The sequence below is a fragment of the Odocoileus virginianus genome, chromosome 6, assembly GCF_023699985.2.
Source record: "Odocoileus virginianus isolate 20LAN1187 ecotype Illinois chromosome 6, Ovbor_1.2, whole genome shotgun sequence".
NCBI lineage: Eukaryota > Metazoa > Chordata > Mammalia > Artiodactyla > Cervidae > Odocoileus > Odocoileus virginianus.
The window spans coordinates 25,483,568-25,624,973 of record NC_069679.1 but is presented as its reverse complement, the minus strand read 5'-3'; the positions used below and the strand labels follow the sequence as shown (position 1 = coordinate 25,624,973).

The following is a 141,406-nucleotide window of genomic DNA, read 5'->3' as shown; positions in this document are numbered from 1 at the left end:
CAGGCTTCTAGGTCTGAGAACTGGCTCTTACCCTGTTTTTGCAGCGTGTCTCAGGAAAGGCTTTCCAGAAGCTAGTCTTTGATGATATTTTAGCCAAGAAAGTTTGGGTGCTTGTGCTGGGAGGTGGGAAGGCATGTGAGACAGTTGGGTGGTTGGGATCCACGGATGGGAGGACTGGGCAGGCAGGAAGCGAGGCTGCTTTGCAGGGATTGGGTTCTCAGCTCTCACTGTGTTTAGCTCTCCTGGAGATAGCATGGAGTCTTGGTGAGGAACATTCTACCCCCTTGGTTGAGTTGTGGGCCTTGAAAACAGGGTAAGGTGGGGACCAAGACTCTTGCTTGGGGTCTAGAGGGAGAACTTCTATTTGGGATTTAGAGGGGAAACCCTCTTCTCTTCCAGAAATGTCACTTCCAACCCTCTACCCCTTCCCACCCCTGGTTCAGAGCTTTTAAGGCTTATACCCTGCCCTTAGCTCTGGAGAACAAAGAGAAATACCCACAGACCCCTGGGACAGCCACCTCCTAGGCAGACGGTGAGCTCTGAAACCCCTGGCTGGGGCCAGGAGCGCTCAGCCTGAAGTTTCAGAGCAGGGGCTGACTCTTTCTCTCTGCAGGAAACGACGATAGCCTCTCCAGTTATCCTCCGAGTGGATCCCAAGGGCTACTACTTGTACTGGACCTATCAGAGTAAGGTGAGGCAGCCCCTGTCTACCATGGCCTTGAACTGCTGCCGATCCATCGAATCCAAGCAGCTTCTTGATGACACAGGGGTGAAGGTGTGGATGCCAGCAGTATACAGTGACATGGAAGGGTGGCTCCACGCGACCTCCTGTGGGCAGGGTCTGGCTGTTTTGGGAGGGAGGACCCCAAGGAGGACCATGACTGCCTCGGCCCCGATGCTCCACCCTTAGCATCCCTTGGAGAGACAGAATAGAATTAGAATTGCTGCCAAAGGCTGATTCCCTGTCTGGTTCTGGGTAACCTTGAGGGTCCAGAGAGATCAGAGAAGTCTCAGCACCTGGGCAGAAAGAATGCGGGGGGACTCTGGGGAGAGTGCATCTGGGATGGAGGTGGGGAGATGAGGTCACAGCTCCCCAGTCATTTGAGGGGCCAGGGGAGGCATGGCTGTAGACGAAGGGAGGAGGGTGGCATGAGGAAGGCGAGCCCGCTTGCTGAGAAGGGAAGGTTGCAGTCTGGGAGACCCCACATTCTTGGCATCTAGAAAAGGCAGTTGGCCAAGATGTGAAGGGGTGCAGAGCTTCCTGCCCTTCATCCTCGATCTGATGTCTCGGTCCACCTCCCGTCTTTGCTGCTACCAGGAGATGGAGCTTCTGGATATCACCAGCATCCGGGACACCCGCTTTGGGAAGTTTGCCAAGATGCCCAAGGTAAATGGGCTGGAGGAGACCAGGCTCAGCACAGCCACCAGCTCCATGGGGCAGGGGTCCCTGTGGGGGCGGGGAGCCTGATCTCTGGAGCGAGCAGAGGGTCTCTTCCTGAGCCATGAAGGGGTGTGGCTGCCCCCTGGTTCGCTGGGGCTTTGGTATCAGGACACAGTGAATGGAGACATTGCATGGCCAGCTCTTACCCCTAGAGCACCCCAGGCTGTCTGGGAGGTGTGGCTTGCCCTCTCTCCCCTCCCCTCCAAATGCTTTCCTGTTTTTGCCTAATGCTGGTAGGGAAGTTGGAAGAAGGGATTGGTGGGAAGCAAGATTCCCTGAATCTGGGGACTAAGAATCTGTCTTCAAATGAGAAATGGCAAAAAAAATACACAGAACTTGCAGGCCCCACGGCCTTGGTTTGTCTCTTCCTGTGGGCCTCTCCTTCCGTGGCTCCCACGATGGGCACAGATGAGATGCCCTCCAGTGGCCCAGATTTCACGACTGAGAAGGAGAGACAGGGAGAGCCACGGTGCGGAATGCCGGGGGTGCACTGCTGATCCCCACCGCGTCACCACCTGCTGCAGAGCCAGAAGCTCCGGGAAGTCTTCAACATGAACATCCCCGACAACTTCCTGCTGAAGACGCTCACAGTGGTATCCGGCCCTGACATGGTGGACCTCACCTTCCATAACTTCGTCTCCTACAAGGAAAACGTGGGCAAGGTGTGTGTGGGGGCACAGGTCTGGGCCCTGGAGACTGCCCAGAAATCCCGAGGGACAGGCCTGGCTGTGGGGTGTGGTGGAGCCTCTGGGGTCAGGGACCTGACCGCTGTGCTCTGGGGTCCTGCAGGACTGGGCTGAAGATGTACTGGCTCTGGCCAAGCATCCGCTGACAGCCAACGCCTCCCGCAGCACCTTCCTGGACAAGATGTAAGTGCCCCCTCGCCTGGCCTTAGTGCATGCAGGGCTAAATGTGCGGGACTGGGCCTTAACAGGTTGCTTTCTGCCCACCAGCCTTGTGAAGCTCAAGATGCAGCTTAACCCTGAGGGCAAGATTCCCGTGAAGAAGTGAGTCTCCCCTATTCCCTCCCCATGTGTCCTCCCCTTCCCTCCCCCAAGCTCTCCAAAGCCTTCCCTCTCCAGGCCTGACACCCCTTCTTTGCCTGGTGCCTTTCTCAGCTGGTAAAGAATCCGCCTGCAATGCAGGAGACCTGGGTTCGATCCCTGGGTTGGGAAGATCCCCTAGAGAAGGAAAAGGCCACCCACTCCAGTATTCTGGCCTGGAGAATTCCATGGACTGTAGTCCATGGCGTAGCAAAGAGTCGGACATGACTGAGCGACTTTCACCTTTCACTTTCACTTTCTCTGCTTCTCAGTTTTTTCCAGATGTTCCCTGCTGACCGCAAGCGGGTAGAAGCTGCCCTCAGCGCCTGCCACCTCCCCAAAGGCAAGGTGAGTGGTTCTCCTTCCCCAGCCCACTCCCAGCATTCTCTTTCTCACCTGAGTTGCCTCTGGCTAGAGGGCAACTTGGACAGGCCTCATTGGGTTGGGGAGGGCAGAAATGATGGTACAGTCCTGGCCAACAGCCCCAAAAGCCAGGTAACTCCAGAGCCACTGATTCCTGACATCAGGAGCAGTGACAGAACCAGGGCAGGCGGGCTTAGGTGCCCGGGTTCAGAGTAGATTGGTCTACATTCCTTCAGCTCAACACATGAAAGTATCTTTCTTTCTACTGGTGTGCTTGCATGCTCAGTTGTGTCTGACTCTGCGACCCCATGGACCATAACCCATCAGGTTCCTCTGTCCATGGGATTTACCAGGCAAGAATACTGGCGTGAGTAGCCATTTCCACCTCCAGGGGATCTTTCCAAACCAGTGACTGAATCCAGGTCTTCTGTGTCTCCTGCATTGTAGGCAGATGCTTTACCACTTGAGCCATCAGGGAAGCCCCTTCTTTTTACTTAAGTAATTAATTTTGAATTACAAGTTGTATGTGGGGTCACCCATGAGGTACCTTACATGACTTACAAAAAGGAGCTCTCTGGGCAGACGCAGCCCTGAGCCAGGGTTCCTGCCTGGCAGGGGTGGATCTCAGGCCCCCATCCTCCCTTGGCTGGTGCCTCAGTATAGAGTACCACCCGGAATCCATGGAGTTTTTTCTCCTGATAAGAATTTGGAACATCATAAATAAATAAAACTGAGGCCTCATTGATTACCTGTCCACATGAATCCCAGGAGGAATCCTTCCCTGGGGTCAGCTCTATGGAGCTGGGAACCCCTTGGTGCCATGAGTCACAGAGGATGCAAGCTGGAGGTTGGGGAGAGGGTGCAAGTGGGCTCCTGCTAGGGCATCACTGGCTGCTGTCAGTAACATCCGCGCTTCTTTACTCCTGCCTCCTGAGCTCCCACCTTGGCCACGTCCTCCTCATTGATCAGTTCTCCAGCATCATAGTAGGAGCCCCTGAGCCAGCTTTGCTTGTCGTTGATGGCTCCAAGATTCAGTCTAGCTCGTCTGCTCAGAGCCTCTGCTCCAAACTGAGACTGATACTGACTTTCCAGAGTGAACCTGGAAAACAACTGACGGGTTTTTTTTTGGAATGAAATGCAAAGGCACAGAATTCTTGAATGCCATCAAATCTACTTTCTGTTTCTATAGATTTGTCTATTCTGGACAATTCATGTAAATGGAATCATACAATATGTAGTTTTTGATCTTAAGCTTCACTCATTTAGCACAACGTTTTCAAGCTTCATCCATATTGTAGCATCTATCAGTACTTCATTCCTTTTTATGTGGAATAATATTCCATGGTGTAGATATACCACATTTTACCTACCTGTTCAACAGTTGATGGACATTTGGGTCATTTTCACTTTTTGGCAATTATGAATAATGCTTCTATGAGTGATTTTGTCTGGACATATGTTTTCAAGTCACTTGGGTACATACCTAGGGATGGAATTTTTGGGTCATATAGTAGCTCTATATTTAACATTTTGAGGAAATGCTAGACTATTTTCCAAAATGACCATACCATTTTACAATCCCACTAGCACTGTACAAGTGTTCCAATTTATCCACGTCTTCACCTTACTCTCTTTTTTTATTTTTTACTTTACTTTAGTCATTCTGTGTGATATAGTATCTCATTGTGGTTTTATGCTCTTTTTCCATTTGGCTACACCCCCTGGCTTGTGGGATCTTAGTTCCCTGACCAGGGATAGAACCTGTGCTCCCTGCAGTGGAAGGGTGGCGTCTTAACCACTGGACTGCCAGGGAATTCCCCTCACTGTGGTTTTGATTTGCAATTACTTCCCCGGTGGCTCAGAGGTTAAAGCATCTGCCTGCAACGCAGGAGACTTGGGTTCAATCCCTGGGTTAGGAAGATCCCCTGGAGAAGGAAATGGCAACCCACTCCAGTATTCTTGCCTGGAGAATCCCATGGACGGAGGAGCCTGGTGGGCTACAGTCCACGGGGTCGCAAAGAGTCGGACACGACTGAGCAATTTCACTTCACTTCACTTCAAGGCTAAAGAGAAGGCATTAGCTTGGAGAAGGCAATAGCTACCCACTCCAGTATTCTTACCTGGAAAATCCCATGGACAGAGGAGCCTGGTGGGCTACAGTCCATGGGGGTCGCAGAGTCAGGCACAACTGAGCGACTAAGCACATACACACACAGTTTATCCAGATTTTCTTCAGAATGTTTTTTAAAAGTGCAAAACCCTTTAACATGTTTACTAGTTGTATTGGTTTTCCTGGCTGCTGTGATAAATTACCACAAACTAGGTGACCTGACATATCAGAAATTTATTCTTTCATGGTTGTTATGGCCAGATGTCCAAAATCAAGGGCCACACTCCTTCCAGAGGCTCTAGAGGAAAATATTCCCTTGCCTCTTCCAGCTTTGGGTGGCTATTGGCATTCTTGGGTTATGGCCACATCTCTCTGTCTGCTCTGTCTTCACATTACCTTCTGCTCTATGTACTTAATCTCCCTATGCCTCTCTTTTGTAAGGACACTTTTGTTGTAATTTCAGGCCCACTGAGATTATCCAGGATAATTTCACATGAAGAGCCGAAACTTAATTACATCTGTAAGACCCTTTTTCCAAATAAGGAGACATTCAAAGTTTCTGGGGATTAAGATATGGACATATTTTTTTTGGAGGTGAACTTTAGCCCACTACAGTCTGCCTTCTGGATCCCCAAATTTATGTCTGTCCCCTGTGCAAAATATATTCACCCTACCCTAATATTCCCCAAAGTCTCAAACCTAAAGTTTAAACTCTCATCCAAACATCATCAGTTCAAAAGTCCTAAATCTCATCTAGATCATCTAAATCAGCAACAGGTCAAAACCCTGGGGCAAAATTCCATTACATCTGTGAATCAGTGAAAAAGACAACAGGGATCCTGCTTCCAAAATGCAGTGGTGTGATAAGCATATGATAATAGTTATAGACATTCCTATTCCAGAAGGAAGAAAATGGAACAGACATAGAAAGGAGTTCCTTGTCCTGATGATTTTCAGAATTTGGCCAGGCAGAATCCCCTTCCCTGGTGGCTCAAATGGCAAATACAGGAGACCTGGGTTTGATCCCTGGGTTGGGAAGATCTTCTGGAGGTCATGGTAACCCACTCCAGTATTCTTGCCTAGAGAATCCCATGGACAGAGGAGCCTGCAGGGCTGCAGTCCATGGGGTCGCAAAGAGTCGGACACAACTGAGCGACTAAGTCCAGCACACAAAGCTAATGATGTTGAGCATCTCTTCATGTGCTTATTGGTCATTTTCATATCTTCTCTGGAGAAATGTCTATTCAAATCCATTGCCCATCTTTCAGTTGGACTGTCTTTTACTGTGGCATAATCAATTACTGGATATCTGATTTGCAAATATTTTCTCCAATTCTGTGGTTTGTCTTTTTACTTTATTGACAGTGTCCTTTGGAATACAATTTTTAAAACAATATGAAGCACTTCATGAATTTACGTGTCATCCTTGCACAGGGGTCATGCTAACCTTCTCTGAAGGAATATAAAAATTTTAAATTTGGATGACATCCAATCTGTCTATGTTTTGTTATCATTCCCTGTGCTTTTTTGGTGTCTCCAACTATTGTTGTTGAACCGTCTATTTCTCCCTTCAATTCTGCCCATTTTGCCTCATGCATTTTGAGGTTCTGTTGTTAGGTGCATTGTTTGTATGCAAACTGCTTTCTTTTGAAAATTTATCCTTCACTTAAAAAGAAAAAGCCCACAGCTTTGACAAACAACCCCACTTGCTTCTCACCTCTTTCCTTCCCTGTTCTGGTCATTCTTAGTTCAAATTCTGTCTTAGCCAAGAGACTCATGCTCATTCACTCAATCGTGTTTGACTCTTTATGACCCCACGGACTATAGCCCTCCAGGCTTCTCTGTCCATGGGATTTTTCAGGCAAGAATACTGGAGTGGGTTGCCATTTCCTCCTCCAGGGGATCTTCCTGACCCAGGGATTGAACTTGCATTTCCCCGCATTGCAGGCAATTCTTTTACCACTGAGCCACCTGGGGAGTGACTAGCTGAGGTCAATTCAGGGGCAAAGCAAACCAGCTAAGATGCTGTCTGCTCAGCAACAAGGGCCTTGCAAAGTAGGGGCTCAGGGTGCCCTTGATGCTCTTCTGTCTGCCCTGAGCCGTCCCTCTCCCCAGGTCCCCGTGCACAGGGCTGGGCCTAGTCTGAGGTTCTTAGTGTTGGGAGGTGGACCCAGGAGTCATCAGTGACTCTCTATCTCCCAGAACGATGCCATCAATCCGGAGGACTTCCCAGAGTCTGTGTACAAGAGCTTCCTCATGAGCCTCTGTCCTCGGCCAGAAATAGATGAGATCTTCACTTCCTAGTGAGCGTCTTGGGCTGGGCTTGGCTTGGGGAAGGGGTGGTGGCTGAAATTCCCACCTGCCATGCTGATAATTAGGTGGTGTTGCTGGAGAAGGGGATTGTCTGAGCCCCCTCTCACCCCAGCCCAGGGGATCTAGAGGGGGACCCGTGCTCCTCTCTCTGGCCTGCAGCCACTCCAAGGCCAAACCCTATATGACTAAGGAGCACCTGGCCAAATTCATCAACCAGAAACAGCGTGACTCCAGGCTCAATTCCCTGCTGTTCCCGCCAGCGCGTCCTGACCAGGTGCAGGGCCTCATCGACAAATACGAGCCCAGCGGCATCAATGTGCAGCGGGGTGAGGACGGAGGGAAACTTGGGCCCCCCGTGGACCTTTCCCATTCCGGCAGCTAGGCTGCAGCCCTGACAACCACCCCATCCCCCAGGCCAGCTGTCCCCCGAGGGCATGGTGTGGTTTCTCTGCGGGCCGGAGAACAGCGTGCTGGCCCAGGACAAGCTGCTGCTGCACCACGACATGACCCAGCCGCTCAACCATTACTTCATCAACTCCTCCCACAACACCTACCTGACAGGTGGGCCCTGGCAACCTCACAGCCAACCTCTCTTCTTCTGGGCCCTGTTCCTGTCCCCTGAATCCCCTGCAGGGGGAGTGGGGCGGGGCAGAGCCGGACTGCCCTTGAGTGAAGCCCCTGCCCCTCGCCCCTCCTCCGGCTCAGCCGGCCAGTTCTCAGGCCTTTCCTCTGCTGAGATGTACCGCCAAGTGCTGCTGGCAGGCTGCCGCTGCGTGGAGCTGGACTGCTGGAAGGGGAAGCCCCCCGACGAGGAGCCCATCATCACCCACGGTTTCACCATGACCACAGACATCTATTTCAAGGTGAGACTCGGTGTGCAGAGGCTGGTGGCAGTGGCACTAATGAAGGGCCCTGGGCCAAGAGCCTTTGGGGGCTGGGGGTGGTGAAGCAGGAGAGGAGGGATGGCTGGCAGGCCTTGGACCAGCGTGGGGACTAGAGGGGACCAGAAGGGACAGGGGCCAAGAGTTGCCCTCCAGTTCTGTATGTGTGTTGAAACTGGAGAGTGGACAATGGTGCCTTTGGGGGAGTGGAAGCCTGTAACACAGCACTGACTTCCTTCTTCCCCATGGGGTCCTCTTCTTCTCCAGGAAGCAATCGAAGCCATTGCAGAAAGTGCCTTTAAGACCTCCCCTTATCCGGTCATCCTGTCATTTGAAAACCACGTGGACTCGTGTGTATCCAGGCCACCCAGCCTTGTTCTCTACCCTCGCCCCATCTCCCCCCTGCTGCTACCCTCCCCACCGTCATTCCCCCACCTCTTAGCCATGCCTTCCAGCTCCCTCCCAGGTCTCCTCACAATCTCCTTGGGACTGAGGGCTCTCCTGTCTGCGTCCCTGCCTCCCCAAATTCCTGAGCCTCTGATCTGGGTCATCGGGGAGCACAAAAAGATGGATAAGAGGGTAGAGAGGAGCAGCTGAACACTACCTACGTCTGCTCCCTGCAGACCCCGCCAACAGGCTAAGATGGCCGAGTACTGCCGGACGATGTTTGGGGATATGCTGCTCACAGAACCCCTGGAGAAGTTCCCGGTGAGAAGATTTCACTGTGGGGCATCTGGGGCTGAGGGCTGGGGACCCAGGGCAGGGTGCCAGGATGCTGGGGCTCACCTGGGAGGATTGTTGGGTCCTATTGTCTACCACATGTCAGACACTATGCTGGGCTTGAGGGACATGTCAGTGGCAAAGGGGCCAGTCCCAGAGCTCAGATTGCTTACCCTCTAGTTGGGAGGCAGGGAAGTAACCATGCCATTACAACCAGTGGCTGCTTTAGGAGCACTTGAGGCTCCAGATCTGGTCCTGGGGATTAGGGAAGGCTTCTTGGAGAAGGTGATGATTAAGTTTTAACCTGAGGGAGATAATGGATTTATCTTGATGACAGTGGGCAAGGGTGTTTCAGGCAGACTGAATAAGGTTAGAAAACATCACTGAGGAGCTAAGGTAAGTTGGGTCAGACAGAGAACTGGGGCACTAGATGGAGTGAGGAGAAATGAGGCTGGAGAAGTAGGCAGGGGGCAAGTGGAGGGCAGCCTGGCCTGAAAGAGCTTAGGCTATACCCTGAAGGTAAGGAGATGGCTGAGGCCTCTCTCTCTTCTCCCACAGCTGAAACCTGGCATCCCCCTGCCCAGCCCTGAGGATCTCCGAGGCAAGATCCTAATCAAGAACAAGAAGAACCAGTTTTCTGGCCCTGCATCCTCTGGCAAGGAGCTGGATGGGGAGGCTGAGGGTAGCAGCCCACCCAGTGCCCCTGTGGGTGAGGATACAGGTGAGTCGGCCTGGGAGGAGTGGGGGTGGGCGTGGGCATGGGGGAGCATCTGGAATGGGAGAGAGGGGCTGGGCCTGGAGGGGAGAGCCAGCCTGGTGTGGGGTCTCCCGGTGCCCCCAGCACTGACAGAGCTGAATGTGGCAGTGTGGGCTGGTGAGGAAGGGGCTGAGCTGGAGGAGGAGGAGGTGGAAGAGGAAGAGGAGGAGTCGGGAAACCTGGATGAAGAAGGGATAAAGAAGATGCAATCAGATGAGGTGTGTGCGGAGTCCTCCCAGCGGGGGTGTGGGGCCGGGTCCCTGGGCCCTGTGCTGGCCTCTCCTCTACCCTCCCCTCCTCCCTAGGGCACAGCGGGCCTGGAGGTGACGGCCTACGAGGAGATGTCCAGCCTAGTCAATTACATCCAGCCCACCAAGTTCATCTCCTTCGAGCTCTCTGCCCGTGAGTTAGCACGGGGTGGTGGGAAGCTGGAAGTCACGATTCGATGCAGGAGAAGGCCCTTAGGAAGTGTGTCCTGACACCAGAGCAGCCTGATGGGTGGGGCTGAGAGCCAGGCAGGTCCTCCCCTCCCTTGGGCTGGAAGCCCTGTCTATAAATACCCAGCAGAGGAGCCAGGCAAAGGGCATGTTTAAGTGGCAGTGCCTGCCAGTGTGCTGTCACTGTACTGGGAACTTGGCAGCACACAGAATGCTCTGGAATGTGTCGGTGACAGGCAGGTCATTTACAACAGGCCACCTCAGCTGGGCTTCCGGGGCTCCTGCAGCCTCCAGGGCCAGAGAACTCCTGGGAGGGGGTGGTCAGCAAAGACACCAGCCAGAGCACAGTGCCCTGTCCCCTTCCCTTTCTGAGCGCACCCATGCTGTTTACCTTTATCTTCTCCAGACATGCTCACAGTGAGTTCCTCTCACCCTCTATGCATGTCCCCATCACCAACACCTGTTTCTGTGTCCACTCTGCGATGCTTCTCATCCTTGAACCTCCAGCCTCTGCCCTTTCCTGGGTACCACTCTTGCTGTGGGCCTCTAACCCCTGTGCCCTGTACTTCATGGAGCGTTCCTGATCCCTGGGATCATCTCTGTGTGTTCCCCACACGCCCCTGTGTGTGCCCAGGGCATGCACCCCACCCTCCAGGACTCTGGCACTCACAATCCACTCCTGTGTGTATCCACTGTGCATACCCTTTACCCCAGGACACACTGCTACCCACAGAGATCTGCACATTTCCTACCCCAGGCCTGGCCCCTCAACCCTCAGGCCTCAGTGGTGAAGTGAAGTGTTAGCTACCAAAGCGGGAGGCAGGCCTGTGGGAGGGGACAGCCTGATGTGGACTCTCCATCCTTCTCTATGCAGAGAAGAACCGAAGTTATGTTATCTCCTCCTTCACGGAGCTCAAGGCTTACGATCTGCTCTCCAAGTCCTCAGTGCAGTTTGTGGAGTATCCTTGAGACCTCTGTAGCCAAGGTCCCTGGTGGGGTGGAGGGGCGGGGGGCCTGGGAAGAGGCTCGTGGGTCTGTGGTCCTCCTGGTTCCTATACTCCATGGCAGCTACAACAAGCGCCAGATGAGCCGCATCTACCCCAAGGGGACCCGCATGGACTCCTCCAACTACATGCCCCAGATGTTCTGGAATGCTGGTTGTCAAATGGTTGCCCTCAACTTCCAGACGATGGGTAAGAGCATGATCAGGCCCTTAGGAACATTCCCCTGCTCCTCCCACCTTTACCCCTTCCCTGGGGAGGGGGAGGTCTTTGGAACAGACTTGGGGGAGCTGATGTTCAGTTAGGCTGAAGCAGTTAGGCGGGTGCACGTGCAGGTGTGTGAGCACTGAGTGCATCAGCTCATACCTGTGTGACTGCAGGTACACCAGTGTGTATGTGGTGATGCCAGGGTGCTGGCAACGGTTCTGGCGTTCTGGCTGCTCAGCCTGAGCGGGTCTGTGGGAACTGCTGCTCCACTGGTCTCAGCTCCCACTCTGAGTGTGAGGTCCGGTCGTGGCTTTTGCTCCTGCTGACTTCAGGCTGGGGGCCCTTCCTGAGAGATGAGACCCTAAGGAACCAATATGGGACATGAGAAACCCTCATCCTCATGGCCCTCCCAACCTCCCTGCTCACAAGATGGGAAAGGCGGGGAAATGTGGAAAGAGAGGCTGTGTGCAGACTCAGAGCTGGGGCTCCCTGCCTGACTGCTCCTGTCCCCCCAGACCTGCCCATGCAGCAGAACATGGCACTTTTCGAGTTCAACGGGCAGAGTGGCTACCTCCTCAAGCATGAGTTCATGCGTCGGTCGGACAAGCAGTTCAATCCCTTCTCAGTGGACCGCATCGACGTGGTGGTAGCCACCACCCTTTCCATTACGGCAAGGCCCTGAGGTGGACAAGTAGCTGGGAGGGCTGGGGTCTTGAGGAAAAAGACACAGGAGCCCCACCCCTCCATTCCCAACCCCCTCCCCTGATATCCTGAAAACTTCAGCCCCAGCCAGTTTCGTGCAGTAGCAAGTTGCCTTGGAAACTGCCTCCTCCTCTGCACTGGAGGCTGCCTCTTGGTCCCCATGGAAACCAAGGGGAAGGGCTGAGGCCGGGTTGGGGGAGGGGAGAAGAGTGGGCAGAGTGGGGCAGCAGGAGCCCCAGGCCCTGGGGGAGGACCCTGCTCCTTCCTCACTGGGGAGGGAGGTGGGGAAGCCCACACCTCTTCCCTGAAGGCTGGAAACACCCTGGATGCCAGAGCTTAGCTGTAATCCTTGAGCCACACAGCCTCTATTCTGTGGTCAGAATTGAACGGGGCTCTTCCCAGTACCCAAGAATGGATGTTTCAGCCAGGGGGCTGGAGGACTTAGGTTCCAGGCGTGGCCTGAGTGGGAAACTGATACTGATCTCCCATGCCACACCCCACTCCTCCAGGTGATCTCTGGGCAGTTCCTGTCAGAACGCAGTGTGCGCACTTATGTGGAAGTGGAGCTGTTTGGCCTTCCGGGAGATCCCAAGAGGCGCTACCGCACCAAGCTGTCACCCAGTACCAACTCCATCAATCCGGTCTGGAAGGAGGAGCCCTTTGTCTTTGAGAAGGTGGGGCGGGGCCCATGGCAGTCAGGGGCTGAGACCTGCCCCTCCTTTTTGGTCTCTACTTGTAAAAGAGAAAATACATAAAGGGAGTTCTTTGAACCTCCTCCTCTCCCCATCCCTCACCTGTGCCCTCCTGAGTTTCAAGAGTTCAAAAACCAAGTTTACAGAAATTTACTTGGTGGGCAGGTTTTGTGTGTGTGTACAGGTGTGTATGCATATGCTTGTTCATGTTAGGATTAGAGGCAGAAATGTGCACTCCCAGACAGGGTGCAGGGGCCTAAGGAATCATGGGGGTCTTTTGCCCCCACTGGATACTTGTTGACAAAGCTGCCAAGGGCTGTCTGCAGCAGGCCCCCGAGCCCCAGGCCACATATCCAGCTCTCTGCCCCGTGTGGACCAGCCATGACATGAGCTGTTAGGATGGCTATGTGTGTGGCTTAGAGTGGGCCTTTTGTCCTCACCAAATCTGGTAACACCTGCCATGTTCTCACACTGACCCTAGATTTCTGGAGCCAGGAAGGGGGAAAGCCTGGCCGCCCCCTCCCCACTCCAGCTTGTCCTGTCCTGAACTCTCCCCAGATCTTGATGCCTGAGCTGGCTTCCCTCAGAGTCGCTGTGATGGAGGAAGGCAACAAGTTTCTTGGACACCGCATCATCCCCATCAGTGCCCTGAATTCCGGTAAGGACAGGGGTCCTTCTTTGCTGTTCCCAGTGGGTCTGAGACCAAGACCAGTATCAGGATCCTGTCCACAGGATGGGGCAGCTTCAGGAAGGCAGCCCTATCATGTTATCAGCCCGAGAAAATGTGGCAGGAATAGTACCTCTCCAGGAAACTGACAGAGGTTGAGGCCTATGTCCACCCAACAGAATGTCTCTAATTTTCTGGAATTACTGGGGCAGTTTCCCAAGCAGCTGACACTCACTGGGCACTTAAAATGCTTTAACGGCTTATAACACATTCTCACTTTATTTTGAGAATAACTACATGAAGTGGGCTTCCCCAGGGGCTCAGTGGTAAAGAATCTGCTTGCAATGCAGGAGCTGCAGGAAACACAGGTTCAATCCCTAGGTTGGGGAGATCCCCTGGAGGAGGGCATTGCAATCCACTCCAGTAGTCTTGCCTGGGAGTATCCCATGGACAGAGGAGCCTGATGGACTACTGCCATCGCAGTAGTAGGTCGCAGTAGGGTTGCAAAGTCGGACACGACAGACTCCACTTAGCATGCACACAACCACATGAGGTAGATACTGTTACCCCCATTTCACAGATGTGGAAAGGCTCAGAGATTTAAAGTAATCTACTCAAGATCACACAGCCAGAAGCCAGACTAAAGGCAGGAGTGTTGAGTATTGGGCTGCTGGTGAGCAGCGCTGGAAGCAGTGGGCTCTGGCTCGCTGGCCACCTGGTCATGTCCCACAGGATACCACCATCTCTGTCTGCACAATGAGAGCAACATGCCGCTCACCATGCCCGCGCTCTTTGTCTTCCTGGAGATGAAGGACTATGTGCCTGACACCTGGGCAGGTAGGAGGCCCATGGAATGCTGGGAGCCCCAGGCTGTCCATCCTCTCTCCTTTCTCCTCAAGCCAGCCTCCAGAGGAAGGCAGAACAGGGCATCCTGGGGCAGGTGAGGATGGGAGAGGCTCCGAAGCACATCTCCTTACCAGGTCCACCATGTCCCTGTGCACCCAGATCTCACGGTGGCCCTCGCTAACCCTATCAAGTTCTTCAGTGCCCATGATAAGAAGTCTGTGAAGCTCAAGGAAGCCATGGGAGGCCAGCCCGAGGTCTGTGTTGTCAGGGCTCCTGCCAGCGCCCCCCACAGGCCTGCCGCATCTGCGGGAAGATGAGGGTGGGGGCCGACTCCTGGCTCAGGGTGAGAAGCACCTTCCCCATCTGCTCTCCCTACAGAGTCCCTTCCCTCTTGGGAACCACCCTGCCAGCCAGGTCAACGGGGCATCGGCTCCAATAAGCAATGGGTCAGCAGGTACGCAGTCCGTGTCCTCCCACCTATCCGAAGGGTCTTGACCTCTCCGTTGCACGCATAGGCACATCCCAGCCTGGAGGCAGCTTTTCATAAAAATAACAATAATAATAATAATAATAATGCAAAGACTTTCACCTGGGGAGGGAACAGCTGCGTGTGAAGCCTCGGGCTGGGCAGTGCTCAGCAGGCAGCCCACACTGTCACGGGACTGGGCGGGGAGCAGCCGAGCCCAGGGGCCCACAGGGCATCCCAAGAGCCTTGCCTTTGGCTCTTGCAGCAGCCGGGGCCAAGGCCAGGGAGGAGGCCACGAAAGAAGCTGCGGGTAAGGCCTGCTGAGTCCGAGAGACGTGGGGGTCCAGTTTGGGGAGGGTCGGGGACTCTGTGGCGGGGAGCGGTTCCCGGGGGGCGCACGCCTCACCCTGGCCCCCACAGAACCGCAGACCGCCAGCCTGGAGGAGCTGCGGGAGCTGAAGGGCGTCGTGAAGCTGCAGCGGCGCCAGGAGAAGGAGCTGCGGGAACTGGGGCGGCGCGGCGTGCGGCGCTGGGAGGAGCTGCTGCAGAGGGGCGCGGAGCAGCTGGCCGGGCTCGGGCCGCCGGGCGCGGGGGGCGGCGGCGGCGGGTGCCGGGGCCGCAAGCTCGGCCCGGGCAAGGGATCCCGCAAAAAGAGGTTAGGGCGGTGGTGGTGGCGACGGCGGCGGCATCCTGCCCTCGGCGGCGCGGGCGGCCTGGGGCTCACGGCGTGTTCCCACGTGGCCGTCTCAGGACCCTGCCCGGCGAGGACACCGCCGCGGCGGCGTCGGCGGAAGGCCCCGAGGGCGAGGACGTGCGTCGTCGAGAGCTGAGGGACAGTCTGGAGCTGGAGCTGCTGCAGCTGGGCGAAGAGCAGTGCGAGTGTGTCCTGAAGCTCAAGGAGCAGCACGCGGCCCAGGTGCCAGAGCCCGGGAGGGAAGGGGGAGGAGGGGGGAGGGAAGGGGGAGGAGGGGAGGGGGGAGGGAGGGAAGGGGAGGGGGAGGGGAGGAAACGACGGCCCGACCCCACCTTTGCCACATTGCACATCGAAGGGCTTCTCTTCTGCTTGGCTTAGCCGGTTCTTCCTTTCCCTCAGCAAATGACCAAGATGATGGAGCTGGCCAGGGAGAAACAGGCTGCAGAGCGGAAGACCCTCAAGGAGACCTTGGAGACGTAAGGCCGCCCTCCCTTCTACTCCTGACTCTTACCTTCCAGGAAGTCCCAGGCGGAAGGAAACTTCTTCCTGATGCCTGTTTCTCTGCAGTGACACCAAAGAGATGAAGAAGAAGCTGGAGGCCAAGAGGCTGGAGCGGATCCAGGCCATGATGAAGGTCACCACAGACAAGATGGCTCAGGAGAGGTGAGCCCTGGAGGGGAGGCACAGGACTCATACTCCAGGCTCTGTGCTGAGCAGGAACCACTCGGGTGGGATGGGGCCTCCCTACGAGGGGATCCTGACTTGCTTCCTGGAGTCTACTGGTTCTTGAAAGGTGATTCCATTTCTGTCACCTCTGAATCAGAGAATGTCCTTAGGCAAAACACAGATGCCACCACTATTTGAGCAGAGAGGAGAATTTAAGGGAAAGTTAACCATGCCAAGAGGGAATCGAAACCTTGGGACAGCTGATTTGCACCTACACTTTCCCATGCATACCTTAAGGAATGGTGCATTTTAGTGAGGAAGCCCCTTCCCTCAGAAGGCCCCCAGGGCTCCCAAAGGCTCCTCAGGTCCTCTGCTTACCCCTCTGGCTGGTTCCCAGACCAGACATAGATGTGCCAGCCACAGATGATTCTATGATGCAGTTCTCATTTTGCCTACACCCTGTGGAGACTTTGTCCCACCCAGCTCTTCTCAGCACCCTCTTATCCCATCTGAAACTCTAATCACTCCAACAGGTTGAAGAGAGAGATTAACAACTCCCACATCCAGGAGGTGGTGCAGGTGATCAAGCAGGTGTGTGAGAGCTATGTTCTTCCCAAACACTCTTTCTGAGGGAAGAGGTGGTCCCAGGCCTTTACTTTGCCCTTAGGAGCTGCACTGTCTCAGTTGGCCCATGCAGCTAGGGATGGGGCAGGTGGCAGTGCAGGGGTGGGGCTACCCCTTGGCCATCCAGGGTTCTAGTATTTGTGCAGAGGTTGGGACAACAGCCTAAAGGGATCTGTATCTGCCACTTACTCCTGCCCAGATGACGGAGAACCTGGAGAGGCACCAGGAGAAGTTGGAGGAGAAGCAGGCAGCCTGCCTGGAACAGATCCAGGAGATGGAAAAACAGGTGGGGGTGGAGGGGTGTGGACCACTACCCAGGCCCACAGCAGAGCTGGCCTGGCTCCAGGGTGCAAAGGGACCGGGCTCTGGGGAGCTGCCAGTCAGGAGGTGGGAGGAGAGGGATTGGCCCCTCTCCTAGGGGGGTCAGGGCTCTGGTTCCCAGGGGTTCATGAGGCGTCTCTGCAGATCTCTTCGCTTGGTTGGCAAACCCTTCCCTGAAAAACCCCTTGATGGGCTCCACTTCGCACCCTGATTTTTTGGGCAGTCTGAACAAACCAGGCATCTCCCGGTTCAGTTCCACTGTCCTGGGTTGGGGGGTGGGCAGGTGGCCCATCCTGAGCCAGGGGGTGGTCTTCACTGTCCCCACAGTTCCAGCAGGAGGCGATGACAGAGTACGAGGCCAAGATGAAGGGCCTGGAGATGGAAGTGAAGGAGTCAGTGAGGACCTGCCTCCGGGCCTGCTTCCCCTCTGAGGAGGAGGACAAGTCTGAGAGACCCTGCATGGTCTCCAGGGAGCTGTGTGAGCAGGACACACTCGCAGAGCAGGCAGAGACCCAGGAGAGCCACCTCTGATGCCCCCATCCCATGGGGACATCCTGCAAGGACATTGACTCTTTTCTGGGATATGGCTCCAACCCCTGGAGGAGAGGGCCCCTTGTGTTCTGAGGTGCAGGAAGCTGGGGCTCCCTTGGACACTGGAGCCCCTCCCTCAGCTACAGGCTAAGGTGGAGGCTGGAACCATGTGGGGCCCCTCTGAGGCTTTGAGGCCCTCTCCAAGCCAACATCCTGCTCCTCCTCCCCTCCTCTCTGAATAAGTGTCACATATTTGTTGAGGGAAAAAATATGACCTGTGAGGCAGGAAATGGGGTCCTGGCCCCCCAGTCTTGCCTTTCTTAGTGAGCCACTCTGGACTCGGTTTCCTCTCCTGGAGGGTTAGACCTGGCCGCCTGGAACCTCCACTCCTGCCCCTGTAGTTCAAGCAGGGCCAAACTCCAAAAGCTCCTGCCCTAAGGCAGGCAACTCAGCCTGGCTCATAGGCCCTATTTCCAGCTTGCCCTGAGTTGACCTAATTGTCAGTTCCCGGATACAGAGTTTGGCACTTCCTTCCAGTTCTTTGGGGACGGATGGCTGCTCCCAGGATCCCAGGCCGAGATGCCTTTCCTGCCTCCTGCCTGTGGGGGATGGGAGGCTGATGTGGAAAAGCTGCCTCAGCTGTATGACCCTCAGGCCACTGAGACAGCTGGGGCTGGGGGAGAGGGGAGAAAGACGGCCTTTTGTGCTCTCTCCCACCCAAAGCCCGATCACCCCTTTTCTGAGACATGGGGGTACTTCCCAGCATGTGCCCCCGACTCGGGTTGTCTGATAAGGTCAGCACCATTTTCTCTCCTGACTGTATGAGGTTTATTTATTTTTCTCTTTCTAACTCCTACTAAAGAACCCTGTTCCAAGATTTTCTGCCTATGCCTGGCCTCTGTTCTCTGAGAAATGGGGGGCAGCAGAGTAGAGTGCCCCTCAACTGAAATGCGCTGGGGAAAAAGCCCTTAAGAGTTGAACTGGGCGCCAGGTTCCTTCCAGAGCACAGTGGAAAAGCCCTGCCTCTGGGTTTGAAGAGGATTCACTTCCCCTTCTGCCAGCCCTGATGCCATAACCACTGGAAAATGACATCACCCTTCTGCTCCACTCCCCACCCAAATGTGGCCGCTCCTTGCCTCCGCCCTCGGGGCTGGGGCAAAAGAACAAAGGTGTCCCCCACCCTCTTGGGGAGTCAGAATCTTTCAGGTCAACTGGGCCCCTTGAGGCCCACTTAGAGTGGTCAGTTAGGGTTGACCTGTGGCAGTTAGGGCTGACCCCACCATGTGCTATAGGAGGCTTCTGTGCAGCTATTCACTGCACCTATTGTGCCTGCATCCATGCCAAGTTGCTGTCGTCTCCGACTCTTTGCGACCCTATGGACCGTAGCTTGCCAGGCTCCTCTGTCCATGGGGATTCTTGGGAATTCTCCACGCAAGAATACTGGAGTGGGTTGCCATGCCTTTCTCCAGGGGATCTTCCACACCCAGGGCTTGAACCCGAGTCTCTGAGGCTCCTGAGGCTCTTGCATTTTGCTGGCAGATTCTTTACCACTGAGCCACCGGGGAAGCCTAACACCTATGACACAGTCTCAAATCCCACATGAAGACAGGCCCTGGCTTGGGAGAAGCAGGGTGGGAGGTAGATTCTGGGAAGAGGTTGTTTTCTTATCAGAGAATTATAGCAAATGCCATTAGCTATGAGCACCTGTGCCTTCGGAAAATAAACAGGAGCCCCCTCACCCCATCCCTCTGGGGGCTGATCTCTGGGATGCTAGCAGTCTCTGGTGGCTGGATGAGGCTGGGGCCCTGCTCATTCACAGAAGTAAGGCCTGTCATTGATCAGCCTGCATACACGCTGGAGGCAGCTAAGCCTGGGACATCTACATCCCAGGCTAGTGTCCTGTTTTCAGCCCTCCAGCTGAGCACTCAGCTGCACTCTCTCCTCCTCAACCCAGGGGTAGAACTTTACAGGAATGAGCATCCAGGCCTAAAGGAACTCAATGACCTAGCTAGAGTCAGCGCCAAATAGGGCCCACTGGGCAGTTCCCAGTTTTGTCATTGGCCACTCACTGGAAGAAGACTTCCTTCTCTCTGCCTCTCAGTCACTTTTGGGCAACATCCCTAAGCCTCCAGCCCGGGGCTAAGATGCCCAGGAATGGGGGAGAGGATGCAGTCCTGCTTCCTGCAGAGGCTGGGGGCTTCCCAGAAGGACGGGGCAAATATCCACCTTCCTGCTTTCTATCCTCTGGAAAAACAGCAGGTTGCCCCTGGGAACATGCTATAGTCCTTGGACCCTGGGGGTGCATTAATCTCTGGCCCCCCAGAGATATGCAGAGGAAGAACTGATGCCTTCTCTCAGGGCTCTGGGCCAGGGAAGTGCACCTGAGTTCCACTCCTGCTGCAAATCTAGGGGGCTGGGGCCAGATTCCCCATCAGCGGCATGCCTCAGTTTCACCTTTTTCACAAAAAGAAAGGTCCCTGCCCCCTTCCCAGTCCCACTGCTGACTCACTGCCAGAGTCCCCTGCTGACTCACCCCGTCCCCTACACCCCCCTCCCCCCAGCTCTCTGGATCTCCCAGCCACGTGCCACCAGGCCCAACCCTGCTGAGCTGGTGCAACGTGACTGGATGAGGGGGCTGGTGACACTTGAGGAAGAGAGAAGGGAGCCTGTGGAGTGGGGGCAGCTGTAGACAGAGTGACAGACTGCAGACCCCAGCCGCCTCTGGGAGGAAGCCCTTTGCCAGCCTGGGGCCTGCAGTGGGGGAGGCTCAGCAGGTGGGAGGGGAGGGGAGTGTGGCATGCCTGCCTGCCCCCTGCCTGCCTCAGCTCCATCGCCTGTCAGCCTTCAGCTCCCTAAGCGACAGCTTCTAATTCCGGCTGTTGGTGCCTCTGTGCTCCAAAGCAAAGTCTCGGCTTTTTTTCATCGTTGCTATTTCTTTTCTGCTCAGAACATGCTGAGCCCACAGGGAAGTCAGAGCAAAGGCTTTAGGGCATGAGACCTGGCATCGCCCTCCCCACCCCATCCCACTCCCCTCCACCCCATCCTAGCCCACCTCTACACCATCCCGCCATAGGCCTCGCTGGGCTGGAGCAATGGAACTGCTGCTCCTTCCGTAGTGTACCCAGCACAGCACACCCTGACAGGCCAGAGAGAGGCCTGCCTCAACTCCCCTTCTTCCTTCGCACTCTCTTCATGCACCACAGAGAAAAAGGACGGAAATGAGGCTGGGTGGCCCAGGGAGGAGAGGCATGGCTCTTTAGGACCAGTGCCCCTTCTGTGTTCTAGCTGCTTCTCTCCTCCACCTGGGGGTGTCAGGGCCTGGCTTGTCAGGCTGGCCTGCCACACAGACTTCTGGGATACCCCCTCCCTTAGTCCTGGAAACAGAGAAAGAAGAGAAGACAGCAATTTCCTTCATGCCTCAGAAAAGGGAAATTGAGTCATGAAGAGAGGAATACCTTTCTTCTGCAGCCTGAGAAGACAGGGAGATCATTCCTGCGTTCTTGCTAGGGTTAGAGAGTCTATTCCTACCCCCACCCCCCACCAACCCCGCGCCCTGGTCTGGGGGTGGGATTGGACTTTCTGCCCTCTAACTGAACAGCTCTTTCCCTGACACTCTCTAGCTTGCTGTTGCTTGCAGCTGGCAGGGCTGGTGTTATCGGCTTTCTTTGTAGATGAGAGTATTGGGCCTGGAGCCACACTGCTAGTAAATGCCTTCAAGCTGGGACAACTCTACTGTCAAATACTGTGCCCTCTCTGTGACACCTTGAGAGAAAAGAGAAAATCGGCAGATCCCAGAGTAGGGGGATTAAAAAATGCAAAAAGTAAAAGGGGAGGTTTCATGGTGTGTGCAGGCATACATCACAAGCTCCCCCCAGGTAAGAGGGGAGTTGGGAACCCCTGCTCCACGACTGGCCCCGATGCCAGGTGGACATCTCGGAAGCCTGGGAGCTGGAGAGAGGAGAGATGCTTAGGGGTTGCAGGACCAGGCGTCCACTTTGCCACTCTGCCATCTGGGCCCACTGGCTTTTTCTAGAGACAAATCTTCTCCCTGCCCATACCTTTCCCCAGGCAGATTCTGCTGCAAAGCTTCTGGTTACTGCTTTCATTCTTCCTTTATTTTCCTGTCTTTTATATAAAAGGACCCCGTAAAACAGCCCTCAACACTGTCCCCTAAAGGTGTTCTTCCTGTCTCTATGCCCTGGCCTCAGCAACCTCATCCGGATGTCTACCTTGCTTCTTAGCAGCCAGATTCCATCCCGGAAGGCCTATCCTGGGAAGATCCTAGGGCCCGCCCCTTCTCCACAACTCCCTTTTTTCCTTCAGGGACTGTCTCGGTTTTGTATTTTACCGACCTATTCAGCCCCCGGGCCATAAACTCGACTTTTTATGTTCCGGTCTTGTCTTCCAGCTTGAGAGGGGAGGTCTCTTCCATCCGGGACCAAATTTCCGCCTCTATTTCCCACACCTGGGAACACACAATACCTGGCTCACTAAAAGTCTCAGTGAATTCTGTAGTGGATTCCTGACTCACTTCTTACTTCACAAATATTCATTCCACCCTACACACCCCCACCCCCAGCAGATCTTAGGCGCTCGGACTCCCCACCGCCGAGGCCTGCACACGCCTCCCTCGATGCCCAGGGTGGAGCAGCGGGCCAGAGGGAGAGGGAATGGTGGTTTTCCCACACTCTGGCTCGTGCTCTCTTCCTCTCCGAAGAGGTCAGCCAGTGGTAAAGGTCAGAGTCCTGTGGTCTGGGGGTGGTTTTGTGCTCAAGAGGGAGACGGGGACCCTGGGGCAAGGCTTGCATGTCCCTTGCACTTTCCCGGGTAGCGACGGGTCCTGAAGCAGCAGGAAGGCGGTGCCGAGGAGCTGCTAACGCGGCTGCCGCACTCTGGGATCTTAAGACGCCCGCTCCGGTCGCCGCGTCTCCGCTCCACCAGCTTCTCAGCCGCCGGGAGCTGGCGGGCGGGCGCTTAGTCGGGGTTGAAACGTCTGAGATTGGAGAGCGCACTCCCCCTCCCACCCCCGCGCCGAATGAGCGTGTGCAGGAGGAACGATTGTGTGTGTGTGCGCGTGATTCGCTACACTTCCAGTGGCCGTTCCCGGCCAGACCGAGCGGCCCCAGCCTCGCGCAGCGCAGGTACCCCCTCCCCGGATTTGGAGAGTGATTTACTCCCAGTCCGCCTTTCGCCGCCACCCCCAGCTCGCTTATGGTCGAGTTCTGTTCTCATGGGGCTCCATTTCCTTCCACCCACACCGCTGGGGGTAGCTCTCTTCTTCCCCGACGGGCTCAGGGTCCCGCCAGTTTCTAAGGAGCCCAGGGAACCAACTCTGGTGGGGGCGGAGGGTGGGGATAGCAGACTGTGACACTGAGATTGGCCGGGTTGGGTGCACATAGCCCCCGACGAGCTGCCCCCGCCCCATCCACGCTGCCGCAGTCCCGGGGAAGCGCGGAGGAGGAGCTGCTCCCCGACATCGTGGCCCACGAAGGGGTGGGTGGCGGTCAGAGGCGGTCTCCCCGCCGGGTCCGTTTCGGCCCAGACAGCTCAGCCCGCTTCCAGGGCAGCCATTGTCATGGACACCCCCAAGGCTATAAAACCAGGTATCCAGGCGGGCGGCAGCTCCCGCGCCGCCGAGCCCACCAAGTAAGGAGCAAGCGCCCTGGCGTGGCCCGGCCCCCGCGAGAGGGGAGGAGGCGGAGGAGCGGCGCCAGCAGATGAGGAGCGGCGCGCCCCGCCAGGGCTAGAGGCAGGCGCGCACGGCGGGCGCCACCGTCTCATCGGGGGAGCGGGGCTGCCCCGGGTGCGGGTGAGTGGCGCGGCTCCCAGCCACGAGGGACTGAGAGGCGCCGGACACCGGAAAAGCAGCGGGAGAGTCAGGAGGGGCCTGAGTTTCGGTTCCCGTCGTCTCGTGGCGGGCCAGGTGCGGAGCCCGGAGTAGCAAGCAATCTACACCTTCAGGCGGGAAGCTCAAGAAAGGAGCAGCGAGACACCAGGAGTGCAGCCCAGGAGCGGCAGGGCAACTGGGGACCGAGCCGGAACCTCAGGACCCTCGGCTGCAGCCGCCCACGCAAGGAGGGGGCTATACCGGAGCGCCCGGGAGCCCGGCGGGGCGCGGGAGCAGGGGCGCCCCCGCGCGGAGCTGCCGGGCCGCCTGGGCGCGGCGGCCGAGGCCATGCTTAAGCCCAAGGACCTGTGCCCCCGAGCGGGTACGCGCACCTTCCTGGAGGCCATGCAGGCGGGCAAAGTGCACCTGGCTCGCTTTGTCCTGGATGCGCTGGACCGTAGCATCATCGACTGCCGCGCGGAGCAGGGCCGCACGCCGCTCATGGTGGCCGTGGGCTTACCAGACCCCGCGCTGCGCGCGCGCTTTGTGCGACTACTGCTGGAGCAGGGTGCGGCAGTGAACCTGCGGGACGAGCGCGGCCGCACAGCGCTCAGCCTGGCGTGCGAGCGCGGCCACCTGGACGCCGTGCAGCTGCTGGTGCAGTTCAGCGGCGACCCCGAGGCGGCCGACTCGGCAGGCAACAGCCCGGTGATGTGGGCGGCCGCGTGCGGCCACGGGGCGGTGCTCGAGTTCCTGGTGCGCTCCTTCCGCCGCCTAGGCCTACGCCTCGACCGCACTAATCGGGCGGGCCTCACGGCCCTGCAGCTGGCGGCCGCCCGCGGCCACGGGACCTGTGTGCAGGCCCTCACAGGGCCGTGGGGCCGCGCAGCCGCCGCGGCCGCGGCCCGAGGCTCCAACTCTGACAGCCCCCCTGGCCGTCCGGTCCCCGCGCCCAGCCCGGAGCGCCGACGACCCAGCCCCCGCCGCCTACCGCGGCCTCTCCTGGCGCGCTTTGCCCGAGCGGCGGGCGGCCACGGTCACGGCGGCGAGGCTGGCTCGGGGGGTAAGGGCTTCGGTCGGCATCGGGCACAGGGCTGCGAGCGCCCGGAGCTGGGCCGGAGCATGAGCCTGGCGCTGGGTGCCGTGACCGAGGAGGAGGCGGCGCGACTGCGGGCGGGAGCCCTGATGGCCCTACCTCACTCGCCCCAGTCCTCGGGGGCTGGGCGGTGGCGGTCACAGGAGGTGCTGGAGGGAGCACCCCCAACCTTAGTGCAAGCCCCCATTGGTCTTAGCCCCCACCCCGAAGGCGATCCCGGCTCTGGCCGCTTGGGTTTGCGCCGACGCTCCACAGCTCCAGACATCCCCAGCCTGGTCGGGGAGGCATCTGGGCCCGAGAGCGGCCAAGAATTAGAGCCCAATGCTCTGCCACATTCGGTGCCCGGGCCTCAGCCTTGGCAGGGAGGCACGGAGGCCGTGGTGCTGCACGCTCAGCGGTAAACAGCCTCGAGGCTGAGTCCTGCTCCCCCCACCTCCCAATCTCTGCTCTACTGGGATTTCTTTTTCCCAGGCCCCTCACTTTCCTGGCAGTTTCTTACCCACAGAGCCTAGAACTTGTCCCTACTGCTGAGATGAGACCTCCCTCCCTCAGCCCTCTCTCTGAAAGGGACCCCATCTTATTTCTTTTTTGTGCTTGTTGATACTCCCTAAGTCTCACATTCTCTGAAGGCTTGCTGTTCCTGTTGTGAAAGCAAGGAGTAGAAGACTGGATCCATAGGCTACAACCTTCCAGCTGGACTTCCTTCCCTCCTTGCTAAGGTGCAGTCCAGAGTCCTTCTGGCTCCCACAGGGTTTCCTTCCCCTTGGAGGGTTTTCTCACACTCGCATCAGCCAGGCAGAGATAAGAGTTGACCTGTAGAACAAAGGCCTAGTCTCCCCACTCCAACTTCAATGATGCTGACAATAATGCCCCACACCACCTAAATCTCCCTTCCCCTTAAGTGCTGGAGTGTTGGAGAAGGGGAGCCCCTCTGGACAGAAGGGAAGGAATCTGGAAGTTTAGTTTTTCTGGGGAGAAACTCCTGCCTCAAGACACTGAAAGCAGCTTTTGGAGGTGGCAGGAATGCCAGTTGTCCCTTGAACCAGCAGCTGAGTAATTTTAGCTCCCTCTGCCTGAGCCAGATCCAAAGATTCAACTTCATTGACAATGTGGGGTCTTCCGCCCCCTCCCCTTGCCCAGCCCAGTTCTGGGCTCTTGAGTGATTTCCTCTCACTTTCAGAGACCTGAAATGAAAAGAACGTAGCCCTTCCCCCGTCCCCACCGCCTCCCAGCTCCCCCGTCCCGCACGTGGGTGCTCCCGCAGGGTGGAACGTTTGCGAAGGCTTTGCTTAATTGTACTGCTTCCAATCCTCAAAGAACTCATGTTTTGAGTCTTTGTATGTGAAGCTGAAAGCAGCGGGTCTGATCCGAGGCTTAAGAACCTGACAATGTCTCTTTAAATAGAAGCTCCGCGAGGGGGATAATTGACTGAAGTGTTTGCCACGGTAAACGGCTGCAGCGCGAGGGAGTCTGAAGCCCACACGAGCCTCAGGTCCGGGTTTAAATTATATCAAACTGAGGAGAGCTAGAAGGAGGCTGTTAAACGGTTCTTGCTTCTTGCTGGGCCGTTAATGGAGGGCAGGGCAGATGATGGATGCTAGAGGTCGAGACCAAGGACCCCTGCCTCTGCCCCAACGCGTGGGACGCAGGCTCGGCCCAGCTTCAATACTGGGCAGATTAGTGAGTCAGAGGCAACTGTGGAGAGGTGGTTAAAGGCCTTTTCCTGGCCTGGCCCTTGGTCCCCTCCATCCTCGCCCCCGCCCTCTTTATGTCAGCCAAGTGGGAGGGGTCCGGAGGGTCTGGCGAATCGCGTGCCCTGCGGAAGCGCCAGCACACGAACCCGCGCGCCCAGCGGTTCGTGGTAGCGGTGCGTGGGGGAGTTTTTTGTGAATCCCTGAGGTTGAGTTTGCAGCCACTCACCCGCCGGCAGTGGGGTCCTTTCAAGACATCGATCTGTTCATCTTTGCAGAACGGAAGGGTTATCGCCAGTAACTCTAAGGAAACTGCCCAGAGCGAGAATAACCTGTGATGAGAAATTGGGCCTGCGGTGAGGTGTGGGTGATCAGAGGCCCGCCTCGTGTAGGTGTCAGACGCTTCCGCAGGGCTTCCATCCCTCCAGGGTCCGCGAGGCTGCCCGGGCCCAGACTCTGGACGTGATCTCTGGTGCCCCCTGGTGGCAACACTGCGCTCTAGTTGTCCCCTGGCTCGGAGTTCAGACTTCTGGTTTTGTTTGAAATCACCGCTGTGTACTTCTCCGTTCCTGTGCACTTACCCGTGGAATCCTCTTCCTCTTGTAGTATGTTAAATCCGGATACTTGAAGTCATTTCACAGGGACAATGAACAAAAAACTCACATGTGGAGTAGCAGGAGCCCAGACCCTTCACTTAGGACCCCGAGATCTTCCAAGGCTGCATGTGGAGAGCTCCTGCTGACTTCTGAGAGACTGGGAGCTTCCAAGCGGTCCCTTGTGATTTCTGAACCTACTGTTAAGAATCAGTGGGGCCTACTGATTCTGTACTGTTTTCTTCTGATGAGATTTGCTTTCGTTTCTGGGGTGTTTTGCCCTTTCCCCCACTCTTCTCTCCCTAAATATCTGCCTCTCCTCAGTCCCACTGTCTGAGTGGTGGATGAACTGAAAAGTTCTGAAAAAGCGCCTGAAAAGCCAGAGGGAGAGGATCTGGGGTGGGATGGGGGGTGGTAACTGGATGTGCCAAGTGCAAACTCCTTTTTCCCCCTGATCCTTGCTTGCTCACTTATCCTTTTCCAACTGTGTTTAATTTTTATGAAGTTTTTAATGGTGTAAGAATATAAGTATTTTGGCTTCTTCAAAACACCACATTGAAGACGTGGGTCTGCGTTGCATGTTGTGTTGAAGGTGCTGTCGTGTTTTAAGTGTCGCTGACACGGGGATTTCTGGTTGAAGGTCACCGTAGGCCCTCTCTATTGGGTAAACAACTTCGAGGGCTCCTCTCTGTGGAGTTGCCAAGGGTTTGATGGTTGAAAGTGCTGTTTCTAAAAAACCACAGCAGATCTTTCCTGTCTGAACTAAATTGTGTATTTTGACTGCCTTGCTGTTCTTGCAGACTTCTTACCTGGCCCAGCTCTGTGCAAAACTTTGATGTTTCACCACAATTCGCTCTCCTGAACTTCCTCTCATTGTCAGCTCCAGAGCATTGAGGCTGGGGTCCTCTTGAGCTCACGCTGGTCTAGCAGAGACTTTTTGAAACATTTTGCTTTTCCAATTCTTGTTGCTTTCATCGTTGTGAAGTCACCTGTGCCACTGGAGCTGATGTAAGCTCAGAACTGGTCTGTGTGTGAGGCTAAGTGACACAATGCACATGCTTTGGGAATGACACTGCAGTGGAAGGACTCTTAGAACTCAAAAGAACAGTTAATAAATCCAGTGTTCTTCAGTTAAGAGGACTGGTGTCTTTTTGCCTTGTCAGCCACTCCCGACTGTGGGCACCCGTTGGGAGGGGGAGGGTCCTGCCTTCTCTCAGCCTCTTTCTCTGCCCAGCCCGCTGCAGCTGCCTCCTGGAGGTAACAATCAGGTGCTGCTGAGCTGGTGGGATGGGGACCCTCAGACCAGGGCAGCTGTCTACGTGGGGTTGTGGTAGGGAGCTGTGGGGAGAAAGTCTGTGAGACTCCTTGCTCCTCCTAGGTAAGAGGTTTCAGTGACCCTGACAGAGAGAGGGTAGGATGAGACCTCAGGAAGAAAGTGCTAGAATCAATGTCAGAGCTAGAAGTTTAAAGACCCAGGTTTCTTGATTTCCCGTTGTGCTCTTCACAGCTCCTCACGGTCTCCTTCCTCTCAGAACCAAAACAGAGACTGCTTTCTCACTAGAGGCATTTCCAGGCCACTTCCTGTAGACCTCTTGAGGAGAGCCGCAGCTGACTTTCTGGGGGTGGGAGAAGCAAACGGGGAAAGGGAGATGCTGCTCCAGAGAGTGGTCACTATCCCTGGTGGCTGCCCCAGACCCCCCGTGGTGGCAAGCACGGCCCATGGCCCTGGCTTTCTGGGCTGAGTTCTTCTCCCCTGGGAAGGAGCCTTGTCTGTTTTTCAGCTCATTCAGCCCCAAGGGTCTTTCACTTCCTGTTTCCCTCCTTCTCGGCCTTCGCTGCCACCAGAGAGTTGGATTTTCTGTGAATCAGAACGACCGTTGGGGAACTCACGTCGGGGCGGAGGGGGGCCACCCTGGACACCCACTGCAGTGTCTAGTTTGAAGACAGCCTGGCTACACTCCCAGAGACAACACGGAGGCCAGAGGTTTTGAACACTCAGTTTAATTTAAAACAGGCACAAGTGCAAACAATTCACAAAAGGGAAGATGCTTTTGTTTTTTAAAACTCTGACCCTTAAAAAAAAGTTCTTGCAATTTTTTTCTTTTTGCCCCAAAGCAGGGCTCTAGGGACAGAGGAATCTAAAAATATTATCTAGATAGGGTCCGGACACCTGGAGTTCTTCCCTGGGATTCCCTGTCTCACAACAGCCCTGAAGGCTGGGAGGACAAGGAGACAGGTGTATGAGGAGGAGTTAGGGGTGGGTGGTCTGCACAGGTGGGGTGCCCACTCCAGTGACATGATGGCCCCCGGGAGCTGGTTCACCTCCCCCAGACCAGGATTTTGAAATGAACCAGTCCCCCAAGCACACACAAAAAGGAGCGGGTCCCTGATGACCTGGTTGTTGAGATGAAGCTCACAAAGTCTGTTCTCTCACCATCTGGTCCCTGGCTCTCAGACTCCACACTACAGGAGGAAACTGCCAAGCACCTGGGTTATGTTCGACTCAATATAGACCTCTTCATTGGTCAGGTAGAAACCCGGGACTTAAGTGATAGGAGGCCAGGCAGGTTGCCTTCAGAGCAGAACTTAGTGGGGAGAAGATGGAGAAGCCCAACCGAAGCCAGCCGCGGGTGACCTTCCTCCCTGCCCACACGCACACCCTGTAAAGTGAGACCCCCTTTACTGCCAGTTGCCTCCTTCCTCTTTCACCCAGAAAATTCCCCTCCCTCACCCATGCCTCTGAGCAGGCTGTTCACACCCAGGTGCTGGCTGTGCTAGGGGTGTGTTGTCATCACAGGTGGGTCAGGAAGCCAGTGGCAGGTGAAACTGCAACTTCAGGAAGTCAGACACAAAGGGAGGAAGATGGATTTGGGCAATAAACGCCTTCCCAGTGGCCCTCTCAGACCCCAGGGTTTGGAGCTGGAGCTGAGAACAGCGAGCATCCTAGTGAAGACAGGCGGTCTGCCTCTTGGGTGACCTGGGATGCTCGATTACAACTACCGTTATATATATATATATAAAAGAACCACAGCAGCCTTTTCTGCTGTGTTGGCCACCATGGCCAGAAACGCTGGTCTCCATGTTTCATAGAAATATCCCTGTGCAAATAACAAAGGGTCATCCCGCAGAAGGGGTCTCCATCATCCCAAAGGCAACTGGGCACTCCTGGGAGGCAGAGTGACCGAGGGGCAGGTCCGGCCTGGCCCAGTGGGCAGAGGGGCAGGAGGGTAGGGTGGGGGCTTCACATTCAATCTTTGGAGAGAATACTGAGAGAGTGAGGCAGGCAGGCAGGCAGGCCTGTTGGCAAGCTGGCGGCCCAGTGTCTCCTGCCTGTGGGCACAGGTGGCAGGCGCACTCTGGGACTGGGCTCAGCAGCTGGAGGTCTGCTTGCGGTAGAGCTGGATCAAGGGCACCAGGCACTCGGGCAGCCCGGTCTGTAGCAGGAAGGGGTGGTCCAGGAGCTCCTGGGCCGTGGCTCTCTCCTGGGGGTCCCGCACCAGCATCCGCTCCAGGAAGTCTCGCAGCACTGGGGAGACCTGTGGAGGCAGGGCAGTGAGAGGAAGCCACAGCTGGTAGCCACTTGGGGGTGACCCAATTTGCCTGGCTCCACCATCATATGAAAGCCTTATATTCTCTTGTTTCTCACTTCCTGGTTCCTCCCAGGCTCAGCACTTTTTGGATTATCAGGTAGGTAAGCCTGGCAAGCTATAGCCCATGGGATCACAAGAGTGGGACATGACTTAGTGACTAAAAAACAAAAGAAAATCAGCATCCGTCCAGGAAAAGTGGCCAGTTTACCTATAGGGGTGCTGTTGAGCAATGGAATTAGGGTACCTGGGCTCCCAATACAGCCCATCTACCACGCTGCTTCTCAGGGCTCTCAGTGTTCAGACTCTGTGGAAAGGTACCAGTGATCCAGTTCTGGGTCTATCCCTGATCCCTTGACAAGTTGTACTTTTCTCTACAGCTCAGTTTTCTCATCTGTAGAATGGGCTAATGATAATATCTGCTTGCCTTATCTTTCATATAGGGCTTTAGTGAAGATTTAAAAAAAAAAAAAAGGTCAGGGATGAAGAAGTGTTTTGAAAACTAGAAAAGAACAAAGTGAGACCTGGAAAGAAGATTCCTTTGTTGCTTGATGCCTTAGAATCTAAGTCAAGGGCTTGCCTCAGTTCATTCTGAGAAATATTTTAGGATAAGGCTGAGTCTTAGGCTGCTTATTTAACTTATATGCAGAGTACATCATGAGAAACGCTGGGCTGGAAGAAGCACAAGCTGGAATCAAGATTGCTGGGAGAAATATCAATAACCTCAGATATGCAGATGACACCACCCTTATGGCAGAAAGTGAAGAGGAACTAAAAAGCCTCTTGATGAAAGTGAAAGAGGAGAGTGAAAAAGTTGGCTTAAAGCTCAACATTCAGAAAACTTGAGATCATGGCATCTGGTCCCATCACCTCATGGGAAATAGATGGGGAGACAGTAGAAACAGTGTCAGACTTTATATTTTTGGGCTCCAAAATCACTTCAGATGGTGACTGCAGCCATGAAATTAAAAGACGCTTACTCCTTGGAAGGAAAGTTATGACCAACCTAGATAGCATATTAAAAAGCAGAGACATTACTTTGCCAACAAAGGTCCATCTAGTCAAGGCTATGGTTTTTCCAGTGGTCATGTATGGATGTGAGAGTTAGACTGTGAAGAAAGCTGAGCGCCCAAAAAATTGATGCTTTTGAACTGTGGTGTTGGAGAAGACTCTTGAGAGTCACTTGGACTGCAAGGAGATCCAACCAGTCCATCCTAAAGGAGGTAAGTCCTGGGTGTTCATTGGAAGGACTGATGCTGAAGCTGAAACTCCAATACTTTGGCCACCTCATGCGAAGAGTCGACTCGTTGGAAAAGACCCTGATGCTGGGAGGGATTGGGGGCAGGAGGAGAAGGGGATGACAGAGGATGAGATGGCTGGATGGCATCACCGACTCGATGGGCATGAATTTGGGTAAACTCCGGGAGTTTGTGATGGACAGGGAGGCCTGGCGTGCTGCGATTCTTGGGGTCGCAAAGAGTCGGACACGACTGAGCAACTGAACTGAAACTGAGTCTTAGGCTGTTACAGAAAGCTGTATCCTCTGGGGAATTAGCTAATTAGGACTATCTGCTAGTTTAGGGGTCAGGAGTGCAGGCTCTAAGGACCATTTGTCTCAAAGTATTTCCTCTGTCCTCTCATCCAGCTGGGCTATGAAACCATTTTGCTATTTAGGCACCTGGCTTCAACCCTCTGGGACATTTCTTACTCGGGCCACCAGAGGGCAGTGCCATTTTGCAGCTCTGTGCTGAGCTGGCCACCAGCAGGGGGTACCCACAGGTAAGGACTGGGGGTTTGGGTGGATTTGGCAGAAAAAGGTTCAACAGGCACACACACACACACACACACACACACACACACACACACACACACACACACACACACACACACACACACGAACTTTGGTTTTAAGGGGAAACTGGCTTAGATGTGGTTAGGATATACACTGGCGGGGGTTGTGGGGGCAAGCCAATTCTCTGATGGACTGGGAACATGTGCCATGGTGTGGCTCCCCAACACATGGGATAGAGGGGGTTCCTGCTCAGTTAGCTTCTCTAGATTCTTTTCCAGGACATCAGGGTTTCCCACAGCCTTGCTTCTTTTCTCTTCAGCCCCTGTCATTGCCTGCAGGTGGAAACTTGTCAGCGTGACCGTGAGAGGTTGTGACTAGGCTCCACACCCAGGTACAGCTGGTCCTGAGAGCCAGGCTCTGATCCTTGAAGCCTCAGGAAGAACGGGGCCTGCAGGCTCACACCTGTGTGCTGACTGACCTTGTGAGAGTTCCTCAGCTTGGGTGGGGGGCTGTCCCGGAGCCTCTTCATGGCTTGCACCGGGGAGTCACTGAAGTAGGGTGGCTCTCCATCCACCATCTCAATCACCATGATGCCCAGAGACCAGATATCTACCTGCAAGAGGAGAATGTCCCTGACTCCACTGGCCGGAGTCTGGCCCCTTGGTAGTGAGCAGCGTGCTGCAGGCGGAGAGGAGTGGCTGGTCCCAGGTCTACCTGTTGAGTTGGCTTCCTTCCTGGCCACCCACCCAGTGCCCTGCTTCAGTGACCACTGACTGCAGGGTCAAGCTGTCAGCCACTCTCTTAGAAAGGCCATCACACACAGGGAAGCCTGGCCTGCCCTTGAGCTTTGGGCACACCCCGACCTGCCCTTGAGCTTGGGGGAGAGCATTTGGGGGGCCAGCTTGTGGCAGCAAAGTCATAGACCAGAGAAGAACCAACCAAAAGGGGCCAGTGGACAGCACTGACCAAGCAGGAACCTAAGAACCGGGGGCAATCTTTGGTGGGAGGCTTTGGGGAGGACCACAAGTAGAAGAACCATGTGTCTCCAAGCCCTTCTGGGAGGACTGGGAGCTGGAGAGAGTGGTTACCTCAGTTGCATACAGAGACCTGGAGATCACTTCCGGAGCCATCCAGTACGGGGTTCCCACGAGGGACTTCCTCTTAGGGACATCTTTGCTGATCTGTGCACAGAACCCAAAGTCCGAGAGTTTCACCTGGAGTTAGGGTGACAGGGAGGAAAGGGAGTGAGAGGTGAAGGAGCCGGGAAAGGGGTGGTGGGTGTGCCAGGATGGGCAGGGCTTACCCTGCCATCGAGAGTCAGCAGGATGGAGTCACTCTTGATGTCCCGGTGGATGACACCCTGGGCGTGCAGGTAAGCCAGGGCCTGTAGCACAGCCTCACACACGGTGGCAATCTGCTCCTCATTCAGCCTGGATGTAGAAGGCATGGCCACCAGCAAAAGAGAATGGTAGCTTTGGCAGGGCAGCCGGGCAGAGGGGCTGGGCAAAGTGGGTGCCCCAATACTGGGCCCCATAGCTCCTGGGCAATGTGTGGGGGAGCCGAGTCAGGCCAGAGCCCTGGTGGAAATGGGCCTGTGCCCAGGGTGGAGACCCAGTGTCTTCCCCACTCCCCTAAGACCACCCAGGTTGGTTTACCGAGGCCGATGGGCGTGGGGAGGATGGCTCAGGACAATGTGACAGGTACCTCAATCATCTGGGACTCAGGCTACCTGATAGCCCTGCCAGGGCAGTAGTGGAGCAGCCAGTGCTGGGGTCCCGCCCTCCCAGCTGCCCACCTGACTTGGGAGACGATGTCCGTGAGGGCCCCGCCCTGCAGGAACTCCATAAGCACCCACAGCTCCTCGCCCACCAGGTAGCTCTTGTACATCTCCACCACGTTGAGGTGCTGGTAATCCCGCATGATCACCACCTGGGGGCAGGAGGGGATGCCTGAGTGCCAGCACTCTCCCCAGAGCCCCTGCTCCCAGAGGTCCATCACTGACCCGCCACACGCCCGCCACGCCCTCTCCTCCCACCTCGTTAAAGAGCAGCTCCCTGCGCTGCTGCTTCCTGAGGTCCATCATCTTGACGGCCACCTGGCGGCCCGAGTGCTTCTCCCGGGCCAGGCAGACGATGCCAGTGGAACCCTCGCCAATCTTCACATAGCTGTCCAGCAGCAGCCGCGGGTCACCCTGGTCCACCACCATCCTGAGCGCAGCCTTGAACTGCTCGTGCGTCACAACGCCCGTGTCCTCGCCTGCTAGGGCACCCTTGGCCACTGTGGGGTCTTGGGGCAGGTACAGGTTGCTGGTGCTGATCTGGGCATGCCGGGTGCGGGGAGACCCCGCTGGGGAAGAGCGGCCTGGAGGAGGGCCAGCGGCTGGGGCCGCGCGGAGGGACTTCTGGGGGCTGCTGGTATCCGAGGTGGACAGAGGGCTGAAAGGCCCCACGGGCTGGTCTGAGGGCAAGGACTGGGCCTTGGCTACCAGGCTGGGGGGGCCACCTTTCAGTGCCGGTCTGAAGGAGGAGCTGGGCTGTAGAAAGAAACAGAAAGAAAGGTTGGCTGTGAGAGCACTTCGAGCACCCTTCCCAGGGACAGGGGGCGGCCGCTGTGACCTCTGGACAAGTGTAGGGTCAGGCAGGGCATCAGATGAATGTGGGAGGTGCCTCGAGCAAAGATTTTCAAATGGAACTGCAATCAAACCACAATCCTGCTTGAGAAGCCAACCCCCAGTGTTCCCAGGTGAGCAGAAAAAATAACAGCTGTTTATATCCACTCTGCCCCTCCTGGGAAGACAAAGCCAGGTCCCTGGAGTGTCCTGGGCTGGGTGTTTCTTCTCTGGGTGATGGACAGTCAGACCCCAGGGAGGCCACCAGGAGGCGATCCCTGCAGTGTGCTGTGGGGCTGCACAGGGAATCTGGGTCAGAGGCATCCACAGCTGTGTCTCTCCCACCCAAGGGCTCAGGTGGGCAGAAGAGGCCCTGGGCATCGGGTGGGGGATGCAGCAGCGCAGCTGTGACTGACTCCCAGGGCAGGGAAGGAAAGTCCCAGTCGAGGTCTGACAGTCCTGCTCATTCCTGACCATGGGGAGTCTGAGTGTCTGTGCTGTGAGCCACACAGCACATGTTACCTGGGGGCGGGGGGTCCTTGGTGTCCCCTAGACTGGGAATTTGGTGCTAGAGAGATATGGAGTCAGGAGGGTAGGTCCGGCCAAACACAAGCCTTGGGGCCGGGGTGAGAGGTTTCCTAAGGGCCCCCTGGAGCAGCTCCTCTGGGTGATCTATACCCCCAAAAGGAAGAGAGGGCAGGGGGCCCATGTTTCTGATCTCTGGCAGGGAGGGAGGGAGAGAAGGTGGAACTGAGTGTAGACTGGGCCCCCAGTGAGCCCTTCACAGCCCCAGCCCTCCTGGCAGCCCCAGCAAGAAAGGGTCCCATCCTTGGGTTTTCCCCAAGAAGTGGTAAGGTACAACACAACACCTCCCAGGGCTACCTGGGAGGGTCATCCCTCAAAGTGACCTGTTGGGGGACACTTGAAGAGCTGCAAAGGGACCTTCCAAGAATATCTCAGAGTCCATCTCCTAGGCGGTTTGTCTAGGTCTCTAGAGGGTGCTGGCCCTCCCTCATCCTCACAACTGAGTCAGTGTCCAGAGAATCAACTTAAGCACTCAGCTTGGGCTGGGCTGTCTCAATCTGGGCCTTGGGTCCTACCAGGCTCAGCCAGAGCCTTCTCAACCTCTTCAGCCCCCACCCCAATCCCTAGCTTGGCCAGGCCTAGGGTTGAGCAAGTGCGCGATGACACTGCTGCGGCTGCTCTGCCAGCCCCAGCCCCACGTGCCCGCTGGGCGTGCTCCAGCCTCCGGCAGGCAGTGCCTGGCTTCAGCTCAGTCCTTGAGGTGAAGGAGCAGGAAAGCCTCCTGGGACTGCTGAGACCACTCCACCCCGGCCTGAGGAGCACGTAGGTAGACTATCCCGTGTCCCTGCCAGTACCCAACCCTCAGCTGCCTTTCCCTAGCCTGTTGTGGTGAAGCAGTGGGAACTCCGGCTGAGGGTCAGGAAAGGACCCGGATTCTGGGCTTGCTCTGCTCTAACCTGCATGAATCCTAGGCCGGTGCCCCTCTCTGAGCCCCCGTTTCCTTCGATCTGGGGAGCTGGATGAAATGCAGAATCCTGGGCCTTGGGAATGGCCTCAGTAGGTTCCAAGAGCAGGGACTCTGCATTTTAACAAGGCCCCAGAGACCCAGGTTCGATCCCTGGGTAAGGAAGATCTCCGGGAGGAGGAAATGGCAACCCACTCCAGTATTCTGGCCTGGAGAAGTCCACGGACAGAGAAGCCTGGTCCATGGGGTCACGTTGAGTCAGACATGACTGAGCAGCTAACACACTAGAACTGGGTTTTGAGGTGGGAGGAACCTCGAACCACAATTTGAGGTGCTCTGTGATTCCATGGCTGCGGGGAGCCCATAGGGGCGCTGGGACTGGGGAAGGGCGGGCGTGGCCACCACTGAGGCTGTGGGGCCACAACCAGGAACAGAAGTACCACGCGCTGTCACCCAGAAGCAGCGCCCAAGGCTCTGTAAAAAGGCTGCCTGCTGGCCAAGGCGGACTTAATATAGAAAATGAGCAGCATTGGTGTGGGGCTGGGCAGACCTTGGGGACGTGAAAAGCTCCTCAAGTTGCCCTCAACGTTATCTTCTCGGCCTTTGACCTCCCTCCACCCTGGATCTCTAAGGAAGGCAGTGAGACAGTTTCCCGTTCCTTCCGGCCTCTCCGCCTCCAGCATGAGCTCTCTGCTCTGAGGACGTGTGGACACGGGGAGGGCGGGGAAAGGCCACGCAGAGGGGCTGAGGAGGGGGTCCCAAGTGTCCCTTTGTGGGCTGTGCTGCCGGTCTCCACAAGGAGGGAGCTTCTACCTCACAGAGCCACCAGAAAGGACAGAGTGAAGCTTGTTAAAGCACTTCAAGAAAGCGGAAGGGCAACAAAACGTGGAATTAATTAAGGCCTCTGGATTAATTCTGGAATTACTTGTGTGAGGCCTCTCGCAGGGCAGGAAGCCACTAGAAAGAAGAGTCGTTTGTGGAGTTACAACACTGCTGCACGTTCCCTTCCCGGGCCGTGGTGACGGGGTCGGGCTCTCCAGCTGTGGGCTCAGGAGGCTGATCTGTCAGGGCTGCACAGGCAGAGGCCATCTCATAATATTTAAGAAATAATAAAGCCATTTACAGAGGGCTTACCACTTTAACAAGGGCATTAAGTGCCTTATCTCATTTAATGCTCATGGCCCTGTGGATTGTTTTATTAAGCCATGGGTAATATTATGATCTACATTTGTAGATGAGGAAATAGGCTCAGAGAGGTTAAGTAACTTGCTTAGAGTCACTCAGTAGGTAGCCGACTTCAGCCCCATGCAGTGGTGTGACTGGGGGACCTTGGCATATAATGGAGTACAAGATACACAGCAGGTATTTAAGCCAGGTTTGCTGATTGCTGAGGTCTTTCTGACTCGGCCTTTCTGCCACTAAGTGGGACCACTGCTAAATTGCTCAAGCTCTGTCTTACCTCCTTGGCCTCCCTGTCCCTTCTTGGGGTCCTCTTTTGCTCTTTGGTCAAAGTGAGTGACTGCAGGCCAAGTGTACAAGAGCTAAGGGCAGTAGTTCTCAACTGGGGGTGATTTTTTCCCTTGAGGAGCACTTGGCAATGTCTGGAGGAATTTGGGGTTGTCCATCTGAGGGGTGCCACTAGCATCCAGAGGGTAGAGATCGGAGATGCTCCTGAATATCCTTCAATACACAGGAGAGTCCCCGCCACAAAGGATTATCTGATACAGACGTCAGCGGCACAAGGTTGAGAAGCCTAGACCCAGAGTGACTCAGGGGCAGTCTTGGCCCTGCCTTTTAGGGGCCTGGCTTGAGAATATCTGTCCAGAAGGGTGTGCCCAGGGGGCCAGATTGGGAACTGTGGTGTCTCTGAGTGCCAGACAAGCGCCGTCTGCCTCCACAGGTACAGGGGAGACCCTGCACCCCCTGCAGCAGCAGCCCACAGCCGGTGCCTGGTGAAGTGTGCAGAGATGGGGGATGGCCTGGCCCCCTGCTGTGGGGTGCGGGAGGGAGCCCTGGGCCATGCATGCCAGTTTTGACACCCCCTTTCTCCACATCCCTGAAACCATCCCCCTGCTCCATCAGGACCCTCTAAGTGCACTTTCTGGTGGTATGCACTGTCCTGCTCCTTCCTTAGTTTTCTGGGGAATGTCTCCCCTGGGACACAGCCTTCCACACCCCTCTACCCGCTCACAGGCACTCATGTTTTCTCACACAACGTATCAAGCCACATCTCATCTGTTTCTCTCCAAAACTGAGCACTGCAGAGGATCCCAGCCCACTGTCCTTTGTCCTGGGGTGGGGCTGGAGGGCACAAAGCCCAGATCGCCTCTGGCTGGCAGTGACTGAGAAGGGGTTGAGGGTCCAGGTCACTCCCAACCCCGCTGTTCCTCATGCTCGGGTGGGACACACAGGCGCCCTCTGGGAGGGGAGACTCTGTCACTCACACTGCTGTGGTGGTGATTTCTTAGATCTGAACTACAATCCTCGTGGGCTTCGCTAGTGACTCAGGGCTAAAGAAACTGCCTGCCAAGCAGGGGACACGTTGATCCCTGGGTCTGGAAGATCCCCTGGAGAAGGAAACGGCAACCCACTCCAGTATTCTTGCCTGGGAAATCCCATGGACAGAAGAGCCTGGTGGGCTGCAGTCCACAGGGCTGCAAAGAGTTGGACACGACTGGGCGACTAAACAACAAGCTTGTGCTGCAGCCTAAGCTCATTTCTGCCTGTCCCTCAGGAAGGAGCTAAAGGATGCCTTCGTGAAAAGGCCTTCATGAGCAGGAGGTGTGAGCCCAGTGGGCCCCCACCCCTGGCTGACTCTTTGAGTCAGTCTTCTCATCTGCCAAATGGGAAAGGATGTTACTGTCACCACGGACGGGGTGTCACAGGGTATGGAAGAAGCCAAAGCATTCTCCTCTGCCTGCCAAGAAATGTCACCATTAGGGCTTCCTTCACTGTTTCCTTTTTAACAAGAAAAATGTGTGCATTTGATACTGTCACACATGCTGAATGTTGGTTTTCCCGATGCTCCCAGACCCAGGCAAATTCAATCCTCTAGCTTTTCATATGGCACACATGAGAAAAAAAATAATTATAGAAATGTTAAACAGAGCAACAACCACTAGAAAAAGGGTAGGCAGGAAGGAGGGGAGGAAGGGAGGGAGTGAGGAGGAAGAAATCCTCACTAGGGAAGGGTTAGCGGGAGCATTTCTGAATGCCTATGGGAGAAGCAGCACAGGGAGGCTGTGCCTGACCTCAGGAGAGCCCTGGGACAAGCAGGGGTTGAGGCCAAAAGATCTGAGAAGAGAGAGCCAGGGAGACCCTGCCCCCTAAGTCCTAGAGCACCTACTTCTGCTGGGGCCTGGGTGGGTGGTGCTGGGCACTGGGGACAGGGGAGGGTCTGGGCCTGTGGTTAAAAGTGCTGCTTTTTCAGAGGGTGTACCTGCCTTCCTGTGCGGCCTGCCTAGACACACCCCAGAGAGCAGGAGTGTCAGCTGGGGCATACTGGAGCCCCTCAGAAGCCCCTGCAAAGTGAGCTGGCTTGCAACCTCTGACTCACACGTGCTAAGCCTTTGGTGGAGGAGCATTCAGCTGGTTCAGGGTAGAATCCTCAGCTGACGATCTGTTGCCTTCCCCCAACCCGACCATGTAAGCAGGAAAGGCAGCAAGGCCTGTGTCCCCAGTGGATGCAGTGGGCCCAGCTGCCTACCCTGGTGAGAGTGGGGGCCCCGGCCTGACCTACCTTGCTCTGCGCTGGAGGGCCTGGCTTGCTGCTGCTTGGAGGGGCCGTGGCAGGAGCAGACAGGAACATGCTTCGGAATAGCCTGCGCTTCAGGCTGCTCTCCTGGGTCTTAGGGCTGGGGCTGCCCTCCCCGCCAGGCCTGCCCGTGGCCGAGGCCACCAGGCAGGACTGCGGCCGGGCCTCCTCGGGGCCACGCCTGGCAGTCTTGGTCCCACGCCTGCCCGTGGCTGTGGGGGGTGAGGTCCCAGTGGGGGAACTCTGCAGACAGGTAGCCAGCTGCAGGCAGCGCTGTGTGGCACCCTGGAACTCAGCAGGGCCCAGGGACTGTGCTTTGGCAGCCAGTCCATTGGGAAGGACCCGTGGGCTCTGCAGCTCGGGCCACGGCACCTGCCTGCGTCCTGCTGGTGCGCCCCCGTTGCAACTGAGGTAGAGTCCGTGGGGGTCGCTGCGCTCAGACTGGGGGCTCTGAAGGTACATGTCTGGGTCAGCGGCCCACTGCTCATCCCCCAGCAGCCCCAGGGACTGTGCCCGCCGCCGGCTGGTGGGGCTGCGGCCACGCAGGGTGTTGGAACTGATGACCGACAACTTCTGGATGTCGTTGAGCAGCCCGGAGATGTAGCCGTCCGTGGGCACTGAGCTGCCCCGTACCACCGTCTGCAGGAGGGGTGGAGAAAGAGTGTGGTGAGCCTCCTGTTCATGGTGGAGGGTGGGGGTCAGGTCAGAGAGGGGGGCCTGGAGGAGGAGGAACACCTGAGGACCTTGGTTGCTGCATCATCTACCTGTTCCTTAATTTTTCAGGCCCTTACCAGGGCTCACAGAGGGCCAGGCCTGTTCTGGGGTGGGCATACAGGAAGAAAGTTCATTCTCATGGGCTCAAGAGCGCTGCAGTCTGGCAGGGCAGACAGGTGAGTAACCATAATGTTTAATCCAGAATGCCTGATGGTGTGGGTGGCTGAGCCTGGGGAGCTGGTGGGACTTCAGACCCTGCCTGGGGCCCGCTGCCATTCTCCAGCTCTATCTGTGGTCTTCCAGTGGGGGCATACAGAGGTCTCTGGGGGGACAGGCTCCAGGCTAGGGCTCTCCTCCACACACATGGGCTTTGTGGCCTCCAAACCCCGCCAGGGCCCTGACCCCAACCCCCATCAGGCTCTTCATCACGTTGTGTCCTGACCTACACAACGCAATAATCTCCTTGGTCTGTGAGAGCCCCAGGTCCAAATATTGCTTTGGGACATACTTAAAGATTGTTCATTGTTATCTGAAACTCAAATTTTATTGGGCCTCCTGTATCTTTATTTGCTAAATCTGGCAACCCTCCCACCCTGTGGGTAGGGATACCCCTCCCCCTTCAAACCAGACTCCTTTTCCCTAGGGAGAGGAGAAGAGGCTGATTAGCAGGGAAAGAAAAAAGGTAACTAATTGATAGCTGGTCATCAGGTGTTTCCTCAGGTGCCTGGGTGATCCTGCCAGCTACCCTCAGTGGAGAGGGATGGTCTGAACCCCACCCTCTGCACTACCCCCCGCCCCACACCTCACCTTCATGGGCTGAAGCTGCACTCGGGTGATGCGTGAAGGGTCTACCACGGGCTTGGGTCGCCGCAGTGTGTCCAGGATGTTCTGCCATTGTGGGGGGAGGCCCACGAACTTGCCTTCTTTGGGGTCGAAGGAGGTGTGCACGCGGTGCTGGAAGTTCTGTGGGGCTGAGATCTCAGGGCGTTTCTTCTTTTTCTTGCGGAACATGGTGCCTGCATGGGGAGGATCAGGCTGAGTTCTGGCTTCACAGGGGCCTGGCCCCAGGGAAGCACAGGGGACTGCAGCGTGTGCTGGGGCCCCAAGCTCCCTTCCTGGGCACAGCCCCCCTGTACCAGCCCAGGCTCCCCCTACCCCACCTCGCAGGCCTCTTCCTTGAGGGAATGGGCTCGCTCCCCACAGAGCAGTCCCAGAAGTAGCAAGAGCCCCATAAATAAGCCAACACAGACTACAAACATGGAAAAGAGGTGTCTGTTTTCTTGTCTGCGCCAAGTCCCCTGCCAAGCACGCAGACTCTTGGGGGTGTGTTTTTATAAGATCCAAAGCCCATGACAAATATCATTCCACCATCAAAGAGCTAAAAGGGGGGTGGGGAAGAGGGAAGAAAACCGGGAAACTCATCGTATGAAGTGAGCATGATCTTAATTCTTAAAGCAGATAAGACTAGCACAAGAAAAGGAAAATGTGAACCAACTTCATATATGAACAATGAAAGAAAATCCTAAATAAAATTAGCAAATTGAATCCAACTATACATCAAAGGTGTTTTTTTTTTCTTTTATATCACAGTCAACTTGGCTTTGTCCCAGGATGGTTCTAAAACAAAAACTGTCAATGTGACATGCACCTTCACAAAAAGGCAACCTGCTGATTCACAGGCATGCTGCCCAGTCAGGGACCAAACTAAAAGGACCCTCGTGGTCACCAGGTGCTTGGCCCTAATTCTGGAAAGGCCCTGAGCCAAGGGCACTGCTTGGGGAGGGTGAGGGCCACTATCTTAGGGGGAAAAGACAGCCCACCTCAGCTTGGGCTCCTTTCTCTCTGGTCTCAGAATTCTGACTATACAAAACATCCCCTACAGCCAAACCTCCATCCCTTACTTTGCAGTTGGGGGTTTGCCTAAGGCCCTAAGGGCCTTCCCCCATAGTTCAGTCGGTAAAGAATCTACCTGCAATGCAGGAGATCTGAGTTCGATTCCTGTGTCGGGAAGATGCTCTGGAGAAGGAAATGGCAACCCACTCCAGTATTCTCACCTGGCAAATCCCATAGATAGAGAAGCCTGGCAGGCTACAGTTCATGGGATCACAAGAGTCAGACACAACTTAGCAACTAAACCACCACCACCTAAGGCCCTACTAAGCTCCATCAACAGCTCTGAATGACATGGGCATGCAGATGTGAGAGAGGGAGACTGGAGACCCAAGAGGCAAAGTGCTGACCCTTCCAAGTGCTGCTCTGGCCTTGCCTTCAGGGAGCCCTAGGCTGGGACCACATGTGATGGAAGATACAGCTGGGGTACCCACTCAAATACTTTTATATCTGATGTGGCTCAAAACAGCTCAATGGGTTTGTGTGTGTATGTGGGTGGAGGGTGTGTGTGCAAAAGACACTCAGTAGGCTCTTGTGTCAGATAGAAAGGTCACTTTCAACAAGACATGTTTTGTTTCTTGAATTGAATGCTTGGTTCATTCATCTATCCACAGAACTGAATATGTTCATGGCATGCTCTTTTTGCTTCTGCTCTGGAGGCAGAATTTTCCTGGTTACTTTCACAGGTTCTGGAGTAGGCTCACAGATCTAGGAGGGAGCTGGTGCCCACTGGGAGGGCAGGGGGCTCAAACAGCCATAGCCTCTCCACATTCACCAAGCATGAATCAATCTGAATCCAGGTCATGCCTCTTGGAATGGCCATTACTTTTGGGACCTTGAAATTCAGGAATCTATCAAACATTCCCAGCAGGCAAAGCCACATGTGCAGAAGCTCCAAGAACCAAGGACTTTAGAATGAAATATACCTTTGAGTTATAGGAGAGCAGCACGAAGTCTGCCACTAATTTGGGGAGATTCTGAGTGAGTTATATAAATGCTGTGACCCTCAGCGCTCTTTATCTATAAAGTGGGGTTTATAAAAGATAAGACACAGGTTTAGGGAATGTTAAGTGAGCAGATTCCCATGAAACAGGGGCTTTTTCTCTTGCTCTGTTACCTCTCTGAGCATCCTCTCAGTTCAGGGTCCTGCAGACAGCAGAACATGAGCAGATACAAGTCTGGAAGTGATGCTCAACCCCTGTCCTCTCCGAGTCACCTGGCAGGGGTTATGTGTGATTTCCGGTACTGGGGCCCTTGCTCCCTCTCCACATGGTAGACTCTTCATAGTTTGGTAAAACTTGACCTCCTCCTGGTGGTCTTTGGCTGCAGAAGAATCTCAGTTCTGCAATTCTGTTCTCAGAGCCTCTCAGACCCCCTGGATCTGTCCAGATATCTCTGAATTAGCTCAGCTGACGGTTTCACTCTCCTCTCCACTCTGTGAACTCTTCTAGATGTACAGGGAACAGCCTAGAGTTGAAAAAGAGCTGGCTAATACTCCCTCCTGCAAGGAGATCAAATCAGTCAGTCCTAAAGGAAATTAACTGAATATTTATTGGAAGGATTGATGCTGAAGCTCCAATACTGTGGCCACCTGATGGAAAGAGCTGACTCATTAGAAAAGGCCCTGATGGTGGGAAAGATTGAAGGCAGGAGGAGAAGGGGACAACAGAGGACAAGACGGTTGGACAGCATCACCAACTTGATAGATATGAGTTTGAGCAAGCTCCAGGAGATGGTGAAGGACAGGGAAGCCTGGTGTGCTGCAGTCCATGGGGTCGCAAAGAGTCGGACAATGACTTAACAACAATACTCCCCCCAACCTCACCCAGAACACCCTCCGCCCTAACTTCTTGACTCCACTCAATGGCCCAGCATTTGCTGCAGGAATGTGTGGAGACAGCATCTTTAGTAAATGGTCTATGTGACTCTGAGATTACCCTAACAACGATTCCAGAATAAAGTTCTTCCCACAGGTATCAGGAAGGGCCTGAGAAGAAAGGAAGACAGTGTAGGGTCCTAGGGCCCAGGAGTTGGGGTGGGAGGTCAGGAGCTGACAGAAGTAATGAACTGAGCTCAACCCTCCCACCCTGCCCCCATGCCTGGTAAAGAGCTCTTAAAACTCTTGGAATTCCCAGAGTGATAAGACTGTTGAAACTTTTAGCCTCCCCCACTCCTACTTCTGCAAAGGGAAGAGGGCTGGAGACTGAGTTAATCATCAGGTCCAGTGGTAAAGAATCTGCCTTCCAATGTAGGGGATGTGGGTTTGAGCCCTGATAGGGAAAACAAGATCCCACATGCCCCAGGGCAGCTAGCCACAACTGAAAAGTGTGCACACCACAAGGAAGACCTAGCACAGCCCCCCCCCCCCAAAAAGTCATCAACAGCCAATGATTTAATCAATTGTGCCTACTTAATGAAACCTCCATAAAACCCCTCCAGGATAGGTTTCAGGGCTGGTGAACCCAGGTGCTGAAAGGGTGTCTGGGGAGAGCATGGAAGCTCTATGCCCTTCCCGTTTCCTGCCCAGAATCTCTTTCTTCCCTTTGGCTGTTCCTGAGTTTCTTTTCTAGTGAACTAGTCATAGTAAAGTGCCTTCCCGACTTCCACCAGCCATCTCAGCAAATTATCAAATGTGAGAAGAGGGTTGTGGGAAACTTAATTTATAGCCATCTGGTCAGAAGTACTGGCTTTGGAGTGGGAGTCTAAAATAGGGGACAGTTTGTAGGGCTGAGCCTGAGGGGTCTGTGATATTCTAGGTAGTTAGGGTCAGAATCAAACTGCATTGTGGAATACCCAGTTGGTGCCAGAGAGTTGGAGAAGTTATCTTAGGAGAAAAAACTTCTCATTTGATGTCAGAAGTGTTATTAGGTAAAACCCTTCAGACATCCTTTCCCATTATACGTTAAAAATATCAGATTTTTATGAATAAATCTGATTGAAGAGGTACAAGGTCTCTACATGGGAAAATATCAAACATTAAAGATAATAAAGAATATTCATAGGTTGGAAAACTCAATATTATAAAATTATCAATTATTCCCAAATTAACCTACAGAGTTATTGCAATATCAATCAAAATCACAGCATAATTCTGTTGATAGAAACTTACAAACTGTTCTATATTCTAACAATGAAAAATCAGAAAGAAATTAAGGAATCAATCTCATTCACCATTGTAACAAAACAATTAAATTTCTAGGAATAAACTTACTTAAGGAGACAAAAGAACTGTACACTGAAAATTATAAGATACTAATGAAAGAAATCAAAGATGACATATATAGATGGAGAGATATTCTATGTTCCTGGGTAGGAAGAATCAATATTGTGAAAATGACTATACTACCAAATGCAATCTACAGATTCAATGTGATCCTTATCAAATTACCAATGGTGTTTTTCACAGAACTAGAACAAAAAATTCCACAATTCATATGGAAACACAAAAGACCCCAAATAGCCAAAGCAGTCTTGAGAAAGAAGGATGGAGCTAGAGGAATCAACCTTCCTGACTTCAGATTATACTACAAAACTACAGTCATCAAGACACTATGGTACTGGCAAAAAAACAGAAACATAGACCAATGGAACAAGATAGAAAGCCCAGAAATAAACCCATGCACCTATGGGTACCTTATATTGACAAAGGAGGCAAGAATATACAATGGGGCAAAGACAGTCTCTTCAATAAATGGTGCTGGGAAAACTGGACAGCTACATGTAAAAGAATGAAATTAGAACACTTCCTAACACCATACACAAAAATAAACTCAGAATGGATTAAAGACCTAACTGTAAGACCAGAAACTATAAAACCCTTAGAGGAAGACATAGGCAGAACACTCCATGACATAAATCAAAGCAAGATCCTCTATGATCCACCTCCTAGAGTAATGGAAATAAAAACAAAAGTAAACAAGTGGGACCTGATTAAACTTAAAAGCTTTTGCACAGCAAAGGAAACTATAAGCAAGGTGAAAAGACAACCCTCAGAATGGGAGAAAATCATAGCGAATGAAACAACTGACAAAGGTTTAATTTCCAAAATACACAAACAGCTCATACAACTCAATACCAGAAAAACAAATAATCCAATCAAAAAGTGGGGAAAAGGCCTAAACAGACATTTCTCCAAAGAAGGCATACAGATAGGTAATGAACACATGAAAAGATGCTCAACATCGCTCATTATTAGAGAAATGCAAATCAAAACTACAATGAGATATCACCTCACACTGGTCAGAATGGCCATCATCAAAAATCTATAAACAATAAATGCTGGAGAGGATGTGGAGAAAAGGGAATACTCTTGCACTGTTGGTGGGAATATAAATTGATACAGCCACTGTGGAAGATAGTATGGGGATTCCTTAAAAAAACTAGGAATAAAATCATCTTATGACCCAGCAATCCCACTCCTAGGCATATACTCTGAGAAAACCAAAATTGAAAAAGACACACATATTCCATTGTTCCTTGCAGCACTATTTACAATTGCTGAAGAACATGGAAGCAACCTAGATGTCCATCGACAGATGGATGAAGAAGTTGGTACATATACACAATGGAATATTACTCAGCCATAAAAAGGAACACCTTTGAGTCAGTTCTAATGGGGTGGATGAACCCAGAACCTATTAAACAGAGTGAAGTAAATCAGAAACAGAAAGACAAATATTGGATTCTAATGCATACATATGGAATCTAGAAAAATGGTACTGAAGAATTTGTTTACAGGGCAGCAGTGGAGAAACAGACATAAAGAATAGACTTGTGGACATGGGGAGAGGGGAGGAGAGGGTGAGATGTATGGAAAGAGTAACATGGAAACTTACATTACCATGTGTAAAATAGATAGCCAAAAGGAATTTGCAGCATGGCTAAGAAATTCAAACAGGGGCTCTGTAGAGGGGTGGGATGGGGAGGGAGATGGGAGGGAAGTCCAAAGGGAAGGGCTATATGTATGCCTATGGCTGATTCAGGTTGAGGTTTGACAGAAAACAACAAAGTTCTGTAAAGCAATTATCCTTCAATAAAAAAACAAATTAAAAAAAAAGAAATTGACAAACTGATTCTAAAATGTACAGAGAAACATAAAGAATCAGGAATAGCCAAGACAGTCTTGAAGAACACAGTTGGAGAGTTATGTTACTAGATATCAAGACTGATTATAAAGCTACCATAATTAATGCACTGTGGAACTGGCACACAGATTGATGAGCAGACCAATGAAACAGAAGAGAGAATCCAGAAATAGACTCACTCACATAAGGTCATTTAATTTATGACAAAGGTGACACTGCAATATGGTAGGGAACTGATGATCTTTTCCATAAATGTAGCTGAAGCAATTAGATGTTCATATGAAAAAAAAAAGAATCTGGAAAAATGAATTCATATCATATCCCCAAACTAACTGGCACTAAATGTGAAAGGTAAAATAATAAAGTGATGGTGGGGGGCTGGAAGGGGAAACCCATAGTCTGGCCATCCCTTGCCCTAGGTCTGCTCTGAGTGAATATGGGGGCCTCTCCTGGAGGCCCTGACATGCTGGGGCCCAAACCTGTCCATACCCATGGGTCCCAAGAACAAGTTAAACTGCCAAGGTTTTCTTTGTCCAAAGCAGGCCTAGATTAGCAGTAGTAATTTCTTTCTAAAGATTTCACAAATATTTTTGTAAAGATTTTACAAAGATTAATTTGTAAATGCAGCATGAACACAATGACTATCTGAAGGGAAATACAGCAAAATATTCATTATTGTGTTTGACTGGTGGGGCCCCAGGTGATTTCCTCCTACTCCATCTTTGTACTCTTCTGAATTTTCCTTAAAGACAATGGGCTGCTTTTCTAAAGAAAACAACATATTTTTAAATTAAGAAAAGAGTGATCTATGAGGACTGAGTTTCTAAGAGATATGCACCCACTTAAGTCTCTGATGTTGCCAGGTCACTGGGTATCAATCACCTGAGTGCGTCTCTCCAGCTCCGTGTCCTGGACACACACACGAATGCCCAGACAGGGGCCCTCCCTTGCCATTCCTAGGTCTCCATCTTCCACCCAGTTTCCCACCTCTGACAAGCCCAGGAGTCCCAGGGCTGAGGGACAGCTGGTGCTGAGTCAGCCTTGAGGTTAAATCAAATCAGTTTAAAATTGTCACCCAGAAGCTCTAGCTCTTTGCATCTATACTCCATTCACCTAGTGGAAGAGCTCTCCTTAAAGAAGATACTCTGGAGCGGGAAGTAGGAAGAGGGATGCTGTCCCCTCAGAGAGCCAATCCCGGCCTTGCCTTCTGCCCAGCCTGACAGAAAATATGTGGGCTTCAGTCACGGAAGAAAGTGGGCAGAGGCAGGGCGCCCGCTCTGGTTCAGGGTGAACTCCATCTGACACCTCGCCAGACCAGGGGAGGGAGGAGCGAGGAATCTTCCTTAGGCTGGGATGCATCTCTACGCCTGTGGAATGCTTTGAACGTTCCTCTTCTGAATGGCCAAGTCACCTTCCAGCCAGCAGGCTGGCCCATGACTGGGTGGGAGAAGAATGCCCATCACCAGGGAGGGGAGGGAAGGGGAGAGGAAGGGAGGGGAGGGGAGAGCCCTGCCCCAACCAGTCTGAGAAGGAAGCTCTGGGCACAGCTCTTGCCGAGGCTGCTCCCTCCAGTGGAGCCGAGCCTGGCACGTGGGGAGCCGGTCAGCTCCTGGCAGAGCCTTCTGGAGAAAGAGCTGCCACACCCAGTAACACTGAGGGTGGAGCTGGCGGAAGAGTTCAGGGAGCTACAAGCCCGGGGTCACTGAGGGGTGAGACTCTCATGTCAGAGGAGCAGGAGACTCCAGAGAGAAAGGGAAGTAACTTTTCTTGAACACCTATGTGTTAGGCACTTTCCAAGCAGCAACTAATTTAATCCTCACAACGACCCTGGGAGGTAGGCATTATTATTATCATCTGCAACTCCAGATGGGGTTCAGGGAGGCTGAATAACTTGTCCAGGGTCACAGAACCAGGAAATGACTGAGTTGGGGTTTGAACCCAGATCTGATTCCCAAGTCCTGCTCCATCCACCATGCCCACCCAGAATGACTCGGGCTGTTGTTAGTCTCCTTCCCAGAGGCCTCTGTGAACAGGGAGGGGCTGTGCTGCCTGGTGGAAGGGGGTGGGCCAGGGCCCGCTCCCTCAACCAAGATTGCTGGGTTCTTTCCTGTTCTGATCTGTGAGTCAGAGGCCAAGGGAGACGGGTGCTGTCCTGACTTGTAAGCTGACCCTTACTTTGGAACCAGGATTTGTTTTTGTTTTGCCTTGTAATGGTGGTGGTGCGGGTATTCTAAAGAGCTTGCCTTGGCAGCTGTGATGCAGGGCCTGGCACACGCGGAAAGACTGCAGAAATAGCAGGAGAGTGTTTTCTCCAGCACAGGTCATGTCCCCTCAGTAGGGTCTCAGCCTAAAGTCAGGCAACTGGCAAGCCTGGCTCAAGGAGGGTGGGCAGAGCTTTGTGGCTGATGCTGGGGTTCTATGGTGATGGGGGTGGAGGGCGGGGTTTGGGTGGTGGAGCCCCCAGACTAGGCGCTGTGGCTCAGCTGGTCCAGGGTCCATAACAGGGACGGCAGACAGCTGCGCTGGGTGGGTCACTCCCTCAAGCTGTTCTTCCTCTGAGTGAGGAGACATCCGTCTGCCAGGCGTGGGTGCCAGGACCACCCAGTTGTTGGGACCCCACCAACCCAAGGCAGAGCCACGAAGGCATGAGTCTGTGCTTAAACCTCAAAGCAGAGCACAGGCTTCCCAGTGAGCACTGCCATTTGAGGCAGACCCTGGGGAGTGAAACTGCCTGCTCCAGACGTGCTCCAAGACTGCCTTCCTGCCAGAAGTCCTCTTGGGACGTAACTCTGGGGCCCGTCTAGAGCCAGCGTCAGCTGTTTTCTTAACCCGTGGTCTCTGCTTTTCACCAGAAGAGCTGCTGTCCAATGTGGCTGCCTCACCCCCAGACCTGGCTTCCAGTGGGCTCTGGCTGTTCCCACATGTTGAATTCTTTTCAAGGAAAGGACACTACTCCACTGAAGGGATTCACAGGAGCACACTACAGGCTGGGGAGGTGCTTTCCAGAAAGCGAGCCTGAAGGAGTTTGCAGCCACTCGTAGGGAACAGGATTTGGTTGGCTGTATAAGCTCTGGGATGTTGTAAGCTGCCTGTTAGGATGAGGCTGGTGGGATTCCCCTACACCTCCAGACGACTGGGAAAAGAGATGGCAACCGCCCCCGGGGCCCCACTCCGTCCGAGGGCTAGGAAGTGAGAGTGGGGTGCACAACTAGACACCCCCCGAGGGAGGCCCAGGGCCGGTCTGTCAGGGTTGTGTGCTGGCTCAGCGGGGCCTGGGGTGTGCGATCCCTAAGTTCTGCTTGTGATCCTGGCCCCCTCTTCCTTTCTAGGACTCAGCATTTCTGGGGGCAACAGGGGAATGGATTTATTCACCTCTGCCAGCTTCTCTAGGTACAGAGAGGCAAGAAACACCATCTGTCCCAGCTGGAGGGGCCGTTTGGGGTATTTTTAGTAATAATCCCTCAGGGAGTGCCTCATGTAAGACCCAGGCTCTGGGCTGAGCATTTCACACACAGAATCCTCTCCACAAGCCCGTGAGGTGGGCCTATTATTGTACCCATTATGCAGATAAGGAAGCCCTTGCTCAGAGATTGATCTGGCCCAGTGAAGCAGCCGTAAAGGGAAAGCTCTCTGTCAACTGGACCCAGACCCTGATGTGAACGCAGCTGCAGTCAGCTGTCACCTCCGACCACTCCACCCATGTCATCTCAGAGTCACGCAAGAGGCTCTGTGACACTGAGGAGAGGTAAGCCCCTGAGTCCCAGAGCATGTACAAAGGTGCCTGACTGCTGCCACCATCCAGTCACAGAAGGGCCTATGGGGGACCCTGGTACCTCCAGAGCTGGGCCCTTTCAGCCCGAGGTCTGCAGCCTGACCTCTTCATCACACTCTGTGGGAACTGTCACCCCCCAACCCTTCCATGACAAGGAATGTGCCTCACCAGCCCCCTGGTTGAGAATACCCTGGGGGGTATTCTCCAGTCTTTTACTGGAGTATTCTCATCCGTCAGCAAGATTATTCTCAAAATTTTACGTCTTGGAGTTTGTTTAAATATAAAGTTGCATTATTTGTTCATTTATTCAATAAATTTCATTTGTTGTGCATCTGCTCTGCTCAAGGCTCTCGGGATCGTGGTGAACAAAACAGAATCCTTACTCTTGTGCGATTTAGCTGGCTTTTCCAAATAGATGTTGCTAGTCCCCTGACCTGAACTGCCTGCCTGTAGGACTTGCTGGGGTCTGGCTTCCCCTGAGCCCCTGCCTCATTTTCCATCCCTTGCTGGCATTCTCTGTAGGAGCTCGCCCACACCCTGCTGGCCTGTGCCAATGCATTCAGTAATGGGGATATCCCCCTTCCTAAGGCCCCTGCCCTCTGTCCCCTCAGAGCTCGTCGTCCTTCGTGTACAGCTGAGCTCTATCCTCCCTCAGCTCACCAGGGGTCTGGGCCTCAAACTGCCCTCTTCACGTGACAAGAGAGGTTGCACCCCAGCACCCTTCCTGGCCCCTAGAAATGCACCAGGCAAAGGACCTGAAGAGAATTTCATTTGTTCTTCTGCCCAATTGTCCCCTGCAGTGTAGGTGGGTCCTAGACCCAGGCTGTGCCCCTTACTGTCCCTGCCCGCAGGCTCTGTAAGATCTGCCCAGGGCATTGTGTGGAAATGTGGACGGAGCATCCCCAGGATGCAAAGCAGTACCCTGAGGTTCTTCTGTTCCACCAGAGAGGCCCAGAGAGAAGCCCAGTGTGCAGGACAGAGGGCCTGTGCACAGAATGTGCCAGAATGTCTGGGTTCCCCACCCCTGGCATCCTACTCACACTACAGGTCTTAGTGAATCCCCAAGGGAAAGATAATGGGGCTGCTGTTGAAAAGAATATGATAATAAGTCTCATTCAATCACTTGTGTCAACACTCCAGCTGAATGAGAGGCCGAAGAGTCAGGCTGGTCAGCCAGGGAAGGTCAATATTGACTCAGGCCTGCCTCCTGGGCCCAGCTCCAGCCTGCAAGTGCCGTGCTGCGGTCCAGCCACAGCTCAAGCCAGAGCAGCCCTCTGACCTCTGTTCACCATACTTAGAATCTCAACTGCTTCCCCAGTCGGCAGCGCTGGGATTTCGTGGGCACAGGATTATCTCCAAGGGCAGAGGGAAGCATGGCAGGGCTGCAGGCCTGGCCCCTCTTTGCTATTTGATTTTCACCACCTTCCACATAGATAGAGAGGCCCAAATCCTCATCACAGAGCCCTCGGGGCCTCGCCCAAAGAACCTCCAGGGTCCCCTAGTCACAAAAAGATTGTTTTTACAGTTATCATTTTTTAACTTTATCTCTATGCTGTTCCCCTCCTCACTCCAAATTCACAAAACTGCAGTGAGATGGGCCAAACCTGTTTGACTGAGTGTATTTTTTAGGATGACCAGTGACCGAGTGGAGAAAGGGAACCTACACATACACGTGTATTAAGTGCCCAGCACGTGTCAGACACCGTGGTCATGACAGTGAAGACTCTACAAGGTAGATTTTAAGAGCTTAAATCTACAGGTGGAGAAATTGAGGCTCAGAGGGAACTCATTGTCTGAGATGGTGAGAGTGCAGCTAGGATTCAAGCCCAACTCCCAAGCTCTTCCATGATGCCTGGTATACCCTGAGAAGCCAACTGACCTGCCCCAGATCACACAGCTCCTCTGGGCAAAGGTAGGACCAGAAGGCTCAAGCCAGAGTTTCTGGCCCAGTCTGCACTGGTGGTAACAGCGTGTCCAGGGTCACCTATGAACAGATGAAGCCCTGCAAGGTGTATAGAGCATGCTATTGTTTCTGCCTCCAAAGCCAATTCCCTTCCAGAAATGGCCCCTGCCCAGGGTCGCCTCACAACCCACCCCCCACAGACCCTCGGCCTTGACTTTATCCCCACTGCTTGGCTCTAACACCCTCTACAACCTCTTGCCGCATAGCCAGATCATTCTTCACGTTCTCCCAGAGAAGGCTCAGGTGGCTTAACCTCTTCCAAAACTAGAGGCAAGGCAGGCAGGCTCCTGCTGGGGCTGTCCTCCTTTATCAGTAATTACTGTCACTTCACCAGCTGCCTTATGAGGAAGGCATGATCACCCCCATGTTATAGATAACTACATTAAAGTTAGGAGAGAAACAAAGCAACTTGCCTAAGGAATCAGAGGCAAAGAGAATTTGAACCCAGCTCTTTCTGGGTTCCAAATACTGTGCCCGCCACCACTGTGTCCTACATGTGACTGGGAAGAGCTCCCAGCAGAACTCACACCGTGGGCTTCCCTGGTGGTCCACTGGCTGGGAATCCACCGTGCAATGCAGGTTCAATCCCTGATCTGGGAAGACCCCACATGTCACGGAGAAACTAAGCCCATGCGTCACAACCTTGAAACCCATATTCTAGAGCCCTCAAGACACGACTACTGAAGCCCGCACACCCTTGAGCCTGTGCTTGGCGACAAGAGAAGCCACTGCAGTGAGAAACCCGCACACCACGATGGAGAGTAGCCCCTGCTCTCTCTAACTAGAAAAAGCCTGAGTGCAGCAACAAAGTCAACAAATAAATACATACATCTTAAAAAAAACAAAACAACAATCCACACACCAGAATGGGGCAAGGTAGAGAAACTGCAGCTACACACCGGAAATCTTCATGTCCTGGCCCCTAGTGTTCTCAGGGGCATCTCCCTCCCAATTGGAATCCACTCACTAGGTGTGGGTGAAGTTGGAGAGATTTTAGCAGGTTGGAGAGCTGGGGAGTGAGCAGGCAGGCTGGGATATACAGAGCAGCACCTCTGGCTGGGGCTCTTTCCTGACCTGCTCAGCCCAAAGGCTGGGCCTGCTTCACTCCTCCTGTTTGGGAACCTCTTTCCCAAGCAAGAAGTCAGTGCACTGGCCTTGGTGACATTGCCTCACCCTAGACAGGCATCAGACCTGGGCCAGGAACAAGGGCGGGCCACGTGAAGCCCTGCGCTTGCTGTGGGTCAGGCCGTTAAGTAAAATGCACGCCCACCAAGAGGGAGGGACTACTGCCTAACAGTACCGAGAACGGGCCAGCACAGGGGGGCCACCTGCCTGCCCACTGTCCTAGCCTGCGCCTCACGCAGGTCCCCAGAAGTCCCCTGGACACCCTCCCGGGGCTCACTCACCTCTGGGCCGCCTTCCCGGCCTCTTCTTTCTCCCGACTCCTCACTCTTTAGAGGGCAGAGCTCTCAGGCACCGAGAAAAGGGAAGGCCTGGTACCTTCCAGGGCCAGTCCTCCGAGGCCTGGGTGGAAACAGATCAGAAATTCATTGTGACTAAGGTAGTAAGTATCCCCGCGGATTTTGCGACTGGTCGGAATCCAAAGGCTTCGGAACCGCCCCCCTTCCCCCTCCGCCCGGCCTCCGACCGAGCCACCTTCTCAGGTGCGAGGGGAGGCGGCGGGCTCCCCGCGGGGCACACGGGGACAGGGGGCGGTAGGCTCAGCGCTCCCTCTGACCGCCTCGCTCCGACCCAGCGCGGCTGCCGGCCCCGCTTCGGCAGCCCGAGCGGGGCGCTCTCTGGACGAAGCCCAGCCCCGCCAGCCTGGGCGCGAGCGCCGGGCGCACACGCGGAGGGAGGTCGGCTCCCGGCGCAGCCGAGTCCCCTCTGCCCGCGCCGGCGGCCCCGCACTTCGGGGAAGAAAAACCCGGGGACCCCCGGAGCCGCGCGCGCGGGGAGGCCGGTCCCCGCCCTGGCGGAGCTCACAGCCCCTCGGCGGTCAGGACACCCACCTGCCGAGCGGGAAGCCCCCGGAGCTCTCGAGAGGCCGCGGCAGCCCGGCCCACCCTCCGCCGGGAGGCGCCGGGAACGACGAGGAGAGGCCGCGCTTACATGTTTGTGCCGCGCCGGCTTCACCTGCTCCGAGTTTGATTTCGGGGTGTGGCCTCAGGTAGGACGCGGCGAACGCAGAGCCCGGGAAAAGTCGCCGAGGCGCGCCAGGGCCGCGGCCAGGGTCCTCTTCTCCCGAGGAGCGCCCTTTTCTCAACCCTTTTTCTCTGGCCGCTCGGCTCCAGCGGCGGCCAACCCTTTGCCTTCCGGTGCTGGTCCCGGCCGCTGCCTGCCGTGACCGACACGTGGCCCCTCGGACCCTGGGCTGCAGCATAGAGGCCTGACCTGGACTGTCTGCCTAGAGCCTCTCTGTAATTAACTCCCTAATTTGCATTGAAGACGCACGCTCGGGCGGTGTGTGCCCACCGGCCCACCCTGGGGAGCCCAGCTGGAGTCCTGAAACTTGCCACCTTGGCCTGTCCTGTCCCATCGGGACGAGGTCCCACGACTGCCTTGGGCTAGCCCCCTTGTGTGGGCAGGAAAGCGGGAATTATAGAGATCCCAATGCCTTTGTCAGATCTTCCTCAGTTTTGAGAACCCTCTGGTCTCAGGATTGTAGGGGATCTCTGGGGAAAGAAAGCTTCCAGGAGCCCTGGACCCCCACCCCAACCCCCGCCAAACAGAGAAGATATGGTTCTAAAGCCAGTATCTCCTAGCTGTCCCCAGCAGTGCCCTGGCTGAGGGTTAGGATGGCTATCCCAAGTGGCTCACTTTGGGCTGCCCTTTGCCCTGCCTCTGGATTGGAGGATGGTTTGTCCTGTGTTTATATGTGTAGGAGAGGGGCAGGGGCCATATGTCTCTTCCCCAAACAAGGAAGTGAGAAGAAGACTGCTGTCCTTGGGTCCAGAGAGAGGGCTGTGTCCAACTGAGTATCCAGGGGATTCTAGCCCAGAAATTCAGTATATCTGGACCCCAGATGGCTGCCCTCAAAGCAGTGGCAGGCACTGTGGACAATGCAGGGATTTTCATCACTTTGAGCACCTCAAACTTTATCATTGAGGTCACTGTTGCCATGTACATTTTTGGTCACGGATTCTCTAGACATTTGTGCAATTTATGGATAAAGAATTTGCATTTTAGGCTCAGTTGCTTATGCACAGTTTACTGTAGGCTCCCACCAAACAGAGCTGAGATGGCCATTGGGACTTCATCACCCCAAACAGGCCTGCACCCTGTCTGGCTGCATCACAAGGCCCCGATGTCCGTCCTCAGCCTCCCTGGGGAAGGCATGGTGGTGCCAGGTGGACAGGCTGGCTATTGGAAGCTGGTTGTGCTGGGTGGGAGGAGGAGGGAGAAGGGAAGATGGTTGTTGAGGATATGAAATGAAGCGGGAACCAAAACTAGAATGAAATGCATTACACCATTGAATCTAGAATCAACACCCTAAATTATTTTTTAATTGACACACATGAATTATTTTCTTTTAATTCAAATACCTTATATTCCAAAGCCACAGTTCCAAGCAGGACTTTTGAACTGTTAAGCTACACTAAGGTGTGAACATTATAGTATTATCAGAAATGAACTGGTATTTAATTTGGTTGGATCCAGGCTTGGGTATTCCAGAAAGGCTACAAGCCAAGTCCAATCCTTACCCCATAAGGAGAAAGTCTAGGGAAACTTGAGGGGCCTTTCATCTTTGATAGCTGCAGTGGGGTTTGGAGCCTTAGGAGAGACAGGTCTCCTACCTAAGTAAGACTGACTGAGGAAGTAATGAATCCCCCATCTATGGAGGTATTCAAGGAGCAGATAACTGTCTGTCAGATGTGGTAGAGTAAAGGTTCCCATAGTGAATACCAGACTAGACCAGGGGGCCTCTTGGGCCCATCACAGCTCCACCTTTCTGCACTTCCAGGTAGGGTACAGATGGGTCGGCTGCGGTGGGTCAGATGACCCTCTGCATATCTGGATGGCTGGGAGGTGCAGAATGGATCCTGAGTGAGTCACTTCTGTGTGTGACTCTCTCCCCTTCCCCATCTTCCTCTCATCCACTCCCAACTCAGCCCTGCCCAGGAGGAGGCAGAACAACAGTGCCGGAAGTGGCAAGGACAGTCTAGGGACAGCTTCTTCTCCAGCATCTACAAGCCTCCTTCTGGCCTATTCCCAGGTTCCCACCCCAAGCACAGGGAGCAGGACCAGGCACACCCTCCTTTGAAGAGCCTTGGCCGCTGGCATAGGCCTTCCGGTCGAGGGAGTTGTCATGCTCTGCCATTCCACAGATGGGGCAGGAGTGCTGGACTGGGGCACGAAAGCTGGCATTTCACCGTGGGCTGTGGCTCTCAGAGCCCTACCAGCTCTGGGGCACTGGTCAGCCAGCCTGGTCTGGGAGGGTGTCAGGGAGGGCACATGGGCAGGGCAGGCACTCCCTCGCTCTCAGCCTGTGGCTGTTGGGGCCTGTTGTAACATCTGAGCTGAGAGCCGGGTTAGGGCCAAGGAGGAGAGATACTGATCAACTTGTGGTTTGGAAACACAAACACATTATCCTTTCCCGGCACCTTTCTGCTCTGTGACTCGAAAAGCTTCCTCAGGGTCCTTTCTCTGGATGACTGCCCTTCTCTAATAATAGTAATAATAATGCCTACCGATTATTGAATGCTTCCGATGGGCCAGGCCCCATGCTAAGCTATTTACACGTATCATCACTCAAGTCTTCACAACAGCCCTGAGACAGAAGGACTATACTGTTGTTATTCTCATTTTACAGATGAGGAAACAGATGAGGCCCAGACTGGTTAAGCAGCCAGCTCAGGGTCTTGCAGTTACTGAGTGGTGGAGCCAGAATTTCAACCCAAGAGTATCTGTCCCCGGTCCATTCTTGTAACTTGGTCCTGCTCGGAGTTCCCTGGTTGCAGAGACTGTCAGATATGATTGACCATGCAGGATCAGGTCCGTGGCACTGGTTGGTGGGGGAGGCACTGGTAATTTGCCTCTTGATGCCGGTCCTGACTACCACCCAGGAAGGGTAAGTCATGTGACACAGAGAAGTGTGTGGGGTAATCCCTCCTCCATTTCTGGTGAGGGGATGAAGAACCCCACATAGCCCTGGGTACGAGGGGCAGAGAGGGCCTCAGTTTCTGCCATCTCTCATTGAGTCTTGAGCTAGCACTCTGCCTGAAATCCCTGCATCAAGCTGTCTGTCCTTCACAGACCCAGAATGTGCCAGGTACCCCCAGGCCACATGGGGAGTGGGGCCTTGCACCTGCTTGCTACCTGGCTGGAGAAACCCCTTGGGGCCGGGCTCTAGGAGGAGCAGTGGCCTGTTCACCCTGAGCCCCTAGTCTGAGGAGAGGAGGCATTCTTTGGAGAAGATCCCTTCCTCCCCATCTCTTGCAGGCTGCCCACTCCTGTCCCTTCCTGCTCTTGGGGCGGCCTGGATCTCACCCTGATAGAACTATCCATCTCTCTCCTGATGGGCCTGGGAGGCAACCTCTGAGGGTCTGGGAGAATGAATTGAGAAAACTGAGGTTGCCAAACCCTTGGGGTCTTCAGGCAGGAGGGAGGTCTAATCTAGCCACAGAGATCATGAGTTCCTACAGGATCGGAGCCCTTCTGCCTTTCTAGACTTCCAGCTTGTCTCAGCGTTAGTCTTGATATGTACAATGGGGGAGAGGGTTCCCTTCTTAGGGGGGATTCCCTGATGGCTCAGTGGGTAAAGAATATGTTTGCAATGCAGGAGACGTGGGTTCGATCCCTGGGTCGGGAAGATCCCCTGAAGTAGGAAATGGCCACCCACTGCAGTATTCTTGCCTGGGAAATGTCATGGACAGAGAAGTCTGGAGGCCTATAGTCCATAGGGGAGCAAAGAGTCTGACATAGCTGAGCAATTGAGCGTGCATACATGTGCCCTTCTTCCTTGGGAAGATGGTGGAATGATGAGGTCTAGAGCATTGGGGTACAGGGGCCCCAAAGGACCAGCATCCCCAAACAGGGTGAGAGTTCTTGGCTTTTGGCCCTCACAACTGCTGATGGGTCCAGGGAGGAAACACCCCTCCCACACTTCATGTATGCACAAGCTGCCACTGGGAGCAGTGGAGCCCAGTTCAGTGCACCACCAGGGCAGAATCCCAGGGTTCTTCCAGGAGACCTCAATACTAAATTGCTCCAAATCCCAGAGAAAGAACCCCAGCCCCCTCTGGCAGCACCATCTGGGCCCAGTTAGGTTTGGGGAAAGTCCATAGGACTCGCCAGCCTCGTCACTGTCACTCTGAACCTCAGCTGAAGGAAATGACCACACCTTGCCTTTTCCTCAAGCATGCATCTGTACTGGGCTTCCTTTGCTAACTAGAATACATAGGCCCGTCTGCTCTAAAAGAAAATTGACACTGAGGCTGAGCTTGCCTGAGAGTCCCAAAGGGACCTGGTGACCTGAACGAACCACCCAGATGCAGGGACCACTGTCCACCCACCTCAAGGGGCTGGAGTAGAGGAAGGGCAGACTGCAGCACCCTTCCTGGGTACTTGGGGGCATGAGCTACGCTGGGAAGGGTGGCACCGGAAAGGGCCACCTCTGTGCTAAGGACACTCATTTTAGAGACATGATGAATTCCTTTAATATCTTCTCACTATGATCACTTTGCAGCCCCTGCTCTTAATGGGCTCCAAAGTTCTATCCAAATGTCTGTTGTTGGCAGTTTAGCTCTCTAGCTGGCATTTTTGCTGGCAGAACTAACAGCTGGAAGCTTCCTGAATGGAAACTCTTCATTGTCTTTTCATCTCTCCTAGGAACCTCCAGCAGCTGGCCCCAGTCTAAGGTCGGGGCAGGGTTCTGATGGGCACCCATGTCCTGGAGCCCAGGGCCTAACTTTTAGGAAGGACAAGTGAGTTGGAGCAGCAGAAGGCTTGTGCCCAGAGTAGGTATGAACTCCAGCCAGAACCCAGAGAAGGAAAGAGTGAGGAAGCATGATGTTGACTGCCTAAGCCACACCTACAACCCTCTGGGGGACACCTTAGCTCTAAATGCACGAAGTTCACAGACTCTGGCCCATGTGGCCTCTTGGGAGCATTAACCATCTTGCTATAAAGCTTGTGGCACTCCACCTTCTGCATCCGCCTTGGGTCAGTGTGAGAAGACATGACTTGCCACTTGGCTGGGCTGGGCTATGCTTAGAGGGTGCTAGGATGGGGTGTGGGCAGACAGCTACCATCATCTTTTCTCAGGGTGTTTCATTCTTTAGTCTCCGGACCACACCTCACCTGTCCTGGGTGGGCCTGTGGGACCTTTATGTGAACACTGACATGAAGGGTCCTGGTGTGCACTGCCCTACCGCCTCTCCTCCCAGCGGATCTTAGTGACAGGCAGCTCCACCTCCTGTCTGACCAACCTCTCCTCCATAGGAGGCCTGCATGCTTGTTAACTCCTGGCCTTGCTTTCATGTCCCTGGGTCTGGTTCCATCCCTCCTCAGGGTCTGAGACCTCCACCTTTCCTGATCCCTGACATACCATCTCCCAGAAAAACCCACTATCGTGGGATATAAAAGCCAGCTTGGGCCTGGTGTCAGGGAGACAAATGACAGATGACAGGCCGCCTGCTCCTGGAATCTGGCCTTTGATGGTGGCCACTTAAATTCCTGCCCGGGGTCATGGCATATAACCAGAGGAAAGACCACCTGAGGCAGAGGATCTCCTGTGTGCCTCCTGGTCACAGAGTCAGCTCCAGAATCTCTTTCCTTCCTAGATGCTATCACTATTACCCTGTCCTTTGGCTTCAGACATTAACATGCTTATGTTTAAAATAGAAAATGCTTCCTGGGACAAGTAGAGCTGAGTCTGTCTATTTACAAATTAGCTGGATCTGTTTATCAGAGAGTGGCTTGGTCCCAGGAGGGGGGTCAAGCCTGTCTCCTTATGGGGAGCTGGCGAAAGAGCACCGACTGAGCTGGGGCTCCAGATCAAGTGAGAAGTAGGGGCTGGGGAAGGGCAGGGCCCAGCCCTGTTAGAGCAGGAAACACAGAGGAGCAAGGGAACCTGTCCAGCCTCCTACTGTATTAGGCTGACTGCCTCTCCCAACCATTGTGTTACCTGGCAGCTCTCATCTGGCCCTGCTTGGGGGTGCTTTACCGATGCTCCTAATGGAAAGGCTGGGACCCCCAGGCCAGAAACTGACTCTGCTGCCAGTCAGTTCTGTGATCTCAGAACCCTGCTTTCCTTCTCTGGGTTCTGTTTCACTCTGAAATGATGAGGGCTGCGTTACACAGTCTTGGGGCTTCCCTTTCGCTTGATACTCTCCAGCGATCCATCCAGGGCGGCCAGCTCCTGCCTGGGGCAGCCTTTCCCTCCTCCACGCTCCTCCCCACTGACCTGGGATTGTGCTCTGCATGCACAGCTGGTCCCTGTCTCCCTGCACCCTCCATGCCTTCTTGCACAACTCCCTAGGGAACCTCATTCGAAGCTGAAAGAAAATGGAGGTTGGAGGCGCCAGGCCAGGACTGAACCAGAGAACTAGTCCTCCCGGTTTTAAGGTTTTAACCCTGCCACAGCAGCAGCACTCAGGGGCGGGGTGGCGGGCAGGCAGTGGGGGCCTTGAGTAAGGTGACTGGTTCCTTGCTATTTGCCCTGCAGTGGGTGAGCGGGCTGGGTTCCTGCTGCATGGGATTCAGAGACCAGAATTGGGAACCAGCAGACCTGAGCTTCCTGGTCAGGCTTCTCTGAGCACGCGGAGTCCCTCCCCATCCCCAGTCCTGGGCAGCCTGAGTGTGCAGGAGAACAGAGTCCTGCCTCCCCCCCACCATTAGCCAGAGGCCTGAGGCCCCCCAAGTCTTGGTGAACTTGGGAAAACCAGAGCCAAGCAGAAAGGTGTCAGCATCGCTGACCGAGCACTTCAAGGGTGAAAGGTCACCACAGAGAACCCATGAGTGTACAAAAAGCCATCATTGTCCCTCTGTGAAGTCTCTGCCCTGCCTGCTGAGTCGTGATGAGGTTTTATAGAAAATGCTGGCCAGCATGAGTGTCCCTCTGTTGGGGTGGGTATGGTGCCATGGAGTTGTAAGGGAACCTGTCCCCTGCCCCACCCCCCACCCACCTGTGCTAACCACCCCCAGGATATGAAAATCCATCATGTTCAGCTTTCCTTTCCCCTGTCTGCTGAAGGGCTGTAAGCTCCCCAGGGCAAGGGTTCTGTCCCGCTCACTCTTCAGCACTCCCATGCCTCACCCCGTCAGGAGTCAGGCCATTGCTCCTCACTGCCGGCGATCCAGTGAGCCAGCACAAGGTGCCAGTGGCCATCACCCAGAGCCGCCTGCAGCCCACACCCCGCCCACCCCTCACACCTCTCACCTTAGCCCCCCGTGGGCTCTGGGACTGAGCTTGGAAAGGGCGGCTCCCAGGACCAGTGGGCCTGTTAATCCCAGACAGGAGGGCCAGCCTGCCTTGAGGAAGTCAGAGCTCTTCCGGCTTCCGAAGCTTCCATTTTCTCTGATCTAGTCCAACCTGTCGGCTAGTTCTTCTCTTAGGGACAGGCTGTAGCGGGCCCGTTGTGAGGTTTGCTAGCACACTTCCTACCGCCTGAGTCTCCTTCCCACTCGGGTGTGGGGGGCATCCAGCAGGAAGGACTCTGCTTCCAGCCACAGGTCAGCTTCCCGCAAGTCCTTCTGGCCTTGTGAACCCAGGACAGAGTGCACAGAGGGCCTCTGGGGCCATTTGTGTGAGCAGTGTGGTCTCTCAGGGTCTCCGCCTCCTGCCTGTCCGGCCCTCCCACCCGGCCCAGCCAGCTACCACCCTGCTGGCCTGCTGTTTGTCTGGTGCTCCCCCGCTGCTGCCACTCTGCCCCCAGCCGGACACCAGCTGCTGCTCCACTCTGCATACATGGGGTACTGCCAGGCATGGAGTGGTCTTTTCCCAGGCAGTGGGAATTCCCCTCAGCTGGTAATGCCACAGCTAGTAAAGACTCCCTTCTTCCTTGCCCTGGAGCCAGGTATGGGGATTAAATGAGTGGGAGACACTTGTGTTCATCCTGACTCTGGTCCCTTGAGCTCCTCCGGGATAGCAGCATTCCTGGTCATTTTGGGGGATTATGTGCAGTGTGGGTTTGCCCTGGTTGGAGGCCGCTGACCTGCCTGCCCCTCTGTCTGTGCCTGGCATGTTCCAGATTGCTCAGCTCACCAAGAATGTCTGTCCTTGGGGGCTGAAAAGTCCATGCAGCCCCCATCTTCCTCCTTTGTAGCCACTGCAAGGTGCACAGAGCTTTCCACCCAAATCAGGGGCTCCCAGGCCTGCTCCTGGGGCCAACTCCTCTTCACAAGGCACCCTGCTCACCAGGGCTCCCAGGTTTGTCACTCCTGAGCTGCAAAGGGGACCCCTTGCTTAGCCCAAAGGCCTTATTCTTGGCTAGGTGAGCTTCTGTGAGGCTGAGTCCCAGGCCCACCAGGCCTGGGGACCATGCAGTCCAGAGCTCATCCTCTACTTCGGAAACCTGGTTCCCATGAAAATCACTTAAGGAGAGACCCCAAAGCAGGACCCTCTGACCTTGGTGTGTGATATTAGGGAAAAAGCAAACTACACCATATGAGCCTTGCTTCTTGCGGGGCGGGGCAGGGTGGGGGGCCTAGTGCTTTATAAACTGGAGCTCAGTGGGCCTGGTGTCCCTGAGCTGACTAGGTCATTAACCCTGCAGGGGGTCTGGGGCCTGCTCTCAGCCCAGCAGTTCCCTAAACTGGGCTGATGCCGAGTTTCAGAGTCAGAATCTGTGCCAAGTCAAGCTCAGCATGAGGGTGTGACTTGGATCCCAGGCCCCAGTGGATGCTCCATAAATATTTGTGGGATGAACACATGAGGGGAGTGTCCCAGAGGTGGTGGGGCCTCCCGCAGGGGCGTCCTGGTGGCAGTGAGCTGCCCAGCAGGAAGGGGAAGCATTTCTCTCTCTGGCTGGGGAGCCAGAGGCCGGCTTGGAGAGGGTTGCTTCCAAATCCATCTGGGAAGCGGGGCAGATGGGGTGGGGTATGGGCGTGGGGTTCCTGAGCCCAGAAACCCACAGCTGCCGCTCCGGTCCCAGATGGTGGGCAACCCGAACACCTCGGCACCCCCACCCTGCCCGGGGGACCCGAGCTGCAGGGATCTTACCTGGGCTGTTCTTGGGCAGCTGGGCCCCGAGCTCCCCACTGCAGGCCGCCGCTCGTCTCTAGCTCAGGAAGCGGCACTCCCTTCAGGCAAAAAAAAAAAGGAAAAGAAAAAGAAAACCTCAGTGCTTTTCTCACTCAGCTGCTTCTCCCGAAGGCTCCTGGTTGGTGTCGTCCTGCCTCTGTGGGCACACAGCCTCCTCCCTCCCAGCGGCTTACTCACCGGTGTGCCTGTGAGGCTGCCAGCCGTGTGGGGGAGGCGGGGGGCCCACGCCCCTCGGCCTGACACACACCGGAGCGTGCCGCATGGGGTCGAGGGCCCGAGGGGCTGGCCCTCTGGGTCCTGAGTATGGCAGACCAGAGCCCTGGGCAACATCTTCCCCAGGGATGTTCCCAAACGAGCTCAGTGGGAGACACACGTGGGTGCTGACTGGCACTGCTGGAGAGGGACTGAATTCCTCTAGGAAGCTGAGTGCCCAGGGCTGCCAGAAGAGGGGGCAGCCCAAGCGCTGTCCGGCATTCTGGGGGGTTGGCTTCCAACCTGGGACCACTCCCTACCCTGGCCCCCTGTGTGTCTCTGTCCTGTGGACTCAGTGGGTCCTGGGCCCATCTGAGCTGGAACTGCGCCTCACCTGCTCAGGCCAGGTGCCTGGCATTCTTTTCAACACCACCCGTCTTGGGCAGGCCCAGCATCGGTCAGGGCGAATGGATGCCGGATCACCCACCCCCAACTCTCACTGGCCCCCTGTGGTCTGCTCATACACACTTGCTCCTCTCTCTCTCTCTGTCTCTCACACACACACAAACACACACACATACGCACACGTGGGGCCACACCCAGCAGAGCCACCTACCTTTCCCAGGCCAGCCTAAGCCAATCCAGCCTCGATCTCCAAGTGCCACTCTGACCCTAGGAGCCGCTCATTTATAGAAATATCTCGTAGGAGGTGTGTTCAAAGCCGGGCGGGAGGACTCCGGTCAGCTGGACCAGACTCCCCTTCTCTCCCGACACTTCCAGAGGACAGGCCACCTCATCACCTTATCTGCTATTGCACTTTGCCGACTGACGTCTCTCCCCGGGCACCTCGGGCCCCCACAGCATCTTCCATATCCTTAGGGGGTGGCGGCAGGCTTGTGGCAGGTCCCATCTTCCGTGGAGCCCCAGGTAGGGAGGGGAGAGCTGGAAGGGGCGGGACCCAGGTGCAGCTCCAAGTTTCCAGCTCCCAAAATAATCAGATGCAAAAGGGAAGGAAGAAATCTCCAGGCCAGCGGGTGACTCAGTGCCCGTGGGCTGGCTTAGTCACCTGGATGGCTGCTCCTGGCTCCCAGCACCTCAGGCTGGGAGCGATGCCCTGCCCCCTGCAGCCAGCAGCAGCAGGCTGTCAAAGGCAGTGCGGCCTCGGAGCCCCAGCTGGCCCAGGGTTCCCGGCAGGCGGGTTCCGGCTTCCTCCACGGCAGCCTGTCCCTCCTCCACCGAGCACCCCGGCTCACTTTGGGATTTCTCCATTAAATCCTCAGGCAGCGACCTGCTCGTTTGGGGTGCCGAGCTGCTCCAACGTTGCTTGGCAATTTTGATATCGTCGGGGGTTGCCATGGGGAGGAGGGTGATGTCATTGACACAAAAAAACCCACTGAATTTACAAATCAGCTGGGGCTGGAGCTATTTATAAAAACACGTTTTTTCCTGCCTTCCTTTACTGAGGGGGAGGCGGGGGGAAGGGCTGCCTGTGCTCTCAGAGCGAGCCTCCCCTCCGCAGCCCCGGACCTCCCAGGCTCCCCGCCCCCAGGACCGCAAGACCTGGCTGCCGGGCCACAGCTGGCTGAGCCCTGCTTTAGGGGTCTCGGTTGGTTTTGCTGTGAAGAGTGAGAAAGTGGCACACAGAGGGTGCTGGGCAGCATGGGCATCAGCTTCAGGGCTTGGCAAGGACCCTTTGTTTCCCAGCCCCTGATCTGAAGTATCGGCCTTTGTAGGTGGGTGCTTGAGCTCCCCTGGGGCCAGGGAGAGCTCAATCTTGCACAGTGCCCTCCGGGTCCCCGAACCCGCCCATCTCCTCACTGGTTCTTTATCTTCTCCCAGTGTCCAAGCCCAGTCTAGGGCCCCTGCTCGTCTCTCCCAAACTTGCCCATGGTCCTGTTGGAAAACTATCCTGTCCATGGTTTTGACCATCAGCCTGGAAATGCTCACTCCAGAGCCCAAGTCACAGCTGCCAAGGTGGGCACCACCCTCACCAGCCAGTTCCCACCCCAGTGCCCACTGCTGCTGACGGCCAGATGGAAACCCACCATTCCCCTCAATGCTTCCCCGCCCCCGCCCCCTACATCCAAGGCAGCACTAGGCTGCTCATGTTATTTTTGAAAACTCCTTCATGAATTTTTTTCCATAAAGAAACAATGTGGTGTTTGGTTAAAAGCCCAAGTTCTGAGTTTTCCATCCTGAGTTCACATCCCAGCTTTACCGTTCATCAGCTAGGGTGACTTTTGGCATGTTATATAACACCTGGACCTTGATTTCCTCATCTGTAAAATGGGGATGATTTCACCTGCCTACAGGGTTGTGGGAAATAAGTGAACAAAGTTCCTGGCACAGGAACTGCTCATCCTGAGAACTCAGAAAACATGAATGTTCTCAGCTTTCTGCTTCATGACTGTGCTCTTTGGGGCTCACTCTTATCCACCTGCCAAACGGCGGCAGGTTAATCTTCGAAACAATGACCCCAGTCACTTCCCGTGTGAAGCTCTCAGGCTGCACACAGACATTTTGATTGAGCTGTGCAGTAGGGGACCACGTGGCCTGTATAGTCATAAAAACTCAATTAGGGTTTCTAATTACTAGTCATCTTGAGCAGAAAAGGGATTTTTTTGGACAGCCATCAGGTAACTAGCTCCCAGCACTGATAAGAAATGTGGAGAATCAAGTCTGGGACAGAAGCCAGGCAGTACAGAGGTCTCTAGGCATCAGACCTGACTCTGCAGATTCCACGCCTCCCCCACCTGGATGGAAGGTGCTCCCACCACGTGCTCCCTCTGGTGCACCTCTGGTCTGGTAGAGCAGAGGGCAGCCTAGTCACGGGCTCCCATTACCCACATGAGGTGGGAAAGAAGATTAGGGTGCAGGTGCTAAAGGAAAGGGTGCATGCATGAGTGCTCAGTTATTCAGTTGTGTCCGACTGTCTGCGACCCCCTGGACTGTAGCCCACCAGGCTCCTCTGGGATTCTCCAGGCAAGAATACCGAAGTGAGTTGCCATTTTCTCCTCCAGGGAGTCTTCCTGACCCAGGGATCGAACCCACATCTCCTGCAGCTCCTGCACTGGCAGGTGGATTCTTTACCACTGAGCCACCTGGGAAGCCCCAAAGGAAAGGGTGCTGGAGGTCAGAAATTAGTCAAGGGTCACCATGGGTCTTGGCCACTTTTGCTCACTCTTCCAAATTCCTGAGAGTGATAATCAGACATCGTTTATTCTGTTAGTCCTGTCTTCAGGGACTTCGGGAAGCTGATGCCTGCACAGGCTAGAACTCGTTCACTCCACTACATAATGTTGCATGGATTCTTTTTTTTTGACAGGGATTCTTGATTTGGTGAGAACTGCTGCCAACTGAGACCCCTTTCCTCACAGGTTGTAGAAAAGGGGAAATCTCTCAGCCATTGAAAGAAACCCTTCAAAGGCTTGGCTGCCTCTTGTAGGGGGCAGCCAGGCAGATGCCTGCATTCTTGGGCCACTGCCTGGGTACTCGCACCCTTTGTTACCCCAGTGGGTCACCTCTGCTGATCCCAGCAGGCTGAGCTCTTGGGGGCAGGAACCCCAGCATGGTGCCCGGCACACAGGAGATGCTGATGCATACTTGGTTGAGTGAACGAAAGCGTGAGGAGGTTCTGTGCTCTGGCCCCCTGTATACTTGGAACACAGTGAGTCATGGAGTTGCCGGGGACTCTAAAATCATCAGCCCTGCCCCACCTTCCACAGGTGAGGAAACTGCAGCCCCCAGAGATGAAGTGACTCAGCAAAGCCACACAGGAAACTAGAGGCCGACTCAGGACTGGAACTCAGCCTTCCTCCTCACAGGCCGGTGATGCTCCTTTTGCTGCCCACGCAGGCCGGTTCTGCTGAAGCCCGAAGAGTGAGGTATCTGCCGTTTAGTCCAAGGCAGCAGCGGTGCTGTCACTGTGTGTTTTTCTGCTTTTTACTCTTGGCTCCCAGGGAGTGGCAGCGTGTGAATCAGCCTAGATGGTATCCTTACAACTAATTATTAGAGTCTTTCACTGTTCTCCATTTTACTGTTGAAAATGGTGATATTCTTAAAGCCTGAAAAGTAACTTGTCTGGTTTGCACCATTTTGGTGAGTCAGGTTCCACTGGATTGAAAGCTTACACTGAAATATCCCACCGAATGGCTTTAAACAAATCATCTGGGGATTGGTTTGGAAAGGCCCTGTAATAGTGAAGTCCTCACATTTTCATCGATGAATGCTTCCCAGGCTTTCCTTAAGAATAACAAGTTTCAGAAACAAAGTCTAGGGTTCTAACGTGTAGGAAAAAATGCCCTTTTACTGCCAGCTTTTTCTAGATCTTTAGCTCCTTTCCTACACCTCCCGCCTCCTTTGTGCTGTGTGTATAGAGGGTTGCTTCACGTAGGCCTTTCTGACGGCTGTGCGGGCCTGTCTCCACCTGCCTACACTCGTCAGTCCCTCTTGCCAAAGGGCCAGGAAGCGAGGAACAGATCTGCCTGCCTGCACCCCCACTGCTGTCCCAAGCCGCGGCAGGTTCCGGAAAGAAAGGGCTGGGACTAATGAGCCGGTGTTGTCATTGGAGGTCCGTATCCTCCATTCCAGGGCTGGTGTTACTTCAGAGGTGGCCCTCAGCCTGCAGCCTACAGGTCAGAGGTAGAGGCCCCACCTTTAAGAGATTTTCCCAAATGGCTTCCCACAGGGCAGATGGGGTTCCCATAGCAGATGCCTCCAGAGCCCCCACCCACCCTCCAAGGTGCTGGTAGGGAGAAGGACCAGCCGAATCCTGGGGGTCCTGACTGGAAAGGAGCTTAAAAGGTCTTGTCATATAAGGGGGCCCTTCTGTGCCTCTCCCCCCGCCCTGCCCCGTTTCCCCCCTGTGGGGGTGGAGTGGGGCGAGGAGCCCAGGGTAACGGGCACGCCCTGGTGGTGGAGCAAGGTGTGTGGAGAATGCCTGGCCGGGGGCTGCAAGTGTGACTGGTGAGACTCTCCACCGTGCTCCTGGAATAGGAGTGCCTGCTGGGCTGCTGTTAGGGACTTTCTCTAGGAATGCTTCTTCAACAAAAGCAAGTTGGAACAACTCAATTTGACTCCAATAGGAATTACTATCGCTGCTGGCCAACGGCCTTGCTGCATGGCCACTGCCCTTCTGGCCTTGATAGAAGGCCCCGCAGCGGCCCTCTGACTAGAAGTAGAGAGGGGATGACGAGGCCTTCCAGAAGCCCAGTTTGGGCTGCAGAACCCGTCCTGGACACCGATGGGCAGGGCAGGTGGGGAGGAGGCTGGGGGGCCACGGCGCAGACTGAGGGAGACAGGTATTCATTCCCTGAGAAGCTGGTGTAACAGCTCTCAAGCTAGGAGCCTGGTGGCCACAGTCCGTGGGGTCGCAAAGAGTCAGACAGGACAGAGTGACTGAGCACATGCCTCTACCACCGCCCCGCCCCTCCCAGCCCCTCTGCTCCTGGGAAAAGCAAGTGGGGAAAGCAAGAAGGAAGGGTGACAGGATCATGGCCAGTCGGGAGACAGACCCAGAGCAGACTGCAGTGTTAGCACACGGCCTGGGAAGGCAGAAGGCAGACATCTCTTTGTATGGCCTTCCTTTCTGGCCCCGCCTGTCACAGTGCTGCTGGGGACACAAGGAAGGATTTGGAGTGAGTCTGGCAAGGGTGCCTGCTCTTGACTCCAGGAGAGGTTTCCTCTCAGGAGAAACAGGAGTTTTCAAGTAGGTGAATAGGGAATGGAATTCTTTTTCCAGAATCAAGTTTGTGAAAATTCCTGGTTTCGTGAGATGGAGGTGGCCACAGAAGAGAACATGTTAATCAAGTATATACCATGTTCCAGGATAGGAAGGCTCGGCTCTCCCTGCTTGTTAGATCACTGAATCCTTAAAACACCAAGGGGGAGGTATCATTATCCCAATTCATATAGACGAGCAGTCTGCAGCTCAGAGTGTTTCAATAACTTTCCCTGAATCAGCTAGGAGGTGGCAGAGCCAGGATCGGCGTGCAAGCCATGGCTCCTGCTGTAACGCCCTGTGCCAAGGCAGGAAGCTTTGGCGTGACTGTTTCTGGGGGACACTGCACCCTTCGGCTGCAGGGAGCCACTCAGTCAAGGTCTGGCCACAACCTGCTCTGACCGGGCTGAGTGCTGCCTTTGGCTGACTTTCATTGCTATGTGACAAGGACACAGACTTTAACTTAGAATTCAGGAGGGGGTCAGCCCCCAGTTCCCAGTTCAGTGGCTAGCAGTAGGTCCAGCAGTTTCAGTGGCTGGCATTTCCCAGAGATGAGACTTCCTGGGAGCAGCCACGATAGGAGGGGCTGGACCCCCTCTGTCAGAGAAGGGAAAAGGAGGGACTAGAGGAAACTTCACTTGAGACACAGCTGAAAAGAAAAGCCTTCTGTTGGTGACGTGGGCACGCCTCCACTCTGGCACATACAGCCTTAGAGGTGAGCAAGGCTGGTCTCCGGAGGCTTTAGGGGATTAACCCTGAGGCGTTAATGGTAATGTGGGGGCTGGCTCAGGAACTGGTCAGAGCAAAGTTGCAAACTGCAGAGTCCCAAGTGCACAGGCCTCTGCCATCCCAGGCCCTTTGCCCTAGGAGAGCCTTCCAGACACACCTGAGCTTCTGCTCAATGAGCAAGGGCGAGTGATAAGCCTGGCAGCACAGGAGAAAGCGCAGCAGCAGAAGCACACGCATGGAGGGCTCCCACTGCATCAGTGACTGGCCAAAAAACTCATTTTCTTGAGCAGACTTTAGAGACTATGCACAGTGCTAAGCCCTTGCCACACATTAACTCATTAAATCCTCCCAACAATCTGATTAATGAGTCCATTCAATAAATAGCTATTGAATACTTGCTAGGTGCTAAACTCTGTGCTAGGCGCTAGGGATAACTTTGTGGACAAGTCCCTGTCCTCATGAAATTTATAATCTAGGTGGGAACTATTAACTATCTCATTTTAGAGATGATGAATCTAAGGCCTCCTGAAGTTCTTGCTCAGGTCACTAAGTGACAGCAGGGGTTTGAACCCAGGCAACGTTTCAGAGTCCAGGGTGGTGTTTTCCTACCAAATTCTGCCTTTTTTTCCTTCCCAACACCACCCATGTGCAAGACACTACCAGTCGCCTCTCTAATTCTGTCTCATATCCCCCTTCTGACTTGCTGGAAGAAGCCCAGCTTATTTGCATGTATCCTTTTCCCCTTCCTGTTTGCTCAGGGAAGGGCTCCTCCCTGGCACCTGCCCTGGGGGTAATCTCAATTAGTTTGAACCAATCTTGGTAATTCCCTTCTTTTTGCCAGGGACTGGTTTAGACCCTAGGCATGTGACAATCCAGACAGGAGTGCAAGTTTGCCTAAGAGTTTTTGGGAAGAATTTCCTTGCACTGCTCCAAGCTGTTTGGCTTGCTGCGGGAGCCAACTGGGTTCCAGAAGGGGACCAGCCTGAGGACAAAAGCCAGCATGCTGAGAAAGGAGAAATCGGGAGAAGCGTGGGTCTTCTGTGAATTGCTGGGCTTCAGACTGTTATGTGAGATAACAGATATTCTTACCCCTTATGCCAGTTCAGATTTTCGCAGCTGAAAACTACCTGATACAGACAAGCTCCAATCCCTGCCATGCCCTGATGAACCCCCAGGACATTGTAACCCATGCTGGCCCTCACTTCTTCAAAGTGTCCTAACACATCTGCTCAACTCCTTAGCTCTTGGTCAAGCCTTACCTTGAGATGTTATAGAGATTCCCCTCTATATTCTCTTAAGCCTTTAACCTATAATATCCTGTCCCACTAACTAAAATATAAACTCTCTGAAGGGAGAGAGCATGCCTCATATTTCTTTATATCCTTCATGGTGCCTGACATTAAAAGTGGATCCCCAGTAGAGTTTATATTTATTGGCTAATCATTTTTGCCACATTTCAAGAGATTATTTGCTGTCCTGAAGGGGGTAAATGAACATGTTCAACAAAGAGTAGAACAGGATTCAACAGGCTGCAGCTAGAAGCCTGAGTGAATAGGAATGTCAGGTATCTCCACTGTGCTGTAGATTCCACGATGGGTTACACTGGCTCTGGCTGCCTCCTGTACCCAGCTCTGGGCTGACTGCTGGGCAGAGAGGAATCCACTGCTTGCCAGGAACCATGGAACTTTCAAGTTTAGCAACCATATTGTGTTAATTCTCACAACAGCCCTTAGCACTAGTTTATAAATGGCAGATTGACCCACCCTGATCAAGCAGCCAACGTGGAGCAGACCTGGGGTTGCAGCCCAGGTTTTCCAGTTCATGAATCAAACTCATAGGACTTCTTGCATTCTATGTTTCCTTTTTCCTATTAAGCAAATGGTCACTTTTCATCCACTGGTCAGGGGAGGGATGCAGCAGAAGGTAATATAGAAATGGTTCTGAAAGCCTAAGCTTAGCAGCAAGAGTCTCAGGAAGACACTAAGTATCTTGGCTTTAAATGGGGTGAGTAAGCCCTGTGCCTAAGCCAGAAGGAGTTTCCCCTGGTGAAGGAGCGAAGAGAGGGCAGAAGAGTGAGATACATCTACAGATGGCGAGAGGAGAGGGAATCCGCATCCTGCTTCCCACCAGTGTGGGCAGCAAGACCCTGCCTGATATGTATCATCAGGGCAAATAGGACCCGAGGCAATATTTAAGATTTCTGTGCTCTGAACATGGCCAAGGAGCAGCAGAGAGCTGCAAGCCAGGACTGAGACAGCCTTGTGGGGTGAAGATGGGACTAGATGGACCTTCCTGATAGCTTAGAGCTTGGCTGATCTTGAGATTGTTTTCTTTAAGTACAATTATTTGGTTTCCTGAATGTCACTCCCAATAGAAATAACTATTTCCCCTTTAGAATACAAAACATCATGTTTATTTCAACTGCCTTTATTATATTACAGATTTAGCTGTACTCTGTACAGTAAATTATAGTAAGGCCTTAATCTAGCTGAGGTTCCAATTTACTCGAGAAGTTTCCAGAGGACTTTAGACCACGTTAGAACTGAACCAATACAAGCATCTATAAGCATCTGTACTAAAAGCTTTATTTAGTTCTAAATACTCTGTAAAGTAACCTATCCTCACTTTAGAGGACAACACTGGCTCAGAGAGTATAAGTAACTTGTTCATTGCCACACAGCCAGGATTTAAACCCAGGCATTCTAGTCATAGAGGCAGCATCTTTAACCGCCAAGCTAGTGGCACCATAGGCAGAGGGCCACCTCAATACTGAGGAGATTCTGGTAGGCCTTAGGCCTGTGAAGCTGACCCGCTATAATGTGAGCACCACATGTAAGTTGTAACTCTACTATAAAGACATATGTACATGCACCTGTCCAAGGCAACCAATGGTATAATGCAGCCAGGAGCTATGGGGCAACCCCAGTGGCCTATACCACTTGTCGACATGCTAGGTAGGGTACTGGATATGCCTGCCTGGGTGAGTTCTGAGTGAGTGGCTTCCTTATCTGTTCAGTGACAGGGTAGGTGATCTGGACGGTCTCTTCTAGCAATGCCAGCTAACTTCTCTCTGCTCTGCCTAGCTCGTATTTCTGCCTGCCTAATTCCTTCAATTCGCTGGGACTCCTTGACTTGCTGCAGCACACACTCACTCACCTTCAGCTGTCTCATTTCCTGGAATGAGCCAGTCTCATTGAAGCTTCATGTGTCATCCTTTTCAGTATTTTTATCACTTCATTCTAGAGTTACCAGATTTTTTCCAATTCTGTTTTAAAAATGCAAAGGCAAATGTATATTCATCTTTTTGTTCACAGATTTTAATGGGTATTTGTTTTTATGAAATGCCATCATCACTTTGCTAATTGTAGGACTAAAGCAATTAAATGTAACAGAGGACCAGGCCGGTAAGATTTAAGAAACATAATCAAAGTGACACTAGAAATGAAAGTGAGGCGATTCCAGACACATCTGCAGCCTAGGAGAGATTTTTCCTCCTCACCAAGACTCTGATGTAACTAGTTTTTGAACTTGTGGCCACATTTTTCACATTTTAATTCACTATTTTTTTTTTAAACTCACTACACATTTAATTCACTCCTAATTTCTAGGACTATATAAAGTTAATAGACAGTCCTCTGTTCACAAGGGGTTTGAAAACTAGCAGTGTGATTGGGCAACCACTACTTCCCATGGAGAAGTCAATTTGAATTAGGGGACAACACTGCTCGGCCGCTGAGACTTTGCTGTAGGAACCTCTAAAGAGCAAGACTGTTGGAAGTAGTATGCTTTGATGGAAAAAAAGTATGCTTACAGACATTTAGCCTGAGTTTATTAGTTTGTTCTTTTCTTAATCATAGTATGTCAGTTTGTGGAAACTCAATGAGCTTTTATACAAAACCTGTAAAATGCTTTTTGTCTTGAAAAAAGTAAAATTTTGTCATTCAAACCCCAGTTCAGACATAGGAAGTTGTAATCGTAGGAAGATAATTTTAGAAAGAGTATTTTGAATAGAAACATTATAAAATATTTGAACATGTATGGATTTTTAACATACCAAAGATGGAAGTTTAGATATGTTATCTTCAATAATGTAAAATTGTTTTTACTCTCTCATTTTAATTCCAAATTAACCTTGTTTTTATATTTGGATGATAAAGTCTCCTAAATTTCCTGCTTAAAAAACAGAAACCCAATATTTATTAGGGCTTTTGTTTTTTTAATGTGGAGAAGGGAAAAGATGACAAAACCACAGCCCATGATTTTTTAGCCTAGATTATCCCATAGACATAAAAGAAGTGATCAGAATGTTCAAAGTGCTCAGGAATGCACAACTGAAAAGTAAAAGCCTTTTTTCATTCCTCTCGCTGCCCCTCTCCTCAAAGACAACCACTTTTTCCCCTTCAGTTTTTTTTTTAAACATAAGCTGAAATGTGTGGAATTCTATTTTCAAAGTCTAACTCAGGTTCTGCCATCTCTACAGGCTCATGCCAAATTGGAAGACTTGGGCTTCAGCACCAATGCCCAAGCGCCACCGCCATCTACAGAAATGGTCTGATTTTACCTCTGCATTCGTTTCAGGCTCCTCTTCTCCCAGGGTTGGTTGCACTGATTACCCCTGTGGGACTCATGAGACTTGGAGGCAGGGAGGACAACTATTACAAACAGTGCTTTATCTTCGAGCATCTGTGCCAATGCTTCTTTAAGATAAAATCTTAGGAAAAATTTCTCAGATTTGAATTAAATAAATATTGCCAAATCACCTCCTAGTAGTGTACCAATCTGCACTCCCACTAATAACATCTGAGTGTTTATTTCCACTCATCCTCACAATGTTCAACCATTTACTATGTGAATGATGAAAATTTCAATTTTGCATTTTATTTAATTAGGAATGAGAGTGAACAACTCACATGTTGGCCACTGAAATGTTTTTAGTGAATTGTTCATGCCCCCTTTGTCTATTTCTACTGGTTTTCATTTTTTAAAGAGTTCTTTGTACCTTAGGTATAAAATAGTGCTTTTGACTGTGCTCTAGGCACTGGGGTTAAAACAAAGTAAATCCCGGCCCTTAAGGAGCTTAAATTCTAGTAGTGCAATACAGGGGGAAAGGATAAAATATATTTCTATATATGCTATGGAAAAAATAGGTGATAGGTGCTATGGAAAAAATAAAGCGGGGTAAAGAACTGTAGCAAGTAACAGCAGAACAGCAGTGTGTATAAGGGTGAGCATGGTATTTTGTACAGAACAGCCAGGAAAGGCCTCTGATAAGGTGGCGATCTGAGAAGACACCTGAAGAGGAGTAGGGGAGTAATGCATGTGAAGTTATGGGAAGAATATTTCAGGCAAAAGAAATGGAAAGCTAAAAGTTCATAAAAAAGGAAACTAGTTGGCATGTTTCAGGAAGAGAAAGGAGGTGGGCATGCTACAGTGGAGTGAGGAAGGAAAAGGAGTCAGGAAGAGGTGAGGGAATAGCCACGTTAGACCTGGTAGGGTCTTGCAGGCTGTGAGAAATCTTCCCATTTTGAGCTGTGTGAGACTGGAAGCCACTGGAGGGTTCTATTTTGACTGGAGGTGGGTGGGGGAAGCAGAGAGACTAGTTGTAAGACCTTGAGATAATACAAATGAAAAATGATGCAAACATGTGGCAAGTGATTATTCCTAGTTTGAGCTTAGAGGTTTTTTTTTTTTTGTGGGGGCGAGGGGAGATAGGTGACTATGTTAGATTTTGTTTTTTATCTATTATAGTGATAAATAGCAATCTTCTTGGTTTATTCTTGGTTTTATGTCACAGACAAAAAATTACAAAGTCATCTAGTATATTTTCAGCTTTTTACATTAATGTTTTTGATCTAACTTTTTTTTTTTTAGGTAGTTGTGAAACAGGAGACTACTGCATATGGCAGTGCAATTTATTCATTGCACAAGGGTACCAGGTTGAGAGGGTAAGTGGGGACTGAAATCCAGTCAAGCTATGGTGCATAGGAAGGTACTGAATCCACTAGGAGGAGCCTTTTTCTAATGTGCACAAGGGTGCTGTGAGTTAGGGATTACCAGGTGACTCAGTGGTAAAGAATCCACCTGCCAAGGAGATCTGGGTTTGATCCTGGGGTCAGGAAGATTGCCGGGAGGAGGAGATGGCAACCCACTCTGGTATTCTTATTTGGGAAATACCAGGGACAGAGAAGCCTGGCGGGCTACAGTCTGTGGGGTCGCAAAGAGTAGGACACAGCTGAGCTTGCATGCGTGCTGTATATGAACTAGTGCTGGTACTGGTTCATCCTCTAATTAAGTTCAGACTCTAATCCATGCTTCAATACCAGTTACCTGAACTGCCACCTTTATCCTATTAAATATTTGTAGCTTCTTATGTCTTTGGTGGAACCAAGAACCTCATTAAAATTGAAGTTTGCCATACTAAATTTTTTTTTTTACTGCATTTTCCTCACTAGGGAAGTCTTAATTTTAGGAGCCAGATTGGAAGCAAATTTGGTGTAAGAGCTGGTGAGGCTGGAGGAAGAATTCCTCTTTTTCCAAAGCAATAGAAAAGAAGCATTTCTTTGCTGTCTTTGCTTCAAGATTTTAGCCTAAATACAAGAGTCATTTCAAAGAGCTTTCTGCTAACCCTCTGAAAGGCTTTCTTATCTATCTTGAGATAACAGCCCAATTAACAGTCTGATGCTACAGGAGCTCTTTTTATTCCCAGATTCAGGTTTGGCAGCAGAGCACCGAGACTTGGGTGGAAGCTTTGCTGCAGCTCTCACAGGGGTGAAGACTAACAGTGGCAGAAGACTAGTGGATGTACACTCTGTGAATGGTGAGGCGCTATATTTCCATGGTTTCTCTTCAAACAAAGGTGAAAATCCTCTTTTCAACTGTGTTCTTTTCCTCAGGTCCATCGTTACACTATCACTGCCTTAGTGAGACAAGAAATAACCATTTGAAGGAAGCCAAAGAGAGGCTTCTTTCTCCCAAGACAAACAACATAAACTGTAAGGACGAGGCAAACGCGCCCACTTTATAGTTTTATGCTCAGGCTAAGAGAAAATGAAGACATCATAGGTCCTAACTGATCAGGTACTATTTTCTTCCCTCTACAAAGAAAGGATTGGAAGGGATAGGGAATGCAGGAAGAGGTGGCAAAACAGTAGCAAGTTCCCTAATAAATTAACTTCCTCAGATTTTCCTCCCTCTTCTCAGAGCAGACTTTCAGAAATAAAGCTTTATCCATAAAGCAGTGGTTTGTCAGTCATGCTGTCAAGGCTGCTGAAAAATTCACTAGATGGAAGCTAAGCCTATGTTAAGAAAGAATCTAAATTTACCATCCAGCCTCAGAGTAATGACTTTACATGTCAAAGCGGTGGATTGAGAAATGAGAGAACAGCAGAGGGATAGATGGGTTCAGTTACATAAAAGATACAGTATATAATTTTATATCTTTAGTTGTACAAGAAACAAACATGAAAATGTATCAAAAGTCATGTTTTGGTTAAGAGCAAAAATTTCTAAGTTGATTATCCTTCAGATGCAAGTCATGCTTCAGTGCTTCAAGTATATATGCTTAACTATTTTTATTTAAGATATACTTAGAATCTTCTGCTTTCCAGCAATTTTAGAGCAGTAACAGTGACAACTAGAGTAAAAAAAAAAAAACAAAAAAATCAGGCGCCAACATAAGAGGAACATTTGATAATTTTGATATTTAGATGTGAAATAGTTAGTTTTCACTGTCTTTTTCTACTGATTTTCTTCCCTATCTCCAAACCTGATGTAATTCAAGCTTCTGTTTAGTGGTCTAATGCTTCATCTAGACCTATGTACTCCCAAATGATTCCATGTGTCAAAGTCATCTTTTTATTCTAACATTCTGCCTCTTCAAATTTTTCAAATGAAAAACCTTCTTCTAATCCTTCATTAACCTTGCCCCTAACAAGTCATTTTGCATGTAGCAGAATAATGATCATTCCATTTCTGAAATGTTGCTAAAGTCCATTCAAAACCTTTTTTCCCCTAACTCACACAGCCCTTATCAAGAGCCCCAGTAGCAGCAGCACCACTAGATTAATACGTAGACCAAGCGGCATGGTGGATAAAAAAATGAAAACATTAAGACATAATAAAAACAACTTTACCACTTGAAACTTAAGAAAATTTAGCCTTGTATAAACCATTTTATCTACTTTTCAATCGAGACCATTTAGTGGAAAGTCAGGAACACCTACAGGAATGGTTGGCTATTCTGTATTGTTATGATCCTATAATAATAGTTGTAAGTCTAGAATACACAAATTTCCATGGTAAAGTAGCTCCTGTCTGTATAATCAGGCTATTTATTATCTTAGTTGGCAAAAAGTAGATGAGATGTTAGAAGCACAAATTTAACAAATACTATTTTATTATTTACAAAATACATAGTGATCATAAGGATACATGTAACAAATTACAAATGGAAAAAGTACAGGGAAAAGTTGAGGCGAATGTGTTAAATGACAGCAAGGTACCCATTAATATTGAATCCATTTAGAATAAAACTGTTCTTTGTTCAACTTAGTCAAGGCCAAGAGTAGGTACATTGTTGAGCAGAAAATGCCAGTTACCTAGAAATATACTTCTACCAAAAAGTAGAAAAGTATTAGTAGTGTACCTAAATTAAATCACAGCATGTACAGATCCAGTGTTCCACAGTACAACCATTGGTTTTAGGCAGGAATCTGTGAGAGGCTTGACTGCCTACCTTGCTGGAAGAGGAAAGCCCCGGGACTGATTAACTTCCCCACTTTCCAAAAAGCTTTGTTCAGGTGACTTTGGAATGTGGTGTCAAACACCCCATTCATTTCTGCTGCAAGTTCCCCCAGAACAGACACTGTGGACTCATCACTGGCATTCAAAATCCGCAAAAAGAATTTATTCCACAATTCACCATCTTTTAGCCTAAAAATATATAAAACCATTTTCATCAGGATTAGGCATATAGGAGTCTGAATTCTTTCTGTGTTTAACTCAGTGGTACATTTATGCACCAACATGGTTTAAGGTAATACCTAACTCTAGGGTTAGAGATCACTCAAGTAGTGCCCTTTGAAAGTGCAAGGTGAAACTACAAAAAAAAAAAAAAAAAGACTACCACAGTGGGAAACATTATAATACAATGAACATACATAAAGGGAAAGAAAATCTTTCATTTGAATCTATAAATTTCCTCCATGTACTGAGATGCAGCACTTCTCTTCTACAACTAGAAGATAAACAAAATGTGTCTCCTCTCCTCTAACTTTCTTAACATCTAGGTCATTAGAAAGATGACAGCTTCCTCTCTCCCCTTGCCCAGTAGTTTATTATCTTTACAAGCTTCTCAGAATCTTAAGCTCGACTGCAATAACTACTGCTTAAGTCTATAATGTTTGTATTTTAAAATTAAAAAAAAAAAAATCAGATAAGCTTCTATTATTGTATAAGGCAAGGTTGTTAGAAAATCCCATCTGCCCCTACCTGCTTCCGCTTGTGTAAGACTCATCTAGGACCATAACCAACTGGAGATACCTAACTCTCCTACATTATGCCTTAATTATATTTCAAACCTATTTTGAAAGTAAATGTTAGAGACAAATAAGACTGGCCAAATTCTGAGTAAAGAAAAACTGCTGGGAGGGGAAATGGAAGTAAAGTGGTGTTAAAGTATCAATACTGATTTTTCTTTTAACTAAAGAATCTATTAGTAGGTGATAGATTGTTATACTTATTCTGGGAAGTTAAAAGCTATGATAAGGTAAGATGGAACATGGGATATTTATTAAGTATTATGAGCAGGCTTGAGGGAATACTAAGGTTCTGAGACCAAGCAACTCTTATTAAGAGAGCATTTACTTCCTCACCAAGGAGATTCAATTCTCTGCTTTGGTTTTATCCATTCATTAAATAAATAATAGCCTAAAATTAGTATGTAATTTAGAAATTTAACTCTCTTCAAGAGATGCTTATTACCTTTTCATAAAAGCAATTAAACAAGGGTATAAGACTAACACCAATTGGCTAGAAAATTATTCTCACAAAATGTTTCTATAAGACTTCTAAACTGAGACTTCCATACTCTAGTCAACCTATATGTCATATTTATATATCTAGGTTCAAAATAATGTCCTGAAGCTGAATCGTTTGATTCCCTTTTTATTAATAATTCCTTTGTCCTGCACAAGGTACTCCACTGAAGAGCTAATGAAAACTGGTTAAAATGAATGAAAGCATGGCATTTGGATTAAGAAACAAGCTGTCAAGGCAGAGAGAGCACCGGAGACAAAGAGAAGATCATTTGGACAGGCAAAGACCCTGAAACCACCAGTACTTACTCAGAAATATTTTGGCTAAGTTTCCAGAGGGACCCATCCCAGAAGACCTGTAGGTGCTCCTTGAACAATAATAAATGTGCTAAATCTGCTATACCAAACAGATCTACCTGAAATCACAAAAAGCACTATCAGCTAAAATCATTCTCTGCTAGTATGATGCCAACTTATTTATATAGGACATTGACAGGCATTATAGTGCTTAGCTAAGTTTATTTTATGACATACATTTTAGTAGACTGTTCCTTATCCTTACAGTAAAGGGAGAAACTCCCCAAAGAAGCGAGCAGCAGAGCCCACTCTAGGAATTATTCTTAAGAACAAAAGATGACAAAAATATCTGGACTGTCAAATTCAAATTTGTATACCTACTAAATATGCATGGACTCCAGCTGTGATCTAAATGTGTTGCACATGACTAGTTCACCGTTATGCTATATATTGAATCAGCAAATGCCATGAGCTGAGTCAGATGGGATTTTTGCATATAATGCCACCATATAAAACACTTTACATTTGTCCTAATGTTCTTTTTATATACATTATTTCATTTATTCCTCACAAGAATTCTGATGTACATACAGCAAACTATTGTCTTTATTTTACAGAGAAGATCACAGAAAATGATTTACAAAATACAACACAGATAAGTAGTAGAAATGGCCCTGACACTTAGGTTACTGAGTCAGTCATGTGTCTGCACGTGTGTGTGTATATTCTTCAGTGTTGTGACAGAAAAATGGTACATTTTGCTTGACTTGGTGATATATGAAAACTAGGTCATCTGTTTCAGGAGAGATAGTATCAGTAAACACTAGCTTTCATGGCTTACTTAGGTAAGAAAGAGATTAAGAAACCCTCTCCATATTTGCTCTGGCTTATTTTACACTTACCTGGTAGGGAGAAGAACAGTTAGCCAGGATCTTTTGTCCTTCCAGGGTCTGCACAGTCCGAAAGCCACTGAGGTTAAAAACGTCTAGCTGTGCCCTAAGGTCAACACTGTAGGAAAAGTCCACTATCTTCAAAGCTTGATTGTTCTTATTAAAATCATAGGGATCGTGGATTCTAAGCCCAGATTTAAGAGAAGGAGATAAAAATAAAAACAGGCCATGAAAGAAGCTGCATAGCTGGTCTTAAAAAAAAAAAAAAAGCAAAGAAAAAAAGGAGGTACTGCAGGTGTGCTTTAGCTATGCCAATAGCTCCCTCAAGTGGTTAGTTATGAAAATGCACCTATAAGAGAAGTGCCTGTATCCACCCAACTGGGGAACGTCAAGAGTACTGTACCGGCATAAGCTATATTGAAGCCAAAGTGCATGGTCACAGCAGAACATTTATCAAGTTTCCATATTATATAAACTAAGTACTAGAAGCAGAATGCAGGCATCGGCCTTGTACTATAGATATTAACATATATAATAGCAATAATTCATACACTAACAAGGATTATGATGGAGGAAATTAAGCTTTTATAGGTGGCATAGCATTTCTTGTTTACTATCATAGATTAGGCTTTCTGAGTGTCATTCAGACTCCTTCCTTGAGTTTAATTAAAAACAATGTAAGACTGTTTTTTGGTAAAGTGACGCCTTTACAAAATACTGTAAACTATCCTGTTTACATTAAACTAATACCATACTCTATCTTACTCTTATCTGTAATTCCAACTCTTATTTCCTTAAAAGATACACACACACACACATACAACTTTATAGCACTAATTCACTACTGATTTTCCTTGGAATTACCTATTCTATGTAATAAAGCTGTTCTCCAAAGAGATAATAGGAACTATTTATATGAGGAAAAAATGGATTATTTTTTGTGTTCCTTTTCTTTCTCTGCTTTCTCAGTTCCTGACTGATATCAATGGCAGGTCCTATATTTCTGAATAGAGGCTTTGATTAATCCTATCACATATACCTCCACAGCACCAGATTATCTATTTTATTTTAAAATTTACAACTGTTCCCATTTTTCTTTACATTTTGGCCATAAAACTGTAATTCCCAAATATTTTCAAAACTTGGGAGAGGTAGGAAAATGTTTCTTAGAATAATGAAAAGCAGAAAGGTCTCCTGACTCTCTAATCATCCATTCACTGTTACCCTGGGCAAGACATTCCACTTTCTTGGATCTCATTTTACACATACACAATGTAGAAACTGCATTAAATGATTTCAAAAGGCTCTTCCAATTCCTTGTGAATCTACACAAAATTTCCTATCAAATTTGAAAAGCTGTGACATATTAAAAGACAATGTCCCTTGAACACTATGTGGTTTTCTGGAGTCCTCTGGGGACTGAGAGGATATCTAAATATACAGAATACAAATGCCCAATCCTAAAAAGGCTTAAAAAATCTCTTTGCCTACAATTCCCGAGAAAAGCTAGAAAAACTCCAGTACTATCCCTCTGAAATTTCAGTGCTGTGAAACAGAGTCAAAATAAAAACTATACCAGGGATTTTCACATTTAGAAACATATGGGGAGATTTTTGGTGATCACAATGACTAGTTGACTGTAACTGGTATTTAATTGGGTGGGAGGTAATGACAGGGGAATAGCTATAAAAATCCTGAAATGCTTGGACTAGACCAGCACTAAGTACCTATGGTACTCTGGATGAGAAATGCTGCTGTATTATGCTTGGGGAAGCCTTTAAGACTCCACCATCTCAGGAAAGAAAGTAGGATGCTCTAGATCTTTTGGTTATGATTGCAGGAATACATTGGAGATTCTTTTAATTAATTTCCATGCCAACTATGATCTGGAGTCTAATTCAGTTCCTTCTTACAGAATAAGTAGTCAGAAGAAATGGAGAGAATGACTCCAGCTTTTAGTGTACACCAAAGACCTCAAAGAAAAAGTTAACTGCTTACCCAAGTCACAAGCTTGGGACATAAAAAGCATCTTTAAACTACACTGCCTACTCAAATACCATGAGAACAATGACCACTAGAAGGGTGTGCTGGTCCTCTAGTCCTTTCCATAAAACAAAAATTGTTGACCATTTTTGCCTTGTTTATGTCTCAGTATTTTCTATATTTTCTTAAGAGTATCTGGGTTTCATCTCTTATTTCCTGCTCTGTGCTCACCCTTGAACTTGATGGCTAAACTGGATTTCAACACTAAGCCCCTTTTCTTGGCATGGTTTGCATTCGCACTCTGGTTTTACTTACTTCTCTTGGCAATTACCTCAGCTTGGTATGATTTAAACTTTGGTCTCTGAAACTGAGCAGTGCCTCAACTTTGCTAGCAATCTACCTGGTTCTGCGCTGGCCCCACACAAAGAAACACTAGACAATCTACTTCACATTCCCCAGATATTTATCTTTTACATCTCTCTTAACAGGAATCATCACAATAGAGTTAATTCTTTTTTTCTGGATTATTTCCTCAATGTGTCTTTTTCTTCCTTTGAATACTTTTAAACTATTCTCAGTGGCTACTGACTTTTAGGAAGCAAATATCCTCTTAACATACAGTATTCTTTAATATGGTATTTATCAAAAGGCAAAAAAAAAATGGAAACTACCCATGTTTTAAGCCAAAGCTGACAGAATTATAAGGGAATGAAAAGGACCAACCTGTTTCTAAGAATCAGACTCCTTGGGCTCAAGTCACCATGGACTATTTCTGCTTTGTGTAGTTTCTCCACCATTGTCAAAAGGTTATAAATAATCAATACTGTCATTTCATGGGTAATAAATTCATTGTGTTGAAGAAGATCCTGGAAATAGAAGGACAGAAAATTATTTAAATTGGGGTGACATATTCAATACCTTGCTTACTGCTGCTCTGTACTCTTCCTGGTTCTCTATTAGAATGTGGGCTCCTTTGTAGGCTGGTTTTTGTCCCATTTTTGACAATGCTGCTCTCCAGTAAGACTGTTCATACAGGTTAAGGCTAACCCATAGTAGGATCTCTATATAAATGGTAGTTTAAAATTATCTTCATGCCAAAAATTTTAGAGAATTCATATTACCATCAAAATTGCAGCAAAACCATCATTATGTTGTGTACCTAAAACTAATATAACATTGTATATCAACTATACTTCAACTTAAAAAAAAAGATGAGAAATGAAATAATCTCAGAAACATTAAAAAAATAATAAAAATTAAAAATGATAGGAGAAATAATCTCAAAAATACTTAAAAGCCGTAAAACTGTCTTAAGAACATCCCAAAGAATAAAATCAGGTATTGTAGGGAGTTCTCTGGTGGCCTAGTGGTCAGGATTCCAGGCTTTCACTCCCAAGGGCCCTGGTTCAATCCCTGGCTGGGGAACTGAGATTCCCACAAGCCCTGCAGCATGGTCAAAAAAAAAAGATATCTTGTGTTTGGGTTCTAAAAATAATCCAGAGGGGTAGTACAGATAAAACAAGAGTGGCAAAAATAGACTCTGGTTTCCATTCCTCATGTAAGGAAGTTGGAAGTTGCTACTCTGTCTGAACATGTAAAAAAGCTGAACAAACTAAAACATCAACAACTCTTCTAGGATCTTTAAGTATAGGGGTAGCATCCACATTTTTGTGAATTTTACCTCTAGGAGCAGATCAGGTTTTCACAGTAAATATCCTAGAAAACCCCCCCACTGTTTCCAGCAGGGGGAGGGGAAAAAGAAACATTTGAAATAGGCCAGAGTACTCTGTTCTTTTTAATAAGGCCTGCCTTCAGGGGAAACTAGTTAACCAGAGCCTAACATACTGGGATATTATCAGAGTCTACTTGACCTTGGATAAGAGAAATACCCAATTCTAGCCCACTCCAGCTATTTTGTCCCACCTAAGCTGGGCAGGTGGGAGGTATGCGGGGCGGTTTAGGAAACTGAGAAAGTTGTGAAGTTCCTAGTCCAAGGGCATACGCGCACTACTAAAGACGATAAATAATAGCACTGTCCGACACTTTCCTTCCCCTCACACGCTATCATCACATTACTAAAGGGCAATTCCTTTTACCTAGTACATCATGTCCAGCTATCAGGAAAAAATTACAAGGCATACTAAGACACAAGAAACACAATTTTAACAAGTATCAAAGCAGACATGGCAGGGATATTGGAATTATCAGGCCAGGAATTTAAAACAAAAGTGGCCATGAGCTGGTGATGATCATAAATGACCAGGGTCATTACACAATTCTGTCTCCTTTTATGTTTGAAAATTGACACAATAAAGAGTTAAAAGGTGTTGGTCAAAATAACTTCGGAAAATAAATTAATTAGCCTATTTCTAGAAGATTAACAGGAATTATATACTAAATTCCTTTGCCAAATGAATACAAATCTCTCTACTTGAGGATTTCAAATGGTATGTTTTCATATTATTGCAAACCTGAAGGGTGAAGCAGTTTATATACTGATGCCAAACGATACAGCCATCTTGGTATTGATAACAGGTACACAAATTATCACACTCCTCATTTAAACGTTCCTTTAACTTGAAGTTGATATAAAAGTCCCACGGGACAGGTTGAGAAGACACCTGTAAGAAAATATATTTTTTTAAAAAAAGACATTAGAATCTATGGTAATGGTTGGCAGATTGAAAACATTCCCTACAGCCCTTCCGATATCCTGACAGAAATAATAGTAGAAAAGGGATATTTTGAAAAGGCATAAACCTTTAGTAAAGAACAGAGCAGCAGAATATTCTGGAAGCTGGAAACAGAATATTAAGAGGTAATATTAATCCACTTAACAGACACAAGAAAGTTGATTCTAGCAGTGGAGAAAGCTGACAGCAACCAAATTTATATTATAAGACCATCTTTCTGTAATATAAAACTGGTAGCACTAATTATCTATAGAGGTAAGGATGAATGTGGAGCTAAAACTGGAGGGGTTGAACTCTGTTAAAGAGAGTTAGACCCCTGACTACCCCTCCAGCTCCTGTAGCCCAGCCTAACAACTGCCTCTCTTTCATTCTTGAAGGCTATTTTTTTTCCCTAGAGAATATAAAACAGAAGGGCTCTAGACTAAAGGACACTTATGCACTGTTGAGGGTGGGAATACCATGTGGAAAAGAAGAAAAAGTTTATTATATGTCAAATGTTAAGATGTATCTTCCTGCCCTTCTACTTTTCAGACTAATTTCCCCATGAACCTTTTAGGAGACTAGCAGCCAGGATTATATACCTTAGGTAAGAAACCAGAAGCTTTCTCTGAGGTATCTGATAAGCTCAAGAGAAAAGACCTAAAGATTGGGGGTTTTTCCAACATCAAGGTCAAATAAGATCATTGTACAGTGACGCCTACAGCTGTCAAGGTCCCTCAACATACATAGTTTTAACTGGTTTTCTGGAGTCCCATACTTAAATATGAAGAGAGAGCCAAAGACTTGAAGAAAGCCTCAAATATAAAAGATAGAGATCAAAACAGACAAAAGAAAATAGATGAAGCAGGGAGAAAGCAAAATTAAAGCACTGTTAATATACTCAGAGAGGTAAGGATTATTTCATCTCTGAAATGAAGAACAGAATTCTACAAAGAAGAAAAATTTGAGAATAAAAAAGAAAGTTTACAAATTTAATACATGATAAAAGAAATGAAAAACCCATTAAAAAGGCTGAAAATAAAGTTGACAAAACATTCCAGAAAGTAAAGCAAAAATATAGAGAGAAAACAGGGGAAAAAAAGATAAGATTTTTAAAGAAATCTGTTCAGGAAACCCTTAATCCTAACAAAAGGAATTCTAGGAAATGAGGACAGCAATGACTGAGAGGAGAAATAATCTTTTCTTTGAAGATAATTTCTCAGAACTGAAGGAGTTTCCAGATTGAAATGGCCATCAAGTGCCTAAGATTATGGGTGAAAATAGATTTTTACCAAAGCACGTAACTGTGAAATTTCAGAATCCTGGGGACAAACATAAGATCCTACAAGGATCTGGGGAGCAGGGGTGAGGCAAAGTGGAAATCAGAGAATGGCAAAAGATTTTAAAAGCAAGGTTACAAGCCAAAAACTAGTAGAGTTCATCTCCAAAATTCTAAGGAAAAAAGTCTTGAACCAAGAATTCTGATATCCAGATGAACTAACAATCAAGTAAAAATGTGGAATAAGAAATTTTCTGACATGCAAGGTTTCAAAAATTTTACATCCTATGCATCCTTTCTCAGGGAGCTACTGAAATATGAGGACTTAAATCAAGAAAGAAAAAAAAACAAAAGGGATCCAAGGTAACTAGGCAGTCAATATAAAAAAAGAGGTAACATGAATCCCTGGGATGATGGTGAATGGAAATTTCAAAATAATATAGTGTGTGTGCATGTGCGTGTGTGTGAATCCTAGAATGTAACTTGTCCAGACTGAAGGAAGCCAGGAAATTTCAGAAGATGTCCTCAAGGAGATAAAACTGATAGAATAGCTAACATGTTTGAACACATTAAGAGATTTACACAATACCCTCTCATTTTTCACATCAGATCTTGGCATATAATGGTGAGTAATTTCTTGATGCATCACTGACTTTCACATAAGGCAGCTCCTAGACTATCAGAGGGATTTGATGGTACCATGGAGTCACAATTACTGCTTCAACTGACATTATTTATGAACTAAATGAAATGACAAAGAATCAGTCCTACCTTTATTATGGTTAACTCGGCAGTGTTTCTTGGTGTCACCCAGAATAATTTGTAATCTTCACATACCAGGTATTCTTGTCTAATGCAATATTCCTCATTATCTGTTGAGAAGGTTTGATTCCATTTAAAAATCACTGTGAATGTGTATAGCCCCCTAGGTTTTATTTCCTGGTTTAAGGGCTAAAGGCCCTTTATATTTGCCAGTTAGCAGCATCTAAAATACTTTTCAATATCATTTGTTAAAAATTGAAAGAGGGGGAAAAATTGAAAAAGGGGAAGATATAATTCCTATTATTACTGGGACATAAATGTATCAATGTGTCAACTTCTATAATGCTGTTTCTTATATTCTAGAAATATTGATTATGCTTAAGCATCAAGTTGAAGTATGGTCAGTCATTTATTTATATACTGTCACACACAAAAGGCCATGCATTTGATAATACTTACCTAATTCAATTTCCTTCTCTATTTCCAAATTAGGCATTGGTCTATCTTCTACAAAAAACTCTGTAGAGACACTCAGCTCTGGCAGGGACTTTACTAGTTGTCTGCGATACTGTGAACACCAGGGTGACTGAGTAGGGCTGTCTGGGTGAAAAAAGTTGAGAAAAAAATTACTTTAAAACCAAAATGGGTATTTTAACAGAGGAGGGCAAAAAAACCCCAAGACTGCATGATCAAACCTGTTAATCTAACAATACTCATCTATCTCAGGTCTTTATGATACTGAATCCAGTTTGTACTCATTTAGTCTAGTGATTTCACAGTTTATGGCAACCTCTCTAGAGAAGAAATACATATACCTCAGTTTGCTCTGATAAATAAGTGCTCACTGGACGCAGATGTAGGTATTTCCTCACAAATGGTATATATGAACCTACCTGCAGTCTCACTAGTGAGCTCCAGTTTCTCAGGAATTTGAAGACTTTTGATGGAGGAGGTGCTTGTAACTGAGGCAGAAGATCCAGAGAACCCAGAGGAGTGTGTGGCTTCACGGCTATCTTCAATAATTGGGCTGAAAGAACCACAAATGAATCAGTCTTCAAAGGGATAATTTATATCAACTTATCTTTGTTTTAATTTTATTTGCTCTTTTCAGGTAAGTGACCTGCATGCATGCTCAATCAAGTTCAATTCTTTGTGACCCCTGTATCCCTCCAGGCTCCTCGGTCCATGGAATTTTCCAGGCAAGAATACTGGAGTGGGTTGCCATTTTCTATTCCAAGGAATCTTCCTGACCCAGGGATCAAATCCAAGTCTCTTGGATCTTCTGCACTGGCAGGCAGATTCTTTACCACTGAACCACCTGGGAAGCATAAGTGGCCTGAAGGGACCTCTAAAAATTGTGTGCTATTCCTTTGACCCAGAAAACCCCACAAAATCATGCAAATCAAGAGGCTCAAATCTTCGAGTTCACTTTAGGAACATTCCTGAAACTGCCCAGGCCATTAAGGGTATGCATATCCAAAAGGCAACCAAGTATCTAAAGGATGTCACCTTAAAAAACAATGTGTACCATTCTGTCATTACAATGGTAGAGTTGGTAATGTGGGCTCAGGCTAAATAGTGGGGCTGGATGCAGGGTCAATGGCCCAAAAGGAGTGCTGAATTTTTACTGCACATGCTCAAAAATGCAGAGAGTAATTCTGAACTTAAGGGCTTAGTTCATTCCAGGTGAGCACATTCCAGGTGAACAAGGTCCCCAAGATGCGGCACAGGACTTAAGAGAGGTCATGGTCAGATCAACCCATATATGAGCTCTCCTTGCCACATTGAGATGATTGATTCTACTGAAAAAGAACAAATCATTCCTAAACCAGAAGAGGAGGTTGCATAGAAGAAAAAGATACCCTAGAAGAAACCAAAGAAACAAAAACTTATGGCCTGAGAATAAACGCCGCAAAAAATAAATGTAAACAAAAGTAAAAAAAAAAAAAAAATGTATCCACTATTCAAATCACACTTTAAAGTCTATTATTTTCCTGGGGGGAAAAAAAGGTTCATAATCAGAATCTAGGTAACTTTATCTACCTTGGTTGATGAGCAACGCCAACTATCAAATTTGTGCTTTATCAACCTAATCTATCATGGAGAAGGAAATGGCAACTCATTCCAGTATTTTTGCCTGGGAAATCCTATGGACAGAGGTGCCTGGCGGGCACAAGAGATCCATGGGATCACAAGAGAGTTGAACAAAACTTAGCAACTAAACAACAATCTAATCTATAGCAAATGCCTTATTCTACATCTACTCTAAACTAGACCGAGAAAAACTGATTAAGACACTAGTTTTCTTCCTCTTTATCTCTTCTTTGGACTTTTTAATTCTTCAATAAGCAAAGGTCAGGAAAGAAAATGGGAAATTAAGCAAGGTGACTATGTGCTAGAAACTGAGAAAAGTTTGTTAGGGAGAAAGTTTGAAAATACAGCTTTAAAAGCACAAATTGGCAAATTAAAGAATATTCCTAAAACTGGAATGTGTTTAAATTAGGTGACTTTTAAATATGGATAGATCACAAGGCTATTTTATTAGTCCCTGGCTCTCAATGCCATTCCCATTATTATTCATTTCTATCTATCACAAGATACTTTTGAAAAGTATATCTCTAACAGCCTATTTAAAATTAGCATCGCCAGTCAGAATGGCTGCTATCCAAAAGTCTACAAGCAATAAATGCTGGAGAGGGTGTGGAGAAAAGGGAACCCTCTTACACTGTTGGTGGGAATGCAAACTAGTACAGCCACTATGGAGAACAGTGTGGAGATTCCTTAAAAAACTGGAAATAGAACTGCCATATGATCCAGCAATCCCACTCCTGGGCATACACACCGAGGAAACCAGATCTGAAAGAGACACGTGTACCCCAATGTTCATCGCAGCACTGTTTATAATATCCAGGACATGGAAGCAACCTAGATGCCCATCAGCAGACAAATGGATAAGGAAGCTGTGGTACATATACACCATGGAATATTACTCAGCCATTACAAAGAATTCATTTGAATCAGTTCTAAGGAAATGGATGAAACTGGAGCCCATTATACTGAGTGAAGTAATCCAGAAAGATAAAGACCAATACAGTATACTAACGCATATATATGGAATTTAAAAAGATGGTAATGATAACCCTATATGTAAAACAGAAAAAGAGACACAGATGTACAGAACAGACTTTTAGACTCTGTGGGAGAAGGCAAGGGTGGGATGTTCTGAAAGAATAGCATTGAAACAAGTATACTATCAAGGGTGAAACAGATCACCAGCCCAGGTTGGATGCATGAGACAAGTGCTCAGGGCTGGTGCACTGGGAAGACCCAGAGGGATGGGATGGAGAGGGAGGCAGGAGTGGGGATCGGAATGGGGAACACATGTAAATCCATGGCTGATTCATGTCAATGTATGGCAAAAACCACTACAATATTGTAAAGTAATTAGCTTCCAACTAACAAAAATAAATGGGAAAAATAAATTAATTAATTAAACAAAATAAAAAATAAAATTAGCATCAAGCTACTCTGCCATTATTTTAAACTCAATATTAAAGAAAAAATAAATGCCTCTTCTCTACCAATCAGGTACCCTTTCTGAGTTTCCTCAAAGATACCATAATCATCCCAATTTACTTCTTCCATGGGACTTCCCTGGTGGTCTAGTGGCTGAGATTCCATGTTCTCAATGTAGGGGGCCTGGGTTTGATCCCTGGTCAGGGAACTAGGTCCCACATGCTACAACTAAGAGTTCTCATGCCACAACTAAAAGATCCTGCCTGCTGCAACTACAGATCCCACATGCAGCAACAAAGATGGAAGATCCTACATGATTCAACTAAGACCTGGAGCAGCTAAATAAACAAATAAATATTTTTTTAAAATTTACTTCTAACCCTCATATTCAAATAAATTACTAAATCCCATTAACACTTTATCTGAAGGAGCTTAATTGTCATGTAAAGCACTTAGCAAAGTACTCAGCCAGTAGTAAAAGCTTGATAATTGATGGCTATAATTGACAAGCACACACAGAATAAGAGCCCTCAAACAATTTGGTTTGTTCGACCTAGAATCACCATTCACCTCAGCTTCTTGATGCTGAGAGGGGGATTGTAGATAGTGCCACAAGCAGTTTGCTGGTCCTCAGAGGTCTTCACATCTAGATCCTCTTCCTGCAACATTCTCTCAGGATCAGAAGGGAGATCCTTCAAGGATATTATTTCATGAAAAGGAGTGGATGCAAAACGAGCTGCTCTAGCAAAGTCACAAGTGTCTTCTGGGTTAGGACAAATAGTTACATTCCTGAAATCTGTGATAATAGCATCCTCACTCAAGGGCTCAATTCCTGTAAATTCATCCTGAAATAAAAACCACATAAAATTTAGCTGAAACATTTCAATGAGCATACGAATGGCCTATCTTTTTTATCGAAAGACGTTAGATAAGTGATTTTTTTTTATTTTTCAAAAGTATGCTAAATATTTTTATTACAGTCATGCATAAAATAATTTTTCTTTAAGCTCAGAACAATTATGAACAATTACATTACTTAATTTGAGGAGGGAGAAGGAATTGCTACAGTGCAAAAGTACTGGGAAAATTACAGATAGATATTGACATATAAAATTTTTATACTTCTTGTAACCTTAAGGCATAAGTGATTTTTAACACAGAATCTCTAGAGAAAGACGATTTTTAAAAGTACATCTTTACATCTGAAGAAAAAGGTTCTGTATTATGAAAACAGCAAACTATATTTCATCAAAAATACACTGTGAAGATTCTCCACACAAAGGAAAAATACTGGACAATGTTTTCTCCTCGATCAATTTCACCTAGGAACCAAAGAACCACTACCATTTTTCTTCTGGCTTTGGCCTAGAATACATTCTGGTAATCGACTATCCTCCTAGCTTTTAAGTCTTATTCTATAACAAATAATTAATTTTTATTTTATTTCTTAAAGGTAAACTCATGATCATGGGCTTCACTGGTGGCTCAATGGTAAGGAATCTGCCTGCCAATGCAGGAAACATTGGTTTGATCTCTGGGCCAGAAAGATCCCCTGGAAAAAGAAATGGCAACCCACTCCAGTATTCTTGCCAGGAAAATCTCATGGACAGAGGCACCTGGTGGGCTACAGTTCATGGAGTCACAAAGAGTCAGACATGAATTAGCGACTAAACAATTCATGATGATAGAAAATAAGGGGGAAAAAGTATAAAATAATGGAAAACACTTAAAATATGCCTTTGTCTTTAAAAGTAATACAAGTATATGGTTTTAAAAAGTCAACTAGTTTAAAAGAATCTGTAGTAAAAAAAATCTCCCTCCCACACTTGATCCTCCTACTTCTCCACTCCAGTCACTACTGTGTGTGTGTGTGCTAAGCCACTTCAGTTGTGTTGACTCTTTGCAACCCTATGAACTGTAGCTCACCAGGCTTCTCTGTCCATGGGATTTACCAGGCAAGAATACCGGAGTGGGTTGCCATGCCCTCCTCCAGGGGGTCTTCTAGACCCAGGGATCAAACTCGCATCTCTTATATCTCCTGTATTGGCAGACAGGTTCTTTACCATTTGTGCTACCTGGGAAGTCCCCAGATACTACTAAGCAGAGACAACTGCTATGACCATATACATCTGGGAGGAAACATGCACAAGCATATTTTATGCATTTTAAAAAGAGGTTTTAAAACAAGTGAAATTACAGCATATATGCTAATCTATATTATTTGTTACCACTATATTTTTTAGCTTATTTTCTGTGCTATGAAAAATTCTTTAAAAACATGTTGGTAACCCTGTGGGTCTATCAGAAGTTGACCAACTGTTTTAGGCTATTCTCTGTTTTTTACTATCATGAAACTATTTTAAATATTCTTGTAGATTTAAATCTTTAGGAATATGTTAGTTTTCTCAGAAATAATTCATAAAAATAGAACTATCAGGTCAAAAAGGTAATGGGACATTAAGGTTATTTATTCATACTGCCTAACTTCCCTCAGAAATATTGTACCACTTTATACATTTACCTGAAGTACACAAAAGTGCTATTTCATTTAACCCTCATTGATACTAGATACTAATTTTCTAGATCACTACCAATGTGACATATACTCTGAATTTCTGGCTCAACATAATTAAGTAGAGGGGGCAGGAGGAGAAGGGGACGACAGACGATGAGATGGCTGGATGGCATCACTGACTCGATGGACATGGGTTTGAGTAAACTCCGGGAGTTGGTGACGGACAGGGAGGTCTGGCATGTTGCAATTCATGGGGTCACAAAAAGTCGGACACGACTGAGCGACTGAACTGAACTGAACTGAGAGATCCATCTAGAAGAAACAATAGATGAAACTAAAGAATCCTAAGATTAGAGTAAAATAGATGTCTGTAGTCTAAGGATACATTTTATGCAAATACTACTTATGGCCCTATTAGTTTAGACACTTTAAATATGATTTTTTTTTTAGGGAAAAAAAAATGCTGGTAGGTACCTATTAACAAAATTCAAGTAAAAGTTTAAGACAAAAAAACCTAAGATATCCTTTTAATAATTTAGTCCATCCTTGAACATCTGAACCTAGAACTACTACCTCCAAATCCAGCCTATTCTCTGGTGGTATTCTCCAGAATACAATATGTAAAAATTACTCTTCTACATCATCATCTTTATTACCTACATTAGAATTACCTGGGAAAGTATTTAAAACAGACAAAAATACATGCTTGGATTTTATCTCTGGAAATTCCAATTCAGTATAGTTGGAATGGGGCCTCAGCACCTTCAGTCATACATGGCTCCCGAGGTTCTTCTGGGTTGCTGCAAATTTTCTGTATCTTGATATATGTGAAGACTGCATGGATATTCACATATTTAAAATTTTACCTAGCTGTACAATTAATATTTGTGTAATGTATCAATATAAGAGCTCTCTCTCTCTTTATTTGCTAAGTTGTGTCCAACTCTTGCAACCCCATGGACTGTAGCCCGCCAGGCTCCTCTGTCCATGGGATTCTCCAGGCAAGAATACTGGAGTGAGTTGCCATGCCCTCCTCCAGGGGATCTTCCCAACCTAGGGATCAAACCTAGGTCTCCTGCATTGCAGGCTGATTCTTTACCAACTGAGGTACTGAGGGAGGTCCACTGGATATAAGATATACCTCAATAAATAAGTAAACAAAAAGAAAAACATGTTTGATTCATTGGAATACACTGATTTAACACTGTTTTAAATCATTATAGATACTGATCATGTCTCCCCTTATAAGCTTCAGATTAAACATACTCAGTTCTCTTTAATATTAAGACAAGTTTCCAGATACTGGTTTAAAACTTCAATGAAATGTCATTGATAAAGTTTATTTACTTTGACTTGAATGTCTGCAGGGTCACTAGTACATAGTGGTTAAAACAGAACATTACTTAAAAAAAAAAAGGTTGGTTCACATAACTTTCATTGCTACAAAAATTTTTTTATGAAAGAAAAAGATCCTGGGCTTTGAAGTCAGTGATTTTTCCCTACTTAAAAAAATCGAGATATAATTAACATACAAGAAAATCCACTCTTTTATAATGTGCATTTCAGTAGTTTTTAGTATCATGCCTTCATAATGCTTTGCAACCATCACCACTATCTCACTTGCAACCATCACCACTACCTAACTCCAGAACATTTTCATCACCTTAAAAAGAATCACTGTATCAATTTGTGGTCACTTTACAATCCACTCTCCCTAATCCCCTGGAAATCCTAATCTATTTTCTGCCTTTATGAAAAGACTTCTGTTTATTTCACATAAACAGAATACAATATGTGTTCTTTTAGGTGTGCTTTCATTTTAGCAAAGTATTAAAGATTCACCCGTGTTGTAGGATATGTCAATATTCCACTCCTTCTTATGGCTGGACACTATTTCACTTTACAGATACACATTTTGTTTATTCAAACTCAGGTGATGAATGTTTGGTTGTTTCCTGTTATTGGCTATAATGAACAATGCTGCTATGAACATTTATGTCATTTTTGTGTGATGATATGTTTTAAATTCTTTTGGTAATCCTTCAATTAAAAATAAATTAATTAAATTAAAAATTCTTTTGGATATATTTACCTAGGAGGGAACTGCTGGATCATATGGTAACCCTATTGTCAACATTTTGAGGAATTGCCAAATTGTTTTCCAAGCAGGTTGTACCACTGTACACCCTCATCAGCAACGTATGAGGGTTCTAGTTACTTCACATCCTTACCAACAGTTGTTGTCTTTTTGATTATAGCCATCCAAGTGCATGTGTATAGTATTTCACCATGATTTTGATTTGCATTTTCTGACAGCAGTGCTGAGCATCTTTTCATGTGCTTATTCCAAGCCAATGATTTTCATTTTAACTCTAAACTTCTGTGAGAAATGAATGAAACTATCCACTAGCCCATTTATATAAACTTAGGAATACTGTTTCTTACACAAACATCTGGAGATACATCCTCATTTGAGGTGATGCTTTCTGAAGTTTTGAGAATTGCAAGAGGTCTTCGTTGGGCTAAAACCCGTGAGGGAGCTGCAGAAGGACTAGAAAAAGACATATCCCATTTAGCAATTTTTCTCTTAGCATAGATAACAGTAACCTCCTATTTCACCCTTATTTACAATAATAGAAAACTTTTAATTTTTGAAACAAAATAAATAAAAAAAACCCTCAAACCTGACAGGCTTTTTTTCTGAAAGAAGAGACTCATCAAAAATGGAGAAAGGTACACTGGAACCTATAGAAAGAGAGACTAAATTTACACTCTTTAGAGTAAATGCCCTACTCTTCAAGACAAGTAGGTCAATTAACATTTTTGCTGTTTGAAAGCAGAAAAACAATTTTATCTTTTATAATAAATAATTTCAAAAGTACAAAAGATCATTTAATAACAATGATCTAAACATGGATGATCTTATTTCCTCTTTATTTCCCATCACTACTCCCCAAATCTAACTCAACTCTGAATTATTTTTGAAGCAAATACAAAACACCATATCATTGCATATGTAAATATTTCAGTACACATTTCTTAGAGATAGCATCTTTTTAAAAAGCATAATCTCAAACCATGATCATATCTACAGAATTAACCATTTCTGAATTCACACATCCAGTCAGAAGTATCACATTTTACCAAAACTTTTTAGAAAGTTTGAATCAGGAATGCAAAGTAGATTCAAACACTGTGACCAGTTGAAATTGCCTCTTAAATTTCTTTTATTTTATAGGGTTTTTGTTTTTGCTATTAATTTTTTGTTTTAGAAACTGGGTTGTTTACCCCATAATGCTGCATTTTTGGCCAATTACATTCTTGTTTCATATGTTCTTCTATGCCTTGCATTTCCTATAAATTGATGGTTAGACTTAAAGGTTTATTTATTTATTTATTTATTTTAGACTTAAAGGTTTAATCAGATTCTACTGAATTTTTTAAACTACTAGCTGGATACTCATGTTTCTACCACTTTTAACATGTTTCTGAAAAGAACAAATTTGAATATAAAATAGCTTTAATTTTAAGCTTCTCCCCACTCTTTCTATCAAGAAACCTCTTTCTAGTCTTGGCTCCTGGGTGCTACTGATATGCTTAGCTAGAGTGCACTAACTAAAGTGAAATATTATTTTACAGTTAGTATAAATTGAAATTACATTTAAAATCAAATACTTTTAAGCAATGAGTTATTTTACAAAAATATTCTTTCAAATGTCTATCCTATCTTGAATTATATGCTAATAAATTGAATTCCATGATTCAAAGATTATAATACCTGAATCCCCCTCTTTGCTTTCTTTCACCTCCTTTTACTACAATCAATAAAATTATTTATACTTGTTACATAAGGCATTTGTTATCAGTAAGGTCTTCATGAGATTGTCAAATACAACTCACTTTTAGAATGAGGTTGTTCTTGCCAAACGTTTTCTGCAAGTGATGTTTCCCTGTGAAGAAACTTGTTTTTAAACATGTGGCTTACTACCCACAGAACAAATCATTTAATTCTCAGAAGTCCAAGAGGCTTTTTTAAAAATTAAATATAATCCTCATTCTAAGATAAAGAAAATATTCTAGTACCATTAAACCAAATTCTTTAAGATAAAACCTTCAGTCATTAGAATTGTTATAGAAATATATTTGATAGCAGACATCAAGTTACATTAACAATATAAGCAGATTACAAAATGATAAACCTTCATTTTTATAAACAAATCCAAAACAACACATAGAGAAGTAATAAAGCAATGTTAATACTACTCATTTTTTGGTGGTAGAAATGAGTGGTTTTATCATTTAAAAAATTATTTGGTTGTTATCATAAGAAATATGTTATTTTTTTTAAATGGAAAAAAACCCTCCTTCATTAGCATCAAAGCTGACGTTGTGACAAAGAGTTGCAAAAATCTTGTCTCAATACTATAAAAGTTAAAGAGACAAGTCTAGAGAGTCAAAGGCTGGTTCTAAACGCCCTCCTTTCTATAAGCATCATTCCTTCCACCAATGTGGTCCTACCTGGCACAAGAGTTTACTGGGCAAACAAAATTGGACACAGCTATTCCTGATATTTCCTGAGACTCTGAAGCAATTCGCAGTTCAGCTGTCTCCTTTGTAGACATCCTCTCTTCTTGCTATTTGCATTAAATAAACAAAATTAGTATGTCCCTATCTAGAAAATGCTACCTATTTTCAAGTTTTAGTGCCAAAATTAGCCTTACTATACACTCCCAAGATATTTACTAACCATATAGAATGTCTATCCCACAGAAGTTATTTCCAGTAATTTATGTTCCCAGTATAAACTGATACTGCTGTACTTAACTAAGTAGTGGCAAGCAAATACACACTCAATTTCTTTAGCTAATCTCATTTTAATGGAACATGACTAGAATAAAAAACTAAAGTCAGAAGTAACAGAATAGTAATTTAGAGGATAACTAAGATGTCAATAAATTGTATCACTTATATGCCACAAATTCCATTTGAAGTCACCTGTTAAAATTACTTTAATAAAATTACTTTAATATAAAATTATCTGCTCAACTTTGCTGATACTAATAGCTAAGAAACTGCCAAAAACTGAGTGGGCACTGGCAGGACTTTTACCTTCTATATTTTCATGCTGTTTAAATTTGTTTCAATAAGCATTAGTTGTTATGTATTGAAAACAGAAAATGACCTGCTCACTCGCTCTTTCCTGCCGAGTGGTTTGGATTTCTTTTAGCTTCTTCTCCATCTCTTCAATCTGTTTCTGCATTTCTGCTCTCTTCTCTGCACTGGTCAGTAGTTCAGCTAGAAATAGTAAAGTTGGCTGAGGCATTACTCCTTATAGCAATTTATTCTGTCAAAGACCGTCTTTGGGACAGTCAATATTACAGATAAGAATGATACAAATGGAGCAAAGCCCTCAACTTGAGGTCTCAGTCTCTATTATTTATTCAGTCAATAAAAAATAGAAATCTATTATGTGCGAAGCACAACAAGGTATTTAGGTTTTAGTGGCACATAATACAACGTCCTTGGTCATGTGATGCTAATGTTCAATTTGGCAGAGACAAACACACAGAAATTAAAAGATAATCAGTACTAAAAATAAAAATTAGGTGATGTGAAAATGTGTCATTGGGTAGGGGAATGGAGGTCAGGAGCTACTAAACCAGTGATCAGGGGAGATCATCTAAGGCAGTTACATTATAAAGCTGTAACCTGGATAACAAGAGGCCAGTCATATAAAGATCTGAGGAACGTTTCTAGAGCAAGGGATTAGATGGCATAAAGGCCCTAATGGGGGAACAAGATCATAGGTACAAGGATTCAAAAGAAGGCCAACATGGTTGTAGCATAGAAATAGGGAGCAAACATCATCACTCATTATCAGAGAAATGCAAATCAAAACCACAATGAGGTACCATTACACGCCAGTCAGGATGGCTGCTATCCAAAAGTCTACAAGCAATAAATGCTGGAGAGGGTGTGGAGAAAAGGGAGCCCTCTTACACTGGTGGTGGGAATGCAAATTAGTACAGCCACTATGGAGAACAGTGTGGAGATTCCTTAAAAAACTGGAAATAGAACTGCCATATGACCCAGCAATACCACTTCTAGGCATACACACCGAGGAAACCAGATCTGAAAGAGACACGTGCACACCAATGTTCATTGCAGCACTGTTTATAATATCCAGGACATGGAAGCAACCTAGATGCCCATCAGCAGATGAATGGATAAGGAAGCTGTGGTACATATACACCATGGAATATTACTCAGCCATTAAAAAGAATTCATTTCAATCAGTTCTAAGGAAATGGATGAAACTGGAGCCCATTATACTGAGTGAAGTAAGCCAGAAAGATAAAGACCATTACAGTATACTAACACATATATATGGAATTTAGAAAGATGGTAATGATAACCCTATATGCAAAACAGAAAGAGAGACACAGATGTACAGAACAGACTTTTGGACTCTGTGGGAGAAGGCGAGGGTGGGATGTTTCAAGAGAACAGCATCAAAACATGTATATTATCTAGGGTGAAACAGATCACCAGCCCAGGCTGGATGCATGAGACAAGTGCTCGGGCCTGGTGCACTGGGAAGACCCAGAGGGATCAGGTAGAGAGGGAGGTGGGAGGGGGGATCGGGATGGGGAATACATGTAACTCCATGGCTAATTCATGTCAATGTATGACAAAACCCACTACAATATTGTAAAGTAATTAGCCTCCAACTAATAAAAATAAATGAAAAAAAAAAAGAAATAGGGAGCAAAGTAAAAGATGAGGTTGGAAAGGTAAGCAAGGGCCAAATCATGTAGGGTTTGTAAGAGTTTGTACTGCATTCTAAGACAATGAAAAAACACGGGAGAATTTTAAATAAAGGAGGGACATGACCTGACTTTCTAAAAATGATAATGTGCTGTGAACACAATGAATTGTGGGAAGGCCAGAAAGAGGGCAGAAAGTCTAACTGCAGCAGTCCAACTAAAAGACTGTGGTTTGGACTGAGGTAATAATAGGAATGGTGACAAATGAAGATGTATGAAACTTTTTGGTGGCAAAGTTGGTTTATTCATTTGATGTGGGGGAATGGTAAGGAAAGAGGGATAAAACATGCCTTTCAGAGTTTTTTTGGGGGACTTTGAACCAACTTGGTGCATGGTGATGCCTTTTGTTGAAATAGGGAAGCCTGTGGTACATTTGCATATTGGGGTGTGGTTTGTGATAGAAATCAGTAACTGGTTTTGGTTATGTAGAGCTTAAAATGTCTATTGGAGGGATTTCACTGGTGGTCCAGTGGCTAAGACTCTGAGCTCCCAATGCAAGGGGCATGAGTTCAACCCCAGGTCAGGGAACTAGATTCCATATGCCTCAACTAAAGATCCCCAAAATGCTCAATGAAGATTGAAGATGCTGTGTGTCGCAACTAAGACCCTGCACAGCCAAATAAATACATATAAATTTTAAAAGATGCCTATTAGGACAGCCAATAAATGCAGGCAACTAAATATCAGTCTGGGGATAAGGTGAAATGTCAGGGATGTGGATATGAATTTGAGATTCAATAGCTTGTAAACAGTATTTAATACATTACTTAAAGATGGCTGTTGAAAGAAGAGATAATTGGGATATTTCAGAACTCTCCCGGGCCTCAGGAAGAGGCCCTGGATGAGAAGAACAGTAAGGGAAATGGAGCAAGAATACACCATCAAGGAAGAAGCCAAAGAGAAGCATTTCATAAAGCATTTCAACTGTACTCAATGAAGCCAAGAGGTCAATAAAGATCAGGACTCAGAAACAGCCATTGGATTCGGCAAAAAGGAGGTTTCAGGTCACTGTGATCATTGGAATAGAAAAGACGCTTGAGGAAATGTTCAGTCGGTAAGTCATGTCTGACTCTTGGCGACCTCATGGGCTGCAGCATGCCATGCTTCCCTGTCCTTCACTATCTTCCAAAGTTTGCTCAAACTCGTGTCCACTGAGTTGATGATGTTATCCAATTACTTCATCCTCTGTTGCCCCCTTCTCCTCCTGCCCTCAATCTTTACAAGCATCAGGGTCTTTCCAATGAGTTGACTCCTCGCATCAGGTGGCCAAAGTATTGGAGATTCAGCATCAGTCCTTCCAATGAATATTCACAGTTGATTTCCTTTAGGATGGACTGGTTTGATCTTCCTGCTGTCCAAGGGACTCTAAAGAGTCTTCTTCAATACCACAACTCAAAAGGATCAATTCTTTGACACTCAGGTTTCTGTATGGTTCAACTCACTTCTGTAGATGACTATTGGAAAAACCACAATTTTGACTATATGGACCATTAGTGGCAAAATAACGTCTCTGCTTTTTAATATGTTATCTAAGTTTGTTATAGCTTTTCTTCCAAGGAGCAAACATCTTTTAATTTTGTGGCAGCAATTTGCAGTGATTTTGGAGCCCAAGAAAATAAATCTGCCACTTTCTTCACTTTTCCCGCATCTATTTAACAAGAAGTGATGGGACCAGATGACATATCTTTGTTTTTTAATGTTGAGTTTTAAGCCAGCTTTTTCAGTTGAGGAAATAATAGGCATCAAGATTACAATTCCCCCCAAATCTTGCTGTGAAAGGGAGTATAAAAATGGGGTTGTAGTTGGAGACGAATAAGGATAATGGAGATTTTATTTCTTTCTTTTTAAAAAATGGAGACATTATATTTGCCTAAATTAGTGAGAATGGCTTAGTAAAAAGGGAAAATGCTAGAGGGGGAAGAAATAAGGACCATTTCTTTGATAGGAACAGAGAAATGCTAATTTTAACAAAAAGAATGAGTGTCCAGATAGCTTGGCAGATTTGATGGAAGAAAATGGAGTTATCGTTACATTCCTTCTATTTTCTCAATTAGGTTACAAAGAAGATTCTAGGTCAGGAGGGACAGGGATGTATATTTGAAAATGAAAGAAAATTAAATTAGTTGTTTAGCAGAAAGAAGAAATTCACCCATCAGGTAACTAGTAAGACTGTTGCCACTGCTACTAAGTCGCTTCAGTCGTGTCTGACTCTGTGCGACCCCATAGACGGCAGCCCACCAGGCTTCCCCGTCTCTGGGATTCTCCAGGCAAGAACACTGGAGTGGGTTGACATTTCCTTCTCCAAGTAAGACTGTTAGGCACTGGTAAATGTTGTGGTCAAGAATTTAAAATGAGGACTTCCTAGGTAGTTCAGTGGTTAAGAATCCACCTGCCAATGCAGGGGACACAAGTTCGATCCCTGGTCCAGGAAAGCTCATGTGCCCTAGAGCCCACACTCTGCAACAAGAGAAGCCACCACAATGAGAAGCTGGTGCAACACAACTAGAGAAAGCCCACGCACAGCAGCGAAGATCCAGCAGAGCCAAAATAAAAAATAAAAAGGATTTAAAATGAGACCAATTCATAGTTGCATTTTTCTCCAGCCACATTTAAACAATTATACTTGGATGCAGGTACCGGGTGTGAGGAGATAGCTGGATTTAACTAAGGTTGAGGTTTTGCCAGGTGAATACAAAATAGAGTGGATGGTGTAGGGGGAGAAATAAGAAATAAGCCAGGTATGTAGAATACTAAGGAGGTTCAATGGGTAGGGAAAAAACTGGAAGACCTGAATTGGAAACAAACTTTTTGAAGGAGAAGGGGGAAAATGCTTTAGAAGTAGCAATGGGAAGAAAGGATAACCTGTGGCTTCCTCATTTCTCATATCTCTTTGAGTTGAATGTCAGCAATAATCTTTGACGCTAGTTTTGAATATAACAAGAAACCACTTTCTTATAGGCATGAGGATTTCTTAAGAGTACAAACTAGATTCAGAGACAAGATTAGGAAGAGTATTACAGTATCCTCAGAGTTCAATACTTCTTTCAGCACTCAAATCTCAACTAACCCTAGCTCAGGTTCTTCTTTAGCTAGTTGAGAATAAATTGTACTATTTTACTTTTATACATTTGGTGTAGCTAGAGCTTTCCCTTTAGGAAGCAGAAGTTTCAACCTAAGTGCCTTGTTCCTTTCCCAGCTCATATTTGGCTATTCTGCTAGCCTACTCTTTGTTGTGGTGATTTCCACTTTTAAAAAGTTTCACACAACTAGTTCCTTATCTTTTAAGCATTCCCTCTCTCCTACCTAGACACATGATTCCATTTTTCCATATATTATTGAGGCCAGAGCACTTCTGTCAATCTTGGAAGGCACTAGTTGATGTAACAAATAAGGCAATTCCAAGCTTACTAACAGGCTACTTTACAGACCTTTGCTTCTAACTTGTCACTTGAAACTCTGAAATGATTTTTTTTCTCAAACAAATTATAAGTGATGGTTAAGTTTCCCAGTAGCCCTATGAATGTCACATCTCTTTAGGTGAGCTGAGCTGCAGGTTACTCTGGATGATTGCGTTTAAAAAAAAAAAAATTTCTTCATTCTTGGTATAGATCCTAGTCAAAATGCTTAAATGGATAAAATTTATTTTTGGATTCCCCCCCACCCCCAACCTCCTTTTCTATACTCTCACTCATCTTCTAATGCCTTAAATTCCAAATGCTAAACTTCCCTACTTTCAGCCTATTTTGGGCACCTTTTGCCCTCAAGTACTTCTAGGCTTCAGAATCAGAACCACTTCCTACTTTTCCCAAATTTCCAGTTTTTCATTGTTTATAAGCCTCCCTTAAATCACAAAGAACACAGTGTCTTTAATAAACAGGACATACAACTATCATCTAAATGACAGTTTGTTAACCTAAATTAGCCCTGGGAGAAATTTGAGGCACAGTATCAAAAGTAAAGTGAAATATTTAGGAAATATTAGAAAAAGCACTTTTCTGTCTGCCTATTGCAGGGAAATATGAATTGGTCCAGCAGTTTCTTTACTTCTGAACACAAACTTAGTTGTTTAAAATTTTTCCTCATGGGTTTCATAGAAAGCAGCAATGGAAGTTCAACTTAAATAGAGAAACACAGAAGTCAGAGAAGCGTCACACAAAAGTACACACAACAGCAGTTACTTTCCTCAGGCTTAAAATAGCAACTCAGTCTTCCTACAACTAAGTTATTTTTACAAACTTGAGCTAGATAAATACACATACCTTCTCTTCGCTCTTTTAATTTCTTCCGGAAAACCTCAGCCCGGATCTCTTCAAAGGAGAACTCCCCCACTCCTGCATAAATCTTCTCCTTACAATACATCATCTTCTCCTTCTTCTCAGACTCTTCTTGCTGAAGACTTTGAACTCTCTTCAGGAGATCTCCTTCTTCCTTCCCAGGCTTTCTTGTGCTTAGAATGTGGTTTATACTGGGTTCAATTTTACATGGTGTCCTAAAAGAAGGAAGATAATTATTATTTATCATACAGATCAAATGAGCTGTTTCTTACGTTTTGACAAAACACAGGGATGATGTCAGTTGTGAGGCTATATATGATGGATTCCAAAAAACAAAAACAATTAAGAGGCTAAAAATAATTTACATGGTCCATCAACAATTATGTTCTGAGTACTACTATGATGAGGAAGGAATTAGCTATAAGTTAAAAGTCATCAAATAGCTTATATTACTTATAGGTAAAAATATATCTGAATAACATATCTTTTTTTCAAAGGAGGTAATATTTTTATTGAAGTGTAGTTGATTTATAATGTGCTAGTTTCACATGTACAGCAGTGATTCAGTTATATATAATATATATATACATATTCCTTTTCAGATTTTTTCCCTTATAGGTTATTACAAAATACTGAATATAATTCTCTGTGCTATACAGCAGGTCCTTGTTGGTTATCCATTTTATGTATAGTTATGTGTATGTGTTAATCCCAATCGCCTAATTTATCCCATACTTTTCCCCTTTGGTGGGCTTCCCTGGTGGCTCAGACGGTAAAGAATCCGCCTGCAATGCAGGAGACCTGGGTTTGATCCCTGGGTTGGGAAGATCCCCTGGAGAAGGGAATGACTACCCAGTCCAGTATTCCTGCCTGGAGAATCCCATGGACAGAGGAGCCTGGTGGGCTACAGTCCATGGGTCGCAAAGAGTCAGACACGACTGAGCGACTGACACTAACACTGTGCCCTTGGGGGACCATAAGTTTGTTTTCTGTGACTGTGGTGAATAACCAAATCTAAATAGAACCCAGGGTACAAAATGAAGCTAACTGATGCAATACAGCCCATTTCTTATTGTTCTGCACCCAGAAGAATTAGAAATACAGCATTTAGAGAACTGATGATGTAAAATTCAACATTATCAGCTGCAGGGGAAGAGTCGAGAGTGGTAATACAGGTTTGAAAATGGAGCATACCTCAATCAGGATCTGGACTATAGATCAGAATCACTTACATATCTTTTATTTTTTTACATCTTTTTATATCTTTTTACAACTAAAGATATCTGGTCCTCACCTCAGATACACTGGATCAGAAATTTTAATAATGGTCCAAACATCTACATGCTTAAAAGGCTTTCTCAATTTGCTCAACTGATAAAAGACTTTATGAAAAAACCTACACAAACATCATACCTAGCATATAATGAGGGGTTACAAATTATATATGAAGAAACTTTTGCAATAGGACACAAAATATGACCTAATATTATCACTCCACAATGTTATATATTAGACTGAATCAGACTGCCTGATTATTTAATTAGTCATATTTCATAGAAATGCCAAGAAAAAGACATCCAGAAAGAAAAAGCAGGTTATGAACAAAAACTGCCATAATTCCTCACTACTGTCATTAATAAAGGTAGAACATCTCCCTTAAATAACAGTGACTATCTTTAACTACACCAATTTAAATATAAACCTATTGAGTTTATTCCTTAATAAGAAAAATAAGTGGTCTTTTAGCCCTAACACACTAAAAAAAAAAAAAAAAAGACATAAAGGAAATAAAACTTTCGTTTACTTTCATTTCCACAGAGAAAATGCTTTAGGAATTAGATAGGTGCACCTGCCCATCCTTAATAATTTCTACCTCAAAATATCTGTAAATCAAACTCACATAACTGGCTGTTGTGCAGTCTCTTCCACATATGGAGTAAAACTTGGAAGCATAGAGGGTACAGCTGTCATAGACGCTGTATTGCCACGAGGCTGGCGATGAAGAAGAAAACTAAAATTACCACGGTTTTACATTCTGACACACCATATGCAGACCATGCCTAATTATTCAAGAGGAATTAAAAGAGATGCTAAAAATACTCCTCTGTTTGAACTCTGAAGCCTTTGTTATGTCAGCAAATAAACTGGATCTTAAGAGTCCTTACCCTGTGTTCCAAAGGCCTGCCTGTGTTCCAAGGGCCGGCTTGCAGCTCATTCTCTTTGCCCCTGGACACAGGAGGTGCTATCCATGGCTGGACTGTAGGCTTAGATGACTCTGCTCTAGAAGCCTCACCAGAATTTTCATCAAAAACAATAATTCTAGAATTACTTTGCATCTGTTGAGGAACTGGATTTTGGAGACCTCTGTTCTGGCTTGGAGCTAAGAGAAAAATATTAAACTTTCAAAATCTAAATTTAAAAATCTTTACCAATTTAGATGCCCAATAAGGTATATCTGATCATTTCCCAAATTAAGATTACTTCTACTACCATAGAATCAGAGATTTTTTAAAATAATAATTTAAAAAAACCTTAATGCATCAAATTATTAATTTTAAATCTATTCTACATTTGTTACTTATACCCTCCCTCTTTTCCCTCACCTGTAATCTTTTACATATAGATATCCAAAAAACAAATTCTGTATCTTCCTTCAGTCATCATTCTAACATTGTCTAATTTTATCAGGATTAACTTAAATCTTAATGTTCATTTTTCAGTTAAAATTTTTCTCTCAGCTGAAATGTATTGAATCTAAAAAAAAAACCAAATTAGCCCATTTATTATTAGTATTCTCTTTAGTGGTGCTGCTTATTAGAGTCAAGCTTCATCATGATCTGGATAAGATATTTTTCAGGACTATATTCTCTGTACTCTAATTCTCAGATCTCCAAGGAACATTCTGAGTCTTACAAAGTTGATATCAGGACAGGGATAAGAGATCTAAATATCTGGTCTACATGTCTAATCGCTATAAATGTGGTTAATAAAAGCTTACTGCTCTCTGTACCTCCTGCTCAATTTTGCTGGGAGCCTAAAATTTACCTTAAAAAATAGTAGATTTAAAGAGAGCCCAATTTCTGACCCTCCAAAACTGAAGACCAAATTAATACATTCTTTGTGAATTTGGTACATGTAAGTTTTACTTTGATAATACTTGCTATATTACTGCATATCTTTCAACTAATAACTGAAACTCAGAAACTAGATGCTTATTACTCTAGAAACATATTAGATTAGGTTTTTCTTTTTTCTTTTCCTTCCTGCTGTCTTTCCCTCTTTCTTTGCATTATACGAGTCCCAGAATAGGTTTTTCTTAAAGACACAAAATGCTGATATGTTTTAGTGTTACTGCACACTGTGATTTCAGCTTCTCCTTAAGACTTCTTTTTTGCTTCCTAGTATTCAGAACAGGAGGACAATGTTCATATATATATTTATACATGATTTCCTTACATAATTTGCCTACCACCTGAAACAAAAAGCTTCCCATAACAACACTAACAAACTCACCCTTGAGAGCACCCCCCACACGGCTGATTGGGGCTCTTGCTGTCTTTTTTCCTTTGCTCTTTAGTTCAGCCAGCGTGCTCCGCTGCGGTACAGAAGACCCCACAACTTCCTCCTCCTCTTCTTTCTCAAGTGCCAACAGAGTTTGCCGAGACACTCGAGCTTGGAATTGTCTAAAGTAAGAGAAGGGACAATTAACAGTTGGTGAGATGAACACTACTGTCCAGATTCAATTTCCTAATTTGCTAAACAAGGGAAAAGAGTAGGATGTAAGGGAAGAAATATATAGAAATAGCAAAAAAAAAATGTTTATTCTCTCAGAAACAAAGAAAGCCACCTTGAAATCAGAGAAGGTCCAAATTTGTATGTCCAAATTTGACCAATCAAAAATACTCTGAAGAGCACCAGCAGGTTGCAGGATTAGATCAGTGTTTTAGATTAAGATTATAGAATATATTAAGATCAGAGTTCCCATCAACTTTTTATTATGACTTTTTAAACTCACAAAATAGTTGAAAGAGTAAGTGAGCACCCATATACTCTTTACCTAGATTCACTAATTGTTAACATCTTGACACATCTATTTTATTGTCTCTCTTGCTACATAGAATCCCCACCCAACTCCCTACCCCAACATTTTTCCTGAATCAGATGAATGAAGTTGCATTCAACATGAATTTTACTTTTTAGTAAAGCTGGTAGAAATTTGAAGACTAAACTTCTGTGCTGTTGCCAAAGTTTTAAGTATTATCAAAAGGGTAAAGAAACTGAATAAACTGCAAATGCTGGCCAAGATGGAATAAGCCCATATTAGTTTCTCTCTTTCTCACTGATTAGAATTAAAAACTCCATAAAAAAAAAAAACTAAAAAAAAAAAGAATTAAAAACTCCAGACAAAATACAAAAAAAGCAACCAAGGTCTCTAAAAAGTAAACAAAAGCAAGTGGACTGTGGAGAGGAGTCAAACTTAAAGAAACAACCCACTCAAGGCTATTTCCTGTTTTTTTTCCCCCCTTCTCTTTTCCATATGGTTTTGAATTGTTACATTAGCAGTGCAGGAAGCTAAAACTCCTAAAGAAACCTCATCTTTCTGTCCAGAGGAAAGGAAAAAGGGGACTGTGAGGGCCAGTGAGTATGGGAGAAATATTGGAGGGGATGAGCTGAAGAGAATCTCCTGATTCTGTATATGAATTGGCACAAGCCCTGTACCACCCTTGAGTTATGCATACACAGAGCAGACCCAAAGCAGCACACAAAAGGCTCTGAGAACTGAACTAAAATATAAACCACTGTCCAAGCCCTAGACTAACCCTGGAGCAACAGACAAATGGGATAGACCTAAGGGTCTCTGAAAATTTAACTGACATTAGAACCACTACCCACATAAGTTGAAAAAGAAATCATATCTGAAGGCTGGTTACCTAATAAGACAAAAGCATCAACATTAACTAATAGGACCTAGAGTCTAATAACACCAGTGTAAATGTCTAGTATATAATCCAAAATCACCTGACATATAAAGAACCCGGAAAATGTGACCAATTCTCAAAGGAAAAACAGAGATACAAACATCAAATGACAGCTTCCCTGGTGGTTCAGACTGTAAAGAATCTGCCTGCAATGTGGGAGAACTGGGTTCGATTCCTGGGTTGGCAAGATCCCCTGGAAGAGGGCATAAAAACCCACCCCAGTATTTTTGCCTGGAGAATCCCCAAGGACAGAGGAGTCTGGAGGGCTACAGTCCGTGGGGTCGCAAAGAGTTGGACACAACTGAGTGACAAAGCACATTACAGCACAGTGACCAAAAATATAAATACAGAAATCACAGCACAACCATGATTGGTATTTATGAAGAAATTTTATATATAAAGAATAATATAAAATCACAATATTGTAAAGTAATTGTCCTCCAATTAAAATAAACTAATTAATAAAAAAAATAAAAACATCAAATGACCCAGGTGTTGAGTTTTCAGACAGATTTTAAAGCAGCTAACACAATGATGCTCCATAATATAAAGGTAAAAATATTTTAAATGAATGGAAAGATAGAAATTCTCAACTGACACACAGAAACTATGAAAAAGAATCAAATAGAAATTTTAGACCTGAAAAACACAATATCTGAAATAAACAATTTACTGGATATACTCATTATCAGAATGGAGAAGACTGAAAAAAGAGTAAATGAACCTGAAGAAAAATCAATAAAAATTGCCCACCCTAAAGAATAGAAAGAATAAAGTTAAAATTTTGTTTCAACTAAAGAGAATCTAATATGTGTGGAACTGAAGTCCCAGAAGAAAAGGTACAGAAAAGTACTTTAAAAATAATGGCTGAAAACTTTTCAAATTTTGTGAAAGGCATGTCTTTACAAATTCAGAAAGCCCAGTAAACCCCAAATGGATTAAATATAAAGGCAATCATATCTAGACACATCATGATCAAATTGCTAAAAAGCAATGTTAAAGAAAAAAAAAACTTAGCCAGAGAAAATCAACGAAAATTACAAAAAAGGGGGACGAACCATTTAAATGATTGTAGATGACCCATCAGGTATCAGAGAGTCGAAGACAGAAACACGCTAAAAGAATTGTTGGACCAGAATTCTACATCCAATGAAAATATCCTTCAGAAATAAAGATGAATAAAGACAGTCTCAGGGGCTTCCCTGGGGGTCCAGTGGTTAAAATTCCATGCTTCCAAAACAGGGGGCACGGGTTTGATCCCTTGTTAGGAAATCAAGATTCTGCATGCTGTGAGGCTGGGGGAAAAAAAAAAAAAAGACATTCTCAGATGAAGAAAAACTAAGAGAATTTATTGGAAAAGATTCACTCTAAATGAATAGCTAGAAAAAACGTCTTTTGTCTGACAGGAAAGGATGTCAGAGGAACTTCAGGAATAAGGAGAACAAAAATAAGGTAAATATAACAGCCTATTTTTCTCCTAAGTTCTTTAAAATACATATGGCTTTTGAAAGCAAAAATTATAACATTGTCTGATGGGATTTTCAATGTATGTAATATTTAACACCAGTATATCAAGAAAGTAGGCAAGATTTAGAACCTATATGATTATAAAGCTTCTATTATTTTACTTGAAGTGGTAAAATATTAACTCTAAGTAGACTGTGAAAGGTTAGGTCTATGTATTATATACCCTAGAGGAATCACTAAAAAAACAACCAAAAATTCAATAAAATAAATTAAAATGAAATACTAAAAATCAAACAATCCAAAAGAAGACAGGAAAAGGGCAACAAAGGAACAAAAGACTGAGAAACTGAAAACAAATATTAAAATAACATATCTAAATCCCACAAAATTGGTGATTCCATCAAAATGTTCTAAATAAACCACATAAAAAACATTATGAGAGTTGAGAAAAACACAATATCCAACTCTTTGCTGTGTATTAAGAACCACTTTTAATAAAAAGACACTGACAGGTTAAAAGGGAAAAGAGAAACCTGATTTAAAAATGGAGAGAGGACCATAACAAACTGCTTTTCCAAAGAGGAAAGGCAGATAGCTAAAAAGCACATGGAAAGTTGCTTGACATCAGTAATCTTCAGGGAAATGCAAGTCAAAACCACAATGAGATATCACCTCACACCTGTCAGAATGACCATCATCAGAAAGAACACAAATCACAAATGTTGTCAAGGATATGGAGAAAAGAGAATCCTTAAACAATGTTAGTGGGACTGTAAATCGCTGCAGCCAGTGTGGAAAAGAGCATGGAGGTTGCTCAAAAAACTAAAAATAGAACTACCATATTACCCAGCAATTCCATTCCTGGGTATATATCTGAAAAAAACAAAGACACTAATATGAAAAGTACATGCACCCCAGTGTTCACAGCAGCATCATTTATAATTGTCAAGATATGGAAGCAACCCAAGTGTTACCAACAGCTGAATGGATAAACAAGATGTGGTATACATAGTAGAATACTATTCAGTCATAAAAAAGAATAAAATTTTGCCATTTGCAACAATATGGATGGACTTGGAGGGGATTATGTTAAGTGAAGTAAGTCAGACCAAGAAACAAATACTGCATAATATCACTTAAAAGTGGAATCTAAAAAATACAACAAACTAGTGAATAAAACAAAAAAGAAACTTACAGATATAGGGAACAAACTAGTGGTTACTAGTGGGGAGAGGCAAAATAGGGGTAGGGGATAGGAAGGTATGAACTATTAGGTATAAACTAAGCTACATAGACATATTGTACAACACAAGGAATATAGTCAATATTTTATAATAACTATAGATGGAATATGTATGCACACTGTCACTTCAGTTGTGCCCAACTCTTTGTGACTCTATGGATTGTGGCCAGCCAGGCTCCTCTGCCAATTGGATTCTCCAGGCAAGAATACTTCAGTGGTTGCCATGCAAGATCTTCCTGATCTAGGGATCAAATCCACATTTCTTACGCCTAGTTCAATGGCAGCTAGCACTAGGTGGCAACTAGCACCACCTGGAGTATAACCTTGAAACATTGTGGATTACTACACTGTATACCTTTAACTTCTACAGCACTGTACATCAACTACCCTTCAATAAAAAAGAACCCCCTTTGTTAATAAAAGGAAATCCACACAAAATCCTGTAATATGAATGTTTGTAGCAGGATCATTTCATAATTGCCAAAAAATGAAAACAACCTAATGCCCAATAATTGATGAATGGATAAATCATGCACTATATCTATAGAATGACATATTATTCAGCAATAAAAATGAAATACTGATATATGCCACAACTATGTTCATCTATAACGAACCTTGAAAATACACTAAATGAAAGAAGCCAGTCACAAAAGACCACATAATGTAGGATTCCATTTATGTGCAAGCCCAGAATAGGCAAATCCAGAGAGAGAAAGCAGATTAATGGTTGCCTGGAACTGGATTGAGAGGGAATGCAGAGTCACTGCTAATCAGTTCAGTTGCTCAGTTGTATCTGACTCTTTGGAACCCCATGGACTGCACCAGGCCAGGCTTCCCTGTCCATCACCAACTCTGGGAGCATGCTCAAACTCATGTCCATCAAATTGGTGATGCCATCCAACCATCTCATCCTCTGTCATCCCTGTCTCCTGTCTTCAATCTTTCCCAGCATCAGGTCTTTTCCAACGAGTCATTTCTTTGCAGCAGGTGGCCCAAGAAATGGAGCTTCAGCATCAGTTCTTCCAATTAATATTCAGGAATGATTTCCTTTAGGATTGACTGGTTTGATCTCCTTGCGGTCCAAGGGACTTTCAAGAGTCTTCTCCAACACCACCATTCAAAAGCATCAATTCTTAGGTGCTCAGCTTTCTTTATAGTCCAACTCTCACATCCATACATGACTACTGGAAAAACCATAGCTTTGACTATATGGATCTTTGTTGGCAAAGTAATGTCTCTGCTTTTTAATATACTGTCTAGGTTGGTCAGAGCTTTTCTTCCAAGGAGCAAGTGTCTTTAATTTCATGGCTGCAGTCACCATCTGCAGTGATTCTGGAGCCCAAGAAAATAAAAATCTGTCACTGTTTCCATTGTTTCCTCATCTATTTACCATGAAGTGATGGGACTGGGTGCCATGATCTTAGTTTTCTGAATGTTGAGTTTTAACCCAGCTTTTTCTCTCTCCTCTTTCACTTTCATCAAGAGCCTCTTTAGTTCTTCTTCACTTTCTGCCATAAGGGTGGTGTCTTCTGCATATCTGAGGTTATTGATATTTCTCCTGGCAATCTTGATTCCAACTTGTGCTTCATCCAGCCTGGCATTTCAAATGATGTATTCTGCATATAAGTTAAATAAGCAGGGTGACAATATACAGCCTTGATGTACTCCTTTCCCAATTTGGAAGCAGTCTGTTATTCCGTGTCTGGTTCTAACTGTTGCTTCTTGACCTGCATACAGATTTCTCAGGAGGCAGGTAAGGTGGTCTGGTATTTCCATCTCTTTCAGAATTTTCCAGTTTGTTGTGATCCACAGAGTCAAAGGCTTTAGTATAGTCAATGAAGCATAAGTAGATGTTTTTCTGGAATTCTCTTGCTTTTTCTATGATCCAACAGATGTTGGCAATTTGATCTCTGATTCCTCTGCCTTTTCTAAATCCAGCTTGAATGTCTGGAAGTTCTCGGTTCACGTACTGTTGAAGCCTAGCTTGGAGAATTTTGAGTATTACTTTGTTAGCATGTGAGATGAGTGCAATTGTGTGGTAGTTTGAACATTTTTTGGCATTGCCTTTCTTTGGGATTGGAATGAAAACTGACCCTTTTCCAGTCCTGTGGAATAATAATAAGTACGGAATTCATTTTGGGGTATTAAAAATGTAAAATTAGATTGTGGCAATGGTTGCATACCTTTAAAACTGATGGAAAAAAAGTAAAGAAAAGAAAAGATGTATCATGAAAACTAAAGAAAGCTGGACTGGCTATATTAATATCGGATCAAGCTGACTTCAGAAGAAGTATGACCAGGGATAAAGATGAACATTATAAAATGATAAAGGGATCAATTCTAAATGTGTATATACTTAATAAAACTTCAAAATATATGTAGCAAGGCTGATAGGAGCTCAGAGAAGAAAGAGATAAATTCACAATAAAAGAGGGAATTCCCTGGTGGTCCAGTGGTTGGGACTCTTAACTCTCATTTTCAAGGGCCCAATTTCAATTCCCGGAAGGGGAACAAAGATTCCACAAGCTGTGTGGCAAAAAAAAAACAAAAATAAAATCCCACAAAAAAACCACAATAAAAGAGACTTCAAGATTCGTATCTCAGTAATTGACAGAATAAGTAAACAGAAAGTCAGCAAGGGTACAGAAGACCAGACAGAACTGACTACCAATCTACTTGACCTAAAAATGACATTTATAAAATATTTTATTCCAAAACAGCACAAAACACATTTTTCAGGTGTACACAAAACATTGACATATTCTGGGCCATAAAATGAACCTTAATAAATTAGAAAGACTTGAAACTATATAGATTATGGTCTAGAAATCAGTAACAGGGAGATACCTGGAAAATCTCCAAGCACTTCCTAATAATACACTTCTATATATCCCATGGATCAAAAGGAAGACACAAGGAAAATTAGAAAATATTTTGAACTGAATGAAAATGAAAATATAGTGTTATTATCAAAATCTGTGGGATAGGGGGGAGGGGGCGCAAAAAAAAAAAAAAATCTGTGGGATAAAGCTAAAGCAGTGCTTAGATAGAAATTTTTTATATTAGAAAAAAAAGCTCTATCTGGAAAACAGTTCTCTAAGTGTCACCTTAAATTAGAAAAGGGGCAAGTTAAACCCAAGGTAAGCATAAAGAAGGAAATAATAAAGAGCAGAAATTGATAAAATTAGGAGCAGAGTATCAATTAAGATTAAAAAAAATCAATGGGAGCAAAAGTTGATTTCCTAAAAAGATCAATAGAAATTGATAAACTAGAGGACCAATATCAGGATTATCAATATGAAAAAAAACAAAGGAGGAAGGTCACTACCTAATCTATAGACATTTAAAAGATAATAAAGAAATACCATGAACAACTGCCCATTAACTCATCACTTAGATGAAGTGGACCAAGTCCTTGAAAGATAAAAAAACCACCAAAGCCTATTCAAAGAAATAAAAAATCTAAATAAATGGAGAAATACATCTTGTTCATGCATAATACTAATCAAAATCCCAGAAAGCTGATTCTAGAATTTATACAGAAAGTCAAATGAACTAGAAGAGTTAAAAAAAACAATTAACTGATTTCCAGACTTACTGTAACTCTTCAGCAATCTAGATAGTGCAATATATACCAATGATAGACATAAAGATCAAAAGAGAAAACAGAGTAACAGAAATAAACCTACATAAATATGATCACTTGATTTTTGACAAAAATGCAAAGGTACTTCAATGGAGAAAATCTTTTCAACAAAAGGCACATGAATAAATAAGGCTCATAGGCAAAAAAAAAGAACCTTAATACCTTCTACAAAAATTAACTCAAAATGGATCACAAATTTAAAAACAAAAAGTAAAACTATAACACTTCAGGATAAAAACACAGGAGAAAAATCTTTGTGACCTGCAGCTAGATGGAATTCTTAGATATACCAAAAGCACAACCCATACAAGAAATAATTGATAAACTAAACTTCAAAATTAAAAACTTCTGTTCTATAAAAGTCACTCCTAGAATTAAGCTGGGAGAAAAGGTTTACAAATCACTCATCTGACAAAAGACTTGTATTCAGAATAAAGAACTCTTACAACTCAAATGTGTTATGCTAAATGAAAGCAGCCAGAATCAAAAGACTATATATACTATATGATTCCACTGACATGACATTATGGAAAATTCTAAACTATAGGGCTGGAGAATAGATCAATGGTTGCCAGAGGTTGGGACTGTGAGTAGGTGTTGACCACAAAATAACATGGGAATTCTATGGAGTGATGAAATTATTCAAATATATCTTAACTATGATAATGGTTACATGTTTCTATTTACTTCTGAAACATACAGAACTGTACATCAGACTAGATTTTACTGTATGTTAAATAGAAAATATTTAAATATGTCTTTAAAAAAACTGAATAGTAATGAAGTTAACTTGCCAATCCACAGAGAGCACTTTATTCAGATGCAAAACACCTTTCTGTATCTATTAAAGAGTTAAGAAAAGTTCCAGAGAGAAAGTCTACCTGTGCTGGGACTGCAGTCTTTCCAGTGGTTCAGCCTTCTGTTCAATACCTTCCTGAAATATCAGATCTGCTTTCTTAAAGTTTTCTCTAGCTTCATATTCTTCAGCCCATGAGATATAAAACTGAGCAAGTGAAATGCCAATTCCTTGGTTATGTAGATAACTGTACATATCCAAAGGCTCGTTGCATAAATGCCCCTGTAACAAATTAAAAGCATCAGCAGTTAACCAATTTTTCTTCACATATTGTCTGTTTTGTGCCAGTCACTGGAGATACAATATGTAGTCTCTGCACTGAAAAAAATATTATCTATTATAACACAAGATTATAAGGTATATTGGGAGGACCTAAAACACATTTACACTAATCCCTTACCTGACAAAAGTAAGGAATTAATTTGTAAGAAAAAGAAATGGGGAAGAAAGCTTTCAAGAATGCATGACATTGGAATGTGGCCCTTAAGAGGAAATAGACTTACATAAGGTAAAGGGTGGGAAATGAAGTGCACTCTAGGCAGAGAAAAAAGCATAAGCAAAGACACTGAAGACTAAGTTTGTGGAAGTGTAGGCTAGATAGAAGTTTGGGGAAAAAAGGTGTGACCAGGCTTGAAAGTCAAGCTCATCAATTGTAAATATACCTGATAGTCAATGTTATATGTGTTGGGGTAGGAGAGCTATAAGCAAAGAAATGACATGGTCAAATCTATATTTTAAAAGGGAACTTTTTAAGACCAGCTATAATACAGATAATTCTAGCAGCAAAAAGGGAAAGGGAGGGGGGTCACTAAAAATCCCACACCACCAACAAGTTTGATGTATTTTTTCAGTCTTTATTTTTCTCTTGAGTAAAAAAAGGAACATATATCATCTTTCCACAGGATAAAAAGATTTTTGTCATTTTATAGTTTTAATCATAATTAAATATTTTTATTCCATTTAACTGTTCATCATTCATTTTTCCATGCTGCTACTTAATTAATATTTTTGAATGGGTGAACAATGTTCCATCTAGTAGACCTTTCATCATTTAACTATTCCCTTATTTTTTGGACAAACCACTTTTAATTTTTTACAATTGTAAATAATTGTGTAAAGAATACCTTTAAGCATATTGCCTTTCACATTTTACATTATTCCCTTAAGATAAATTCCTATAAGTGGAACTATGTTAAAAAGTAAATTGCTTTCTAAGACGGTTATACAAATTTAAAATGTTAGTAGTTATTTCCAAATATAATTTCATAGCTAATACTTATTTTTAAGTTTCTACTTTCATATAAAAGTAGCATTTCAGTGTTCTTGTTAAGAGTTCTTTTACTACTGCAGAGGATAACATTTTCTCCTGTTCATTTACTACATATATTTTCATTCATATCTTTCTATTCCTGATTGTCTAGCCTTGGTTTAGTCTGCCTGGTATGTTTTACCATATATCTCAACACTTTCCCTCTTTCTCTTCTGTTACACTTACAATTAATTGCTTACCATCTGTCTTCCTCAATAAAGTAAGTTCCACAAAGGCAGAAAACATTGCTCTCTACTACATTCCAGTCCCCACCCATGGTCTAGTAGAAAAAAATGAAATGTTCCATTTATATCTTTAACAAAACCTATTAGTATCTTATAGTTTAATTTCATAGTAATTCAGTAATGGAGTTTTTCTGCTTATTCAAATTAGAGATGTTTTCCCACATGTGATGATATTTCAAGCAAAGTAATAATTCTCAATGCTTATCACTGTAAGAGCAAGTCCTTGATATCTACTACTGCATAAAGTTTAAAATTGACTGCACTTCAGTAATGGTTTTCTGCACAGCTGTGGTGCAGCATGGGGCAGTGAATACAGTTTGGATTATTCCAGAGTGCTGAATAAGATCACTTAAGAAATAACATAAATAAAAGGATAAGATGGTTAGATTAATTGATTCAAAAGTTAAATATATCTTTCTGGTAACTCTTAAAAAGTCAAATTAAAACCATTTTAAACTTTTAACTAAAAATACTGGATATTTTCTAAGAACAAATTTTTCCTTAGCTAGATTATAGTTATCCTTTATAAAAATGACTGGAGAAAACTTTCTGCAAAGCAAAAGAGTAGTGTGAGGAACCATCTTTACTCCTCTTGAATAAGAAAGAGAGCAAAATAATTTAATATGCACCTGTTTCCCAGGTACAAAGTTTAGATTACTGCTGATCACTCTAGGGCTAATAATTTGAATTTGAGGGTTATCTAGACCAGTGCTTCTCCAATTACCTGTGGTGAAGAGGACAGTTTTAGGCATGTGTGTCTAAAAGTTTCCATTGCATTGTTGACTGATATTTTTTAAAAATACAATAAAAATAGAAGCTACTAGAAAAATGATGTGCATAGAAGTGTCAATGTTAAACTGTCAATAAAATTTCTAAACGCTTACTCTCAATTTTTGTACTTATCTTGAACAGTCTAAGATCATTCTTTCAGGAGCATTGGTTTAGATTATGCTTTTTACTCTATGATAACCATTGGTCGTCACTACAAACATTGAGTTAACACAAATGAACAGAGAAATTATTCCAATTACTACTTTTAATAGCTCCAACTAAATATAATCATAGAAACCTGGGATTAAATGTTGCTTTAGAGGTTTATTTAGTTCAATCTTCTAACAAGTCACATATAAGAATATTATATAAAATAGAATGAACAACAAAATCTATTAGTACACCATCAGGAACCACAGTCTCCATACCAACAAATCTGTTTAGCATTCTTTGTGTGCCACCCTTTCTTATAAATTCCCATAACTTCTTATCCCTAAGGTAATGTCACCAACTTACATAAGGATGCCAAGATATGACAAATGACCTGCAGAAATCAAGATAATTATGTCTTCAAGATTCATTTAACTATATTAATAATTATTTGATTATATTTTAGCCAGAAATATAGAGATATATTTTAGCCAGAAAACTTATTAATTTCCAGTGTTGGTATTTCATCATATTAAAATGATTGTTGAAAACAGTCTATTATTTAGAATTACTTGACTACTTATTTTAAATTTTTTATATATTTTATTAAAGTTTTTATCCAATATCTAATTCTATCACCTAAACTTCTATTCTAAATATTTATCACTTGCCTTTTTTCCTTTTTTAAAAAAAAATTTATTTATTTATTTATTTTTGGCTGCATCAGGTCTTAGTTGGGTTAGGTGAGATCTTTTTTTGAGATGTGCGGGCTTCTCTTTAGTTGTGGTGTGCAGGCTCAGTAGTTGTCATGTGTGGCTTTGTTGCCCCATGGCATGTGGGATCTTAGTTCTCCAACCAGGGATCGAAACTCTGTCCCCTGCATTGGAAGGTAGATTCTTAACCACTGGACCACCAGGAAGTCCCCAGTTGCTTTTCTCTAATCTCTTTTAGGATAAAAGAAAAGAGTTAATGTCTAAGAAACTCTGGTTGTCATTTTTATAAAGAGATGTTTTCATAAAAAATCCTCAAAGGTGTTCTTAAAAGAACTACATGTCAAGTAAGACAGTAGAAAGTGGTCAGGTCAACAGTTTTAATTATAGCAACATACTAAGTGAAAAAAACCGAAAGACAGATAAAACATAAACAACACTTTTTTTATGGTGATGATTCAAAAAATGGAAGAAAGGAACAGCAGAATCACCTACAAAAGCTTTTCCCAAATAATCATACTACTGCCATGTGCTGGTTCTATACGTCCTCCCTGAGTACAGCTGCACGGCCTAATGATGATTAAAATCAAGAAATAACCCATTCCTACAGAGAGACATACAGGCCTTATGATCACTTTTAATGGGTTAAAAAAATTATGGTAAAATGTATCTCTAGATGGAAACAATTTAACAAATACTGAGTATTTATGGAATGTTTAGTATCTACTGAACAGCTCAGTTTTTGGATGTGTAAGATACCTATAGAGAAAAATCTCTTAATTTAATATTTTAAATTCAGATGGCACTTCTGAAAGACTTACCAGCTTAAGCCAGAGACTAAGAAATCGAGGATCATTATAATATCGTTTTTCTCCTTGTAGTGCTTCTACAGCTCTTTCTAATAACGTTGACATATTGCTTTCCTTCCCGCCCTGAGGATAGTTTTGCTCTGTCCAGTTAATATATCTGAATGGGAAGAGAGGAAATGAATTATTTTTCAAGTTTAACATGTCTTGTTCCAAGATCCATTCTGGACTTTTCAAAGCAGAAATATCTAATATGTTGACAATGCTTATTTAGAGGTTTTCAGTGACATGTCCTAAACCTGTACCTCTCAAACTTTTCTAAATATTGCTAATATGTACCTGTGGGAAATAATGAGGATGGTGGCAGATGGGTATAGCTCATAGTCACACCTCAGGAAGATATACTATGATTATTTTGCTTCTTTGTGTCTCAAAAACACTACTCTCTACTCTAACACACTGCTTCACACAACACAGTTTGAGAAGCACAGCTATAAGAACTCCATCTATTAAGTTTCTATTGCCCTGTTAAATTGACTCACCTATCCCAAACATCCAGAGGGTCATTTCCAGCATAAAATCGAATTTCAGATTCAAATGCCCTGAAATTTAAACAGAAAATGTTAGCATAAGCAATAGTGATAAGATCCAAATGAACAAGTGTCACCTTTATTTTTATTCATTATTAAGTATTTAATATCAATCTAGATAACTGTACTGGAGATTGAGGGCTTGTTAAACAGAAAGAAAAAATAGAAATAATCAGGATTCAGTTTGATAACAACTGGATAGATAAAATATGAAGAAATTAGAGAAATTTCAAGACAATTTATAGAAAAGCAGTATTACACAGCATTTAAAGCTCTGGAACAAGACTCCCAAGGTTCCAGTGCAGCTCAACTAATCACTAGCTGAGTGACATTAGAAAAGCTATTTAAACTCTGCTTTCAGTTACTTCATCTGTAAAATGGGGATAATAATATGATCTATCTTATTAGGTTGATTAGTCTTAAGTGTAAAGTGTTAGACAAAGTAAGTAGTTAGTACTCAATAAATGACACCCATTACCTTTACATGCATATGATAGTACTGAAGAAGTTAAATACACACACACACACACACACACACACAAATATATATACAGAAATAAGACTCTTAAAGAAAAATTCCATGGATAACATTAGTCAAAGAAGAATTAGACCATATAAAAATTGGAGGAATGTTTCAGAGAAAGTGTGAAATATGACTTTATAAAGTGCTTACAAAGGCAGAGGGGTAAGATGAAGTTAAAGATTGACCAGTCAGAATAGACGGGAAGTGTTATGTAAAAAACCACAATTTAAATACACAATTTTTCAGTAATAACTGTATAAGGGATTATGTTTAACATAAAGAATAAGAATAGTCCCTGACACAAAAGACCCTTAAGCTCTAATAAGAAAGATAGTACATAAATGAAAATCAACTAATAATACAGAGCTGTATTTTATAATTGCCAAGAACTGGTAGTAAAGGCTTCATGATGTCAACAGGAGGTGTTACAGGAGCAGTCCTAGAAGGTGGGACTCTGAAGGAAACATAAGATTTCAAAGAAAAAAAGAGTCTTCCAAGAGAGAGGGAAATCAGTACTGAGTAAAGTTGTCAAAGTCGGAGAACTTATCCAGAGAAAATTAAGCTATAACATAAAGTCAGTATTGGAAATAAATGGAGATATCTGGAGAGGTAAGAGAATGCTTTAAATGCAAATTTAAAGAGCTTGGATTCTGCCTGTTCAAGCCAGTAGTGGTTCTTTAATTGGAGAGTACCTTGAATATGCTAAGTAAAGATTTCAAAAAGATTAATCAGGTAACACTGAAAAAGGCTGGGACCTGGGACTCTTGGCTACAGTGCTTGCACCTGGACAAATGTTTTCTGGAGCAACAGAATATAAAGAAACTATAAGGGACTAAAAAATAACTGTGTACATGAGCAGTTGGAACAAATTTTGAACAACAAGATACAAAAAGACCAAAAACCCAACTGCTGCTTCTAAGGTGCCCAGAGCAAAAGCAGGATACTGCAGTATGACCCCTGAATACAGCAAAACCAAGGGGGTGGGTAGATCACCCAAGCCACCCCTCCAGCCCAAACCTTGAACCGCCCCGACCCCCACTCCCTTTAGGGAACCAGGTAGCCCATGTTCAGGAAGCAAGCAAGGGAACCTGTTACTTGTTTTTGCTCCCTGCAGCTCTAGTCCCAGTAAAGCCTTGCTTGAATGTCTTCTCTGGCCTCTTATCAATTTCTATTGATTAAAGAATCCAAGAACCCTGTTTGATAACAACAGTATAAGAATAGGAGAAATTTAAAAAGGGGCCACAATTGTGTGATTAAAATGGTGATTTAAGTATGAGATAATGAAATAATGAAAAAAGAAAAATCAAGACACTACTGGTAAAAATCAGCAAACCTCCAAATTTATCTATGGGTTCAATGCAATCCAATTCAAATCCTAGCAGTCTCACAAACTGACACAATGATTTTAAAATCTGGAAAAGCAAAAGACCAACAATAGCTGAAACAATTTTGAAAAAGAACACGTTGAAGAACTTATTCTACCTGACTTCAAGTCTTATTATATAAAGCTAATCAAGACAACATACAACTGATGAAAAGGTAGACAGTTAGATCAATGGAACAGAATAGAGTCCGGAAATGACCCACACATACACAGCCAAATGATTTTTGACAAAAGCTCCAAAGCTATTTAATAGGGAGAGACAAAAAACTCTCTTCAATAAATGAAGGCAGAACAACTAGATAGGCATATGAGGGTAGGGATGAAGGAATAAGACCTTTTATTGTAACCTCATACCATGCACAAGGATAAATTTAGGATGAATCACAGACTTAAACATAAAAGCTAAAACATAGCTACTAGGGAGAAAAAAAAAACAAATCACAGGACTTTTTCCTTTTTTCAAAAAAAAGGACCTTTTAGGCAGGCAAAGATTTCCTAGAGGAGATACAAAAGGTACTAAAAGAAAAGCACTAATTAATCAGATACCAAAATTAAAAACTTCTGCTTGTCAAAAAACACCACCAAGAAAACAGATAGCCATGAACTGGGAGAAAATATTTTAAAACATATATTTGATAAGGGACTTGTATACAGACTACATAAAGAACTCTTGCAATCTGACTATGTGTATGCTTAGATGCTTAGTCATGTCCAACTCTTTGTGACCCCATGGACTGTAGACCACCAGGCTCCTCTGTCCATGGGGATTCTTCAGGCAAGAACACTGGAGTGGGGTGCCATGCCCTCCTCCAGGGGAATCTTCCAATTGTAAAATAAGGCAAAATATCTGAACAAACGCATCACAAAAGAAGATATATAAATGGCCAATAAACAAGTAAATAAGTGCTCACTTCGGTAGTCACCTTGGAGATGGGAAGTAAAACCATCATGAGATACTATTATGCATTCACCAGAATGGCTAAAATGAAAAAAAAAAAAAAAATGACCACACTAAATATGGGAATGGGTCTGGAGCAAATGGATTCTAATATGTGGCTCATAGGAGTGTAAAATGTTACAACCTCTTTGGAAAACAAACACTTATTCTATGACCTAGCAATGCTATTCCAAGAAAAAAGAAAATCTATGTCCACAAAAAGTCTTACTCAAGAATGTAAATAGCAGCTTTACCCACAAAACACATAACTGGAAAGAATCCATTTGTCCATCATTTGATAAATGGATAAACAAATGAAATACTACTCGGTTAAAAAAAAAAAAAAAAAAAAGGGAACAATCCACAAATACATGCAACATGGAAATGCCTAAAAAACATATTGAAAGTACTGTATGATTCCATTTATATAAAAGAGTAAAATAAACAAAACTAACCTATGGTGATAAAAATGTGATCACTGGTTTCTTCATGAAAGAGGGGAAGATTGATTGGGAAGGTGCAGGAGAGAACCTTCTGAGGTAATAAAAATGTTCTGTCTTGAAATGTATATCAAAATCACCTAAGCATATTTAAAAATCTGAGCCTTTCACTGCATGCAAATTATACTTAAAAAAATCAGGGGCTTCCCTGGTAGTCCAGTGGTTAAGAATCTGCTTGCCAGCGCAGGGGACACAAGTTCAATCCCTGCTCTGGGAAGAGCCCACATGCCTTGAAGCAACTAAGCCCTTGCGCCACAACTGCTGAGACTGAGAGTCACAGCTACTGAAGCCCATGTGCCTGGAGCTTGTGCTCAACAAGAGAAGCCACCTCAACAAGAAGCCTGCGCACTGCAACGAAAGCAGTCCCTGCTCACCACAACTAGAGAAAGCCTGCACACAGCAACAAAGACCCAGCACAGTCAAAAGTTTAAAATAATAATAAATAGATCTTAAAAAAAAAGCACCAATCCCTAGCAATCAACTAAATCAATTAATTCATACCATTCATCAAAATGGAGTAGAAAAAGGAAGGTCCTACATGAGAGAAGAGATTCAGTATCTCATACACTAGTGAAATATTTATCTAATCATATGTTACAAGTAGATAAAAAAAGACATTTAGAAGGCAAGTAAGAGATGTAAACAGTAGTTAAATAACGCTGGAAAATTTGAATATGGAATAAGAACAGAGGGCAAAGAACAGAAACTTAGGTAAAATGAAGTAGGAAGCCAACAAGCAAAAAGGAAGAGTAGTTAGTGAAGTGGAAAAACTAGTACAATGTCACAGAATGTCATCAAAAAGATTTAAGAATAGAACACCATCTGTGAAACAAAACCATAAAATCCAGTGCTTTTAAAGATTCAAAGAGATGATCAAGGGTACTCATTAGATCAAAATTATGATAATTTGCTGATAATATAAGAATTTTTTGGTCATGAGACTGCAGGTAGAAACCAATACTTTAGTTTACCGTTTTGAAAAAAAGTGTATTTATCAAAACATTTTTCAAAGGACAGCAAGTTTTATTGTTCACTATATTGAACAATATAGTGGTATTTTTCAGCTTTTCATTACCCTGAGTTCCTTAAATTCAGTTTCTCCAAGTCTTATATTTTCTTTGGAGACCACTGTTTCTTTTGTACACATTCTCAAAAATACTTTCCTAGAACATTAATAATTGAGCGCAGACAAAGGATAAACAGATGCACTCTCCCTCAGTATTCAGAATACAAAGAAGCAATTTCATTAATTGATTAGTCTCAAAGAGTTAATTCTGTTTCAGGATTCAGAATGACATAATTCTTTTGGTAAATACTATAATATGATACTTGCTTTACTTATCAGTTCACCCTGTATGAGAAATATTTCTATTGATACAAGAGTTTGGCTGCTTCACAGTGAAATGAAATCCTATAGCTCTTGTTCTTAAGTGCACTTGAGGGGATCTTTAGATAGCTGTTGTGTGATGAGAAAGCAAGAGGGGAACAGATTCTCAGACTACCAGTTTTTGAAGAGTAGTTTAGTACTCCTTATGCCATCCTGTGTGGGTCCACGCCCACAGTAACCACCACAGCTGGGGATGAATGATGACTGGTGGAGCTCCAACCACCCCACACACCGTTTTTGTTGCTGAAGAGCAGAGTTACAGGCAGAGTCCTGCTGTGCCAGCGCTCCCTGAAGTGTGGACATGATCCGCCCCTGCCTTAAAGGTTGGACATTTTCTTTACTCAGCTCCCATTCATCTCCCTCCAAGGACATGACTTCACTGTGAAGAGAGAAACAAAAGTAAATCTCATACTAACACTGAATTGTTATAACACTGGATTATTGTAAATGTTTTCAGAAAAGTGATAATTCATGATCTTTGAGTTGAATACAGTGGGCTGGCACATTAGTAGTGTTATTAATATTATACTCCTAACCTTCTGAGCCTATCTGTGACCTGGTTTCCAAGTTCAGGGCTGCAGTATGACCTAATGGAAGAGAGACCATGGCTACAGTTTTGTGAGCAATATCCTAAGAAGAAAGTTTATGACAGGAAGAAAAAAGGGAAAAAATATTATAAATTTGGCAAAGTAGACAAAAATCAGATTGATGTCTATCATTGAATGCATCACCTTGTTTAATTTAAAATTAGCAAAGTGTTTAGCAGACTAACCCCATGTTTCAACTGATTACTTAAAACTGAAGTTTATATTTATAGGTAGCCCAGAGTAGAAGCAGACAAAAATACAGTTTACTGGTCATAAACGGCTCCTCCAATTTTATCAATTCTATGGGGAGAATCCAGAAAAGTTTTTTTAAGGTAATCACCACAAAGAGTATATACTCTGAACTTCAGAGCTCTACAATCCTCAAAGAGAAGCTTACTTCTGGCTAAGAGACGCTATTTCTGTGTTTAAAATAGAGACTGCTGCTGCTAAGTCGCAACAGTTGTGTCCAACTCTGTGTGACCCCACAGACGTCAGCCCATCAGGCTCCTCTGTCCCTGGGATTCTCCAGGCAAGAACACTGGAGTGGGTTGCCATTTCCTTCTTCAATGCATGAAAGTGAAAAGTGAAAGTGAAGTCACTTAGTCGTGTCCGACTCTTAGGGACCCCATGGACTGTAGCCTACCAGGCTCCTCCGTCCATGCGATTTTTCAGGCTAGAGTACTGGAGTGGGGTGCCATTGCCTTCTCTGTAAAATAGAGACAGACAGGCAGGCACTATTCTTCAAAAATAAAGTGAAAGTTTTGTGTGACCTCAGTCTAGATGAGAGCTGAAAACTCCCTTCAGGAAAAAAAACTATAAGTGATTAATAATGTAAGTTGTAACTACTCGTATCTTTTTAACTATTTTGTGTAAATATAAGGAACATGTCATTTATTTTTCTATTCTCATGATCTAACAGTAGTAAATAAATATTTATTGAATAAATATTTATTGAGGTTTCTAGATTTCTTCTCTTAAAATAACAATTAAAATATCTGTTAAATGTCCAAAATTGAGCTGGGATTGCTTCCTCCCTCCCTCCTCCTCCTCTTGCCTCCTCAAAGACCTGCTTCTTCCCTCATCTCAAATAAATGGTAATTTCATTTATCCAGCTCTCAAGTCAAAAATCTTAATGCCAACCTAGACACCCCTCTCACACCCCCCAGTCATCCAGCAAGTCCTGTTGGTTCCACATCCAGAACATATCCAGAAATGAACCTTCTTCTCAGCATCTCCACTGTTTTCAGCCTGGCTCAAGCCACCATCTTCTCTTACCTGGACTATTTCAATAACCTCTAAACTGGTCTCTCTGTGTCCATTCTTTTCTACCTTTAGTCTTTTCGATACTGCAGCCAAAGTGATCCTGTTTAAACCCATGTCAGATCATGTCTTTCTTTTGCTCAGAACCCTCCAATAACTTTCAACTACAAAGTAAAAGCCAAGTCCTTACAATGCCTGCATCTTCACCTTTTTTAACTTCATTTCCTCTTATTCTCCGGTTCATTCTGCTCCAATTACTCAGCCAGTGCCCCTGCCTCCCCCAGCTCTCACCCTCCAGCCTTTGTACTTCCCCCCAGATCAATGCATGACTAACTCTTGAGTTTCCTTCCAGTCTTGACCCAAATGACACATTTTCAGTGAGGCCCTCTGTTCAAAACTATAAAAAATTGCACCAACCCTCCTCCTTCCCAGTTTTGCTGGTTTTGTACCAACCACTATCTATCTTTTAGTTTATTTTTGTTTTCCCTACCCTCATCCCACCCAGAACTTAAGCTTCATAAGGATAGGGATTTTTGTGTTTTTGTTACACCTAGTACTTTGTAGGGGGTTAATAAATATATCTCACATGACATCGTTATATTTAAAATGGATAACCAACAAGGTCCTATCCTATTGCACAGGGAACTCTGCTCAATGTTAGGTGGCACTCTGGATAGGAGGGGAGTTTAGGGGAGAATGGATACATGTATGGCTGAGTCCTTTTGCTGTCCACCTAAAACTATCACAGCAGTGTTAATCGGCTATACTCCAATATAAAATAAAAACTATATCTATCTTTTGCATGAATTAAAGAGCTCGTGAAATGACATTTATCTAAGTACTGTGTGGTGGTAGTGCTCAGTGGTGTCTGATTCTCTGTGACCCTATGGAGTGTAGCCTCTGTCCATGGAATTTTCCAGGCAAGAATACTGGAGCTGCCATTTATTGCTTCACAGGATCTTCCCGACACAGGGATCGACCCCTAGTCTCTCTAGTGTCTCTTGTATTGGCATGCAGATTCTTTATCACTGTGCCACCTGGGAAGCCCGTAAGTACCGTTTACCCCGTAATGAAAACGAACATAGAATCTCAATCCAGAAGAGCTTATATATGGATAAATAAGAACAGCAAGCATGAGGAGAAGGGCTTTTTAGATTTCTAACTAAGCTACTAACTTAAAGACAACACCTATCATGTGCTAAGCACTTATTTACAAATACTCTGAATTCTCCCAGAACTCGGAATGGTAAGTAGCGTTAATAGCAGCATCTTCCATTTAAAGACGTATCCAAAGTCACAGAGTTAGCGAATGGCTGGGCTGAGAATCAAACACAGACCACAAATTCCAGGCCCTTTGGACCCCCTGGGTCCCCTCCTTGGCTTTGCAGCTGGATGCAGCAGGATTCTCACGCGCTCTCAGCCCACTGAGGTCGGTGCTAACCCTGTACCTTCACCTCCACCCCTCGTGTCCAATTCCAGCAGGGAGGACGATTCGGTCGGGCCTGCTCTTCTCCTGGACTGCTCTGAGCGGAGCCTCTTCACCGCCAGGCACCCTAGGAGCTCGCAGGCCCAGCTCCCGGCCGCCCTTCTCCGGTACCTACCTCGGAGCACCCCTTTCCTTCTGCATCGCCGCCATCCTGCATTCCCGCCTCAGGGCCTCGTTCTCCCGCGGCCCTTTCTTCAGGGCCTCAGACCGCCTGGGCCTCCTTCTGCAACCTGCCCTTCGAGGTACTGAAGCGACCGGAGGGTGCTCCCCGAAAAAAGCACGCACCCAATTTTCTCACGAACCAGCCACCTCAAGCTCTCACGCCCAGCCGCCAAGTTTCAAATTTAACGGTCCCGCGCGGACAACGTGCTACGCCCCTCCGCTCCTCCGCGCTCGCGCCCAAGGAATCCTGGGACTTGTAGTTTATCCCGGGTCTAGTCAACGCTATCGCGGTGCATAGTGGGAGTGGTAGTTTCCGAGGACTGTGGCTGTCCAGGTGCCGCAGGCTTAGCGGGTGTAAATTCAGCAGGTGTAAATTCTCTACAGGTGCTTTCTGCGTCCAGGCTCTAGAGCTAATCTTTGAGCCAAGCGAGGAACATTTTAAGCACCAGAATTCTCTGATATAATGAGCATAGTGAGATACCTCTGAGTGCTTGCGCTTGACCTGATTTTTGGACTGGCTGGCCAGGCTATGACCACCCCCTGCTGTCTGCCCCAAGTGTCACAAGTGTCCAGAGTTCTTAAGCGGCTCTGACCCAGCTGTGTCCTGCACCGCACTTGAATTGAAGAAAGCTAGAATCTATTTCTGTCGAAATCGTACCAAATGTTCAATCTTAGGCAAGCGACATATTCTCTCTGACCTTCAGTTTTAACTCATTTGTAAAGTGGTAATGACAACGCTTTGCTTCTCTGCTGCAGTCCCAGGCAGAAAATATATGCTACAGCATGCTACAGCGGAGCCATGCTACAGCTCCAGAGGTTTTGCCTCTTTTCCCCTTCAGCAGACCAACCTCTACCAACACTCTTTAGTCCCAAATCTGATTTCTTGAGGAAGAAACCATGGTAAGCTCAGATGTGGCTGGGGAGCAGGGATTTTGAACAAGCCTAGCTGCACAGCAGTCCTGAAAGATTCCCTGGAGCCTTTAATAGCTAATGCACACTCCTGAATCTCTGAGAGAGGGAGTATATTCTGTCTTCTAATGCTCTCTAACAATCTTCCATAAACTTAGCAGCTTAAAATATCACAAATTTATTTCCTTACAATTTGGTAAGTCAGAAATTTGACTCAAGTCTCACACTAAACAAGGTGTTGGCAGGACTGTGTTTCTGGAGGCCCTTCAGGAGAATTTGTTTCCTGTTTTTTAGTTTTTAGAGACATTCACCAGTATTCCCTAGCTTGTGGCCCCCTTCCTCCACCTTCAAAGCCAGCAGCATCACTCTCCCTGACCCAGTATCTGTCACCACATCTCTTTTTCTGATCATAGTCAGGAAAATCTCTCTGCTTTGAAGGACTCATGTAATTATATCAGACCCATTCATACTATCCAGGATGATCTTTCTGTGTCAAGGTCCTAAACTTTAATCACATCTGCCAAGTTTCTTTTGCCACATAAGGTGATATATTCACAGGTTCCATGGATTAGGACATGCTCATCTTTGGGGACCGTTATTCTGCCTACCACAGGGGATGCTAAAATATGTTGGCATCTCTAGACTTATTTGACCAAAAAGAAGCTTTTTCACACATCTTTCAGAACAGAGTTTGGCTCTTTGTATTTTAATAGTAGGTCCTGGGGGAGAAAATTCATAGCAGAATAAATCTTAATGATGGAATTTCAGGTTCAGTGGCAAGTGGTAGGAGTTGGGGACTAGCAAGCCTCTCACTTTCACACATTTATGTGCAAAGTCATACCTATCTGCATCAGTGGCAGTTTAGTTTAGTTTAGTTTAGTTGTCAGAAAATCTACAATCTCTTGCTTGGGCATGGAGGGGATGTGTGTGTTCTTGATTGTCAAAGGCTGATATTCCCCAACTTTGCCTTCTTGAGTTATACAAAACCCTACTTTAGCAGGCTAAACACTGCAAAGATGAAAACCTCTGGGTCTCCAGGGAACCCTGGACAAACTGCTTGTTTACTGTGCAACCACAGGAGGAGAGAGGGACTTTCTGAGGATGGGAGGAAGGTCAAGAGAGACTGAATGGGGGTGTGTGTGTTCAGGACCTGAAGGAAACCACATCTGGCAAAGCAGCATCACCATGCTGCCCTTTACCCCAGCAACAGATCAGCCAATCAGAGCAGTGGTTGCATCTTGTATTTACCAGTGATGAGTTGTCCTGAGGTAGAAGAACCAATGAGGAGGAGGCATCATAATCCAAACCATCTTTGTGTTGTCAGGAGGAAGGGTGAGAAGATGCATTAACCCAAGGGCTGGCAGCTACTGACTGCTGCCTAGTTGCATCTCACTGTAGCTGTTGTGACAAGGTATTAGGGAACTCTCCTAGGAGCTGGATTTCTCTCCAATTCCATGAAAACTTCTTTCTGGACTCTACTTCTGCTTTTCGGAAGAACTACCCTACTTTTCATGGATCTTCTCAAATCACTGGAAATTGCCTGACCCTGAATTTCCACATTGATATATGCAAAAAATACATATAGTGAACAAGAAGATACCAGTTATCAACTTTTCTGCATCTGGCAGAAAAGAGCTAAAAGGTCAGAATGGATCACAAGCTAAGAACAGAAGCATTCATACGGCAGGGCCATTAAGATACCAGGTAAGATACAAGCTATGTCGTCAATAAGAAGTGCAAAAGCGGGCTGTTTTGATCCGGAATTAGCCCGACCAGAGTTTTACCCTAAAGGAAGGTCTTGGAGAATTTAGAGAGTTGCCAAATATTCATCATTGTACTCAATTTATACAGGAGGTGATCCAACCTCAAGGAAGTAAGTGGCAATGAGAGTCACCCATTACAGGAAGAACGGAACAGGATCTGAATGCTGCCAGCCTCTTACTTCTAGACCAGTGCTCTGGGTGCCACAAACCTCAGTTCTAAATTAAGGGTTTCAACCTTAATTTATGTTGAATTCTTTTAACCCAAGTATAGGTTTAATTAACTTCAGCTTCTGGGTGCCAAATTCTTGGGGAGGAAACTAGTATCATGAAGAGTTGGAAGCTCCACTTATTCCAACATGTTGGATATTTAATAAAAAAAAAACAGTTGGGGTGCCTGGCAGGCAGTCTTGTTTGTTTTTGAGGAAGAAGAATGGTGGAACCATAGGCTTGAGGAGAACTGGAATGGGGAGGGCCACTTGATATCTGTCTTGGGCAATGACCCTTCTTGACCTGGCCCCAAGGACCCCAGCTTTGTAGAGAGAGGACTGATAGGCAGAGGCTGTAGAAATTGATGCTGTGTGATGCTGGCCTCCAGCAGCACTGTCTTCAGGCCCAAGTGCCAAGGGCACAACCCAGCTCCAACATCTCAATTTCTGGCCATTCGGAGAGCACTGGGAGGCCATTCCTGGACCCCGTGCTAGAGCCACATCAGCACCCTCGCTGCAGGCTCCAGCAGAGGGGAAATAACCCCCAGTGGTCTCAGAGGTAGAGGCCTTCAACCAAGGAGCTAGAGCAAGAAGGGACATGGGTGGCAAATACTGGGTGGTGCCAGCAGGGAATGGACTGGTTGGTGAGCGCCAGAGCTCTGGAAGACACTCAGATGAGCTTGGGGGAGGCTTTGAAAGTGAGGTTGATTCAGGCCCTCATATATAATTGTCCAGATGATGCTATGCCCAAGAATGCCTGGCCCAAGGCACAAAAGCAGAAGCTTTTTCCTGCTTCATTCACTCAGAGTAGGCACTTTAAAAAGGAACATGCCCAGAGGGACCTCCTTTCTCTAATTCACACAAAGCACTGTATGTGTTAATCTGTGACCTTGGGTCTGGAGATCCCATGGAAGAGCCAGTGGAATTTTCATTATTCGTGTTCAGGTAGCTCCATAGCATTGAGACCTGAAGAATGAATTTCATACTGGTCCATCCTTATTCAAGCAGGTAGTGATGCCATGCTAGGTGGACAACAACTGGGATGGCTCTTGGCAGAGCCAACCAGTGTGGGAAAACTAACAGGAGGATGGATCATGTAGGGCATGGGTACCCACCTCCCATTACTTATCCACCTGGAAGGCTTCCTCACTCCCTTTCTCAGTTGTTGCCTCCTGGGGCATGGTGCAGACTGGAAAGTTTGCTTCTGACATTCTGAGGGGCCCAGCTGTAGGAGACATTCTGTGGATCCGCGTTATACGATACTTTTCCAAGAAATAACCAGAGGTCAGAGGCCCCTAGGCTGGGACAGGATGAGATGATTGGAAACAACTTAGTTTGGCTGAATGTGGGAGCCAAGCATGGAAATGTTTGGATTGCACAGTAAAAGCTGGCCATGGCTAGATGGGAGATGATTCAGAGAATTGAGTGATGTGACAAGTTATTTGACCTCTGCTCCCACCTCCTCTTGCTCCTCTAAAGGGTGTCCTTTTCTGATCATTGCTTGGAAGTGTGGGTCCTCACAAGACTGGTCAACATTCTTCCTTTCTTAAGTCAATTCTGAGACTGAGAACCAGTGGAAAAACTGAACTTGGACCACTTCTAGAGCAACGTTAGAGAAATTCTTTACGTTTCAGGGTCCCAGGCTCACTCCTGGGCTTGAACATGCCAGTGATGAGAACCCTAAGCTCTTGAGCCGGATCAGAACCATACAAACTTCCTTTCTCCAGGGAGGTCTTCACGACATGTTGCCTCTGGGAAGTTTCCATGTCTTTCTTTCAACACAGGTTCCCAAACTGAAGGAGGGAGAAAGAATCCAGAAACAGGCAGAGTTAGAAAAACATCATCTCCTAACAGCTAAAGACAAAAGTAGAGCAATCTGATCTTGTCTCTGATTTTCCATCCAGACCCTTTGTAAGGAGTTAGAGAAGGCAGTGGGCATTCCAAGAAAAGTGACAGGGACATCTGCCAGCTGTGATCCTTGTGACTTCACCAGGGGAGCTGTGGTATTTGACAGGCTGGCTTCTACCAACTGAGAGCCTTGTGTCTGGGACAGACAGACCCTGGACATCTATCACTTATGGCGGCTGTCACGGGGAAGATGCCGCCTCACAGACAGGTGTGAGAGAGGCTCAGCCCTCCCATCTGTGGGAGACAGTTTCTTCTTCAACTGCAAACAAAGAAATTGAACCAGCTGGCTCCTCTGAGCAGTCAAAGGCTCTGCATTCTGCAGTGTGTCCCTCACTGGGGAGTAAAAGCCATGCGGTGCGGGTTCCCTGGTGGTCCAGTGGTTGAGAATCTGCCTTCCAATGCAGGGGACATGAGTTCGATCCCTGGTAGGGGAATTAAGATCCCACCTACTGTGGGGCAACTAAGCGCAGGCACCACCACTACTGAGCCCATGTGCCTTAACTCAAGAGAAGCCCACTTGCCACAGTGAAAGATCCTGAATGCTGCAACTAAAACCCAATGCAGCCAAAAATAATAATAAATATTTTTTAAAAAAGAACCATGATGTGAGGTGTCACAGTTCTGGCTCTTCATTGAATTCCCAGACTGATGGACGTGCACATGGCTCAGCTGGTAAAGAACCTGCCTGCAGTGCAGGAGACCCAGCTTCGATCTCTGGGTTGAGAAGATCCTCTGGAGAAGGGAATGGGTACCCACTCCGGTATTCTTGCCTGGAGAATTCCATAGTCAGAAGAGCCTGGTGGGCTGCCGTCCGTGGGGTGGCAAAGAGTTGGACATGACTGAGCGACTAAGCGTGAGAACGAGGACATGACCTTGGTAGACCAAGCACTCCAGGATGTCCTTAACTCATGCAACAAAGACTGAATATGCATTTCATGTCAGGTGCCATACCTGACAGGTGTGGACACATTTTCATATAAATATGAAAAATTGCGTAAGTCCTGTACTTAAAAAAAAAAAATTCTATAACATGGCAGCTTATGAGCTAAAACCCAGCCTGTGCCTGGAGTTAGGGGAACTCAAAAGAGAATGCAGTTTCCCCTCCTGGGAGTTGAGGGAAGGGGAGGTAAGAAGAGGGGTCCTAGGAAATGAGTAAAAGATACGGGAAGGGGAGGAAGTGACTTCAAGGCAGAAGGAACCGCATACTTAACGTGTCATCCTAGGCAACAGAGAGTGCGCCGGGTGTTACAAAGGAAGGAGCTTAGAGGAGGTGTGGAGACCTGGCTATGGATGCCCTTACCCCCTACGCCTGGCAAACGGTAAGGTTGGAGGGCAAACCCAGCCCTCTCAGCTCCCGTTTAGGGCAGGCATCCAGCTGTAGTCTAGAAGCTGGAGCTCTTCCATGGAGCTCTCGGGTTTCCCAGCTACGGAACCACATATTCCAGCCGGCTCTGGGAAGGGCCTGACGATCCCTCTCCTCCATCCCAGGTGAGAAGGGGGCAGCGCAGGGCACAGAATGGGCACCTCGCCTACCTGGATGCATTCCCTTCTTCACCTCAGACACAGCTCTCAGATGCCAAACTGTTGTCATTTATTTGCTTTATCCCGACTGGGTTGCCAAGGCTGCCAGGACCAGGGGGGACTGCCCCAGCTGGTCTGACTGGTTGGGCTGCAGTTGCAGCTCTGTCTCTCCCAGAGGGCTCCTGTGTCTCCCCTGCTCCCCTCCTCCAGCTCCACCCTCCACCCCAGAGCCAGTGCTCGGCAGCTGGTACCCTCCCCCAATTGGAGCTGTGGTGGAGAGTTGTGCTATTTTAACTTCTGCCCTTCCTTGCCTCCTGGATTCATCTGTAGACTGAGGCAGCCTGCTGTTGGACAAACTGTCCATACTTCAAGAAACATTCCACTCCAGGGTTTGTACCACGGGGTAGTTCTGGTCCCCAGAGGGCATCTGGAGGGTGAGGGTAACTGTGATCACCTAGGAGACCGAGCTCTGTGTGTGCATTTAATGGGGATGCGGCAAGGATGTCCTGCAAAGCAGGGGACAACCCAACAGAACAATGAACAAGAACATTGTCCCCTCAAATGGCAGTAACTTCCCTAGTTGGGAAACATTGCATCAGAGCCCACTTTACTCACAGGGTGCAGTTTGTGTAATCTCTGCAGCAGTGTTCCTCCTCACACTTCATTGCACACAAATCACCTGGGGATCTTGTTAAAATGCAGATCTTGACTCAGTAGGGTCTGGGGAGGGGCCTGAACATCTGCATTTCTAATGAGCTCCCAGGTGTTCATGCTGCTGGTTCAAGACCACACACACTTTTCAAAGCAAGGCTTTACAGCACAAAATGTGCATGTCTTTTCTTTTAGGGAAGGATATTTTACCTGCCCAACTTGTTGAACTGAAGATTGCCAAATATTTGCCTGGTTTGGTGGTTTTCCATGGGTAGTGATTTTGCCTCCTCCTTCAGGGGACATTTTTGACTTTGACTGTCACAACTAGGGGAGTTGGGGGTGCAGGGGGAGGGGGCTTGGGTGCTACTGACGTCTATAGCAGGTGAAGGCCAGGTATACTGCTGAATATCCACCAATGGATAGGACAGCCCTTTACATTTGGGTCCAGCCCCAAATGTCAGTATTGCTAAGGCTGAAAAACCCTGGCTTGCATAAAACTTTTAAACAATAGGAACTATATTTGTGGGGAATCTGACTTCATTGCAACTTCATTGCATTAGTGACTCCAGCCACGATGCTGTGAACACATGTCATCCACTGAGACTGGGGCTCCTCTAAGCATGATCACATCCAGCCAGTTAGACATCAGAAGCACTGGGTTGCGGTCCTGATGAGTAAACTTGGTAGTAAGTGTTACACTTCATCAACCTTGGAGAGCAAATAAAAAGAAAGCAACCACAACTGTGGAGGGCAGTGGGTGGCAAGTAGGGGGACAGGATGAAGGAGGAGCACACAGGTAGAGGTAGCTGGAGTCCATATTTTGGTTCTAGCACTGAGTGTTCATGACAGTTTCTTATATTATTTTGAAATAAACAGTTAAACATAAATAAGCACAAATATGGACCATGAATGGATCAGTGAAGAAAAGGGGCTATAGACCAAGGATTATGATTAATCCAGTGTACCTGGGGTTAAAAAAAAAAGGTGATTTACACAGGGCAAGTGACTAATAATAAAGTGATACCAATGTATTGATGGCAAAATTATCTGCGAGGGGGAGAGAACGTGACTGGTTACGCAAATGATAAAAGTAGGCACCCTGGGAAGATGCCACTTGCCTCCTGTCTGACTCTTTCCTCGCATGTGCAGAGTGGAGGGGAATCTGGAAGGTGAGGGAGACAGGCTTTTTTATCTTCTGCTCAGTTTTAGCCATGCCAGGACTGTTCCATGAAGTGTCGCAGTGGAAGATCAACGGCTCCAGCCTGTATCCTGACAGCCTGCTGCCCAGCGATGCCTCCCATCAAGTTCCCTGGTCTGCCTTCTGGGAGCAAGCTATCAGCCCTTGCCCGCTCTGAGATCCACAGCCTGTCTGTTCCACAGCCTGACTCATCGTGTTCAGCTATTCTGCTAGACAGACACAGGCAGTTGATGGTGTTTTCTCTGGCAACTTTCCGTTCGCCCACAATTCCCCAATGTCTTTATGTCCCCTATGTTCCAGTTACCCAGGCTCCTAACCTCCTGCTCTTGCAGAATCTCAATTAGCCCCAGAATACACAGTTCACCTTGCTTCAGACTTTCTTTCCTACCCACGTCAACACAGACCTCTCCTATGGCCCCTCCCTCCAGACACCTGTCTCTGAGACCAGCTAATTATAAACACCAGAGAATTTTCCTCAGTGACGTTGATGCACTTTTTATTATAACTTCCTCATGTGGTGGGTGTGCATTTTAACAGGGGGTATCTGATTAGCTGGCTTCCCATGTGACGCTAATGATAAAGAACCCACCTGCCAATGCAGGAGACATAAGAGACGCAGGTTCAACCCCTGGGTTGAGAAGATCCCCTGGAGGAGGGCATGGCAACCCACTCCAGTATTCCTGCCTAGAGGATCCCATGGACAGAAGAACCTAGCAGGCTACAGTCCATGGGGTAACCAAGAGTTGGACATGACGAAGGCGACTTAGCACGCACGCATGCACGTGAGCAGCTAACATCTTAAGCCAAAGAAACACCTGCAGAGGCGGGAGTTTTTTGGTCTGTGGTGGGAGTCAAAAAAATCACCAAATGTCAGAATGAGAAGAGATCTTGGAGGTCTTCTAGAGCAACTCTCTCAATTGACAGATGAAGAGACCAAGGTTCAGAGAAGTTATCTGCTGGAAGGTCATATAGTATGTAATGGGGGCAAATTTGAGGGCACAGTCCAACTCCCATTTCTTTATTCAATCACTCAGTCAGCAAATCCTTGTTTGGCATTTACTATTACATGCCAGGCACTAACTGGGCAAGGGGGTCCCAAATAAGGTGGGATCTTTGTCCCAAGTCACCCCCAGCCTAGTGGGAAAGAAAACTGTAGTACAGTGGGGTCAGTGATTCAGCAGAAGTAGCATACACAGCTTGGACTTGTGGAGGAGAAAGAGAGAAATTCTGAGGAAAACTTGGCAGAGCAATTTTCTGACTATACCAAGGATTTCTCTCCATAAATCTCACCAAAGTGGAGACCTAGACACCAGACAGAAACTCAGAGCTACTCCAGGATGACCAGAGAAATTATTGTCTATAATAATAACAGTGGTATGTAGTGAAAGGGGGCATTTTTAATAGTTGTGCCTGGGCAGCCATTATATATTACATGTTTGGACTATCCTAGGCAAACCTGGACACATGTCCTTCCTAACTCTGGGGTGGCACCTTTTGGACCCCCATCCTGCAGGCCCTCTATCATGCTTGAGACTGAATTACCAGGAATACAATCCTGCCTGCCGGCCTCTAAGGGTGGCCCAAAAGCTGATAAACCAATCCTCTTGCCCGCCACCCTCCACCCCAGGCAGAGGATTTGCTTTTCTTCTCTTTGCCCTTCGTGCCCTGCAGAGGGGGTACAGGGATGATTCTCTGAGGACTATGGAGCTGTCCTTGTTCAGGCTGTCTCCTGCAGGAAAGAAGCACCATGGACTCTTCCAGAGAACACTGGGGCTGGGTTTGAGTTTGGTGTTTGCTTACCTTAAAGGGAAGGTGTTGTGTCCAAGGAAGGAACTTCCATATCTAAAAGCCCACAATTCTATGGTGGTCCCACCCTGCACAGATACTGAGTGAGGAGACTGATGGGCTCACCCTTACATCATCAGGCTGTGAGTGAGATTTGAGATTGTACCAAAATCTGTACCCCTTGGAGCAGGTCTGATCTGAAAGAAGTGAGCAGGGCTCCATGTTTA

General features: G+C 46.6%; 4 protein-coding genes, 2 long non-coding RNA genes and 1 other non-coding gene across 14 annotated transcripts in view; 4 read left to right on the top strand and 3 right to left on the bottom strand.

The window, feature by feature from the left end:
* PLCB2 (phospholipase C beta 2) overlaps nt 1-18,359 on the top strand; it is a 21,680-nt gene extending 3,321 nt beyond the window's left edge. The window contains exons 2-32 of one of the 8 annotated variants that reach the window (XM_070469004.1): nt 614-691; nt 1,319-1,387; nt 1,966-2,103; nt 2,231-2,310; nt 2,395-2,448; nt 2,757-2,832; nt 7,160-7,260; nt 7,430-7,596; nt 7,685-7,831; nt 7,976-8,133; nt 8,419-8,501; nt 8,775-8,859; nt 9,430-9,592; nt 9,713-9,846; nt 9,934-10,030; nt 10,940-11,024; nt 11,134-11,258; nt 11,789-11,943; nt 12,485-12,649; nt 13,226-13,325; nt 14,067-14,171; nt 14,340-14,434; nt 14,559-14,634; nt 14,915-14,956; nt 15,067-15,301; nt 15,397-15,562; nt 15,740-15,816; nt 15,908-16,003; nt 16,540-16,597; nt 16,830-16,916; nt 17,279-18,359. In XM_070469004.1, the coding sequence (XP_070325105.1) occupies nt 614-691; nt 1,319-1,387; nt 1,966-2,103; nt 2,231-2,310; nt 2,395-2,448; nt 2,757-2,832; nt 7,160-7,260; nt 7,430-7,596; nt 7,685-7,831; nt 7,976-8,133; nt 8,419-8,501; nt 8,775-8,859; nt 9,430-9,592; nt 9,713-9,846; nt 9,934-10,030; nt 10,940-11,024; nt 11,134-11,258; nt 11,789-11,943; nt 12,485-12,649; nt 13,226-13,325; nt 14,067-14,171; nt 14,340-14,434; nt 14,559-14,634; nt 14,915-14,956; nt 15,067-15,301; nt 15,397-15,562; nt 15,740-15,816; nt 15,908-16,003; nt 16,540-16,597; nt 16,830-16,916; nt 17,279-17,482 (3,501 nt within the window). In that variant the 3' untranslated portion in view covers nt 17,483-18,359. Of the gene's footprint in view, nt 1-613; nt 692-1,318; nt 1,388-1,965; nt 2,104-2,230; nt 2,311-2,394; nt 2,449-2,756; nt 2,833-7,159; nt 7,261-7,382; nt 7,597-7,684; nt 7,832-7,975; nt 8,134-8,418; nt 8,502-8,774; nt 8,860-9,429; nt 9,593-9,712; nt 9,847-9,933; nt 10,031-10,939; nt 11,025-11,133; nt 11,259-11,788; nt 11,944-12,484; nt 12,650-13,225; nt 13,326-14,066; nt 14,172-14,314; nt 14,435-14,558; nt 14,635-14,911; nt 14,957-15,066; nt 15,302-15,396; nt 15,563-15,739; nt 15,817-15,907; nt 16,004-16,539; nt 16,598-16,829; nt 16,917-17,278 lie in introns of those variants that run through there. The other 7 variants (XM_070469003.1, XM_020872362.2, XM_020872359.2 and 4 more) reach the window with 7 other exon arrangements.
* On the bottom strand, nt 6,347-6,449 carry LOC139035759 (U6 spliceosomal RNA). Its single transcript, XR_011488476.1, has one exon. It is a non-coding gene; the product is annotated as a U6 spliceosomal RNA (small nuclear RNA).
* A 4,178-nt stretch (nt 18,360-22,537) lies between the features above and the next one.
* ANKRD63 (ankyrin repeat domain 63) lies at nt 22,538-27,824 on the top strand. The gene has a single exon (XM_020872342.2). It carries the CDS (start codon nt 23,658-23,660, stop codon nt 24,804-24,806), a length of 1,149 nt encoding a protein of 382 aa, XP_020728001.1. The 5' UTR covers nt 22,538-23,657; the 3' UTR covers nt 24,807-27,824.
* An 850-nt stretch (nt 27,825-28,674) lies between these two features.
* On the bottom strand, nt 28,675-55,471 carry PAK6 (p21 (RAC1) activated kinase 6). Its single transcript, XM_020872345.2, has 10 exons — nt 55,355-55,471; nt 54,749-54,866; nt 41,441-41,649; nt 39,905-40,558; nt 34,104-34,601; nt 33,864-33,997; nt 33,372-33,498; nt 33,157-33,282; nt 32,547-32,681; nt 28,675-30,225 (listed from the first exon to the last, which is right to left on the bottom strand). The coding sequence occupies exons 3-10, from the start codon at nt 41,642-41,644 to the stop codon at nt 30,058-30,060; spliced, it is 2,046 nt and encodes a 681-aa protein (XP_020728004.2). The 5' UTR covers nt 41,645-41,649; nt 54,749-54,866; nt 55,355-55,471; the 3' UTR covers nt 28,675-30,057.
* A 22,269-nt stretch (nt 55,472-77,740) lies between these two features.
* LOC139035604 (uncharacterized) lies at nt 77,741-81,629 on the top strand. Its single transcript, XR_011488225.1, has 2 exons — nt 77,741-78,005; nt 81,382-81,629. It is a non-coding gene; the product is annotated as an uncharacterized lncRNA (long non-coding RNA).
* On the bottom strand, nt 78,177-131,451 carry BUB1B (BUB1 mitotic checkpoint serine/threonine kinase B). The gene is made up of 24 exons (XM_020872348.2): nt 131,192-131,451; nt 127,976-128,122; nt 122,965-123,024; nt 122,438-122,582; nt 118,457-118,653; nt 109,751-109,920; nt 108,403-108,617; nt 108,138-108,229; nt 106,223-106,452; nt 100,319-100,431; nt 99,655-99,770; nt 99,037-99,086; nt 97,821-97,881; nt 97,582-97,687; nt 93,192-93,466; nt 89,999-90,132; nt 89,565-89,705; nt 89,115-89,215; nt 86,864-87,013; nt 85,116-85,258; nt 82,422-82,593; nt 81,532-81,638; nt 79,923-80,119; nt 78,177-78,821 (listed from the first exon to the last, which is right to left on the bottom strand). The coding sequence occupies exons 1-24, from the start codon at nt 131,224-131,226 to the stop codon at nt 78,775-78,777; spliced, it is 3,204 nt and encodes a 1,067-aa protein (XP_020728007.2). The 5' UTR covers nt 131,227-131,451; the 3' UTR covers nt 78,177-78,774.
* Nucleotides 131,452-137,254: 5,803 nt separating this feature from the next.
* LOC139035493 (uncharacterized) lies at nt 137,255-139,872 on the top strand. Its single transcript, XR_011488076.1, has 2 exons — nt 137,255-137,343; nt 139,400-139,872. It is a non-coding gene; the product is annotated as an uncharacterized lncRNA (long non-coding RNA).
* The last annotated feature ends 1,534 nt before the right edge of the window (nt 139,873-141,406 follow it).

What these genes read in the sequence shown, in the direction of transcription:
- ANKRD63 (XM_020872342.2), top strand. Translation starts at nt 23,658, where the DNA reads ATGCTTAAGCCCAAGGACCTGTGCCCCCGAGCGGGTACGCGCACCTTC.
- BUB1B (XM_020872348.2), bottom strand. Translation starts at nt 131,226, where the DNA reads ATGGCGGCGATGCAGAAGGAAAGGGGTGCTCCGAG. An exon ending in AAGGAAAGGGGTGCTCCGAG is followed by an intron (nt 128,123 to 131,191) that starts GTAGGTACCGGA and finishes CTCTCTTCACAG; the next exon opens with TGAAGTCATGTCCTTGGAGG. An exon ending in ACTGCACAACAGCCAGTTAT is followed by an intron (nt 106,453 to 108,137) that starts GTGAGTTTGATT and finishes TCCTTCTTTTAG; the next exon opens with GACACCATGTAAAATTGAAC.
- PAK6 (XM_020872345.2), bottom strand. Translation starts at nt 41,644, where the DNA reads ATGTTCCGCAAGAAAAAGAAGAAACGCCCTGAGATCTCAGCCCCACAG. An exon ending in GCCCTCCAGCGCAGAGCAAG is followed by an intron (nt 34,602 to 39,904) that starts GTAGGTCAGGCC and finishes TTCTTTCTACAG; the next exon opens with CCCAGCTCCTCCTTCAGACC. An exon ending in GGTCTCTGTATGCAACTGAG is followed by an intron (nt 32,682 to 33,156) that starts GTAACCACTCTC and finishes CTCCTCTTGCAG; the next exon opens with GTAGATATCTGGTCTCTGGG.